At 38.2% G+C, this 135,377-nt stretch overlaps 4 long non-coding RNA genes across 6 annotated transcripts; 2 read left to right on the top strand and 2 right to left on the bottom strand.

The window, feature by feature from the left end:
- Positions 1-6: 6 nt before the first annotated feature.
- Positions 7-1,325, top strand: LOC311282862. The gene is made up of 3 exons (XR_014625985.1): positions 7-146; positions 473-551; positions 1,099-1,325. It is a non-coding gene; the product is annotated as an uncharacterized lncRNA (long non-coding RNA).
- A 34,050-nt stretch (positions 1,326-35,375) lies between these two features.
- LOC311283109 lies at positions 35,376-132,241 on the bottom strand. Of its 2 annotated transcripts, none has more exons than XR_014626012.1 (4): positions 131,986-132,241; positions 131,592-131,888; positions 37,246-37,294; positions 35,376-35,910 (listed from the first exon to the last, which is right to left on the bottom strand). It is a non-coding gene; the product is annotated as an uncharacterized lncRNA (long non-coding RNA). The 2 variants fall into 2 exon arrangements; XR_014626013.1 differs by having other exon boundaries at positions 131,607-131,888.
- Positions 96,868-100,622, bottom strand: LOC311283424. Of its 2 annotated transcripts, none has more exons than XR_014626061.1 (7): positions 100,534-100,622; positions 100,118-100,153; positions 99,876-99,940; positions 99,549-99,604; positions 99,124-99,204; positions 98,586-98,696; positions 96,868-98,037 (listed from the first exon to the last, which is right to left on the bottom strand). It is a non-coding gene; the product is annotated as an uncharacterized lncRNA (long non-coding RNA). The 2 variants fall into 2 exon arrangements; XR_014626062.1 differs by having other exon boundaries at positions 99,124-99,164.
- LOC311282577 lies at positions 105,290-107,133 on the top strand. The gene is made up of 4 exons (XR_014625962.1): positions 105,290-105,380; positions 105,487-105,621; positions 106,056-106,195; positions 107,056-107,133. It is a non-coding gene; the product is annotated as an uncharacterized lncRNA (long non-coding RNA).
- Positions 132,242-135,377: the final 3,136 nt, after the last annotated feature.

Raw genomic sequence — 135,377 nt, 5'->3', positions numbered from 1 at the left:
TAAAGTCTGATACACTGTCAGATCTCCTTATGGTCCAGCTGTCCTCTCCAGAGATCAGGGAGTATTATCCAAGCAAAGCTGTGATGCTGTGGCACCAAGACTCTGTCAGGAGTAGAAGGCCAGAATTCATGGACCATGCAAAAGGGGTAATTACGGTAGAGAGTGAGGAGTCGGATGAGGTTTAAGTTCATTAGATTAAGCATCTGATAGTTTTACAAAACCTTCAAATGTAGTGTTATGAGCACTAGTTCCATGCTCACATCTTCCACGTCTTAGCATTTGTTGCTCTGTTTTGACTTCTATGTATGATCACATTTTTAATCATATAACTAGCAGTCTCAAAGGACATTACTCTGTTCATGTTGTGTGAATGTTATAATGGCAAACGTTTGTAAAATTTAAAGGAATGGTAAAATAAATAAATCCTGCTTTAAGGACTTTTCAGTGAATCATGTCTTCGTTCCCCCTCCAGATTCTTCAAGGATCCGGCTGATTACTGGCAGTTTGATGGAGGGTTTTTCTTTTGCTGCTACATTGCACTATCACTTCTGGTACAGATTCATTGACCTTTTGTGATATGTTTTGATTTGACTTAATTTAATAAAATGTACTTAATTTCATTTAATTAGTACAATGTATAGTTAAGATTCTGAATTAAAACAGTGTAATGTTTCTCCACAAATATGATCAGATATATACGGAGCGCCCAGGGGTCAGGCGAAAACTGTTGAACAATATAAACCTGCATTGAAAGATATAAGCTAAAGAACAACAGACCACAACCCTCTCAGCTCAACACCACCATTTGTTGATTTCTTCGTCTGTTTTAAAGATGAAATCATGACTTTATGATGATAGTAACCGTAAATGACACATGGAGTAATATTAAAATAAACTCAGTTTCACCTTGGGGATCTGAAGAACTGCTTGTGAATAAATGGTTGATATTGTAAATTTACATCTGAATACATCAAATATGTGTTTTAGAATGGATAGTGTTGTATACTTTGTTTTCTACCAGACTGTAATTGAACTGTAAAGTGAAAATCTTGTACATTTTGTAATCAGTTTTCAGGGTTTTTGCTTTTATTTATACAGGATAGTGCCGACAGCGGACGAGAAGTGAAGGGGGAGCGAGAGGAAGGCTGGGACTCTGTCGAGCACTGCACAAGGCTTCGCATTTTACTGAGAATTTAAACAACTTTTTTTACTGTTCATTTTAAATATTAAATGTTGTATTTAATTTAAGGTTTACTGTAATTGAACAAAAACTGTCTTTAAATATTCCACTTAGACTTCTACTTCTACAGGTTTTTAACATTACATCGCTGCAAGTTAAAGTTTGAGATGTTTTATATCTGTTTTAGAAAGTATTTTTAGACTTTTTGTTTTGTTTTCCAAAATAAAACTTGTTTTACAATCTTGAGCATGTGTTAACTCTTTATTAAATGTGTTTGTAATTAAGCCATTGCTGCCAGTCATTTGAAAATTAACAGTCTTTTAGAGTACAGTATGTGCAGTTAATCACAAACTCAGTCAGCATTGCCATGACTCATGTTCCAACTGCAAACTAGTTTGTAATTGAATGTACAATTGTATTCTTCCATGATGATAGGTAAGACAGTGAAACAATTAACGTCCCGATATCAACATTGATTCAATTTGCAAAACCGAAGCATAATTCAACATTGATTCAACCTTGGTCCCTGACGTTGATTAACCGGTGAATCAGCGTTGAAATGCCGGCTGGGAGGCTTGGTGTATACTGTGGGATTGAGGGGTTCATCATCCGCAAAACCCACAGTATATGATGAGCCCCTCAGTAACAGGGCATAGTTAAGATGTTGCACAATAATCCATAGAATATTGCTTTTGGGAATTAAATAATTCAAATGGTCATTTAGATCAAACCGAAAAATACCTTTGAGAGCAGCATCATTAAAGTCCACAGTTCCCAGAGTTCCTCCACATACGTCTCCACGGGACGATCCCCCGGCGTAGATGCAGGAGGGCCACTGCTGGGGTCATAGGAGAAGGTCAAGTATTCTTTAAGGATCCACTGCAGGCAAGCCTGTAGAACCCAAGTGCAGTTTAATTAACATAAACTAAATACAATGACACGGGGGCTCGACACGGCACAAAGACCATAACCTCACCATCAGTGGGACATGGACAATACTTGACAAGGAACAAGGCAAACATGAGGCCTCAAATACACAAGGCTAAATGACAAGACAAGGGACACCTGTGAACATAATCAAGACAATTAACCAATGACAAGACACATGACAGGATCACAAGTCTAGAACAGGGAATCACATGACAAGACAGTGACATGAGACATGAACCAAAAACCAAAGCAAACCATGACTTATACGTATAAAAAGATAAGTGGTTTGGAGTTTTGATGCTTGTTGCTTTCAGAAATGTAAATGTGTGATTGATTTGAGGATGCTTTCCATCTAAACACATTTTATAAAATAAATATTTTATCTTTTGACAATAAACTCAAGAGGGCAAAGAAATCATTCATCCCTTTCCTTGGTCTCCCTCTCTCTCCTTTATTCTCTCTCAATTGCTTCTTAATGTCTTCTTTCTTCTATCTTTCGGTCTTCTCGTTCCCGTCTGTCCTCTCGCTCTTGTCTTTCTCTTTCTCTACGTTCCTCCTCCTCCATTTCCCGCCATCGTCTCTCCTCCCTCTCTGTTGCTTCTCGCTCTCTCCCGGATCAGGTCCTCAAACTTGTGTCTTCTTTCTCTCGCTGGCTCTGGTCTCGCTGAGGATGAAGAGCCCACAGCAACATCGGGCCGGATGAGGCAATAAGGGCCGGTGGAGTGATGGAGGGTCTCGTCCACTTCCAGGACTCTGCTGTGGCTCCTCATCATCAGTGCTCACAATACATCACTCATTTTAATCACTCCATTTACATAGTCATTAACTGTTGCATTAGTAGTAACAAAATCATTAAACTTTATATTTCTGTTTGAGGGTTTCCCTTATTTTTATTTTTTTTACAAATGTGGGCTACTTTGCCTTGCAGGCTCTGCTCCACTGCAACAAAAACTGAAAATGAAAATGAACTGGAAGACAATACATACATTTTTTAATAATTATTTTCTATAGTATACTTACTCAAAACCTTTGATTGCGCGTATGTTCATCAGTCCCTGTAACATCCAAACAAGATTTAATGTTAGATCTGTCATTTATGTGATCTAAAGGCTACTACATCATAGACAAATACAATCTAAAAATGATCTTCAGTTTGTAAATCTTTATGTACATTAGTCAAATAAGCATTTATATGTGTAATGTAAAGTGTTGACAAAAGCTTAGGCCAAATGGATGACATTATAGCACACATTCAACACACACACGGCTATCTGATGTGTTTTCATCTGGAAGATGTGTTTTTAAGAGTTTCATCTGCCATACTGTATGTCTGTCAAATGTCCTGTCAAATATTAAACACACATTTAGGAAACGTCTGTGTTGCATTTGGTTACGAGTAAATCTGCACTTTTTTTAAACAAACGTTTATCAGATGTTTGTTCACAGTTAAAGCAATGCTGTCAAGAAAACTATGTTTAACAAATCTTGAGAAGTGTGTGTGCTTAATGAAGCACGACTGGTAGCTATATGAAAATTCAACGTTTTACAGCAACTTAATATAATTATATTTAATATTAAAGGGGTGATGAACTGAGAAATCAAAGTTTCCTTGAGCTTTTGACATATTAGAGATCATCATACTATAATAATATCCTGTAAGTTTCAGAACTGAAAACTACCTTGTTAGTCCAATAAAAGCTTTTATAGACATCAGGCTCAGCAAACGACTCGTTTTTCAAAGTGGGGAACTATGACGTCAAAGAGGATAAAACACCGCCTCCACAAAAGAAGATCAACGCCTACTTCAACACAGCCTGTTTAGCCCCGCCCACCGATTCGCCCAAACATGCTAAATAACATAGGACGACATGATGATTGCTAAACCGGATCGAGCTACTTCCAAGCAATAAACATGCTGTTTACTAAATATTGTGCGTGCCTGGTTGTGGAAGAAGACAGTCTGCATAAGCTTCCTTCGGATTCCAGCATGGTTAAACTTTATTAAATCAGTCAATCACAATTTCCCGACACGGATCTGCCAGCAACATGTAAGTAACCATGTGTATTCTAATGCCTGATCTGCGATCAGTGATTTCGGTGTAACTATTCAAGTTCAGATATTTCTCTTAAAATCGTTCAATACTGTTTATGCATCAGTGACTAAACGATCAACTTCACATAATTTCTCGTAGTATTATGAAAATAATCTTTTTTTAAACTGTGATTAAATTATATAGCCTACAGAAAGCGATCAAAGAACGATCCCTTTCGCCCAAGCTGTCAATCAAACAGCACAGCGCGAGCCGCGAGAGCTTATCTGGACACTTACCAAACTCGTGATGACATAATGACACTGTTACACTACACAACGAAGCTCTTACTGTGTATTCACATCGTGTTTGCATTGTGATTTGGTGTTAGCATTTGTGAGAGTGCAAAAATTGCGTTGCAATGATAAGATCTTTATTCACGCGATCAACAGACTGTCTGTCATCTGCTCAGTCAATGCTCATCATGCTGCAACCTTTCATGTGATGGAATAGATTTAAATATAATGCTTTAAACGATACTTTTCACGATTTGTTAATCTCGATAGCTGTAATAGTAAAAACGTAGTAAAAGTTTTCGAGAGAGTTCATGTAATACTAGCTATTTCATTGCAAGCATGTCAGCCAATCACAGCAGTGGGCGTTTACACTGCAGTCTCACAGCAGACACGCCCCTTAAAACAGAGCGTTCAAATCTGAGGCAGAAATCAGGCTTGGAAAAATGGCTTTTATTTATAAATTATGACAATTTTTTATGTAAAAATCATACTAACATTATAAGGGCACCCCAGGCAACATTATAAAATAATAAAACAATCCAGTTCATGACCCCTTTAATATTTCAAATCAATAGTTTCCTCATCAGTTGTTAAATAAGTGCAATGTAAATATTAATAATGACTGAATCAATGATATGTATGATTCTGTCAATAGACTCTTCAGAAATGTGTGTATAATAGCTTAGCATTTCTCAACATGAGGAAGTTGTTTGATAATGTGTTTGTGACTGATCTACAGTCTTCAGGATAATGATTTAAATAGAGAGAGTCACTTTGCATTGTCAGCACATGCTTCAGTGCTCTGAGAGTGTTTATAGTGCTGTGAGTTTAACACTTCATGACTGAGAGCAGAACACAATCTTCATCATCACACAAGACTAAACTACAGCAATGAACACAATCAACATCTTCATCTGGACCATTGCACTGTTTATTCAAGGTTTGTGTAATACAGTTTTCATAATGATTATTAGTTCTCTTAAAATGTAAAATAAAAATAATTTTTTTTTTCCTGTTTTCTTTCAGAGTGTAGAGGACAGATCACTGTAACTCAGAGTCCATCAATAACAGCAGTTCAACCAGGAGAAGAAGTCAGAATAAACTGTAAAACCAGCAGTGATGTGTATGTGTATAGTAGTGTTTATCATCGTTTACACTGGTACTCACAGAAACCTGGAGAAGCTCCTAAACTCCTCATATATGGAGCAACATACCGTAATACTGGAACTCCATCTAGATTCAGTGGCAGTGGATCTGGCAGTGATTTTACTCTGACCATCAGTGGAGTCCAGACTGAAGATACAGGAGATTATTACTGTCAGAGTTTACACTATCCAAACAGTAACTGGGTGTTCACACAGTGATAAAGAGTCGTACAAAAACCTCTGTCAGTCAGACGTCACAGTGACTGCACTGATACAGCTGAGAGAAACTGCAGCTGCTGATGGAGGATCACAAACTACACAATATCAAACCTTTCACACACTTTATTCATTTATTATGATGTAAGTAAGCATGTAATATAATAATATAATATAATATCTCTTACTAAACTGGACTAAAATGTGGAGAAAATGTAGTGTTGCTTGTCCCTGTAAAACTTGCCACTACAATATTATCTATACAACTTAATGGAGTTTCTTCAAAATAACTCAGTTTAGTTGGATCAACAGTGTTGTTCATCATTATGCACACTGTATATAATGAATCACTATATAAAGTCAGATGTCAGTGAGTATAAAACACTGAGAGTCCACAGTCTGAGCACAAGCGCTACTCTTCAGCACAAACACAACATTCAATAACAGAAACAACTCGAAATGTCCAACAGAACTGAACATTAGACATTAACATAAACTGCCAACATCTTTCCCTGTGTGCTCTACGATCTACTTCAGGCTTATGCCCGTTTCGCACATACTCCGTATGCGGTGTGTGTTTCAGTGCGTACGCGGTGTAGGAGCATTTCAAAATTAAAACTTTGAATTTAAATATTTATTCAATAAATCTTGCATGTCACAAATAACTTGTTTTTAACCAAGAACGAGACGAGTGTCGTTCATTATGTCGCCTTGTTTTCCTTGCTTTACCCCAGTCTTAAAGTAAAAAGATGACTGTGAAAAATAGTAGTATTTAATTAAATGCATTTATTATGAAATGACTACATTTTCATGTCAATCTGTGTTCATTTTGACCACGAACCATAACTTTAATTCATCCTGGAACGGATCGCCGGACCGCATCCGTGTGCAGTGTGAAAGCTCTAACCTGTTAACATGGGTACGGAAAAAAATACGCACCGCATACGCACTGCAAACGGAGTATGTGTGAAACAGGCGTTATGATGCTAAACGCAGCCCGTGGATCTGGAGTTCCCAGCATGCTTTGCAAGGGCCTGCATTAGGAGAGTCAATTAAGGTATTAAGTGTTAATTTATGTGTTTTACACTGTATCACTGAAGGGCCTGTTTCTTTTTTCATGCAATTTCTCTGCGTCAGTCCTAAAAGAAATATAAAAAAATCCTACGCTGACTTTTGACAAATGCGTTACACCAGCATAGAGACCCGAGCGCGGACAATTAAGCACAACAATAATAATGGACCGCTAATGTACGAGTTTTATGGGCCGTATAGTAAAAAAAAAACTGAACAAAAGTGTGAGATGTATCTGTTGTATCTGAGGAGTTTCTGTTATTGAACTCTGTGGTTGCCATTGTGCTGAAGAGTAGCGCTGTCAACTGTGATTTTCACTTTTCTGCAACTTCATGTGTTTAATAACCCCAAATCACAATTTCTCACTGAAGCAAATTCTCCGATCAGCAAAGAGCAGGAGCTAGTGATGGAGAAATGAAGCTCACCCCAGGAATTATGCCTATAGGCTACACAGGTTCGCCACCAAGGCAGTTATAAATAGGAGACACAGGCCTGTGTACAAAATTACAAAAGATGCTTTATTTTAATCAATTTAAAATAACAATCCAGTGCTTAACAACAGATTGGGGCACACACACACACGACAATCCACAGGGCTGCAACCTTACTTCAGGTTAATTAGGTGAAAGATCAATTCCAGTTTGTGCCACACACACGCACACTTGTACTAATGTGAGACCTCATGCATACAGCAAAGCACTGCAATCCGTGAGAAACACCACCACCGCACGTCACACGCCCTCGTCCCGAGTAAACCTGCTGCTCCTGAGGAACACACACGCACACGCCAAAATAACAAGTTAGTAACAAAGTTAAATTTTGCAACCAAACAACCACATAAGAGAAAAACTTCAAATTAAATTTACTAAACCATTAAGAATCATCAGAAAACAAAAATAGAAAAATAAACAAATATCTGAAAATGGTAAGACAGCTACAACCATCAAACCAATTAAATCAAACCAATAATTAAACGAAGTTGAAATTATAAAGTCAGCTGAATAATCAGCAAAATAAACAAAATGCTCAATACACAAAAGATAAATGGTTTTCAAAATGAAAAGGAATCATCCACTGAGTTATAACAGAAAAATAAGTAAATCACCACAAAAGCACAATATGAAACAAATTAAACAAATGCCCTTAAAAAAGAGCTCAACCATGCAAACAAAAGAAAAAAACAATAATATTCCACACGCCCCAATAGACGGCAGTACGCTCAAAAGCGATCCTGATGAAGACACTGGACGTGTGCTCCTCGTGGGAACAAAGCAGCGATACAGTCATGAAAGTGAAGCCACACTTTCTCCTAAAATTTAAACAAACAATTAAAAAAGAGACGGCATGCAAAATCATTCGTCGAGACTTACGAACAAAGAGATTTTGTACTTACCAGCAGGTCGTTGCGGGACTCTGACTAGTCAACACATTCAAACACTCTGTTTAAAAGGAATAATGATCCGGTGTACGTTCCTATACACTACCGCCCTAAAGCCATATTAACAGTCATTAACATTGCCAAATGCTGAAACTACATAAGATTTTAATTAAACATACGTACCAGGCCGACAGGGAAAGGTAACACGCCAACGTAAAAGGCAAGATTAGAGGGCATGCGCACATATGAGTATAAAACTCGCTTACGGAGTGACAAAGCCACACGGGAGGGGAACAGCAGATGGGAAGTGAAGCTACCTGAACAAAACACTCCTGTTAGCGTTTACACATCAACTCTTAGCTGCCAATACATCACTTTTTCCTACCTGAAATGCTTCACCACAATCACAAACCCAGCCAGGAGAAGAGACAGCACCCCAGAGGAGAGTCGCTTACCTGAGCTTCTTCTTCTTCTTCTTCTTCTTCTTCTTCTTCTTCTTCTGTGTATTTGGCGGTTGGCAAACAACGAATGGTGTGCATTACCGCCACCTTCTGAAAAGGAGTGTGGATCTGGACTACTTACTCTCTATAATAATAATAATAAAAAAATAAAATAAAAAAAATTAATAAAGCAATTATATTCTCCTTAGTAGACCCGTTTCTCTTAGGAAAAGGAACAGATAGCTGTAGCATGTTTCTTCAGACTGTCTCTGTAATAACCCTCTAATCCTTAAGGGTATTTGTTCAGCTTCAAGGCACCTAAGTAACTTCTGCCTCTCATACTGGTACTTATTACAGGATTCTATCACATGCTCTATAGTTTCTTGAGTATTGCAATCACTACACGTGCCATCAGCATGTTTTTTCATTAAAAACAAGGTGCTGTTCAAACCTGTATGGCCTAGCCTCATCCTAGAAATCACATCTTCTTCCTGAGTATTCCTATGTACGTTTCTGCACCCTCCCACATTCTTTTGAATATTGTAAAAGTGTCTACCAGTTGGGCTTACCTGAGCTACCGGTGTGTGACGCTTATATGTGTACGTAACACGGCGCCCATAACTGACGTCACAGAGGCGTCATAACTCTCATGTCACATAAGGCAATACAAATATTTAATCTAATAATAGTCTTTCACGTCATTACTTACATAATGTGTTAATGAATGTGAATAAATGTATGAGTCTGTGAATAAATGTATGAAAAAATAATAAATGTACAAATGAGTAAATTACACTGTTAGACTTTGCCGTAATTTTACAGTTACTTACCGCAAAAAAGCCCACTAAAATACCATTTATATTATTTATGGTTAACTACTGTAATATGCACTGCATTATAGGTATTTTTAATGAAATTTACAGTAACTTACTGTTTATGCAAAAGCAGTAGTGCTACTGTAAATGAAGAAGACAGATTTTTTGAAGTTTGTATATGCATATTGTATTTAAGTTTTAGGCATATTAAAATATCATATGATAATGTTTTATATTCCCCCCCTATCTTGTTCTGCAGATGAAAATCATGAATCTGCATTCTCATTTTGAAGCTATGCAAATACTGGATGTTTAAAAGTTAAATAAAATAAATAAATACGCCATCTGGGTTTTTTTTTTCCATATACTGTCTATGTTTTTTTCTGAGGTAAGTACTGAACAAATTTATTTTATAAGTTACTTTTACAAAGTAAACCATTACCAATATCAATTAAATATAGCAAAATTTATGAAGAAAGTAAATAATAAAGTCTCATAGGCTTTTAATAACAGCTCACAGGACAGTCTAACGTAATTGTCCTCGAAACTGCCGCTTTAATATCCCATTAAATGCCACAGAATTGACTGACTGCCTTTTCCAGTAGATGGACCCAATCTAATATTTACACAAACAAAGGTTTTCTGTCTTTTTTACGACCAGTTATGGCATATTTTACTCGTCAGTTAAATGTATGGCGTTTTGAAGTAAGTTAGGCCTAGCACGTTTTCCCAAAGGCACTCTCTCGCGCTCTCTTTGCCCCAGGCCCGGGTCTGTGGGGGTGCTATGCACCCTCAAACGCAAGCAAGAGATTGCTACTTTGATACTGTTACTTGATACTGTTATAATATATTGGTGAAACAGATTTGCCAAACCAAACGCTCCAGTGCATATTTGTGCTTATTTGTTTTCACGCTCTGGAGAACGCAGGAGTATTTATTCAGTGCCGAATTATGCAGGCTCGCGAAAACTCTCATTAACAAAGTGTAGACACGATGTAAGAGATGTGACAGCTACGTATAAATGCTGGATTCACTCTGCACACGACCGAAATATGACATGTTAAAATAGTAAGGCATTTAAAGCAATGTAAAGGCAGACCAATTGAAAAATATTCTTTGCAAAATATATATTTTTAAATGCTATGCCAATTATTGGTTAAACAGTCATCTGATTGTGTAATTGATCAATCTAGCAGTCATCCTAGATCTGTCATTCATCATGTTCATAACATATAGTCATTTGCCAATAATCATTGCTGAAAAATAATGTTTCTTCTCTTTCTCTCTTTTCCCTGTGTCAACAGGAGCTAACTACAGCCCAAAGGCTCTTTTAAGAGCCTCAGCACTGAGCATCTTTGGCTTTGTAAGTGTGTTTTGACTAACTATCAGATGCATTATGTGATTAACATATTGTAATGCATAACTTGCAGCATAACTTTTTTTAGGAGCACTTGTGAGAATCAAGAAACATTTCTGATTATTTTCAGTTGTACACGTTTTTTCAGGATTCTGATATAAAAAGCTCTACTGTTCAGTCAGTATTTTTTTATGTATTTATTTATTTATTTATTTGGATGTTGAATTAAATTATTACTTTAATTCGGCAAGGATGCATTAAATTGACCTAAAGTGACAGTAAAAACATTTGTAATGTTACAAAAGCTTTCTATTTCAGATTTAAGTTTGAAGGGCCATAAAGTTACTCAGTGTACCTTTAACGTAATTGTACATTCAGGCAATTAACAGAGTTCCCTAACAAGGGATGTGCAATAAAGTTTTGCACTATACTATTTAAACTAACTCGACTGTTAATAACTGCTGTTGCACAAGTTGATTCCTCGTCTGTCCATGAACACATTTAGATTAAATAAACTCATGACCAACTCAAACTGTTCTAAACTGAACTCAAATGGCACTGCGAATTGGGTAAGAGACAAACATAAATTACTTAATTGGGGAAATTGAGAGATGAAACCATGCTAATGACCTCTGTCTGTGGTGAAGTAGTGAGTTTGACGTGTAATTAAACTCGAGGTTCTGTGGGGTGCGGACTGGATCGATTCCATTCCTAGAACTTCCGGACAAATCTTTGGGGTGCGGACTGATATGGGGCAGTGAACCCGAGGTTACCCTGTGAGTCAGTCCTAGAGCTCCTCATGTACGATTTTAGGGGAAAATTGGGTTTTTTGGATACGTTGATTTCTTAGGCGTGCCGCAAGAACACCACAGACACAGTGTAATCACCATGGGAAAACTGGGAGTTGTGAAAAATATGATACACCAGTGTATTGCCAGATGAGAAGTTTATGTATTATCTTTTTACTCTTTTAATTAATTTTATAACTGTACTGTACATCTTTTTTACAACTCAAGCAGGACGTTTCTCAGTGATACACTGCATTAATAGACAGTTATAGATAATCGTGGCCCACAAACTGATTAGCATAGGTATTTAAAGGGTTAGTTTCAAGGGTTTGCGCATATGCTTCAGTTATTGTGTGCGAGAGAGATCTCAGGACTGGTAGGAGCATATTGTGGCGAGCTTTAACGAGAAGCAGTAGGTCCGAAATTTTAGGATGAGCAAGCCAACCTTTGATATGTTGTGTCAACGTTTGTCCACATTCCTCTCCTACGACGACACAATGCTTCGACAGGCCATCCATCCGACACGCATCGGGGTTGCTCTTGTCATTAAACCGCGGAGAAGTAGCCTAATGCCTCAGAAAATCTGATCAGCCTGTTTACATGACAGTCGCATTGGCACATATCCGATTTACATCTGATTTATTTTCACATATGAATGAGGCCTGAAACCGATCTCGAAATATCTGAATGCATGTGTTTTTATCCTGTTTACACTGTCATAGAACACATCCGATCTGTGTCACATATGAGCAAAAAATCTGAATTGGGTTACATTTCACATGTAAATGAGGCCTTAGAGCTGTTACACACTACATGAAAGATCATTTTCAAAAATCCATAATAGGGGCACTTTAATTTTCCTTGCTTTTATTTTGTGATTATTTTAATTCCTTACTGTGTAAAGCACTTGTAATTGCCAAAGTGTATGACGTGCTATATAAATAAAACTGCCTTGCCTAATGTTGCATCACAATAAATAAATAAAATGGATGTAATTGATTGTGAAAGTGACTAAAGAATATGCTGCTGTACATGGACTTGTCACTTTTTTGAAATTTATTAAATTCATTAGCATTCATGTAAAATATAAATAATAAAATAGTGCAAAAATGGGCATACTACTGTATGGGGCATCTAACTGTAAAAGGGCATCTTACTGTAAAATTTAATTGCGGTAAGGGCATCTTACTGTAAAATGAAATTGCGGTAAGGGCATCTTACTGTAAAATTTAATTGCGGTAAGGGCATCACACTGTAAAATGAAATTGTGGTAAGGGCATCTTACTGTAAAATTTAATTGCGGTTAGGGCATCATGCCATAAAACACATTTACAGTAAGCTACTGTAAAGGGGAACTTACAGTAACTTACTGGCAATAGTGCTGCCAGTAGTTACCGCAAAAATACGATATAATGTCACACAGTGTACTCGACATATGTGAGAGCTTCAGGTTTATGATAACTACAAAACTTTTGTCGATAAGCCTCTGGCACAAGAGCATAGATGCGTAAAACAGCATGTTTGACTTTTTCGTAATCTGCTGCGTCTTCGAGAGTTAATGAGGAATAAGCTTCCTGCGCTTTTCCTTTTGATGCGAAATTAACGTTCCACTATGGAGGCGGAAATAAAGGACTAATATATAATATTAACAGAGGAAGCTAATAAAATAAAGTTCAGAAGTGATTATTACTTATTTACTCTTTCCTTAGAGTTAGTTACAATGTCAGTATATTTAATGTTACTGTGCTTCGGCCATTTAAAGCCGTTCTTTAACCCTGTCAGTAAAGCTGTTTGACTCTGATGAGTCTGAGGTGAGTCTGTATCTCGTCCTGATCTCTCTCCGGTCTCGTCGTGAGCTCACAGTCTACAGCAGCTTTTGCATTCAGAGGGTGTTTTATATGATCAGCACATGCTTCACTCTACATGTGTTTATAGCTCTATGAACTGAACATGACATGATCAAGAGCTCTTCTTCATCAAACAACAAAAATGACTTTCAGCATCATCTTCCTCTTGACTCTGGCAGTGTTTAGTTCAGGGTTGAATAATGATTTATGATTGTATTTTCAAACACTAATGACACTATATCATTACAATCAACATCACTCTTGTGTTTATGAAGAGAATGAGTCAGTGTTTCAATATGATCATCATGTTTTAGGTGTAATATATGATCCTGTCAATCAGACTGCATTCAGACGAGATGCATTGATCCATGATCCATTTGAGACACATTATTTTACTGTCACAACAGCGATTCTTACTTTGTGATCATGGATTTTTTATTTAATTTTTTATAATACATTCAAGTTTTTTAAAACCCCTAAAAACCACCTTCTTTAAATGTAAATGTGCAGCAGAAGTGAAAGTGTTCCAGTCCAGATCATGTAACCAATCAAAGAGTGAGACTGAAAAGCCCATTTGCATTGTCAGGGTGGAGTGATTGTGATCCTCTCAGAATAGAGCAGCTCTGTCTCCAGAGACCATGTTCAAACCCCAAGAGCTTTATTTGACATTTACTGCTACATCAACCTTCTGAAAAGCACCTGCATCTTCATCTGTTAGTTGAATGATGTTGTCAGACACAAAGTGAACTTGTTGAGAAGCTTTATTGAATGTTGCAGCAAACACAGCAGATTGAAAGATCACACACACACACACACACACACACACACACACACACACACACGCACACACACACACACACACACACACTCAGTTTCAGTATTGAGTTGTAAATCACTCCAGCTGCAGCACTAGACTCATGTGAATCCTGCCTGACACAGGACACTCAGATACGGCTCATCTTCAGGAGAGAAACATCAGCACTCAGAGCTCTTGTGGAACGAGACCTCATGAGGAGCTCCATCATGTGTTACTCTGCAGACGTACAGCTCTCCCTCTTCCCAGCGTGCTTTGCTGAGGGTCAGGACGCTACTGCGGCTGTAGCGGCCGTCCTGCTGGCTCTCTGCGCTGGTCAGAACCCCCTCGGTGACCTCTGACCCGTCCAGTGTCCAGCTCACCAGCGCCCCCTGTGGAGAGTAAGAGCTGAGCAGGCAGAGCAGTGCGGCTGAGTCTCCAGAGATCTGCAGAGAAGAGGGCGGCAGCAGAGACACTGAGGGCTTCACTGTGGGACCAGCTGCAGGAGACAAACACAACACATTCACACACACACACACACACACACACACACACACACACACACACACACACACACACAATTACATTTTTAATGCATTAATTATGCACTGCTATATACATTAAAATGCATGTATGATCTCATCAATAAGTGTAACAGCAGTTATAACACATATTATCTATTATCAGGCTGATCTGACTGCTTTAATTCCAGCAATTATTCACTCTGGACATAAATATCTTAAATTTTGAGATATTCACCTGAACTGAAAATGTAACTCAATTTCAAACAGAGTTAAAACACAATTGAATCACACAGAATGAACAAAACACTGAATTATAAGCACAACATGAGCAAAAGAGATTCAGTATCATTGACTGAACTACAGAAAGGAGCAACATTTACATTCTGATGTCAAATCTCTTTTTCCATGTATGATTTCTACAATAAAAGATGAACTAAATATGAACTCAGTGTAGAAATAAATGAAGGAAAAACAGACCTGTAATAAACTGATTAAACTCATAGTGAGACACAGTGTGGAAATATGTTTAGAATGTTCTTTGTTGAAAGGAATAATGCAATTCTTATATTAATATCATTGTTTTAGATTAAATAATTATACATAAATATCAGTAACACTTTATTAAATGCCTTTATACATATTGCATTATAAAAAGTATTTTTAATGCATTAATTATATATTGTTTTACACATTATAATGCATGTATGATCTCATCAATAATTGTAACCAAGGTTTTAACATATTATAATATTATCTATTCATTTTTACACCTCCAAAAAATTATAATACACTAAAACTCATGACAAACATCCAATTCTAGATGTAACAATGAATTTGTAAATATTATAAAACATTTTAACTTTGGTTTCAGTTATTTAGACATTATACCATACACTATTGATACCTTTATAATGCATTATACATAAAGGCTTCAAGTAAAGTTTTGCCACAATATCTAATAATCATTATTATTAATAAAGGTTGTTCTTGTTTCCACTGTAAAACACTTTCTGAAATCTAAATTGTATTTTTTTATTAGGTGATTAAATAGACAGACTTACCGATCACCAGTTTAGTTCCTCCACCGAATGTGTACCACAGTGATACAATCTAATGAAACGCTCGTACAAAAACCTCTATTCCACTCGAGTGAACACATACTCCAGCAGAGAGAGAGAAACAACACTTCAACACACTGATATTAGAAGATCCTCAGCTCTTCTCAACACTCACTCATTCAGATTTGACTAAATGCTTTCTGATATAACACTGTTTAAAGAAATATATTTGATGAGCTGTGACCTCTGAGGTGACCTTTGACCTCTTTGATCATGGATGATGTTGTGGAGTTTCTCATAATGATGCTTCTGTTCTTCATATGCAGATCAATCATCATGATTCACAGAAAAACCTGCAGCTTCAAATAAATGAATCAATAATTCTGAATATTTCAGATGCACATTGTTTAATATATAATGACCTGATTATGAGTCCTGATGAACTTCATGCATGTGGAAAATGTGGGAAAAATAGACATCATGAAAATATTTCCCAGATAGCAACATGTCAACATTGATTCCAAAGACCATAATGGACTTTTTTTATTATGACTCTAAATATAGTAAAACTGATTAATTTAGTTCTTGATTTCTCATTGTTAACATGCTTGTAAAGGTGTAGCACAGAACTGAACTCAGAGAAACTGCTGCGTATGACATATGTTTAAAATGATCTACATTCATGATTCTCCAGACAAAACCTAGTGTCTTATCAGCCTGACAAACATAAACACAAATATTTCACAATTAATAAATATGTGCAATTAATCACTAAATGGTTCAATAACATTATTCTGAAAGTAAAATCTTCTATGTAGAGTTTATGAGTTTGTTCTCAGCACAAGCTGTTGTAAATCCTGCCCACTTCTTTGCATTGTCAGCACATGCTTCAGTGCTCTGAGAGTGTTTATAGTGCTGTGAGTTTAACACTTCATGACTGAGAGCAGAACACAATCTTCATCATCACACAAGACTAAACTACAGCAATGAACACAATCAACATCTTCATCTGGACCATTGCACTGTTTATTCAAGGTTGTTACTTTTTAATATAAATATAATATGTTGTTTTGATCATTTTAATATACAAACATTGATTTCTTTTCAAAGGTGATTAACAAACTAATTGACTTTCTTTTCTCTTCTTCAGAATCCAGAGGAGTGACTCTGACTCAACCTGAAGTTAAAACTGTCCAACATAGTCAAACAGCAACAATAGAGTGTAATATAGATGTAGGAATATACAGCAACTACTTATACTGGTATCAGCAGAAACCTGGAGAAGCTCCTAAACTCCTGATTTATGGCATAAACAGCCGTTATACTGGAACTCCATCTAGATTCAGTGGCAGTGGAACAGCAAATACTGGACGAGATTTTACTCTGACCATCAGTGGAGTCCAGACTGAAGATACAGGAGATTATTACTGTCAGAGTTATCACAGCAGTGGTGATGTGTTCACACAGTGATAAAGAGTCGTACAAAAACCTCTGTCAGTCAGACGTCACAGTGACTGCACTGATACAGCTGAGAGAAACTGCAGCTGCTGATGGAGGATCACAAACTACACAATATCAAACCTTTCACAGACTTTATTAATTTATTATGATGTGAGTAAACATATCTACATATAGTATATAAGTAACACAATATAATTAAGTTGGCTTGAGAGAGCCAACACACTGAAATCCTAATTCTTCTGTTAAAAACTGTTGACTCAAAGTCCTCCTAGAGATTTAACTCTACATACTCCAAACTCGGCTCAGACCTTCAAACTGTTCTGAAGTTAGTTGCTTTATTTTTTCAGACTGATCGGACTTACGGTTTTCCTAAAAATGAAATCTCAGAAAAACTCCCATTGACTTACATTGCGGAATGTTTAGGTTTTCAAATTCAAATCTAAACTCCTTGAAGACTAAATCAAACTGCCATTCTATCACTGAGACTCATTTAAACTCATAAACTCATCTATCTAAACTTTAAACTAAATTAAACTTCAAACTAATTTAAACTTTAAACTTCAAACTACTAAATTTACTTCATTTAAACCATATGCGTAGGAGCCATTATACGTGGGGGGGGGGGGGACATGTCCCCCCCACGTTTCAAAATCTAAGTTTTGCCCCCCCCACTATTTCCCAATGTAAGATTTTGTTTTGCATTGCCTTCCTATCTCTGCCAATTTTGGAGTCTCCAAATTAATACATTCTGCAACTTTTAAATACATAATTAATTTTTGCAGGGTCCGAAAGTTAGTCGTTTTGTCGCTATAGTTACACTCAGAGATGTATAGTAACGAAGTAGAACTACTTCACTACTGTACTTAAGTACTAAAAGGCTGTATCTGTACTTTTCTAGAGTATTATTTTTTTCTCCTACTTCCACTTTTACTTAAGTACATATTTTCGGCGAGTGTAATACTTTTACTCCGATACTTTTTTTATTTGCTGCATCGTTACTCGTTACAATTATAAAAATGTTACGAATCATTCCAAACCTACATTATCACTGCCAGAGCGGTAGATGGCTCTGTCACCAGGTTTGATGAAGCTGGCCCAGCGAATCAAGCGATCAAGAAGACCGCGCGTGCTCCCGTTCTGCCTTTCGCTCTGCTGCCTGCCTCCATTGAGAACACTTGAGCTTTGTTAATTTGTTTCGAGATGGAAGAATCAGAACTTCGAGTGATCGTGGCGGTGGCGGTGAGGGTGAGGGTGAGGGTGAGGAAGGAGACCACTCCTGGCCCTACTAGTCCATGTTTTCATTTGTCAGAGTGAAAGACAATTCATATAGATTGAAGTGCGTAACTGTTAGCTGTAATGAGGACGCCGATGTACTGAATCGTTCGTTACTTGTTTAAATAGTTTAAAGTTAGGCTACTATTATATGTAATGTTATTACCTTGACAAACTATGCATCATTAAAATGATATAAGACTCAATTTTCAGTATTTGAGCACTATTTTATTCTGAGAAACTTATAGGGACAGTTATGTCTTAATTTGTGTCAGTTATATATCAGGAAAAAATAGTCGATTCCTTTAATATGAATTATGAACGTCAGCCGCACCCATTCAAAAAAAAAAAAAAAAAAACCTCATGTGCGGTCGTCATGAAAGCGCTTGACCAAACAACGTCCCTCAGGGCTTGTAATGATTTTGATAGATTGATAGATTTCATAGGTTTACGTTAGATTTCTATAGAGAGGAATAATATTTATTTAAATTATTATAACCAAAATGGGCCGATGTAATCATTATGAGCGCTGGATACTCTGATGTAGCCTACTGTGTTTTCAGTCCATACTGGCAGCCAGAGGGCGCCCTATGCACATTAGACCATATATGGAACACATAAAGAAGAGCCATTCCAGGAACTCCCTGACATAAACAAAGAGTATAGAAGTAACAAGAGGCGAAACTCAATAGAACGTTCCATTGCAACAAACTCACCCATGCGCAGAGCTGCAGCTCCGCCATCTTGGACTGAACGCAACACCGCTGTCATAGGATTGAACTATACCGGTTCAAATTCAAAAGCGGTTAAATGAACTAAAAAGTAGTTTCTAGTTTTTAATATCTCTAGAGCAGACATCCCATGTCTCCCGGAAGATCCGGGAGTCTCCCGCATATTTATAGCGGCTCCCTGATGCCCGCAAATTAGCTAAAATCACCCGGAATCTAGAGCGAGCGAGCAAGAGCGCGCAGCTCCAAACCGTGTAGCAGTAACGTTAGAGCACACGGCAGAAAGGGTGAGGGAGCGAGATATCAACATATCAACCTAAAATGTGGAACACAACTTGTTCAGATTTTTTGCTTTCATTTTCTTGCAGTTCTAGAGTAAAATATATTTTGTAATATATATATATATATATATATATATATTATATAAAATATAAATAATTATATTTTAAAATTTGTACATTTTAATAAACTCAAACTTATATAACTTTTTTCTGTTTCACTTTCATAATTTATTTCACTTCAACAATAATCTGACAAATTAAAACAAGACCAACCATAGTATTAACGTTACAACCATACTAACGTTACAACCATTTAAGTTTGGATAGTGATTTTCATGTTTAAGCGAAAAAAAGGTGACAGTTAAAGGGTTAATTTAGTGATAACAATGAATTAATAAAGCGGTCATTTGCCAGGTTAGGTGTTCATCTCTGAAAGTATGCGATTTAAAAAGCCCATTTCGAGTCTTGACAATTTCGACCAAATACATAACGTTAGCAAACTGTTACTGCGGTTATGGGATAGCTTACATTAACGTTACAGCACCTGTTATCGTTGACGTTAGCTCACTTTAAAGTTAATAAAACCTTTTCTACTTTACCTCTCTGGATCTTTGGGGAATCTATGAAATGCTAGTTGATTGGTTGTACACTGGTAGTTGTTGCAGTTGATGGCAGAACACTGTTTTCTTTGTTTGCAATTATTTTCAGACATAATGTTAATGCTGTACAGTAGTTGTGCTACCAGTAAAGCCGTTGGTTCAGTCCAAAATGGCGGCCGCGCTACCGAAGCGCCACCTAGTGGCTGTTGTCAAAACTGCAACGGAGTTTCGCCTCTTGTTACTTCTATACTCTTTGACATAAACAAAGCTTCCAGAGATCGCTGTTACATGCTGATAAATAACCAATAAGCTGTAGAGAAAAAAGGCACAAGCAGGGAAGAGAAGAGAGGGATGCTTTAGAGGGGAAGGGACATATTTGATCTGTTTTTGTTTACAAAGAGTTAAGCTCAGTGTGTTAAGGTGTTCTTGAACATTCATGTCCTTGTAATGCTGCTTCAGCCGAATTAATTGTGTGTCCTAAACATTTGAAATAATATAAACAATATGATGTTCAAACTTTTGACTGTTTTCTTTAATAACTTCATAACACAATACTTGTACTTTTACTTTCAGTACTTGAGTAGTAAATTTTTAAATAAACTACTTGCAATACTTAAGTACAAAAAATGTTGAATACTTTAGTACTTCTACTTAAGTATTTTGCTTAAAGAGCACTTCAACTTCTACTCAAGTCACTTTTTTGATAGAGCACTTGTACTTTTACTCAAGTATGGGTCTCTAGTACTTTATACATCTCTGGTTACACTACACACACACACACACGCACACACACCGTTGGCGGTGCGCTCAAAGTCATCTGTCAGTTGTGCAGTTACCCAAAATCTCCTGAATGAAGATAAAACCCATCATGTCACTAGATGAAGTAAAATCGACTAGCAAAAATACAGGCAGCTGGGGTTAGGTGTCTTGTTCATGGACATCTCAACACTTGGTCGGGTGGAACCAGGGATTGAACCACCAACCTTCCGGTTTAGTAGACAACCTACATGAACCACTGAGCCACTGCCTCCCCTTGGTCTCTTTGTGATATCGTTGCCTTGTCCTGTATGTAAAATGGTCCTGTATGGTCTCGTGGCCCTTTAGCGGCCTTGGTTCAGTGTGGCCTAGTGGCCGTTATCTCTGTGTGGCCTATTGTGGTCTTGTCCTGTGTGCTTGGCTCTGTATGGTCTATCACAGCTTGTGGCTTTCACTGGCTTGTCTCTATGTAGCTATGTTAACCCTCATTCTCGGTTTAATGTTCCACTTTTCCCCAGCTCCTTGCTTCTTTTCAGCACGTCTTTCCTGAAGCTCAAACAGTAGAGCGTTGGAGCTTATAACGCTAAGGTCACGGGTTCGTTCTCCAGGGGAAGCAAGAACTGATAAGAATGTACAAGTGTTCCTTGAAATGTAATGTAAGTCGCTGTGGATAAAAGCTTCAGCCAAATGCATAAATGTATAATTGTAAAATGCCGCAGTAGAAAATATAAAAATGCATAATGCCTGTCTTCATATAGTACCTTACAGGTTCACTGTTTCTCACAATGATGACAGTGGCCCTCTTTACTAATTAAGCTGTCGGCCTATGAGGCATTCCACGTTCCATGTCTCATCATGCTTATTTTATGTCAACTCTTTTTTCTTTCTATGTTTTAGGATCTACAGAATACACGACTGGTGGGTATACTTTTCTTTACCGTTCTTTGGGGGTGGGCTCCGTCCCGGTGTTATTATTCTTCCAGCTATTTTTGGGGGTCGGCTGTGCCCCTGCCTTCGTCTTCAGGCAGGAAATGCAGAGTCTGGACCCTCGGATTACGAGCTACGGACGGATCTACGCCAAAGAACTCTATATCATAATATTTGCTTGCTGGGCTGTTATTAAATGTAGACTTGTTACGGTATTTTGCCTACCGAGTCTTTTTGGTAGAACTGACAAGTTTATTTTTGTGCGGGACCATTGCATTGACAATACAAGATCTTGACCAAACATTGATTGCACTGGTAAGCCATCTATTCACACCGCAATATATCACCTCTATTGCATATATCCGCTTGATTGTGATACTTGATTATCCCCTCATTTTTTAATTTTTTATATATATATATATATATATGATATTGTGTGTATTTGTGTTCTACATTATCTGTTGTAAAAGCTACTGGATGCCTTAAATTTCCCTCTGGATTAATAAAGTCTCAAATTCGAGATTAAAGGGATACTTCAGGATTTAGCATTAAGATTTGTATTAGTAGAAAACCTGTAGTATTTTCGAATTACCATGCTTTCCACCCTCATATCCCCCTGAGAGGAGAGATTTATGTATTTTTTGTCTGGAAAAAATCCTCCGATGACGCAAAAAATCGTCATTTTGGGTCATCGGAGAATTTTCTGGCCAGAGGCTAAAGACTACAGCCAGTAGGAGGAGCTGTTCCGCATGTTTTCAACCCACCCATAGAGGGTGGGATCTGGGCGATTTAACAGCACTAAATAAAACAAAGACGGTCTTAGTTGTGAAGAGACAGTTGTTTAAGCTATTTGTAAGAAAGTAATGTAAGCCATTGTTTTTTGGAGTTTTCGACAGTTTTTTTTTTTGTTTGTTTGTTTAAGTGTCACTTCAGTGAAGTGTTTAAGTTTAACACAATTGTATTTGCAACTTCACTTTTTTATTGCACTTGTTAACATTAATTTTTTGTTGAAACTATTGCAATAAGTATTGCACTGGCACTTTTAAGAAGTACCTTGCATTTGTTGTGTAAAACTGTTTCTCATTAAAAGTTATATTTTCATCTCAGAGGTGTTTTTTAAAGGATGCATTTAGTGGAAATGTCCTGTACGGAGGGGAAAATAGGTGGACATGTAATTGGTCAGAGCTATTCTTGCATTGCTACCAGTAGCATTGCACTCCATATTCACTGAGTGGTTAGGTTGAGGATACATAGCATTGAGGTCACAAGCCTCTTCCAACCACCTGCTGTTGGCATTGTCCTTCTCGATCTGGCAAAAGTTATGCAGTGCACAACAGGTAGCAATCACAGTTGGTGTGAAGGTGAAGTGGAAATTGCTTCTTTTTAGCAGCACCCTCCACTTTGACTTCAAAATCCTGAACGTGTTCTCAACTCTACAGTACGATTGCGACTCGCATTGTCAATGGTATTGGTGCTCTCACCGTAATTTCATCGGGTGCCATGTACCCCTCTACCATTGAACATAGGGTCTTAAATGACTGTCGTGTCATCCTAAAATTTTCCTTCCACTCCTCGTCCGTGAAGTGGTGCAAGACAACGTTGTCCCACCAGTCCTTGCTTCGGACTTTCATCCACAAACGCCTTGTTCTGGGCTCTGGCAGAGGCATTTTAATTGCTTGATAAATACAAGCAGCACGGCACAAAACATCACGCGCTCGTCGTCTCCTAATTAGCAGCTGAAGTACGTAAATGTTCATTCTGATAAAAAAAAAAAAAAAAAAAAAAAAGGAATGGTAAGAGGGTGGCTGCTATGCACATCATGGAACGGCGGGAGTTGTCTAGTGCACTGTCTGTGCGTAACTGCGCATGTCTAAAGATCAAATCAGATTTAAAGCGTGTGACATGTAAACGCGCACATCAACCCGATTACTTTATTTGTCCTCCATGTAAACACCTTGTTCAGATTCATTAATCGGATTGATTTCATTCCGATTGAGCCATGTAAACGCAGCTAGTGAATCATTATGCAAATCAATCGGTTCAATGGTTTCTAAAAGCTTTGTTTCTCCATCACTAGAGTAATATGATTCTGGTTCACTCTTGAGTTGATAACAGCAGGCCAGAGAGCAAACTTTGCCTGGCCCACCTCCACTTCTGGCTGGGTCCCCGGCCCAAAACTGGCCCAACACACTGAACATGGACACACAGAGCTTCCTCTGGCCCAGATGTGGCCCACACCCTGTAAAGTGACTCTTATTGACTGATATGGCCCAGGTCTGGCCCAGGCACTGTAAGACAGATCTGGCTCAGAGTCGGCTGGGCAGAAACTGGCAGTGAAACACACATTCAACCAAGGGTTTTCATTATAAAATTCCAGAAGATCTGCAGAGAAGAGGGCGGCAGCAGAGACACTGAGGGCTTCACTGTGGGACCAGCTGCAGGAGACACACACAACACATTCACACACACACACACACACACACTGCACTGCACTGCACATTCACAGCATAGGAGTAATGCTGCTCTAGTTTTAGATTAAATCATTATAAAACAATATCAGTAACACTTTATTTAAAGCCTTCATACATATTGCATTATAAAAGTATTTTTAAAGCATTAATTATGCACTGCTATATACATTAAAATGCATGTATGATCAAATCAATAAGTGTAACAGCAGTTATAACACATATTATCTATTCATTGATCCACCTTTATGAAGAACAACCCTTTTGAGATGAAACAATGAAATAGCAAATATTATAATGCATTTTAGATTTGGTTACAGTTATTTATGATAAGATATAAGGCATTGTAACACATTATGAAACACTTTATTATGCATTAAAGGCTTTAAGTAAAGTTTCAACACAATATGTAATAATAATTATCATTAATAAATGTTGTTCTTGTTTCAACTTGTTTTAAATTGTATGTTTAGGAATATTATAAGAATTAAATAGACAGACTTACTGAACACTAATTATAACTGCAGTTTTAACACATTATAATATTATCTATTCATTGTTACACCTTCAAAAAATTATAATACACCAAAACTCATGACAAACAACCATTAGCAAATATTATAAAACATTTTAACTTTGGTTACAGTTATTTATGAAAACATACAGTATAACATATGCTATTGATACCTTTAACTTTTAGCATTTTAACTTTTAACTTGGTTACAATCATTTTATGAAAATATATATTTGGCATTAAAATCTACATTATGAATACATTTGATACCTTTATAATGCATTATACATAAAGGCTTCAAGTAAAGTGTCACCACAATATCTAATAATCATTAATATTAATAAATGTTGTTCTTGTTTCCACTGTAAAACACTTTCTGAAATCTAAATTGTATTTTTTTATTAGGTGATTAAATAGACAGACTTACCGATCACCAGTTTAGTTCCTCCACCGAAAGTCCACCACAGTGATACAATCTAATGAAACGCTCGTACAAAAACCTCTATTCCACTCGAGTGAACACACACTCCAGCAGAGAGAGAGAAACAACACTTCAACACACTGATATTAGAAGATCCTCAGCTCTTCTCAACACTCACTCATTCAGATTTGACTAAATGCTTTCTGATATAACACTGTTTAAAGAAATATATTTGATGAGCTGTGACCTCTGAGGTGACCTTTGACCTCTTTGATCATGGATGATGTTGTGGAGTTTCTCATAATGATGCTTCTGTTCTTCATATGCAGATCAATCATCATGATTCACAGAAAAACCTGCAGCTTCAAATAAATGAATCAATAATTCTGAACATTTCAGATGCACATTGTTTAATATATAATGACCTGATTATGAGTCCTGATGAACTTCATGCATGTGGAAAATGTGGGAAAAATAGACATCATGAAAATATTTCCCAGAGAGCAACATGTCAACATTGATTCCAAAGACCATAATGAACTTTATTATTATTATGACTCTAAATATAGTAAAACTGATTTATTTGGTTCTTGATTTCTCATTGTTAACATGCTTGTAAAGGTGTAGCACAGAACTGAACTCAGAGAAACTGCTGCGGATGACATATGTTTAAAATGATCTACATTCATGATTCTCCAGACAAAACCTAGTGTCTTATCAGCCTGACAAACATTAACAAAAATATTTCACAATTAATAAATATGTGCAATTAATCACTAAATGGTTCAATAACATTATTCTGAAAGTAAAATCTTCTATGTAGAGTTTATGAGTTTGTTATCAGCACAAGCTGTTGTAAATCCTGCCCACTTCTTTGCATTGTCAGCACATGCTTCAGTGCTCTGAGAGTGTTTATAGTGCTGTGAGTTTAACACTTCATGACTGAGAGCAGAACACAACACAATCTTCATCATCACACAAGACTAAACTACAGCAATGAACACAATCAACATCTTCATCTGGACCATTGCACTGTTTATTCAAGGTAAGATGTAAAAACTGACTCTGGTTTTGGTGTTTTTGTAAAAGTATATGATGATAATAGTTTTAAACACTAATAGTTTTTCTTTTCTCTTCTTCAGAATCCAGAGGAGTGACTCTGACTCAACCTGAAGTTAAAACTGTCCAACAGAGTCAAACAGCAACAATAGAGTGTAATATAGATGTAGGAATATACAGCAGCCTCTTATACTGGTATCAGCAGAAACCTGGAGAAGCTCCTAAACTCCTGATTTATGGCATAAACAGCCGTTATACTGGAACTCCATCTAGATTCAGTGGCAGTGGAACAGCAGAGGTCGAGATTTTACTCTGACCATCAGTGGAGTCCAGACTGAAGATACAGGAGATTATTACTGTCAGAGTGTACACTGTCCTAGTAGCTGTGATGTGTTCACACAGTGATAAAGAGTCGTACAAAAACCTCTGTCAGTCAGACGTCACAGTGACTGCACTGATACAGCTGAGAGAAACTGCAGCTGCTGATGGAGGATCACAAACTACACAATATCAATGTTTACTTCAAAGTTTCTAAAGACTTTAAAATATACATTTATCGATAGTAATTTATTTGATATGAAATAAGAGTTAGTGCTGATATTCCTAAACCACAAAACCATTCTGCTGCTCTTTCCAAAACATCCGTGTTTCTCGATGCAGGTGAAAATGTGATATTTTGAGTCAAAGGAACAAGCAATATTTTGTTAAAGGTAATTAAAAATTAATTTCCATTTGTTGGCATGACTAGATTAAGATGTTTAATATAATTGAAGTTGGGTGTCCATCATAGAGATAATCACCATATTTATAATGAAACCATCATATTTAAACACATGATATTAATCATGAAATATTAGGGGGTTTGACGGGACAGCTTTTCACTTCAACTAGAAATATCACGTTTTAATGTCATGTTTTAATATCGCGAAATCTCTTCACACCCCTAATATTTATTGTTACTGCATTAATGGGATCTCCTTAATCAAAGCTTTCACAATCTTTAAACTTTACCTTTTTTTTTTTTTTTTTTTTCTGTGTTATTAAACAAAAATACATTTCCTAGTAATTCCTTCTAAACGATTTGGTAATACTTGAGTCATTACTGTATTACCATGATCTTGACTTGAGAATTAATTATGCATCATGCATTACCTCACACCTTGGCAATAGCATCGCCATTGGCTAGTAAATGTTCTAGTTTACTAATATAGATATAATATAGCTATCTAGATAGAGAGTGTGTTAAAGTGCAACAGTGTTTTTTTCTATATTCCACCAGGAGCATCAGCAACAGCACCAACTCAGCAGATTTCCCTACAATAAATGAAGGAAGAAAATGCTTTTTTAAAAGCTAAAATGAAGTTCCTTGAGGATAAATGCAAGGACATCGAAAGTGAGAGAGATTTCCTACGTTGCAGTCTGACCAATACCTTACAACCCGTTATAAGTTATACTTAGTAATGTGTACTACAAATACTGTTGGCTCTTATGAGAAAGTGTTTGATGTTCCTCATTTTTAATCTGCTTTGAATAAATGCATCTGCTTATAATTGCTACTGTACAGTAAATGGTCATCGCACTTTCACCTCTTGCACATTAAGAATAGCTTTTGACATGTCAAGCCACTGGCATGATAGGAGTCTTCATCTCATACAAGTGTTAAACAAGTGATATTAATGAACTTTTTACTGTGGAAAATGTACAGAGTCTACATTATAACATATCCTGGCATAAAAGGGCACAGTGTACTGTAGTCTGAGGCCTATCTGTTCTTGTTTTAAAGTTAGATCTTGTGGTGTTCGTTAACAAAGGTAGCAGAATATTTACATTTAACAATGACATCAAAGCTGGTAAATGTGGAAGAAATGAAATGTAATCTTAATATGATTTGGTTTGTATTCCTTATCAGCCTTGTCAGCAAAGGAAGACATGATGGGAGCTCCTGCAAATCCAAATTTGATGATGCTGTATCACAGTCTGGGCTTAGGGTTAGGGTTAGGGTTAGGGTTGGGGTCAGGGTCACGGAAGATGACCTTCACACGGAAAGGGAAAAAAGGAAAAGAGAAGAGGAAAAAAAAACATTGCAAAATTGACTCCTCGTCCTCCTGTGTCTCATCATCCTCATCCTCATCTCAGTCCTCTTCATCCCCTGCACCCCGTAAATCCAGCAAACACAAGGATAAAACCAAGAGAAGGAATGCAGACAAAAAGCAGAAATTCGCAAGAGGAATGTATTTTAGATGTGCTTACAGTAATCGTTGTGTACAGTAGGGGTGTAATGGCTCAGATTACTCACGGTTCTGGTTTTTATCACGGTTTTAGGGTCACGGTCTCGGTATAGTTCGCTATGTGCTATGTTCAGTAAAACATAGGACAATTGAGGCTTTTTATTCGTTTGAATAACTAAATTAATGCTAGGTCTGACTATATAAGTGACTATATTCTGATTATAAACTAAGTATTACACTATTGATGCTGTTAAAGCTTCCTCAGAACATTGAAGATGCCGACACATCAACAAGTGACATTTCACCGGAAGTTTTCCGGCTAGCTTATATTATGCAGAAGTTATTACGAACGTTACGTGCATATGGTCAGTTGTCAAATAAAAACAAAGAAAATAAGAACAAATAATCAAATAACAAACAAGAGCACAAATGAATACAATAGAGCAAAGATACAAATAAAATAAGCAATGCTTGTCGGGTTGATCAGGTGTCTAACTGTAGTGTTCAGGTACAGAAATTTAATGAAGTAATCAAATATAAAAAATAACACTGCATATTAGAGGTCTACACGGGTCCAAAGATGTGTGCTCGAACCCGAAGAGACCCGTAATGTGCTACACCGAACCGATCCGGACCCGTCTATTATTTCAAAAGCTGGGCCGGACCCATGTAGATCCGAGAAATGCCATAAATGTACTACCCGGACCCGACCTGGACCCGTCATCTCCCTTCCTTGCACCTGACTGACTGTGATGCATTACAGTTCTCCGACAAGAAAGTTGTATCCATGTTATTCCTCTCGTTATTCCAAGCTTAATCCACTTATTATTTCAGCTTCAAAAGTGCACTTGATGTCACGGTGACAGATGACAAATGCAACTTTGCAGATTTGCATTTCAACCCGAGTTAACTTTGGCTGTTTGCCCTTTTGAACTATAATAACAATTGCTCGTTTAGTGCCATGGCCGCTGACGTTAGCATTATTTATTTGCTATCATCTCTGTGCTCTCTGCGCTGAGTCTGACCACCAAAACTTTAAGATTAAACAAGAAATATACTAGGAACATATACTAGGATTAAATGTATACATACTGGGAACTATATTCTCAGAAGGCGAAGCACTGCTACTTCTGCGGAGTGATTTACTCCAACTCTGAGCGAACTCTCTGCTCCTCACCACGGGGCTTCTCAGGCACTGCGAATAAATCACTCCGCAGAAGTAGCAGTGCTTCGCCTTCTGAGAATATAGTTCCCAGTGTGTATACGGTTAGAAGATGGCTGTGTCTCATGCGACCTTGTTATTTGTACACGCTGTGACTATACAAATCACAACATGTAAATAGGAAAATGTTGGCGTTATTTTGCCAATCATTGGGAGCAGTATGCTAGCTGGAGCCGTTTACCTCCAGTCTTTGTGCTAAGCTAGGCTAGCGGTGGGTGCGTCAGACAGAGTTACGGCACGCACGGAGATGAGAAGGGTATGTATGGACTTATCTAACTCTGGGGGATATGGGGAATAAGCTAAAGTCCCAAAAAGTCAGCGTGTTCCTTTAAACAGACCCGGGACCCGAAGTAATAGATTGGGACCCGATCCGGACCAGGCTAACCATTTAAAATATAGACACGAACCTTCAATGCGTCTTCAACGTGTCAATGCACATCTGTTTTTCTGAGGTACCCTGACAACTATGGTCACAGGGTTCATTGAAGTCTATAGTTTTAAGGTACACTGTGTAGGAATTTCTCCCATCTAGTGGTGAAATTGTATTTTGCATTCAAACGAATAGTGCTCTCTAGCGCCTCACTTTTTCAAATGCGTGTTGCAACTACAGTAGCCGTTATGAAAATGGAAGGTCCTAGAAAAAAATATTAGATGTGTATGTTACTTGTGTTAAAAAAGATTCATCTAACTTAATAATTTTTTTAATAATTTAATAATTGGGCCAAAACCAAAAGTGACCCGTCACGGAAACCAGGGACACAAGTCGGCAGCACAACTTTCGAGCAAAATGAGAAAGAAGCGTTTTTTTTTTTCCAAAATTGGTGATTTTCGTTTTTTTGCAGAATCTGTTAGTTGAGATCACGAAGAAGCCTCTCCATGTTTGAGATAGCACGATTGGTATATTTAAAAGCGTACATTTTGAGTTTGAAATCTGCTTGTTTTTCAGAGATTCTAGCACGCAGTAGGGGCGTGTCATTGTCGGTGCGTATTTCCATACTGAATAAGCCGGCGTGGCTACTTATTATGCAGCGCTCTGGCCGGCTCTATCTGATTTCAAAATTCAATGAAGATGGACGCCAATAACATTACGATGTCCAGCAATCGATTTAAATAGTAGGTTACATGGGGTTTAATTTGTCGTTTAATGAGATGTAGCCTAATACATGTTGTCAGTGCCAATACATAGATCCGCCTATTTAACCAATGTGTATCTTAATGGTCCAGTGGTAGAGCTTTCGCCAGCCGTGTCAGAGGGTCTGAGTTCAAACCCGCCCTCATATAGTTTTTTTTTCTAGTATAGTTTTTTTCTCTCATCAAAACGATTATGTTCATCAGTGGTTGTATATCAAGCAGGGACACGCAAATGTTTGCATTATGTTTTGTGATTTCAACAGAACGAATAGAGAGTATCCGCAACGCAGCGGATTAAAGCGCACGTCGAGTAAAGACAGTGTGGTGTGTGCGCGAGCCACACGAGAAAACACCGTATCTGCGCCACTGATCGCAGCGGCAACGAGCACTTTGATCACTTGATTAAAAAAAACAAACACATTTCAGCGCTAGTGTCTTGTTTAAAAAACGAACGAAATGAATGCTCTGCCAGTTAACTGGCGATGTTTTATTTATTGGTAAAATTGGTACATTCGTGTAGCGAGATGTTTTAAAAAGTGGTGGGAACATGTCCCATCCCACCCGCAAATTACGCCTATGCCTATTTCAATAGTTTATTGCTTATTATTTATCATTAGCAAAAGTTTGTTTCATGTTGCACGAGTAGGCTACACCGAAGAAAATTCCTAGCCTGTGAAACCTTTCATTGACAATGGCAATAAAATCTATTCTGATTCTGATTCATACTTGGATTCATCGCTCATATATATATATATATCACATAGCACATCCTGTTTTTGATTTGAACATTGAATAAAAAATAAGATAAACTCTAGACAGTGTACACAAGAGTTGCCTATACAGTTTTATCGGTAGATGCTAAGATGCTATTTATTTATATATTACCTGTTTGCAAACTTTATTTTTATTTTTTTCTTTGATGGCACATTTTCCTGACCTTTTTGCTCCCCCCTGTGCTTTACAGCTTTACAGGGGGCATGGCTTATCTAAATGAGATGTAAATGAGCCCTATTGTCACTCCCAGCAGGAGAGAGAGGTGAGAACTTCACAATCTTCAGACGCTGTTTTCTCCCCTTTGAGCTTTTTTGAGTGCCTACCTTCAAATGACCAAAACTTCTCCAAATATTATCAGATTTCCATGTGTTACACATTGTTGGAAAGCTTGGAGAATACACTTTCAGAATCTGTGAATAACTCAAAATGCCCCAGAACCGACTTGTGTCCCTACTTTCCATGATGTGAATGTGTTAGGTTGTGCCCTGCTCTCCCCTACTAAGAAAAGTCCTGGGTAATATAAGGTAACTACATGGGTTCAGGGTTAGTACCTAGTTATTACCCAGTTATTTCAATTACTTTAATAAGTACATAGTAAGAACATGGGGAACAGGACTGTAAAATAAAAAGCTACTGACTATCAAACATTGTTTAGTGTGGAATAATAAAACACAGTTCAATTATTTTGAGATGTTGAATTTCAGAGGAACTATCCTACAGCAAACACTGACCCAGACTATTCAAATGTTGAGCAAGCAATCTCATTGGCTGCAGGATCATCAGAAGCCAATCAGCTTGTGCCATGCGGTAATGATGTCATTGCTTACAGACTGCATGTAAAGGACTGATCATCCTGTGCAGGGACGTACTGGGACTGAAATTCAGCCCGGGACTTTAAGATGGAGAGGCCTTTTACGCGAGTGCCCTTGGTGCACGAGCAGAAGGATTTTTTGCAGTTATTTTAATTCTAACAGTGTTTTTATGGTATAAAGAGAATCAAATTACGCTGAAGACCTTCAAGAAACTTTAGGATGACACCTGCCTCCTCATGTTGTATAAGCAAGTCACCACTGCACTGAACACAACCAGGTCAGCAAAACCTAATCTACAGTATAAACCTAAACCTAAAAAACACAGTCACAATATACTGCTAACTACCAGCATGTCATGTGTACAGTCAGTCGGAGTGATAAAATAGTTACAAATACTCACACACACCCACTCAGATCCTCAAAAACTACAATGCAGTCCCATAAAATAGAGATTGTGTGTGTGTGTGTGTGTGTGTGTGTGTGTGTCCTCACTTTCAACTCTCCCTGGCTCAGCTTCCCCTGTGCTGGACCCTGCCTCTGCTTACTGAATGTACAGCTACATATGCATGAGAAGAACATCAGTAATAAATATGACTAAGAATAATACATTTTCTAATTAAATCTGTGCTTCAGTCAGGTTATTATCTAGTATGTGTACCTATTGGTATTTTATCCTATATGTAAATATGTAATATTGTGCTGTATTTTTCTATTTGTGTGTGTGTGTGTCCTTAATAAAGCTTTGATTGATTTATTGATATGCCTAATATGATTGCCTACCCAGCCCTGCACACACTGCCCCTGTATCTGTCACTGTACCTGTCACTGTTTTTGTACTCCATTCTCCTCCTCCTCCTCCTCCTCCTGCTCTGCTTTCTCTTGCTGCTTTCCTTCCTCCTGCTCCTCCTCCTCATCAATATGACTGCAGGGGTCATCATCAACCTGTCCCTCTCCATCACTGACCATAACAGCTAATATACATACAGACATACAGAGATTCCTTGCTTATAGAGAGATGTTGTCTGTGTGTGATGACACACTGCAAACTGCTGTTTATAATATATCTATAAATATATAATATATATGCCTATATTTAAATGCAAATATAAATAATTTCAGTGTATAATAAATGCATCACTAATCGTGCACCTGTCCTGTCCATGCTGATGGGTCCTTCCTCATCTGCACCTCCTTTTTTATTTATTTTTTATTCAACTTTCAAAAAAGCTTACAGACATATCAAACATATGCATCAAACATAAGACAAACAGATACTGGGGAAAACATATAACAGATCTTACACTGTACAGAGTAAAACATTAAATTCTACACATTTTTTTTTTTTTTTCAATATAAGAGATGTTTTTATGCACTTCTTATTTCTAGTGATTGAATTCAGTGAGTCATAGAATATTTTAAGATCCTTACAAAAAAAATTAAAGGAGGGTGTTATAGACACTACTTTAGCTTTATGTATATGAAACTTCACAAGAAGAATTATTAACTTTAATGTGTTATCAATTATATCTGAGCCAGTATTGCAGTCCAAGAATAATATCATAGCCTCATCAATTCTAATTATTTTGTAGAATGTATTAAAAACCATCATAGAAACCTGCTTCCAAAAGTCTTCAGAATATTTACAATTACAAAATATACAGTATGAGAGTTTCAGAATCAAGATCACATACTCATCTGCACCTCCTGCCACAGCACCCTTTTCACTACGGAAAAGGTCTGTTAATTTGGGGAATTGAGCTGCCTCTTGTGCCAACATTTTTTTTCGGCCCCACCCATTTCTTTCTCTTCTTTTCGCCATTGTTTTCGTCCGTCTCGGTTGCATTCACACAAACCCAAACCTGACCAAAAGTAAACTCCTTTAATCGGCGCCTTTGAGCCAATCGAATGTCAGGAAAAACGAGGATCAGTCCAAGTTGGCAGGGGCCGCTCGTATCCCCCCTCAAGATTGAAAGTATTGGTTTGGCCCGGTTTGAAATACACACGGCCAGGCCGGTCGCACACCATAAACATTTTTTTTCAAAAAAAACCTCTTTGACCACTGTCCGGTTCAGCCTGAAATGGACCGGCTGTTCGGGATTGTTCCCGGTATTCCTGATTGCTAATCAGCCCCTGATCCTGTGCCATCTAGATCCAACTCTAGTGTTTAGTTCAGGTTTGTATTTTTGTATTTTCAAACACTAATAACACTATATCATTACAATCAACATCACTCTTGTGTTTATGAAGAGAATGAGTCAGTGTTTCAATATGATCATCATGTTTTAGGTGTAATATATGATCCTGTCAATCAAACTGAACAGACTGCATTCAGTCACTTCTGCTGTCTGGACGTGATGCTTTCCATTCGAGACACATAAACTTTTACATTCTTACACAATTACTGTCACAACGGCTGATTCTTGATTTATGCTCATGTATTATATTTTTCATAACATTTTCATATACAGTATATTTACACCATCACCTACAAATTTAATGATTATGTAACAATTAGTGTCAGAACGGCTGATTCTTGATCTTTTTTATGATATTTTTTTATAATAAAGTTTTTAATCTCCTATAAATGTAATGATCAGTTTGTCTGCGCTGCTTCACTAAAGCAGAAGTGAAAGTGTTCCAGTCCAGATCATGTAACCAATCAAAGAGTGAGACTGAAAAGCCCATTTGCATTGTCAGGGTGGAGTGATTGTGATCCTCTCAGAATAGAGCAGCTCTGTCTCCAGAGACCATGTTCAAACCCCAAGAGCTTTATTTGACATTTACTGCTACATCAACCTTCTGAAAAGCACCTGCATCTTCATCTGTTAGTTGAATGATGTTGTCAGACACAAAGTGAACTTGTTGAGAAGCTTTATTGAATGTTGCAGCAAACACAGCAGATTGAAAGATCACACACACACACACACACACACACACACACACACACACACACACACACACACACTCAGTTTCAGTATTGAGTTGTAAATCACTCCAGCTGCAGCACTAGACTCATGTGAATCCTGCCTGACACAGGACACTCAGATACGGCTCATCTTCAGGAGAGAAACATCAGCACTCAGAGCTCTTGTGGAACGAGACCTCATGAGGAGCTCCATCATGTGTTACTCTGCAGACGTACAGCTCTCCCGCTTCCCAGCGTGCTTTGCTGAGGGTCAGGACGCTACTGCGGCTGTAGCGGCCGTCCTGCTGGCTCTCTGCGCTGGTCAGAACCCCCTCGGTGACCTCTGACCCGTCCAGTGTCCAGCTCACCAGCGCCCCCTGTGGAGAGTAAGAGCTGAGCAGGCAGAGCAGTGCGGCTGAGTCTCCAGAGATCTGCAGAGAAGAGGGCGGCAGCAGAGACACTGAGGGCTTCACTGTGGGACCAGCTGCAGGAGACAAACACAACACAATCACACACACACACAACACACACAACACACTGCACTGCACATTCACAGCATAGGAATAATGCTGCTCTAGTTTTAGATTCAATCATTATAAAACAATATCAGTAACACTTTATTTAAAGCTTTTATACATACTGTACAGTATTTTTAATGCATTAATTATGCACTGCTATATACATTAAAATGCATGTATGATCTAATCAATAAGTGTAACAGCAGTTATAACACACAATGGCCCGGTTTCACAGACAGGGCTTAGAGTAAGCCAGGATTAGACCATAGATCAATTAGGACATTTAAGTAATTTTTATAAACATGCTTAGAAAAAAAACATTACCGATGTGCATCTTAAAACTAAAAAGGCACTGATATATTTTTAAGATCAGTCAGTGCAAGTTTATTTCAGTGGAAACAGCTCAGACTTACATTTTAGTCTAGGACTAGTATTAAGCCCTGTCTGTGAAACCAGGGGATTATCTATTATCAGGCCGATCTGACTGCTTTAATTCCAGCAATTATTCACTCTGAACATAAATATCTTACATTTTGAGATATTCACCTGAACTGAAAATGTAACTCAATTTCAAACAGAGTTAAAACACAATTGAATCACACAGAATGAACAAAACACTGAATTATAAGCACAACATGAGCAAAAGAGATTCAGTATCATTGACTGAACTACAGAAAGGAGCAACATTTACATTCTGATGTCAAATCTCTTTTTCCATGTATGATTTCTACAATAAAAGATGAACTAAATATGAACTCAGTGTAGAAATAAATGAAGGAAAAACAAACCTGTAATAAACTGAATAAACTCATAGTGAGACACAGTGTGGAAATATGTTTAGAATTTTATTTATTTTTTTGCCGTTTTTTTGAATGAATAACTTAATCACTTTACTTAAAGCCTTTATATATATATATATTGCAATATAAAAAAGTATTTTGAATATTGTTATACACATTATAAAACATGTATGATCACATGAATAACACATTATAATATTATCTATTCATTGTTACACATTCCAAACATTATAATACACTAAAACACATTACAAAAAACTTTTATTTTAATGCATTTTAACTTTGGTTACAATAATTTATGAAAAAAATATATAAATTGTTATAATCTACATTATTGAAACCTTTATAATGCATTATACATAAAGGCTTCAAGTAAAGTTTCGCCACAATATCTAATAATCATTATTATTATTAATAAATGTTGTTTTTGTTTCAACTGTAAAACACTTTCTGAAATCTAAATTGTATTTTTTTATTAGGTGATTAAATAGACAGACTTACCGATCACCAGTTTAGTTCCTCCACCGAATGTGTACCACAGTGATACAATCTAATGAAACGCTCGTACAAAAACCTCTATTCCACTCGAGTGAACACACACTCCAGCAGAGAGAGAGAAACAACACTTCAACACACTGATATTAGAAGATCCTCAGCTCTTCTCAACACTCACTCATTCAGATTTGACTAAATGCTTTCTGATATAACACTGTTTAAAGAAATATATTTGATGAGCTGTGACCTCTGAGGTGACCTTTGACCTCTTTGATCATGGATGATGTTGTGGAGTTTCTCATAATGATGCTTCTGTTCTTCATATGCAGATCAATCATCATGATTCACAGAAAAACCTGCAGCTTCAAATAAATGAATCAATAATTCTGAATATTTCAGATGCACATTGTTTAATATATAATGACCTGATTATGAGTCCTGATGAACTTCATGAATGTGGAAAATGTGGGAAAAATAGACATCATGAAAATATTTCCCAGATAGCAACATGTCAACATTGATTCCAAAGACCATAATGGACTTTTTTTTTATTATGACTCTAAATATAGTAAAACTGATTTATTTAGTTCTTGATTTCTCATTGTTAACATGCTTGTAAAGGTGCAGCACAGAACTGTACTCAGAGAAACTGCTGCGTATGACATATGTTTAAAATTATCTACATTCATGATTCTCCAGACAAAACCTAGTGTCTTATCAGCCTGACAAACATAAACAAAAATATTTCACAATTAATCAATATGTGCAATTAATCACTAAATGGTTCAATAACATTATTCTGAAAGTAAAATCTTCTATGTAGAGTTTATGAGTTTGTTCTCAGCACAAGCTGTTGTAAATCCTGCCCACTTCTTTGCATTGTCAGCACATGCTTCAGTGCTCTGAGAGTGTTTATAGTGCTGTGAGTTTAACACTTCATGACTGAGAGCAGAACACAATCTTCATCATCACACAAGACTAAACTACAGCAATGAACACAATCAACATCTTCATCTGGACCATTGCACTGTTTGTTCAAGGTTTGTGCAACACAGTTTTTACAATAAATATTAGTTCTCTTAAAATGTTAAATATATATTTATCATTTTTGTTTGTGTTTTCTTTCAGAGTGTAGAGGACAGATCACTGTAACTCAGAGTCCATCAATAACAGTTCAACCAGGAGAAGAAGTCAGAATAAACTGTAAAACCAGCAGTAATGTGTATAATGTGGCTAGTGTTTATCATTACTTACACTGGTACTCACAGAAACCTGGAGAAGCTCCTAAACTCCTCATATATAGAGCAACAACCCTTCAGTCAGGAACTCCATCTAGATTCAGTGGCAGTGGATCTGGCAGTGATTTTACTCTGACCATCAGTGGAGTCCAGACTGAAGATACAGGAGATTATTACTGTCAGAGTTATCACAGGATCAACAGTAAAAATGTGTTCACACAGTGATAAAGAGTCGTACAAAAACCTCTGTCAGTCAGACGTCACAGTGACTGCACTGATACAGCTGAGAGAAACTGCAGCTGCTGATGGAGGATCACAGACTACACAATATCAATGTTTAGTTCAAAGTTTCTAAAAACTTTAAAAATATACATTTATCAGTGGTAATATATTTGATATGAAATAAGAGTTAGTGCTGATATTGATTATGGGTAACACTTTATAATAACGTTCAGTTGTAAGTAATTTATAAGTGATTAGTTAATGATGAACTAATCATTTACAAAACATTCATAAATGATTAGCAAGTGACATACTAACATTTTATGTATGTTTTGTAAATTGTGTTACAAGTCATTTACAATTGATAAGTTAATGATTAACTAATCATTTAAAAAGCATGACTAATCATTCATAAATGATTAATTAGTGATATGTTCATTATATGTTTTGTAATTAATCATTCATAAATGATTAATTAGTGATATGTTCATTATATGTTTTGTAATTTTGTAAAAAACTAATCATTTACTAAACATGACTATGCGTTTCATAAATGTTTAATAAATGATGTTACATTTTTTTGTATGTTTTGCTCACATCAGGTGCACAGTGGTTAAAGACTCCATGTGTTTCAGAGAAGCGGTCTATATCCTCACCAGTCAGCACTTACACTGCAGTGCACACTACACACTACACTACACTACAGTGCTCAACACCTGTTATGGATGTGTAAACGCATGAATAAGTCATTTACAACACTTTCTTCATCCCCTAATCTAAAGTGTAAACTATTCATCACTTGTAAATGTGTAACATATACCTACAAATGATCTGTATGTGTATTCAAGGCATTTACAACACTTTTTGCACCCTCTAATTGCTGCATATATACAAAAAAAAAAAACATTTATTAAACATTTATGAAACGCATAGTCATGTTTTGTATATGACTAGTTAATCATTAACTAATCAATTGTAAATTACCTATAACTGAATCTACAAAACATACATACAATAATTAACAATTAACATATCACTTATTAATCATTTATGAACGCATAGTCATGTTTCGTAAATAATTAGTTAATCATTAACTTATCACATGTAAATGACGTAATGGAATTTACAAAACATACATAAAAAGTTAGTATATCACTTGCTCTAAGTTATCTATTTTCTACATTAGCCCATCATGTATCTAACCATCCAAGAGCACATTCAGCGTTAAGAGCTGGACAGAAACTCTGCAGATACGTTTACATGAACAACTTTGTGTTTCAATCAGACTGAATTCATTACGATTGATGAATCTGAATGTAGAGTTTACATGAACGCTAAACGAGTGATCGGGTTAATGTGCGCGTTTATATGTCACAAGCTTCAAATCGTAATATATTTTTGACATGCGCACACGAATATACAGAGTTTCATGATGTGTGTGCATGATAACATTCTCCTACATTTGTTCTTTATTTGTTTTAAACAGCAGACTTAATATTTAGTATATGAACCGTTGTTCTGTGCTCTTATATGTATCACACAGTTAAAATACCCAAAACCAGTCGTCTGTGGATGAGAGTCTGAAACGAGGACTGGTGGGACGTTGTCCAGGTGAAAAAGATGTAGTATTAAATGTATTAAAAATATACTTGAAATTCAAATAGTATGTTTAAAATACATTGTATTCTCATCATTAGTGCATTAAAAATATATTGAGCCACACTCATTAAATAAATAACAAAATATATACATAAATTATATATACAAATTGTCAGTATTTGTCAATGATTTTATGGTGCTTGTGGTCTTGCTGGTTGCCTGATGTGGATTAGAAGACTGGACTGAAGGAGTGGATGTGGATGGTAGAGGGACTACTCCACCGGCTGCTTCCACTGCACTGTCCCTGCTGGTTGTATTGATGGATGTAGCTGTGCTTTTCTGCCCAAAAAAATCACCTAACACTGGACCTGTATTCAGATGACTTCGCATCAGGTCTTAATGCTTTTTCCTATATAACAACAAAAATAGGAGGGAAATGTTATTTTTTGGATTAATTATGTTTATCTCAATACAATTATCAGTAAGATGCTGAAAATGACAGTTGTCAGTTAACTATGTTGCTGTATACATGCTGAATGTTTAATCTCTTCATGGTTCATAACATAACATACAGTAAGACAGCTATGGAGAGTAGCACAGACTGGGAGGATTTGAGCCAAATGACATGCAGCTGGGTCATTCTGTGTCAAATCAGACAAAATCCAGGAAAACTGTTGCTGCACTCTCTTAGATTTTGCTCAACGTTTACGCTACCCTGAATGTCAGTCTTTTCACACTTTTTCCCAAATCTAGTGGATGCCGTACAAACTTGTAATGGTTCAGTCATATTTACATGTTTGTCTTCCAACCAACAAAATTTGGGCTACCTATGAATAATACTTTTCATTATATTAATGTACAAATATTGTTTCCCAGATAATGTGATTTTCAGGGTGTAAAACTGAAGTAATTTCAAGGGCTGAAAATATGAAGACAGGAACAAAATCTGAGACAGTGCAACAACCTGTAATTCTATTTTACCCAGAAGACTCTGCCAGTGCACCTGCCTGCACCTGCCTGATAAATAGCCTATATTAATTAATTATTATAAAAAAAATATATATATTTCATTGCCAAGACATATGGAATAGAGCAGTGTAAATACTGCATAAGGCCATCCACAATCTTACCCACTAAACAATGGACGTCGGATAGACGTGCAGATCATGTCTATATTGGGTCCGTCGGTCCATGACCAATTCTGGACATCTATTCGACGTCCAAACTAGGTCCACTATTTGGACATCCAACCATGACCCAACTTGGACGTCATATTGACGTTCAACATTGGACCTTTTGGGTAATTTTTTTGGACGTCATTTGGACGTCTATGACAGGTGCAGGAAATTTACATGATTACTATCCCACTGCGCAATGTGTCGTCGGAGTGACGTCATTTTCATGTAATTTTTGGACATCCAAATTCGGTCCATTGAAGGGGTTGTTTTTTCGACGTCTTCCGCACGTCGGTAATTACATATTACATTACGGTATTACATATGTAATATTTTTTTTATTTACAAATATCAACATTGTTATTATCAACATGATTAATACATATGAATACAGATTAGTAATAATTATTTAAGATCATTTTCCAAAAACTCCATTTGATCATCTCAGCATCAGGTGATAACTGGAGACGCGTACAACGGTGTGATGCTGTAGCTCAAACAGTAGAGTGCTGGCGCTTGTAACGTTAAGATCACGGGTAAGATAACGTTCGATTCCCAGGGAGAACAAGAAGTGTGTGTGTGCGTGAGTGTTCTCATGAGGAGAAGCCTAAAGAATCCGCTGTATTGTTTGAGCGCACTGAGCGCGATTATTGTTTGGAAAAGACTTATATACTAAAACACACGGTCCACAGCAAGCCGACCCCGTCTCCTTCCTTCTTCCCACAAACAAACTTTTGTGGACGGACGTCAACATTAGACGTGCTGAAGACGTCGAAAAAAGACGTCACCCACAAATAATGTGGTATTAATAAACTTTTTCTAATATACTTGTGTCTCTTTTTGCCCTCAGTGGTACTGAACCTGTGTGCCCTCTCTCTATTCTTAAAGGGGTGGCATATTCAGCTCTTTATACTGTATTCATATTAAGTATTTTGTACCAATATTGTCATCTCATTTTAGTGCTCACCACAACGCTAGACAAGCTGTGCGTATATGCATAATTATTCACTCGTTGCATCATCAAAAAGACGTCGCCTGGCGTCACAAACACCCCCTTCAATGCACCAAATATGGACGTCCAAAATTACATGAAAATCACTCCGACGACACATTGCGCAGTGGGTACAGTCGGCTACTTGTATGACACTCTATCTGACACGATTTCTGTTCAGCAATCAACGATTGTTGTTATGCACTGGACTAACGTTTGCAGGTTTTAATTTGCGGGTAGTTAACGTTACAGTTACTGTGCTGTAACTTTGGCTATGTTCACTGCATATTTCACAAATGAACGTGCCATAACTGACATGCAATACTTACATTACATCATCACACCAAGTACTCTCAGTCACAAAATGTGAATTCCTAGCTAAGTTAGCAGTTATTAACGTAAACAAATAGGCGCTAACGTGTACAGTAGGCTACTTCAGTTTACTTAATTGAAAAGTTTATGACTTACCTTTCATGTGACTCGAGAGAGCAGACTCGCCCATTGTGAAAAGCTGCACGTATTTTTTTGCAGACTTTACACGAGGCAACTCGTGGGGTTTGTCCCCGTTTAATCCATAATTTGAATTTTGCGTCTTCCAGCTAACGTTCATTGAAATGACAACCTCCCGGCATGTTGTAGTAGTGGTTTCATGGGGGCGGACGGCGGAGTCACACATGGAAATAGGCCGGCAGATCGCAGTCACACGTGCACAAGCGAGCACCGCAGGTTTCATTTTAGGCTCCCTAACATTTTATTTCTCCATTTAATAAACAAACTATTCAGTCACATAGGTATTTGTTGTGGAAAAAAATATTATTACAATTTCAAGCATTTTCAAGCATTTTATCCAAAATTTAAAGGGGTCATATAATGCCATTTTTGTACAAGCTAATATGATTCTTTAGAGTCTAAATGAAAAGTTTGTAATATACTTTAATTAAATATTCTCATTAGTATTGTAAGAAAACACTAATTTTACCTGGTCAAAAACAGCTCTGTTTTCAGCACGCCGTTTCAGTGCATGTGTCTTTAAATGATAATGAGCTTTGCTCACCCCACCCCTCTGTTCTGTGCGTACACCGTTTGTTATAACCATAACACAATAACCATAACGCGAAGTTCATTATAAACGTGGGATTATGAATTATATTGAGAACGTCGTACATAGAAAACATGCCGTAATGTACCCTGAGTGTAAACCTTCATTCATCAACCTGCAGTCATCGTGAAGCGTGCAGCAAGCGATTTGCAAAGATTAATTTAAAGATTAATATAAAGGTTAATAACACATTACACTCACTTGTTCTTCTGGAGGTGCAGCAGGAACATGAATAGTTGGTACCAATCATTTTTCCAGAAACAGCTTCTTATTAAAACCAGCTTTACTGACCCTCGTTCTGGTGTGTGAAATGATTCGCGCAAACATGAAAGCATTGACGTTGATCGTGGGGAATATTCCCTTCGAAAACAAACTCAGCCACTGCGTCTTCAGTGGTTCGGATTTAGGAACATCAAAATGATGCTGTGTTCGTTATTACACCCAAGAACAGAACACCACAATCGCTTAGACGCCATTCTGCTCATAGACAGTGCTCCAGCGTATCAACAATGACTATGCATGATTGCACTATGCAGCAGACTATGATGATTGACAGCTCACTCACGAGCGAGGGCGGGTCTGTGTTGAAACGCTACAATAGTGGGAGGGGCGTCCGAACGTGTGACGTCACAAAATCGAACATCTTGATTTGAGACAGGGGAAAACATATAATAAGATAAAAAAAAAACACTGGATGGATTTTTATCATTTAATGATGGTTGTGTACAGGCACTGCCAACACACATTTCAGTACAATCAACTTATAAAAGTGCATGTACCATTATATGACCCCTTTAACAATGTTCTAAAACCATAAATGCAGTGATTATGATACATTTTTTTTTTTTTAACTACCGTTGCAATGTATCTTCCTATGGTGTCCCTATAATTAAGATTCACCCACAAATAATGTGGTATTAATAAACTTTTTCTAATATACTTGTGTCTCTTTTTGCCCTCAGTGGTACTGAACCTGTGTGCCATCTCTCTATTCTTAAAGGGGTGGCATATTCAGCTCTTTATACTGTATTCATATTAAGTATTTTGTACCAATATTGTCATCTCATTTTAGTTCTCACCACAACGCTAGACAAGCTGTGCTTATATGCATAATTATTCACTCGTTGCATCATCCACAACTTGTAGAAAAACTCTACTGCAAATCACAGATCCAGGACTGCGCCCAAACTAACTCTCACTGAAAGCAGATTTTTAGAGATATCAACCTCACATCTGAGAAACACCTTGTTTAGATTTATGGCTTTGAATTTCTACCAGTTTTAGAGTTCAACATGTTTCATAAAATATATATAAAGTTTTCTTAAGCCCTCAGTAGATCATGTTCAGTACATGTTTCTTTAAATGATTGCAACCAGTTAGAAGGATTAAAAGAGTATCAAAGAACAGGCCAATAAGGTTTGGGAGTCGCTATCACTGTCCTTTTCTGACACATGCTCACAGGAGCACATGGTGTGAGAAGAAGACAAGATTATTTGCTTTAATAGTCTTATATAAAATGACATGAACTGTACATAACAAATATGTGTGTGTATGAAGGTGTAGAGAAGCCTTTTGCCAGGATTTATGAAGTTTTTTTTATTTTGCATGTTCAGAAATTCAGTTTTTCTTTTTGTTGCCTCAGGGCAACGTTGTGCGATAAGGAGTACTTTTCAAGGATGTCTTGGACAATACCTCACAATGGCAAATAATGTGTGACAAGAAGGGAAGATTCAGGGTTCTGGGTGCACAGGAACACCCAAAGTGATGTGCAAAAAGTGTAACGTACACCTCTGTTTCACAGCAGAGAAGAACTGCTTCACTCGGAGTGAAATCTCATTACATCAAGTACATGATATGACATGATACAAACCTATGCTTGTTTCAAACAATGGAAGGAGGGAAAATGATCAATAAATCAATAAAATGTTCCCAAATGAGCCAAGAAATGATGTGGAATAATTTTTAGCATGTGCCATCAAAATGTTTTGCAGTAGAGGGTTAATATATATGAATGTCTTCAAATCAATAGTTTCCTTGTCAGTTGTTAAATAAGTGCAATGTAAATATTAATAATGACTGAATCAATAATATGTATGATTCTGTCAATAGACTCTTCAGAAATGTGTGTATTATAGCTTAGCATTTCTCAACATGAGGAAGTTGTGTGATAATGTGTTTGTGACTGATCTACAGTCTTCAGGATAATGATTTAAATAGAGAGAGTCACTTTGCATTGTCAGCACATGCTTCAGTGCTCTGAGAGTGTTTATAGTGCTGTGAGTTTAACACTTCATGACTGAGAGCAGAACACAACACAATCTTCATCATCACACAAGACTAAACTACAGCAATGAACACAATCAACATCTTCATCTGGACCATTGCACTGTTTATTCAAGGTAAGATGTAAAAACTGACTGTGGTTTTGGTGTTTTTGTAAAAGTATATGATGATAATAGTTTTAAACACTAATAGTTTTTCTTTTCTCTTCTTCAGAATCCAGAGGAGTGACTCTGACTCAACCTGAAGTTAAAACTGTCCAACAGAGTCAAACAGCAACAATAGAGTGTAATATAGATGTAGGAATATACTACAGCCAATTACACTGGTATCAGCAGAAACCTGGAGAAGCTCCTAAACTCCTGATTTATGGCATAAACAGCCGTTATACTGGAACTCCATCTAGATTCAGTGGCAGTGGAACAGCAAGTACTGGACGAGATTTTACTCTGACCATCAGTGGAGTCCAGACTGAAGATACAGGAGATTATTACTGTCAGAGTTATCACTATATCAACAGTAAAGCTGTGTTCACACAGTGATAAAGAGTCGTACAAAAACCTCTGTCAGTCAGACGTCACAGTGACTGCACTGATACAGCTGAGAGAAACTGCAGCTGCTGATGGAGGATCACAAACTACACTATATCAAACCTTTCACAGACTTTATTCATTTATTATGATGCAAGTAAACATGTAACATAATATTATACAGACCATTTCCAAAAAAATTTGAATATCATGGAAAAGTTTATTTATTTCCATAATTCCATTCAAAACGTTAAAGGTGCTGTATGTAGGATCCAGCGGCCTCTAGCGGTGATGTTTCAGATTGCAACAACAGCGCTCGTGCTCAAACTCAAGAGCGCACTCACTACCGGCCACACTGAGACTTTCAACACAACGGAGAAAGCATCACACAACATGCTGGAAACTCATGTAAACTCCCACTGCAACATTAACATTACCATAATAGGCTACTTTTATCAGCTTGACGTAGAACTAATGCTCCATGCTCGTACCATGATAATGTTACATTGACTGTATTTTGCCGACATGTGGTGTTATCTAGCATAAGGCATTTCCCTAACTATTCATGTATCTTTCACAATCAGCAATGTCAACATAGGTCAATGAATGATAACGAAAACGGTTAGTCAACTAGACTGAACAATTTCAGTGTAACAATAAGACAGTAGGAAAGTAATATTACTGTAGGCCTACTGAACGTGTCTGGAAATGTGTATTATAAACAATATGATCGTAGTGGGATGAGTGACGTTAGACAGTAGATCTAGTACATAAAATAAAAGTAACATCCTAAAGCACCTACTTTTTGTTATCATGGAACAGTCTTTTGTATTCATTTCATGTCTCATGTATGTTGTATTTTACCTTGCTATTTCATTACGTATAACGACAATAAATCTAACCTAACGTTACGAAACAGTTGTTTTGTACCAAGTCATATTTTCTTGCAGAACCAACACTTAGCTGGTGATGTAATGTGGAAAGCCATAAAGTTACAACTGTAGTATTTCACATCAGATAACGTTAGCAAATGGTCGGCGTTAGCTGGCGAATTAATGATGTCTAACTTGAGCCAACTAAAGCACAAAATCACAATATATTTTACATGCTTTGAAGTATTGTTAGCTTACCTGTCCAAAAGGATGAAAGCCAACTCAGGGTCTGTTTTTATACCTAAAACAAAGCGGAGGTCTCTCCATAATTCAAACGCTCTGCCAATGTTGATCCGTGTTTTCGTCCTGAGTCGATCCGAGTGACGTTTGGCCTGACGAGCTTCAGCAGATACTTTTTTTTTTATATATATATTTTTTTGGAGTTTGTGTTGAAGTCTGTGTTGTGCTGGAGGCAGGTCGTTTTTTGGTTTTATCAGACTCCATGTCATTAGCTGCAGTGCCGTCGCATAGACTGTATATAAAAAGGAGAGAGGCTCGGGAGCGCGCATGCACGTCACATCCAGTGGATTTCGCAGAAAATCCGACCCGGAGACTTCACATAAAAATAGGAATACTGGCCTTCAGAGGTAATATCAAAACACGACAAGTGGATCATTGTAATGTGTGATTACAACCCCTTCACAGACAGGCAATAAAAAAATGATTAATTTTATAAAAAAAGTTACATACAGCACCTTTAAACTTCCATAGATTATAGATTCAGGGCCTACAACTTAAACGATTTCAAGTATTTAGTTGTTTATTTGTGTAACCCTCTTCGTCTGTGTGCTCCCCCAAATGTCTCTGCGTTGTGTTTGGATGATGGTTGAATGAGGAGGACACAAATATCGTTGTCGTCACAGCAGTGAAGCTTATTTATTGGGCTCTTCTTTTCACAAGGAAAATAGAACTGTTAGTTACTAATATCAAAAATAAAAATGCATACAATATCACAAAATGAAACAATAAAGTTCAAGCTGCAGTTATATTAAACCTTCAATAACAGGGGTTCTCAAAGACTGGAAAAATAACTTTCCACATATGACAATTAATGTTAAATGTCACATGCATCCAAAATACAAAGACTATAACCCAAAATACTCAGATAAATGTTAAACACAATACAATATACAGAAAAAGATACCCCATCACATGGAAGGTAAAACCCATTAAATAATATCAGAAATACAAAACCATCCGTCGCAAATAACTGCGCAAATATGTTAGTTAACATCTTTAACAGCAATATATTTATTCAAATAACATGGATGGACAATATAATTAAAGAAATGTAATAGATGTAACAGAGAACATCTTACCTTTTCACAAGGAAAATAGAACTGAATTAACAACAGCTCCACCCATGTGAAGAAGGGCTCACTCACACAGTAAATCACTCATAGAACACAGCGCCCCCCTAAGGCTGGGAGAAACATATTACATCTTCCCTACATCCACTCCCTCTTTAAATGATGCCGTCCCCAGTCATCACTAAACAAAATTAAATCAGTTTAAATCTTACGATTCTCTTTGAAGTGTCTGTGTGGGGTGTGTGTGTGTAAAGGCATTGCTAAAGTAGAGCTGCTTCTTCGCTTTAGCCTTTTCCCACACTTTCCTTCCTCTCTCTACCTTCTCCTTGTCAATCTCGCTTTGGAGGACATGTATCTCCAAGGAGAGTCTATTTGGCGGGCGCCTTTTCCGCTCAGGATATCTCCTCTCGGGCCTCTCAGGATTGGAGACTTCCAGTGGCGTCTGCTCCCCATGTTCCTCCTTTTCACTCACAGTCTCTTTCAATTGAATTCCATCCTGTTCATGCTCTTCGTCTACAACATCTGGCCATTCCACACTTGTACACTGTGTAACACTGTCTCCACTTTCAATTGTCTCCACTACTTCCTCTTCTTCCTCGGAAACACTTGAGTCCATTCCAGACACTTTCTCCATGTCAGGCTCTTCTTGGGCAAGGTACTTGGAACTCACTGGGAAAAACATGCACTGGGACAGAAGATTTCGGTGGATGACTCTTTCCCTGTCACCATCTTCTGGACGAACCACATACACTGGAATTCCTGGCTGTTTCTTCACCACAACATATGGACGTGGTTCCCACCTATCAGCCAGCTTCTGTTTTCCCTCGACATAACACACTTTCACCATCACTCTGTCACCAGGTTGGAACATGTGGCTTTTGGCTTTCTTGTCATAGTGCTTTTTCTGAAGATCCTTAGCATGCCTCGACATTCGGTCTGCCTCATCATAAGTGTGACGGGTTGATGATCTAACGTTCAGTTTTGATCATTGCAATTGGGGAACTTGTAATGGTTGCATATTGCAAATGACTAGATACGCCCACCGGCATTGAGCCGCAGTTGATATTGAGTACACCTGTGCGGTGCAATTATGAGGGTGCGTCTGTGTCTAGTGGCGTGATAAAAACCCTGTCTGAGTTGTTTGATTGTTATTCCTCTCTGTGCGTGGTGAAGTAACCGGCTACCCATTTCTAGTTGCTTTGCCTCTCTGGTGAGTTGTTTGCCGTATGTTCCCATCTCAATCGCAGATTATGGTCTAAATATAGCCTATGTTTGTCATTAGGAATGCGTGGGCGTGAAGTGGCGAGCGCAGGGAATATAAAGGTTATTATAGCTTAAATTCCCCTACGAGGTAAGAAGTGTTATAATTGTTTTCTTATTTTGGGAGGGGGAAATTAATCAATGTATTTACTATTAGTGTTTTTATTACAGGTGCGGCCCAAGAGCGCTAGCTGCTGTTTTTTTTTTATTATTATTTTTGTCACTGTTTCATGGTCCTGGTACAACTGACGGCAGCGGATATTGCGGTTTGAACCGCTATAACGATCGAGCTCTTTAACGAGCTGCTCGTAAGAAATGTGTTGAAATCCTGACGTAGCCTAATGTATGTTCGATGGGCTATTAAGTTATAGTAACTTGTTATGCTGGTAGCCTGGTCCATTTTAAAGCAGTGCAAACAATATTAACATTTGTCTTAATGGAGAAGTGAAATATGTTACTGTGACTGAGTGGTGTAATTACTTTCTTTTTTTTGTTAAGTCCATTTGCCAGTTATATCCGCTGGTGGCCAGAACTGTGATATTGAGGCTTAACAGGAGGGGGAGTGTATTTGTTTTCTTTTTTTTTATATTCTTTTTATTTGGTGTGACACTTGCTTTATATTTGGTTTATTCACTGATTTGCTGTGTTTCCCCTTCTGTTAAAGTGGTCAAATTGGGGTCTCTTGTTTCTGTCGGTATTAATTGGTAAGCTGTATTTGAGACCTATTTTGATGTTTTTAAGTGAATGATCTTTTTCCTGTAATAAATAAATTTGGTATATTTTTGGAAAGTCACGTCTCTGTCTTCAGTGCAATCCGAACCAGCAGGGTCCTTCCTTTTGTTGTAATTCTTTTTTTTGGGTTTACTTTTCTTTTTGGGTTATTTGTATTAATTTATACTTTCCTGGGTAGAGAAGGAACCTAGGTGGCGTAGTCGAGTATTTTTATATTTAACCAAAGGTTACAATCTTGGCGTATAGTCGGCAGGATTTCATTTTGTGTGTGAAGCAGAGACGTGACTTATACTTTTGTTTGTGATACCAATTTATTTTTTTTATTTATTTTATTGTTTGGAACAGCAGCTAGCGCATTAGAATATTGTTTTGTACTTTCCTCTCGTGTGTTTTTGTCTGTCACTTAGATTGTCACTATGGAGGATGAGGTGCAGCAATTGCGAGACTTGGTAGCCCAACTTAAGGCTGATAATGAACACCTGCGGCAAGAACGTTTGGAGGTTCAGGCAAGTCCGAGTGTTGCGCCCTCTGAGTTTAATCATAGGGGGGCGGGGTTGGACATGGGCCCGAGATCTTCCTCCAACGGTAATTCAGTAGTGACGGAAAGGTTGATTTATGTTCCTAGGGAGAGGAAATGTCCTGTTTTTAGGGGCCGCACCGGAATTTCTTTGGCTGATTGGCTAGAGGAAGTAAAGGCCAGTATGCGTGTTCGCCACTTATCCATTTTTGATAAAGCGCACTTTCTGTATGACCACTTAGAGGGGGAAGCTAGGGAAGAAATAAAATTTAGGCCTAGTGAAGACCGGGATGATCCAGATAAAGTTATTCAAATACTTACGGAGCTGTATGGCTGCCCGGATTCATATATTGTTTTGCAGGAGAATTTCTTCTCTCGACGACAACTAGAGGGGGAGACGCTCCAGGAATTTTCACATGCCCTCCTTGGCTTAATGTCAAAAGTAATTAAAAATGCTCCAAATGGTATGCCCAATTCGGATGTTCTGTTGCGTGACCAATTTGTAGAATATGTGCTGGACTCTGCCCTTCGCAGGGAATTAAAGCAGTTTGTACGCCAACACTCTAGGGCTACTTTGCTTGATGTTAGAGGGGAAGCCATTAGATGGGAACGGGAGGGTATGCTGAGAGGTACTGGGGGTCGTAGTTTGTCAACATCTTCTACTTATGGGCTGCAGTATGGGGTTTATGGGTCCGCACCAGCTTCTACAAACACTGAGTTATCAGAGCTAAAAGAGATGCTCAAAAAGCAGCAAGAACAGCTTGATCAGTTAACCCGTAGTGTGACTTCGCTTCAAAATGCTCCAAGAAGTCTTCCTTTTACTGCAAGTCCCATTAATAGGGGTTCAGTTATCTGTAGGAAGTGCCAACAGCCTGGCCATTTTGCCCGTGAATGTAGTTCTCAAAGTTTGTCATCGAGAGTTAATCCCTCTCCCTCACATCACCCTCAGCTAGTATTGCCAAGGTCCCAGCCCTCTGTTACCTTTCAGGAAAACTAGAACCTTCTGTGCTCCAGAGCCACAGTGCAGAATGCTATGTGTTTGGCTCAGATGCTGTTTTTCCTGATGTAGAGCACATGGCCCCTTTATTATCCCCATGCCCCCACGTGACTGTTAGTGTAGGTGGGGTGTTAGTTCCCTGTTTGTTAGACACCGGCTCAATGGTGTCGACGGTGACTGAAAGTTTTTATTTGCAGAACTTTGAGCCATGGGGTTTGGAAAAACTTCACTCCTGTCATTGGTTGCAGCTTAAGGCTGCCAATGGCCTAGATATCCCATATATAGGCTATTTAGAGCTGGATGTTGAAGTCTTTGGTAAAGTGATTCCTAAACGTGGCGTGCTCATAGTTAAAGATTCTCCAGGTACTCCTACTCAGGTCTCCGGTATTTTGGGCATGAATGTTATTCGAGAATGTTATCACGATTTGTTTGGACAGTATGGACGGACTCTCTTCGAAACCGCTTTAGTTCAGCATGCCCCTAATTCTTGGCAACAAGCCTTACAGAAGTGCCATCAAGCCCAAGTTAATGCCCCTTTAAGTTCTTCATCCCGTGTTCGTGTTCGAGGGGGCAGGTGTATCTGTTTACCAGGTGGCACCATGAAGTTTATTCGTGCTACTTGTTCTCAGCAACATACTGGATTGACTGTAGTATTTGAGCCTTCGAGTGGTGGGTTAGCAGCTGGTCTGTTGACCTCCCCTGCCATTGTTAAGGTAGTTCGTGGCCAGGTTTATGTTCCAGTCATTAATGTGGGAGTAGTGGATGTTAACCTTTATGCACGAACTGTTCTTGGTACTATTAGTCCAGTAACTGTGGTGAGTTTACCCCCTGGTGTAGAGGATGTCCCATTGAGTGTGCAGGCCACTGTTTCTTCCCAGATGACTGTAGGTTCTCTACAAGACAAGATAGATTCTGTTGATCTGTCCCCGATGACCCCTGAAGAACAGTGTCAAGTCAGGGCTTTACTATCCAAGTACTCTTCTGTGTTTTCAGCACTTGATGGTGATCTGGGCTGTACTACTTTGATATCACATGACATTCCTTTGATTGATGAGGTTCCTGTTAGGCAGCGTTATAGACGCATTCCTCCCTCAGAATATGAAGCTGTTAAGGCTCATATTAATCAGTTGCTGGAAACTCAAATTATTAGAGAAAGTAGCAGCCCTTATGCTTCTCCCATTGTCCTGGTTAAGAAAAAGGATGGTAGCCTGCGAATGTGTGTTGACTATCGTCAACTTAACAGTAAGACCAGAAAAGATTCATTTCCATTACCACGAATTGAGGAATCCTTGGATGCTCTTGCAGGTGCCAGGTGGTTCACTACAATGGATCTTGCTAGTGGCTACAATCAAGTCCCTGTGGCTGAAAAGGACAAGATGAAGACTGCTTTCTGCACACCTTTTGGGCTATATGAGTGGAATAGGATGGCCTTCGGCCTGTGCAATGCCCCTAGTACATTTCAGAGACTGATGGATGTTATTGTCTTCTCTTCCACAGTGTCTGAGCATCTGCAACGGCTGGAGGTGGTCCTGAAGCGTCTACAACAAGAAGGCTTAAAGGCCAAATTGGAGAAATGTTCGTTCTTTCAGTCTGAGGTGAACTATTTGGGACATTTGATTACTGCCCAGGGGGTGGCTACCGATCCGAAGAAAATTGAGGCAGTTGCTAACTGGCAGCCTCCCCAGCAGGTTTCGGAACTTCGGTCATTCCTGGGCTTCGCAAGCTATTACAGGCGGTTCGTGGAATCTTTTGCCAAAATGGCTGCCCCACTTCATCGCCTGGTGGCTGATCTGACTGGAGCTAAAGGGAAGGGCCCAGCCCGGTCTTGCAAGGATGCCTGGACAGAGGAGTGTCAGCAGAGTTTTGATACCCTGAAGCAACGTTTGGTGAGTGCTCCTTTGCTGGCTTATGCTGACTTCTCCTTGCCATTCATCTTAGAAGTGGATGCTAGTTATAGCGGATTAGGAGCAGTCCTGTCACAGGAACAGGAGGGCAGAGTTCGACCAGTAGCCTATGCTAGTCGTGGTTTAAGGCCTTCGGAGAGGAACATGTCCAATTATAGTTCCATGAAACTTGAATTTCTTGCCCTTAAATGGGCAATGGCGGAGAAATTCCGTGAGTATTTACTTGGACACAAGTGTGTGGTATATACGGACAATAACCCTCTGAGCTACCTCAACACCGCTAAGCTCGGTGCTTTAGAACAGAGATTGGCTGCCCAACTTGCCACTTTTGACTTCAGTATTAAGTATCGTTCTGGACGTAGTAATCGTAATGCTGATGCACTCTTACGACAGCACCCGGCTGGACCTGTTCTGGAGGCTATGATTCCAGGAAGTTCTCTGCCAGAGCCCCTCCAACAAGTCGCTTCTACTAGACCTATGGGCGGGGTACAAGCATCCATCACTGCTTTCCCTGGTTATTCTTCTGCAGATTTACATAGGCTACAGGAAGCAGATGCAGTGTTGGGAGTATTCCTGAAGTTATGGAGAAGAGGGACATACCCTTCTCATGAGGAGAGGCAGGGGTTGTGTCCAGATGTAGGCAAACTCCTGAAACAGTGGAAACGATTACAGGTGAAGGATGGCGTAATGTACCGTCAGTGCTACCATCCCCAGGGCGGCGAGGCCTTTCGGCAGCTGTTGCTCCCAACATCTTTAAAGACTATGGTGATGCAGCAGCTTCATGATGAGCATGGCCATCAGGGAGTGGAGCGTACAACAGAGCTGGTGAGACAAAGGTGTTTCTGGACAGGTATGTGTGAGGATGTGAAGCGTTGGTGCCAGCAATGTGAACGCTGTACTGTTGCTAAGGATGTCTTCCCTCGAGTGCAGACATATATGGGTCATTTGTTGGCTTCAAGGCCTAATCAAATTCTGGCCATCGACTTCACTTTGATCGAGTCATCACAGAATGGAATGGAGAATGTTCTTGTTCTAACAGATGTGTTTTCCAAATATACCCAGGCCGTGCCTACTCGTGACCAGAGGGCATCTACGGTGGCAAAGGTGTTAGTTAATGAGTGGTTCTACAAGTTTGGCGTGCCCAGTCGCATCCACTCGGACCAGGGGAGGAATTTCGAAAGCACCCTTATTCAATAGTTATGTGCATTGTATGGCATTGAACGGAGCCGGACCACCCCAGCCCATCCTACTGGAAATGGTCAATGCGAGCGATTTAATCGCACACTGCACAATCTGCTGCGTACTCTGCCTTCTTGCAAGAAGAAGAACTGGGCCGCATATCTCCCTCAAGTGGTTTTCTCTTATAACACTACTCCACACCAGTCTACAGGTGAATCCCCATATTTCTTAATGCTTGGGCAAGACCCACAATTGCCTGTTGATTTTCTCTTGGGTAGAATTGAGACTCCTACTCAGGGCAGTGTCCATGACTGGATTTATGACCATCAAGCAAGACTTCAAGTGGCCTTTGATGGAGCTAGAAGTCATATGAAGGCTGCAGCGGACCGTAGGAAGGAGCGACATGATCGGAGAGTACAGGATGAGCCTTTGAGCCAAGGTCAACTGGTGTACCTGCGGGACCTCTGTGTGCGAGGCCGAGCAAAGATCCAAGATCGCTGGAGTTCTGTTCTTTATAAAGTGCTGCGAGCCCCGACACCTGGTGGGTCAGTGTACACCATTGCTCCTGTTGAAGATTTGGAGAAGGTTAGACATGTGCATCGTACTTTGTTAAGAGTCCAACCGGCTGCCCGGAATCTGGCAAGACCTGTTAACCCTCTATCTTCAGACTCGGATCAAGCATCGGTGGATTCTGGAGAGGAGGATATACTGGATGCATGGCTGGTGGTGCGGCCAGAGCAAGAAGTTCCTCCCCCAGTGACCGTACCAATTGCTGTCCCTTCACCTACGCGTTGTGTGCCACTTCTGCCCCAAACCCTTGAGTGTGCCTCCATACCATCTAGTATAGTTCCTGAGCCTCCGCTGGTCCATGATCATTCTCCTAGTGATCCCCCAGTGGCATCAGATGGTGCCACCATTACTGAAGGAGCACCACTACGACGGACCACCCGAAAAACCGCAGGCTACCATTCCAATGCCCATCACTTGCCAGCGACAATGGGGGGCAGAGGAGGTATTGTGAATTCTCAAATAACTGTCATTAGCAATGATACTACTCTCTTTAGGCCTTGGCGTTAATATCGTCGGGTCGCCGGATTTAAAACTAGGGGGTAGATTGTGACGGGTTGATGATCTAACGTTCAGTTTTGATCATTGCAATTGGGGAACTTGTAATGGTTGCATTTTGCAAATGACTAGATACGCCCACCGGCATTGAGCCGCAGTTGATATTGAGTACACCTGTGCGGTGCAATTATGAGGGTGCGTCTGTGTCTAGTGGCGTGATAAAAACCCTGTCTGAGTTGTTTGATTGTTATTCCTCTCTGTGCGTTGTGAAGTAACCGGCTACCCATTTCTAGTTGCTTTGCCTCTCTGGTGAGTTGTTTGCCGTATGTTCCCATCTCAATCGCAGATTATGGTCTAAATATAGCCTATGTTTGTCATTAGGAATGCGTGGGTGTGAAGTGGCGAGCGCAGGGAATATAAAGGTTATTATAGCTTAAATTCCCCTACGAGGTAAGAAGTGTTAATTGTTTTTTTATTTTGGGAGGGGGAAATTAATCAATGTATTTACTATTAGTGTTTTTATTACAGGTGCGGCCCAAGAGCGCTAGCTGCTGTTTTTTTTTATTATTTTTGTCACTGTTTCATGGTCCTAGTACAACTGACGGCAGCGGATATTGCGGTTCGAACCGCTAACGATCGAGCTCTTTAATGAGCTGCTCGTAAGAAATGTGTTGAAATCCTGACGCAGCCTAATGTATGTTCGATGGGCTATTAAGTTATAGTAACTTGTTATGCTGGTAGCCTGGTCCATTTTAAAGCAGTGCAAACAATATTAACATTTGATATAATGGAGAAGTGAAATATGTTACTGTGACTGAGTGGTGTAATTATTTTCTTTTTTTTTTTGTTAAGTCCATTTGCCAGTTATATCCGCTGGTGGCCAGAACTGTGATATTGAGGCTTAACAGGAGGGGGAGTGTATTTGTTTTCTTTTTTATATATTCTTTTTATTTGGTGTGACACTTGCTTTATATTTGGTTTATTCACTGATTTGCTGTGTTTCCCCTTCTGTTAAAGTGGTCAAATTGGGGTCCCTTGTTTCTGTCGGTATTAATTGGTAAGCTGTATTTGAGACCTATTTTGATGTTTTTAAGTGAATGATCTTTTTCCTGTAATAAATAAATTTGGTATATTTTTGGAAAGTCACGTCTCTGTCTTCAGTGCAATCCGAACCAGCAGGGTCCTTCCTTTTGTTGTAATTCTTTTTTTTGGTTTACTTTTCTTTTGGGGTTATTTGTATTAATTTATACTTTCCTGGGTAGAGAAGGAACCTAGGTGGCGTAGTCGAGTATTTTTATATTTAACCAAAGGTTACACTTGCAGGTAACACTTTAAAATACGGATCCTTTGTTAATGAATAACTACACAGGAACAAATGAGTAACACAATGTTAACAATCTAGTAACTACAGTTAACTAACAGGTAACTCTGATTAACGAATTAGTAAGTAATAGCACACAGATTTAAGTGGTAGTTCACTATTAACTAATCAATAACTACTATTTTTTAATACTTCACAGAGAACTACTGAATTTTTTACAGATTTAAGTGGTAGTTCACTAATAACTAATCAATAACTACAATTTTTGTCATTACTCAATTTGTCATTGAGTCATTACTAGTTAGTTAACATGATCTTCACTTTAGAATACGGATCCAAATTATTTGTAATTACTATAGAGGTATGTAGTAACACTTGAGTCATTACTAGTTAGTTAACATGATCTTCACTTTAGATCATGGGACGCGCTGGCACATGTGTGGCCCCGCCGCCCGCTCTATGCTTTTCCCCCCGTCTCTCTCCTGCCTCAGGTGATAGAGCGGATAAGGGAAGAAGGATGTCCAGTACTGCTCGTAGCGCCGCTCTGGAAAAACCAACCTTGGTTCCCAGCTGTGATGCAGCTAGCGTGGCCAGTGCCAGTGAGGAGAGACCTCCTCTCCCAGGCTTATGGCTCGATATGGCATCCTCACCCGGAACTGTGGTCCCTTCATGTCTGGGCCATCAACGGGTACATGCTGAGCTCCCTAAGGGAGTGATGAACACGATCACACAGGCTAGAGCTCCGTCTACTAGACGCCTCTACGCATCGAAATGGTCAGTGTTTGCGGGCTGGTACACAGCCCGTGACGTGTCACCCACAGCTTGTGGAGTGACGGAGGTGCTTTCCTTCCTACAAGAGCGGTTGGAAAAAGGTAGAACCCCTTCCACGCTCAAAGTCTACGTGGCGGCTATAGCAGCGTTCTCTAGAACAACGCTTGGTCAGTCAATAGGAAGGAACGATTTAGTTATTCGCTTCCTCAGAGGAGCTAAGAGACTGAATCCTCCCAGACCTCCCTCAGTCCCTGTATGGGACCTTTCTACGGTTCTGGAAGCCATGAAAGGTGGCCCATTCGAGCCATTGCAGACGATTGATCTGAAACACCTGTCTTTTAAGACCGTGTTTCTGCTGGCTCTCGCTTCGGTGAAGCGCATAGGGGACTTACACATGCTCTCAGTGAGCACGACGTGCATGGAGTTTGGGCCGAATGACTTGAGGGTTATACTCAAACCTAAGCACGGTTATGTTCCAAAATCTCTCAACACACCGTTTAGGGCGCAGGTTATTTCCCTGTCTGCCCTACCGGTCCCTGATGAGGAAAGAGACGCGAACCTCCTTTGCCCAGTCAGGGCGCTGCGAGCTTATGTGTCTCGCTCGTCTGCTTTTAGACAGACAGAGCAGCTCTTCGTTTCGTTCAGCGGGCGCTCTAAAGGACTAGCCGCGTCGAAACAGAGCCTATCCAGATGGATAGTTGATGCTATTGTGCTAGCATACACTTCCAAGGGCGAGCAGTGCCCTTTGGGTGTCAGAGCGCACTCCACGAGAGGCATGGCCTCCTCGTGGGCTTGGTCGAGTGGGATTGCCTTGCAAGATATTTGTACGGCGGCGGGCTGAGCCTCCCCGTCTACATTTATAAGGTTCTATAACCTAGAGGTTCCCGCCCTGCAGGCCAGGCTGCTGTCGGTCTAGTTACCAGTATTGTCTGTCCTGATACTATCAGCCCAGAATGCTGTGTCTGCTGAGCGCAGCTCATTGATCGACAGCGTAAAGTGATAGCACTAAATGTGTGCGGGCAGAATGTGTAAGACCCATTTTTCCACCAGTTCAGGCCGTACCCCGCCCTGTCTGTGTGATGTATTAGCGTTTAAACAACGCTGTTATGTGTGGAAGAGTACGGTTTCAACCCCTCTCTCTTCCCGGACTCCCTGTGAGTTCCCTGGGTGATTGTGCACTTTATGAATCCCGGGCTTTCGCCCTTGGATCTATGGTGTCAGATCCCTGCTCGCACGGCGTTTTGCATTGGGTCCCCTAGCGTAAGATACCTTACGCAGTACGAGAGACCTCTCGTAAGAGAACGTACTCGGTTACTAACGTAACCTCGGTTCTCTCTAGAAGAGGGAACGAGTACTGCGTATCTTGCCGTGCATGCACACGCTCTGGTTGCTTCTATGATGAAAAACCAGATAATAGCTGCCTGCGAGCGATATTTATAGGCCTAGACCACGCCCGTTTCGGCGGGACGTGACGCAGCGGGCGCGAAGCGCCCTCATTGGGTCTGGCGTCACGCCAGGCCTCGCTCGATAGGCTGCTGCAGTTGCCGCAGACCAGCCAATAGGCGCGCGAGCTGTCTCGCCTATGTCTGCATGCTGCTGCAACGCGTTTTGCATTATTTCAAAATTAAGGATAATTTTTGGCTTCAATATCTCGCGGAAAAAGGATTTTCCCCTAGCGTAAGATACCTTACGCAGTACTCGTTCCCTCTTCTAGAGAGAACCGAGGTTACGTTAGTAACCGAGTACGTTTCACAATACATGAATTACACTTACGAAAACCAGTCAAATGTTGTACTTTTTTTTTTCTTACGCTTGAAACGTGATTTACACTTTTACAAATTTACACTTTTGCATGTCTTGCAAGCTACCTATTTTATGCACACTTTTACAAATCTTACCCTGCGCATGCGATTCTTCAAGGCATCATCTTAACTTCATAGTATACTTACTCAAAACCTTTGATTGCTGCATCTAAGGCTGCGTGTGTTCATCGGTCCCTGTTACATCCAAACAAGATTTAATTTTAGATCTGTCATTTATGTGATCAAAAGGCTACTACATCATAGACAAATAAAATCTAAAAATTATCTTCAGTTTTGTAAATCTTTATGTAAATTAGTAAAATAAGCAAATGTGTGTAATGTAAACTGTTGACAAACTGTTGCTTAATGAAGCACGACTGGTAGCTATATGAAAATTAAATGTTTTACAGCAACTTAATATAATTAATATATGAATATTTAATATTAATGTCTTTAAATCAATAGTTTCCTCGTCAGTTGTTAAATAAGTGCAATGTAAATATGAATAATGAATGAATCAATAATATGTATGATTCTGTCAATAGACTCTTCAGAAATGTGTGTATAATAGCTTAGCATTTCTCAACATGAGGAAGTTGTTTAATAATGTGTTTGACTGATCTACAGTCTTCAGGATAATGATTTAAATAGAGAGAGTCACTTTGCATTGTCAGCACATGCTTCAGTGCTCTGAGAGTGTTTATAGTGCTGTGAGTTTAACACTTCATGACTGAGAGCAGAACACAACACAATCTTCATCATCACACAAGACTAAACTACAGCAATGAACACAATCAACATCTTCATCTGGACCATTGCACTGTTTATTCAAGGTTTGTGTAATACAGCTTTTATAATGATTATTAATTATCTTAAAATGTCAAATATATGTAATTTTCATTTTTGTTTGTGTTTTCTTTCAGAGTGTAGAGGACAGATCACTGTAACTCAGAGTCCATCAATACCAGCAGTTCAACCAGGAGAAGAAGTCAGAATAAACTGTAAAACCAGCAGTAGAGTGGATAGTGGTAATCATTTAGCCTGGTACTCACAGAAACCTGGAGAAGCTCCTAAACTCCTCATATATCTGACATCAACCCGTAATACTGGAACTCCATCTAGATTCAGTGGCAGTGGATCTGGCAGTGATTTTACTCTGACCATCAGTGGAGTCCAGACTGAAGATACAGGAGATTATTACTGTCAGAGTGGACACTGGATCAGTGGTAGCTATGTGTTCACACAGTGATAAAGAGTCGTACAAAAACCTCTGTCAGTCAGACGTCACAGTGACTGCACTGATACAGCTGAGAGAAACTGCAGCTGCTGATGGAGGATCACAAAATCAAGTCACCTTTATTTATATAGCGCTTTTTACAATAAAGATTGTTTCAAAGCAGCTTTACAGTGATAACAGGAAAATAATGCAACAAAGTTTGTTTCTGCTGTACAGCAGATCTAGAAGAAAACATCGTCCTAGTCCAGCTTAAGTAAGTTCAGTGGTGGTTAAAATAGCCCCACATCATCACATAGCCTTTACCATACCTAGAGATTGGCATGGTTTTATTTCAGTTAGCCTAATAGCTGGTTTGATTTGCATTGAGAGATGATCTTATGGAAAGTACCCCATGCCAATCTCTAGGTATGGTGAAGGCTATGTGTATACAGTGCTTAGCATAAGTGAACACACCCAAGCTAAAGTTATGACTAAAAAGAGCACTAAAAAATCATCTTTTGGAAATCAAATTGAAATTAAATTTTAAATAATTTGGTATTACAATAGCCCACATCATCACATAGCCTTCACCATACCTAGAGATTGGCATGGGGTATTTCCATAAGATCATCTCTCAATGCAAATCAAACCAGTTATTAGACTAACTGAAATAAAGCCATGCCAATCTCTAGGTATGGTGAAGGCTATGTGATGATGTGGGGCTATTTTATTTCCAAAGGACAAGGGAACTTTATCAGGATGCATAGTATCCTGGATCCCTGAAATAACTGGCCTTTAAAAATAAAGATCTGCCTGTCTCTATGGGAATTTAACATAGGGGTGTCCAGACTTATGCACCCTGTATATTAAGGAAGAACATTTATTATTTACAATACATTATTCATTCACAGAGAAAATTGGTGTCCTTAAAGGTTGGAGTTTGCCTCATTTTTTAAATTAAATTAATTAATGCTTTTTATTAGCTTTTTTGCTAAGCACTGTATATAGCCGCTCTGGAGAAAACAGTGATGTCATCGTCCAGCTCAGATAATGGTGTCAATGCAGGAGATCAATAATATTGTTATTGAATATTGTTGGTGGTTGAGGAGATTTCCCCTTCCATATGTAAAGGGCTTTGAGTACCTAGAAAACCGCTATATAATTGTAAAAAAAAAAAAAAAAAAAAAAAAAAATATATATATATATATATATATATATATTATTAAGTGTCCCCAACTAAGGAAGACAAAGGCAAACAGAAACAGGGACAGGAAGCAAAACTCCATCAGTGACAGAATAGAGGAAAAAACCTTGGGAGAAACCAGACTCAGTCGCTCAGTTCTCCTCTGGCCAATGAGCACAGTGTATGATTATGATTATGATTCAGGCAGCATTACAGGTCAGAGGTCAGATTGAATCAGAACATCCCGAATATTATCCAGTTCCATCGGGTTGAAGATCGGAGTCACGCTGGTATGAAGACGGGGACAAACAACACAATGACTATGTTTAGCAAAGTTTCTAAAGACTTTAAAAATAAATATACATTTATATGTAGTAATTTATTTTATATAACAGCACAACACCTTCACACATTTAAAGGAACTGTATGTAAGATTGTGGCCAAAACTGGTACTGCAATCACTTTCAAATTACTGCAGAGCAGTGTATCCCCTTTAACAAATTGAAACAAGAACGTTAAAACTGTGAACAAACAAGTGTATTATTTGACAAAGATTGTTTTAGTAACTCAGTAGCCTATGTATTTTTTAAATGGTGTAATAATATTTGTGAATTTGATTATGTAGCTACTTATCCATTTTCTTGCGAGTGCCGTCAAGATTACTCTAGTGCTGTGCACTTGCTGCGAGACTCCGCCCACACGCTGTTCTGATTGACCCATGGGGGTTAATTTTTTTCGGACTCGTTAATTTAGATCGTATTTAGATATAAAATGTATGAGCTTGATTGACAGCTGATAAGGAGCATAGGCTGCGCCAAGTGGAATTCCTGAAATTTGACGTCTCAGCCATGATCTGCAATCTTATTCCTAAATGACAAAAACTTCACACTGGAACATTCAAATCTGTTTGCGCTGTCGCTGAGAGAGCAGTTGTCATATTGAAACAGCTTTACTTTCACAATCTTTTCAACAACACAATATCGGTATTTCGGTGTTACAAATATTCAAATGATCACAGAAGTACTGAAATAAAAGTTTATAGTTCGAGAATAAACACTGATGTCTACGGCAGGGGCGTAGCCATAATTTTATTTTTGGGGGGGCCCATCTTAAAATGAGGGGGCAACTAGTATATATATATATAGCCTAGGCTCTATAGCAGCCTACGACATAGCTCGGCGATTATTATCTTTTACATGAGTCTACAAGGGCGATTATAAAAAGTGTCAATGATGTCATCTTACTCAGCAAATATATGAAGAGTTTGGTTCCAAAACGTGAGAAACGTTAAATATATATATATTTAGTTCCCGCAAAAATCTGTATTGTATCTGGTCGGTGTTGAAGAGTAAATTTTTAATTCTACGTAAAATGCAATATCCGCCGTGTTATTCTGTCATGTTTTCTCCCTTTCCTTTTCCCTTTCTCTGAATAATGCGATACATCTGCTCAACTAATCACAGCGCAGTGAGCGCACCATTCCACGCTTTGTAAACCGTAATGGTGACGCTTAAATAAACCCGGCATCCTCGTTTCCCTTCTACTTTGTGATCCACAAAAATTTTTTTTTTTTTTTTTTTTGACGGCATTGGTGACCCTGTGGTGGGTTCTGCGGTGGGGAAGAAACGTAGGCTAAGCCATCGAAATCTAATCATTTAGGCTACTTGAGGAGATTAAGAAGATGAGGCACTCGGGAGGAGTAAAAAACTCGACTGTTGCTTGTTCTCACACGACAGCATCAAACTTCTGTCACGCTGACACTTTAACCCCAGGGGATCTTTTGAAAAACTTTAAATTGTTTTACTCAAAGTCAACGAAAACCGAGCAGGACCAAGCCATTTTACAGCTGATCGGCGTCAAAAAAGTTTATGCTACTTGAAAAAAAAAAAAAAAAAAAAAAGCTACTAAAAAATAGTGGTTTTCATCTTTCCACTCTTTTGGTAAAGAAAACACATTATTACTCAAATGAATCATAATGGATTTATCGCGTTTTGAAACCAAACTCTTCATATACAACAGATATAGGCTATACAGGAAATGTGGTCATCTCTGGTTGTGAAGGCGGTTCATCAATTGCAAACAAGTCATTGCGCATTGTGCCGATCTGAGTCGAAGTCTCACCACTATTCCTGTGATGAAATATGTGTGTTTCTGTCACCTAGCCGCTTCACTCGCTGTCGTCTTGTAGTAAGCTGAAGCAAACTCAGATGTAGATGGCTTATTTTCTCCTTCTCGCTCATCTGTTCGTGTGTAATATTGTACTTTGCACAACGCTGCCATTGTCACCGCATGAACTCTCACGCGAAGATGACAGCGTACGCACAACACGTCAAATCAAGTTTGAAAACAGCCACATTTTACCGCGTAGTATTTTGATTGGTCAATCTATCAATTTAGACTAACACAGTGGCAGCAGCAGGTGGCACCAGGCAGCAGGTGAGCAGCGTGTGAGCAGCGTGTGAGTTAACAATTTTGCGCATGCCTGCTGAGAGGGAGCAAAATGCCAAAACCGACAAAAATAGAGGCGAAGCAACAGGCAGATTCGGCGGCGGAAGAGGACTATGTAAGCCTCAGTCGAGTCACGGAACTCATGGAGCAGCAGAGGGTCATGTTCAGGGAATTAATTCAACAACAGCAGGAAAACTTCAAAGGATTCATAAAACTCATCATGGAATCAACAAACACCCGCATGGATTCACAGTTAAAAGACATTCAAGAGCTAAAAACAAGCCTGCAGTTCACGCAAGGTGAGGTGGACACTATAAAAGAAGAGAAAAGGAAACTCACTGAGAGCACGGACACACTACAAAACGATTTCTATAAAGTATGTGACAATCTGCACGTCATCACGGATAAACTGGAGTATCTGGAGGGACAGAGCCGCAGAAAAAACCTGGTCTTTGAGGGAGTGTTGGAGTCGCCTGGGGAGACCTGGGCTGACGCAGAGGAAAAAATCAAACAATTGCTGAGGGAGAAACTACAACTACAACACCCGGTGGAAATGGAGAGAGCCCATCGGGTAGGGAAACCTGGCGGGAGAGACTGGCCGAGACCTATCATCGCCAAACTACTGCGTTGGAAGGATCGAGAAGCAATCCTGCAGCGCGCTAAACAACTCAAAGGAACGAAAATCTACATAAACGAGGACTACACGGACTCCATTAAAAGGAAACGAAAAGAGCTGATGCCGGTGCTGAGAGCTGCCAGGGAACGGGGGGACATAGCCTTCTTGCGATATGATAAACTCATTGTACGTCCACGAACCAGTACACCAAATCAAGTTTAAACACCAGGAAAACGTATGGATTTTGGTATGTAAAAACACATAATTTCACATGTCCTGTAATATACTGTATACACTCATACAATGACGTCCAATCATACTTCATATGCTACTGATGGCAGTGACCTAGGATTACAGCAAAGGATTTTGGACTGTGAGCTCTTAGAGCTGAAAGCTTCAGAGTACACCGAACATAATGCACTGGACTTGGAAGATCAGTTAGACCCAGATAACCTGTTCTTAACATCTAACGCAATTAATTGCAAATACTACACTGAGAATGAATTTAACATCTCTGTTAAAACAGAAGGGAAATTCTCAATTATCCATTTCAATAGTAGAAGCATGTACGCGAATTTTGACGCAATCAAAGAATACTTAAAACAGTTTGAGCAACCATTTAGTATCATTGCACTATCAGAAACATGGTTTAATGAGGATAGAGGCATTGTTTTTGAGTTAAACAATTATACATTAAACTATGTAAACAGAACTAATAAAGGGGGAGGAGGAGTTGCTATATATGCCCTCAAGAAATTTAACTAGAGCATGCACACTAGCTTCAGGATCAGTTGCAAATATTTAGACAGATTCCAGGTATGCTTTTGGGGTTATTCATGATTTTGGTGTCATTTGGCAAACCAGACAGTATCTAACTTCTGCTGGATCTACCATTAAGCATGCTGAATTAGTGAAAGATCTTATGTTTGCCATGAAACTTCCAAAGAAATTAGCGGTGATTAAAGTGAAAGCACATCTCACAACTAACACTACAGAAGCTAAAGGTAATGCTCTTGCAGATGTAGCAGCTAAACAGGCTTGTTCCTATGTAACTGTACAAGTGTGTTCAGGTAGTACAGCACAGAAGACAATTCTGCCTCCTGAATCTATCATTGATTTGTACAAAGATGTTCCTCTATATGAAGCATGGACATGGTTAGACAAAGGAGCCACCGTTGATTCATCTGGCTGCTGGACCAAAGGGGGGAAGTATGTTGCTCCCGAATCACTGCTGCCATATTTGGCTCAACAAATACACATTTTGGGTCACAGTGGTCCAGCAACGATGAATCACAGGTTCTCAAATCAATGGTGGAATCCAAAATTCAGAAATGTAGCCACCGAAACAGCCAAGAGGTGTGTTACATGTCAGAAAAATAATGATTGTACCAGCAGCCATTACACCAGCAGCACATACCCCAGCTCCACCAGGACCATTTCGACACCTGCAAGTTTATTACATCTTGTTGCCTCATTTTAAGGGAAAAACTGACGTTTTGGTAATAATAGACAAATTATCAATATGGGTAGAAGCTTATCCAACAGGGCGTGCTAATGCTGCACATACTGCTAAATGTCTTGTCACTGATTTCATTCCCAGATGGGGATTACCAGATTGCATTGACTCAGATCAGGGTACGCACTTCACAGGACAGGTAGTTAAAGAAGTGTCTAAATTGTTGAAGATTAAGTGGAATCTTCACTGCCCCTACAGGCCACAAGCATCAGGACAGGTTGAAAGGGCAAACAGAACAATCAAAACCAGGCTAAGCAAAATGCATCAGGAAGGAGTGTCATGGGTTGAAGCATTGCCAGCTGTACTGTGTAGTATGAGAGCGTCACCTAACAGGACGCCCAATGCAGATGCCAGGTGTGATTGACCTTAGAAATGCTGATGTTCACATTTTCTCAGTCGCCTGATCTCTTATTGTGAACACCTTACAAAGGCAGTACAGAGTGCCAGAGAGAGAGTTGAGTCATGTTGGCAGACTCCACCAGAGGGTGGACACACAATCATCCCAGGTCAGTGGGTCATGATAAAATCATTCAGACACAAGCCGTTAGAACCTAAGTGGCATGGACCACATCAGGTAATGTTGATTACAGCAGCTGCAGTGTTGTGCCAGGGAAAGAAAACATGGACTCATGTGTAACATTGCAAAGTGGTTCCGCCCCCTACAGGGATAGGATAGGACACATGGACCAGTGAGGAGCCCAGGGAAGAACTGGAAGCAACAGGCTTTCGGGGGCCAACTCTGCGTTGAAGATTCCCTTATAGGCCCTTCTCAACCATAGTCCATCCTCACCTCACTGTTCCTTTTAGGTGTCTCATAAATTAAGAAGTAGGGAAAGAAGGAACCACAATAAGCAGACTCAGATTGAACAGAGGACACAACCCTAATGTTTGCTGTCTTTACAATGAATACTGGTCTGTTGCAGTTGTTTGATTGTTTGTTTCTTTGTTTCTTTCTTAAACTCTGTGCCGACACCACTTGACGGTTATCCTGAGAACCATATGCACTGACCTACACACCTGCATATGAAGACCCAACCTCCAGAAAACAACTAGACCAACTGCAGAGACTACAACCAATACAGCAGAAATTATCTTCGGGAACTTCAGTCATCCAGCAACATGATCAAGATTGTCTTAATACTAACCATCATGGACATAGCGCAAAGTGAAGACCCCAGAAACAGCATATTCTTAGAGCTGATGAATATGTCAAGAAATGCCTTGTTTGCTGGAAAGAACGTTTGCATGCCACAGTTACATGATTCAGCTCCTTCTACCAACAAAGATAGCTGCATTCCAGGACTCACTTGTGTTCAAACGTGGTGTTCAAGAACTCTTGGAGCCTTAATCCCATCGTATGGTGTTATGCAGGCTCTCGATCAAGTCAGAAGCCTGTCGGATTCTGTACAGAAATTGGCCAATGATACGGCTTTGGCCCTGGGCAACACTCTCGCTTCGCACAAGATAATGATCTTACAGAACAGAGTAGCCTTGGATTACATTCTTGCAACGCAAGGTGGAGCCTGCACCATTATCGGCCCTGAGTGCTGCACCGGGTTAATGGATCCAATAGAGAATTTGAACAAAATCCAACAAGACATTCTTGATCTTTCAACAAAATTACACCAGATGACTGAAGACAATTCTTCATGGTTCGGAAACTTGATAGGTAAACCCTGGCTGTGGATTAAAGAAATAGCAATGCTGCTGTTATTTCTCCTACTGGCGTTCTACGTATGCTTCCACAGTATCAAGTGTTTCATTAAACAAAAGACTCACGCCTCGCACGAGAAAATGACTGGTCCAACCATAAAATAATATTAACCGTAAGAACTTCACGGACCCTAATTGCATGTTTGTTTCTTTGTCAACATGCAATTACAGATGAACAACACAGATCATGCTTTGTGCCTGTAACTTACACAAGTTACAATATTGAACTTGCTTTGTGCCTGTAACTTACACAAGTTACAATAATTAACTTTTAAGTGTATACATTTGTATTTTGTGAGTTTTTTTAAGACTCTCAAAGGGGCAAATGTGGGATTGTAAATTTATTAAAATGTTTAATTTAGGTTTACATTGAATTTAGCATCTTAAGGTTAGGTATAAATTATCATTATCAGAGTTTTCTAGCAAAAGCCTCTGGTCAGTCCTGTTTTACTGAAACTCTTGGAGTTTGTGTTTTAGCAAGACAGTCCAGCCAGTCCTGTACTCGGGTCTCAGCGTTTGAATAGATATGCTGAGTGGATTAGGGTGGGCAATGCTCTAAGGTCTAGAACTGGTTCCTAAACCTGTCTTTTTCGGTTCCTGCCCCTAAATGTATATAAACTGTAAGAGAACATTCACGTCAGATTTGGTGACTGCAGCTACCGACAGCTCGTGTTCTCAATAAAGAATCCTGCTGAAGAAACAACCAAGTCTCCTGGTCTTTCGATTCTAAGTTCACAACAGTATGCTGTATATTATAACGTTATGTATTTGAACACAAATAAACCGGAGAAGACGAGAATGAATGTTGTGTGAGTGATTATTTCTATTAAAAATAACGATCGTTACAGATTAATTATTTTGCACTCCTGGCATAAATTAAGAAATGAATGTCACTGCAAACCACTTAAATCATAAACAGTGGTCAAATATCGAAGCTGGAGTCTTAAATCTTTCTTATAATGCTGAGTTTGTCCAGATCAAGTAAGAGTTGGATGTTTTAAAGAGTAATGAATTTTGAACAACAATAATCCGGGATCACCGGTGATCCCTGATGGGCAAGGGTTTTTTTTGCAAGAAAGTGCAAAAAAACATCTTCCAAACTATGTCTTTACTCTATACACTATAATACACTTTGATAAAAGGGACACAGTGGTGGAAAGAAAATAGGATAGGAGGAAAAAGTATTTTACAAAGCTTTTGAGTTTGCTCGCAAAACTTTTCTGTTCTCTTGCTAAACCTGTTGTGTACTCTCATGAAATGTGTGTTCTCATGAGAGACTTCTTTGCGGTGCTTCGTGCTTGTGTTTGCACAGCATCACTTGAGTGATCTACGGAGCCCCTAAAAATATAAGATTGTGAAGAAAAAAAATATGACATGTATGTTCACCTATGAACACATTTGCAAAAACGTTTGCGTTCCCCAGAGAAACTTTACGTTCGCTCCCAAAACCTTTGTGTCCCCTCGCAAAAACTTTTGGGTTCCCCCCAAAAACATTGCGTTTCTCAAAAGATTTGCCAGTGAATGCAAAGTTTTTCGGGGGAATCATTTTATTTTTGATTATTATTTTGAATATATTTTCTCCCATCTAATTATTATTTTTTTCAACCAGTATGTGCCTTAGGGGCTCTGTACTACGAAACGTCTCGGTTACGTATGTAACCCTTGTTCCCCGAGTAGGGAACGGAGACGTTACGTCGGATGACGACGAATGGGGTTTTGCTTAGAAAGCCTCTCACCGTTCAGGGTTTTTTTCCGCATGGGATTGATATGTTTTAGCACAGGCGAGTGTTCCATGACAGTAGATTCTCTTATTTCATTATACACATCGGCAGTTTACTTTAACCTTATCACACACAGTTTGTTTTTGGCATACCTCAATAGGGACAATGGATAGATACAATGTTATGTCATTTAATGTGAGAGGGCTCAACTCTCCATTCAAAAGGTCCAAGGTCTTAGATTTTCTTCATCGTAAAAATGTTGATATAGCACTATTGCAAGAAACTCACCTTAAACCTAATGATACTTTAAGACTACAAAACAGGAGATATAAAATGGTAGCTGCCTCATCAGATGGTAGTAGCACAAAGGGGGTAGCTGTGTTAATGAGACGTAATCTGACTATTAACATAATTAAAGTAAGCTCAGATGCTTCAGGAAGGCTAGCATTCTGTTGTTCCTCCATTGAAGGAAGGAAAATAGCCTTTATTAGTATTTATGCCCCAGCCATCTTTGACTGTGCATTTTTTCAGAACATTACAAAAGAGTTGTTAACTTTAGATGAGTACCACCTGGTTATTGGGGCAGACATGAATACAGTTTTTGACAACACCCTAGACAGGTCTGCTGCTGTCGCTACTCACACTCAGATAACCTCTTCTAAGGCTTTAGGAAATTTAGCAAAGGACCTTAATTTGGTGGATCTTTGGAGACTACATAATCCTTCGTCAAGAGATTACACATTCTACTCTTCAAGCCATAAGTCTTTTTCTAGGATAGACTACCTACTTATTTCTAGTGAATTGGTTTCTACATCTTCCTCAATAAATCTTCTTTCTAGGCACATCTCAGATCATAACCCTATTGAAGCAACATTTAGTTTTGGAGATATCAGAAACAATAAGTCTTCTAGGTGGAGGTTTAATTCCTCATTACTACAGAATGAAAGCTTCCTTAATCAACTAAAACTCGAACTTAGCGAATTCATAGACATTAATAAGGGCAGTGTAGAGAACCCAATGTTCTTATGGGCCTCCATAAAGGGATTCCTTAGGAACAATGCAATCAGATTTTCATCTCACAACAAGCATAATAGATTACGTCAGATTTCAGATTTAGAAAAAAAATGCGAACGATTAGAAAGTCAACTTAAAAAGAATTATAGTAAAGACATGGAATCTCAATTGAAGACACATCAAGCTGAACTAAATAATCTGTTACGACATAGAGTAGAATATTTAATGCATGTTACTAAGCACAAATATTATTCGCAAGGTAGCCGTCCAAGTCATCTTCTTGCCCTAACTCTGAAACGTCAGGAGAAGAGCCGATCAATTGCGTACATCAAAAAAGATCAAGGAGAAATGGTGACAACTACTCTAGATATAAATGAGGCATTCGCATCCTTTTTTGCAAAACTGTACTCTAGCGACTGTCAGCCCTCTGAGAATGATTATACAAATTTATTTACCAACTTGAATCTTCCTACTCTTTCCATAGAGGCTGCAGAACATCTTGACTTGCCTATCTCATTAGAGGAATTACAACTAGCGCTAAAAAGTATGAAGAGAGGGCGCTCCCCAGGCCTCGATGGTTTGCCGGTTGAGCTTTATTCAGTATTGTGGGAATTTTTAGGTCCTTTCTGGCGGGATTCTATAAACTTCGCTATTGAACAAGGGCATTTCCACAAAGACCTTAACACTGCTCTTATATCAGTTATCCCCAAACCGGACAAAGACCCCTCTGACTGTGCAAGTTACCGGCCAATATCACTTATTAATGCTGACCTTAAAATTTATTCTCGTGTATTAGCCCGCAGACTAGAGTCAGTATTGCCAGATTTAATACATCCTGACCAAACAGGATTTATGAAGGGCCGTTTGGCTGCAGACAATATTAGGCGACTAATTCACATTTTAGGTGAAGCGCAGAAAATCCCCTCTTCTTGTGGCCTTCTCTTTCTTGATGCAGAGAAGGCCTTTGATAGGCTTGAGTGGCAGTACTTATGGCGTGTCCTGAAAGAATTCAAATTTGGTCCTAAGTTTATTAAAATGATTCAGGTGCTATACGCGAACCCTTCTGCCAGAGTCTGTATAGGAGGTGTCATTTCAAATTTGTTTACTATAAACCGTGGTACAAGACAGGGCTGTCCTGTGTCCCCTTTAATCTTTAATCTTTCCATAGAACCTCTAGCGCAGTATATTCGTAACAGTATAACTATTTATCCTATTCACATTGGCACTTCTACTCACAAAGTGTCAATGTATGCAGACGATACGTTAATCTATATGTCAGATGTACAGAATTCTCTTCCCAACACTATTAAAATATTAAATATGTTTGGTACACTATCCGGTTTTAAAATTAATCTCTCTAAATCTGCTTTGATGTTAGTTAACAGGGATAGAAGTCAGTTAGTTTTACCTACTAATATTGCAATTACCAAAGAGGTCAAATATCTAGGAGTGTTAATTCAAACATCTATTACAGCCATAACTAAATTAAACTACACAAATGTTTTGAGGAAGGTTGAGGAGGATACAAAAAGATGGTCTGCTCTCCCTGCATCTGTCCCGTCTCGCATAGCAGTAGTGAAAATGAATATTTTACCACGCATTAATTTTATCTCCTCTATGCTACCACTATCTCCGCCGAAGGATTACTGGTCCAAGGTTGACTCGCTACTCACAAAATATATATGGAATGGGAGAAAAGCACGTATTAAACGGACCACACTACAGCATAACAGACTAGAAGGAGGCTGGGCACTCCCTAACTTTAAATACTATCATTGGTAATTTATTCTGCGTCCAATGAAGCAGTGGTTGGATCCAAACTCTATATCACCATGGAAGACAATAGAACAAGACATAATTACTCCCATTAGGCTTAGGGATTTTCTATTTTCTGGTCTCTCCATTAACCATTGTACATTGAGGTATGGCCCAGTATTGACATACATGCTTCAGATCATCAGACAAGCTGAGAGATTAGTGGGTCTTACATCAAAATGGCATAAATCATCTCCTGTATGGCGTAATAACAAGTTATTGTCTGGAAATAAGACATTCATTCATGATGTATGGGCAGAGAAGGGTATATGGGTCATTGGAGACTTGAATGGCGACGACTCTTTACTAAGCTTTAATGACTTGGTTTCACTTTATGGTATCCCTAGACATTCCTTATTCTTTTACTTCAGACTTAGGTCAGCTCTCAAAGCACACAAAGTTGTATGGGGCTCAGAGATGAAGGAGCATCCAGTAGTCGGCTGGATACAGGTGGCCCCAAAAAGTGTCGTCTCTTTTCTGTATGCCAGGTTTCTATCATATTTATCTCCTAAGCCTAGTACATTAGCTTGGGATCGCTCAATGGCACTCAGACGTAGAGAAATAGACTGGAACACAAGCTGGGATAATATATGTAGCTCATCTCATAATCCTAATCATCAGTTTATTCATATGAAGATATCTCATAGGGCATATCTTACTCCTAGAATCAGACACTTAATTGGTCATGCTCCACATCCATTTTGTACTTTGTGCTCACAAAATGCTTTGGGAACTTTTATGCATATAATGTGGGACTGCCCTAAGATTTGTGATTTTTGGAATAAGGTGTTAAAATCATTATCTGATCTAATTGATATTCAGCTCCCTATGGACCCTGTTTTACACCTTCTCAATGATGACTCTGAACTTGAAAACATGAACGAAAGATCTAGAAAAATTTGGCTAGCTGGTCTTACAGCAGCCAAGAAAATCATTGTTCAAGTTTGGGTTCCACCCCACAACTTAGCCCATAAGCACTGGCTGAATACGTTCTTAGAGATTCTTTTTCTTGAACTTTCTTCTGCCAAGATCAACGGCGCTACACCTCGGACTATACAAACATGGAGCAATGGAATTGCTAGAGTTCAGGACATTTTACTGGAAAGGCACTAAGTGGACTGTTCTATAACATTGACTGTGCTACACTGATAGTTATGTTGAATTCTATGCGGTAGGGGTGGGTGGGTGGGAGAGTGGTGAATGTTTTGTTATGTTTTTCTGTATTGTCACAATACCTCTTTGATATTGTTAACTAACAAGACAATAAAAATTGAGTACAAAAAAAAAAAAAAAAAAAGAAAGCCTCTCACCTTCGAGTATATAAAACGAGCCAATGGCAATGAAATGCCATGGGTCTGCGGAATTTGCATAGCGTATCTCCGCCCTACGCCGGGGGTATATAAGGAAGTACGCTGGCAACACGCAGATATGTCTTCGCTGAGGAGCCGAGACTGAACTCAGGCGTTCCAGCGGAAGTGGCAGGGAGACATAGCGTCTCCGTTCCATACTCAGGGAACGAGGGTTACATACGTAACCGAGACGTTCCCTTTCGTAGTCACTCCGAGTTACGTCGGATGATGACGAATGGGGTTCCCAGTGTAATCACGCCACCTCTCGACTGTCTTCCAGTGCCCTGCGTAAGTCTGAGCTCCCTGTCGTGAGACTGGCACGGACGAAGGACTCCTACTTAACACAGGAATACCAAGGTAAACTGGGAAGCATGTCTCAGTGGAAATATGCAATCATGCCCCATTATTAGCAGCTCTTTTTTATTTTTTATTTATTAGTTATGTTATTTTTGGAGACAGTGGCTGAATTAAGAATAACATACTAGCATACCAACCACTATAAAGATATTGCTGAAATAGTGAGAGTAGTGTGGTAGTATGCTATTTTGAATTCAGCGTATGTCTAGCAGAGAAATGCAACCATAAATTTGCTTATTAACCCTCTGGGGACCAAGGTGTTTTTGGAGCCCTTGAGATGTTCTGACATGCCTTGAAATTTGTGCTTTTTTCAGTTATTTATAAACATGTTAATGGCAAAGGTGTAAAATCACTCTATATAGCACAAACAGGGCTACCAAAATATGCGGGCAACGTGTATGTAGATGTTTGTATTTTTAAGAGAATAATGTTTATGCATGGTTATTGGAAAAAATAAAAATGAAAGTGGCTGAATTAAGACCACAAAACACATATTAAATATGTGTCCACAAGACTTTTGTCTAATTGATGTTTTCCCTTTGAGTACTGGCTTCAAAATTATGTGAAAATAGTCTTGCTTTATCGTTCACAAAAAAAAATACATTGATTTAAATGGTGTAAAACAGGTTTTGCTTGGAAAGCCAATATGCGAGGGGGGCGTGAAGGAGTAGTTTACACCTGGGATGTCCCACCCACTCTGCATAATGACTCTGAATAGCCATTCATTCAGGTGTGACACTGACTGAGCCACAATGCAAGGACAATGTATTTAGAAGAATACTTATATTGACCATTTAAGATTTCGCTTACATCTATCTTGTAAATATGTTTAGCTATTTTATTAAAAATGTTACAATTACAACAATAATTACAATTTCAACAATATTTCAAGTGTACTCTTTCTTTGTAAAAAAAAAAGAAAGAAAAAAAAGATTATAGGCCTAGATTTTATCATATGTATTCATTAGTTTGAATATAGCCAACATTGGAACATCTAACATATTAGTCTATGACTTTATTTTTGACAAAAATAGTGTGACTAACGCCTGACTAACGTTGTTTTATTGAAATATTAGGGCATATAAATGTTAATTTACGTTGCTTATACAAATAAATTTTATTTCAACATATTTCAGTCGATTTTTACTCATCTCAGTAGGCTATAGCAAAGCAGTTTATTCTTTCACACACAGACGCGCGATTCATATTTAGGCTAAACACTCTTTACAAATATGTCCCCTTCATTCATCTCACAGAAACGAGTCATATTATAGAAATGCGAATCATCTTTTTGCGGTTTACATAGGCCTACACTAACGTTATTCCACACTTGAGAAAAGAAAACAGCCTACCTCACTCCTCAGCGCGATCTGCTGCTCATATCAGGATATATTTCTCCTCATCAGCACTGTGGAAACTTTTCTCCATAAAGGCTATAATGTCTCACTCGCGACGCGCTTTGTTTACAGCTGATGTGGGCGTTTCACAGGTCTGAAATGGTTCTCAGAATTTGCATTTGAATAGCACGCACTCTCGGGGGAGTGGTCACATTACTGTGAATCATCTCGTAATGAGGTCGACTGGAGTCGCTCTCTTTGTATACAGATTACAGAAGCTAAGAATATTTGTTTTTTATATAAATGTCTTCATTTAAAAGATGCGATCTCAAGCTTTATGCCCGTGGGTCTGTTTGCCTGTTTGACTGAATTTTCGCGGAGTTATAGATCATTTTCGAACGCGTTTCAAATGGGAGCTTACTGACAGAGAGAAGGCAGAAATCGCATCATGTTAATTTTTCTTTATTTGTCAAAAAGCAAAACACTTTATTTTTATTGTGAGTATACAGAAAAAAAATAGAAACTGAACAGGATCGATTGATGTATTACACGAAAATGAAAGATCAAAATTAACAGAGCATTTAGTGTTTATTTTCATTGCTAAAAAAAAAAAAACGAGCAAAACGGGCGGGCGCGTTTTTGGTCCCCAGAGGGTTAAAATATTTTAGTAAAAATAAGTTTTAACATGTGGTCTCTCTTTAACTTGTGAATGTAAGCTACTGTGCATCACTCCTCACAACTCTTTATTCATGATGATATTATATATGACTACTACACATTACAGCACAGCCTCCCTAATCGTATTGCTTAAGAATTGCAGTCAAACTAAAGCAGATATTGATAATGTAGTTGATAATGATAATGGAGGTTTTTTTTTCAACATTTTCCATCCACATAAAAAGTCTGACCATACAGCAAGAGGTTGTGGCTTACCCCTCAGTAGGTTTTGGTGTAGTTGTTGTTGAACTTGTCTGATGAGGTGTGGGAAGAGCTCTAGAAGGGAATATACTGTTAGTGTATCCAATTTCCTTCAGAAAAGTGTTTCTATTCAAGCAACAATTTCCTAAGAATAACATTTAATGAATTTGATTAATTAATAATAATTGTTTTAAAAGGTATGCTACTGTATGTCTCTTTTTGAAATTTATTTAAAATGCCCCAAAAAATATTACCCCTTACCAGTCACCCCCAATTTGGCAAGTGATGCATACATGACATACCCAAAATAAAAAGGTTGCTGCTCATAAGTCATTCTGAATAGACACATAACACACACATATTTAGAAAGCCAACCCTTGAGAGTTTATAGTTCAAGACTCAAAATTAACCAACTGTTATTAATATTGAGATATATAAGCTCAAACATAAAAAAAAAAAAAAAAAATATTAAGAATATATTTATTAAATGTATAAAAATCTGATTTGAATTTAGGATAGCAACTTATAACCACAGCTAAAGTGTAGCCACAACTGTGGTCATGCTTCATTTCAAGTCTGAGGATGATATCTCGAAAATTATGCATTTTATGAAGCCTATTGTAAGACCATGTCAGGGGAGGATTTCAGAGAAGTTTTTTTAGAAGGCTACAAGTTTCTCATCACATAGTTTATTGCCAGTGCCGGCCCGAGCCTTTTGGGGCAGAATTTGATTTGGGGGCCCCCTCCCACCACGCGGAGTCACTTGTGTCTTACGATTATTGACACAATGTCACTCTATAATGTTAATGTTATAAATTAATACAATGAGGTGATGTATTAATACAAAATAAATACTTAATAAAAAATAGATACTTAAATAATTTTTTTTTTACTTTTTCTTTACTCTTTTACTAACTCTTTGAAACTTCTGAAAACAAATGGTCACAAAACATAAAAAAAAATATGTGCAAAATATCCTCCAACGTTTTGCAACACTTTGCGGTTTGAATGATGTAGTATGTATGTTTTTATGTTTCCACTGTTCGATCGCGCCCGCGCCTCACACACACACACGCACGCACGCACACACAACATATTCCAGCATTGCAATCTTGACATCGCAGGCTGTTCGTTATAGCCGTAATACAATATAATAATAAAATAGTCAACCTAACATATAAAAGTTACACTGCTCTGTTTAAAAAGTCAGTAGTCGGCTAGTAGCCTACAATTCGTATCATTCAGCGCTGCGTGGCCTAAGCACCGCTCCACTGTGATGTTTCCAAGCACATTTTTACGCATGTGAAGAGAATGATTTTTTTCCCTCGATATTGGATCGTGGGTGAAGTACAAAGAAGTCTATAATAAATAATAATTTACCATCCAAAACCATCGTGAATGTTGAAACATTTTGATTCTAATGAGAGAGATACGTGAGATCAACGCCGCTTTCACTTTCGCTTTGAATTATTTCGTTTTGGCTTGTTTATAGTTATTTTTTTATTCTTGTTCTGTTCTGAATATCATTAAATTTAAAGGATAAATCATTGATAAAATCAAATTTTTGTGACATGGCTTAACATTATCGTGACTTTGCGCATGAATTGTCTATGCACGCGAGGTTATGCGCATGACTCAAACACTGGCAGACACCGCAGCAGATGTAGGCAGGTATATTGATTATGAAATCAGAATTTTCTTGTCTTGAATTATTAATCCACTCATTCATTTATGTCACTTGTTTAAGTTGATTAATATGTATAAAAAATAAAAAAATCGTTTGGGGGCCCCCTGGTGGCGAGGGGGCCCCAAGCAGCCGCTTAGTTCGCTTATGCCTCGGGCCGGCCCTGTTTATTGCCCTCTAAACACCCATTTACAGTCTCTGACTAATGTCTGGCGAGGAGAACTGCCCCATTCATGTTCTATTCATTTAAATCGACTAACCTTTCACACCTTCATTATTCTTTTATCCTTATTCTTTTGTTTGAATTCAGCCATTACAGCCTTTCTTCTGTCATAATGCTTGGCCATCGACAGCTATGTAAATCCCACTATACATGAATAATCCACTTATTATCTTAAGTCTTGTTAGAAAACAAACAATAAAAAACTATTATTGAAACTTTAAATGCAAATTATTTTTAAAAAATGATTGTATGGAATAGAAAGCTCCTGCAGCAGGTGCATTAGCACAACAGGTAGCCTCAAGCTACATGACACAATTTAATTTATTAATATTACACTTTTACTAAGAGCTCACTTTAAAACACCATCGAGTATTTGTATCATATTCCGGTCGCGGTTTATTATGGTTTCCGTTAAAAAAACGATTTTGAAATATGTTATGTTTAGCATTTTATGTGAAACTATGGGCTTTGTTTACCTATACCTTTATTCTTTATTCATATAAAAACACCCTAAATCACACAGAAATCAAACTAAAACACACATACTTAAATCTTGCGTTTATTAGCTTCTAGTTTCAGGTGAAGAGATGTCACTTTCGCTTTGTTATCACGGATGTCCAGAATGAGGAAGTGTGGACATGACACGTCATACAGATGAGGTCACGATGAACCACGTGAGATGATTGACATTCTGTACAGCTAATCATAATCATTCGAGGTCAAATCTGCCACGAATCAGGAAGAAGAGACACACATCTCGCTGTGTTCGCTGTTTGAGCTCTTCAGATCGCATAATTCAGTGGAAAATGAATAGAAATGTTTTTCTGTATGGCGAAATAATTTACTAACTTGTGATAATTAATATTTATTTCTCCAAATATCCGCACTATTGGACTAATGGCCCTGTCGTATGCTGTATATTATAACGTTATGTATTTGAACACAAATAAACCGGAGAAGACGAGAATGAATGTTGTGTGAGTGATTATTTCTATTAAAAATAACGATCGTTACAGATGAATTACTTTGCACTCCTGGCATAAATTAAGAAATGAATGTCACTGCAAACCACCGGTGATCCCTGATGGGCAAGGGGTTTTTTTGCAAGAAAGTGCAAAAAAAACATCTTATTTATTTATTTATTTGTTTAATAATAACGCCACACCCTGAGGAAAAGACTAACCACCCTCCGGCGAGCTGAGTGGCATAGGAGGAGGGGCAAGGAGAGAGCCAGGAAACGTGTCGCCTTCATTTCTAACCCGTTTGGATTTACGAAGAAGATCCTCGGGCAGAAAAGAAGTGGCCATCTTGCGTGCACTGAAGAAGATGTTAACAAACATCTCAGCACCACGTACAGTGACAGCGCAAGAGACAAAGATCTTGGGCCATGCAAAATGTTGATAACCCCGCTGGAACCCACCGTGGCATTTAACACCAGGGAGCCAGCTTTGAAGGAAGTTGAAGAAGTCGTCAAAGCTGCTAGAACCAGCTCAGCACCAGGCCCGAGTGGAGTGCCGTACGTCGTCTATAAGAGGTGCCCCAGACTCTTGAAGAGGTTATGGAAACTAATCAAGGTCATCTGGAGGAGGGGGAAGGTGGCTCAGCAGTGGAGACATGCAGAGGGCCTCTGGATCCCGAAGGAGGAGAGCTCAAGTACCATCGAGCAGTTCAGAGTCATCTCGCTCCTCAGTGTTGAGGGAAAGATTTTCTTCAGTATTCTTGCCCGACGCCTGACGGAGTTCCTCCTGAGGAACACGTACATCGACACCTCTGTGCAGAAGGGTGGAGTCCCAAAGATGCCAGGATGCGTCGAGCACACAGGAGTTGTCACCCAGCTGTTACGTGAGGCACGTGAAGGCAAAGGGGATCTGGCAGTCCTCTGGCTCGATCTCGCCAATGCCTAAGGGTCAATCCCACATAGGCTGGTAGAAACCGCACTTGACTGACATTACGTTCCAGACAAGATCAAGAACCTCATACTGGATTATTACAATTCCTTCAGTTTGAGAGTCACCTCTGGAGCGGAAACATCTGCGTTTCATCGGCTTGAGAAGGGCATTATCACGGGATGCACCATTTCCGTGATATTGTTTGCCTTGGCAATGAATATGCTGGTTAAGTCAGCAGAGGTGGAGTGCAGAGGCCCACTCACCAAGTCAGGTATACGGCAGCCCCCCATCAGAGCATTTATGGACGATTTGACGGTGACAACAACATCGGTTCCGGGGTGCAGATGGATCCTCCAAGGGCTCGAGCGTCTCATTAACTGGGCCCGGATGGAATTTAAGCCAGCCAAGTCCAGGTCCCTGGTGGTGAAGAAAGGGAAGGTTACAGACCAGTTCCGCTTCTCACTAGGAGACATCCAGATACCATCTGTCGGAGAAAAGCCAGTCAAGAGTCTGGGCAAGATCTACGACTGCCCCCTGAAGGACACCACATCACTCCAGACAACCACCAACCAGTTGGGAATCTGGTTGACGGCTGTGGACAAGTCAGGTCTGCCAGGTAAATATAAAGCCTGGATTTACCAGCACGGCATCCTGCCCCGACTCCTCTGGCCACTGCTGGTCTATGACGAGCCAATAACCACCGTTGAATGCTTTGAGAGGAAAGTCAGCTGTTCCCTGCGGAAGTGGTTAGGCCTACCATGAAGCCTCAGCGATATCGCCTTGTACGGGACGAAGAACAAACTAAAACTGCCCTTCAGCAGTCTGAAGGAAGAGTTTATGGTAACCCGATCAAGAGAGGTGCTACTGTACAGAGACTCAAGTGACATCAAGGTCTCTTCGGCAGGCATAGAGGTCAGAACCGGCAGGAAGTGGAAGGCCCAAGAGGCAGTGGACCAGGCTGAGTCACGGCTGCGACACAGTGAGCTGGTGGGGGCAGTGGCATCTGGACGGGCAGGACTCGGGAGCAATCCAAGACCTCGCTTTAACAAGGCCCAGGGAAAGGAAAGGCGACAGCTGATCCAAGATGAGGTCCGAGCTGGGGTGGAAGAAGCCCGCTGCAGTAGGATAGTAGGGATGCGGCAGCAGGGGGCATGGACCCGATGGGAGCAGGTGGCAGACCGAAAGATATTGTGGACAGAATTGTGGAAGTCTGAGCCACACTGGATAAAATTCCTGGTTCAGTCTGTCTATGATGTCCTCCCCAGTCCATCCAATCTTTTCCGCTGGGGCCTGGCAGATACACCACTGTGCCAACTCTGCCAGAGAGGAGGTTCATTGGAGCACATCTTGAGCAGCTGCCCAAAAGCACTGGGAGATGGGCGCTACCGTTGGCGCCACGACCAAGTGCTGAGGGTCATTGCTGAGGTCATCAGTACTGGGATCGCATGCAGTAAACACCAGCAACCAGCAAGACAGAACATCGCCTTTGTTAAAGCCGGGGAGAAGCCACATCAGCGCTTGAAGGAATCAAGGGGGCTGCTCGCAAGATGCTAAAGATGCTTGGAGTGAAGGGACTGCACATCAGGAAAGCCACCAAGGATATCACGGATGCCGCTGAAAAGGCGTCAAGATGGCTGTGGATCAAGCGGGGTGATCCGTGGATTGGACAAGCTACTCAGACACAAGCCAGGGTCAGATCAACCCTGGCTGGGTCACCTGGGCGAGGGTGTATGATGTTGTGAGACCCGAAACACCCAATGAACCCAGGATACATCACTGATGATGTGTCTGAGTTGCACCAGAGGTGTATTTCAAGAACTTTATTTGACAGGGACATTGCACAACAAATGTGTTGCACAGACCAGAGATAGCTACAATCTAGTTTTCATCTGTAGTCCCTGGGCAGAGGCAAAGTGACAGTAGGTTTACAGTGGACAATGAGCATTCCCACTGATCCATTCATAAAACAAAATACAGATAAAACACCCACAGAAGGATCATCCCAACAAACATGCAATTGCAATACCTGCAGTATTTACAACTATTTACAATTCCCTTTTAATTTGATCTTCTTACATTTTTAACAATACCCCAATTCACCAGTTCTGAGCTAATGATCACAAATCTGACCGTCTCTCAACCACTTCTTCAAGTTAAATTTAAACTGTTGCAAGGTGCTACTCTCTCGCACAGTTAAAGGCAACGAGTTCCACATTCCTGCAGCTTTCACAGAGAAGCAATTCTGTCCAAAGGTAGAGGACCTAAAGTTCACATAGCAGTCTCCTCTAGAGGAGGCTCGTGTTCTTCTAAGTCCTGCTTCTTCACACATTTTCACAAACATTCTCAGGGGCTGTGGAGCCAAATCATGAAAAATTTGATATACTAAAGTGACATTTGAAAAAAAAAAAAAAATGTCAAGCTTTAATAATTTGTATTTCTTCACAATATTACAGTAGTGATATGAAACAGGTTTTATATCTAAAATTTTGAGTGCCTGTTTGTACAAGCTTTGGAGCGGCTGTAACACAGAATTGGTTGATAGAGACCAATTTGTGATGCAATATACAAAATGTGAAAATATCATTGCATGCATATAAAGCTTGGCTGCATCTGTGCTCATTTGCGGGCGTATATATCTGAATTGTGATAAATTAAATTTTACAGTTTTTATCAGTGTTGAAACATGCTTTTTAAACGACAGTGTCCTGTCCAACACTACGCCTAAATACTTGACCGACTCTGCTTCGTGAATTCTTGCTCCTTTTACAATAATTTCCGGCGCAGAGTGAGAATTCTTCCTTATTGAAAAAAACATGCTGACAGTTTTGCTAAAATTTAGTGTCAAGCATGATTGCACCATCCAATCTGAATTTTTTTCCATCGCTCCCTGGAGCACAGCTGCTGCTTTCTGACTTCATTTTGCATGGACATATATCACGGCGTCATCTGCGTACATTTGTATGTGAACTTCAGGACAATTAACTGGAAGATCGTTTATGTAAACACTGAATAAGAGAGGGCCCAAAATGGAGCCTTGTGGCACCCCAACTGAGCAGTCTAAAAAAGAAGACATAGAGCTCTTAATTCTTGTGCAGTGCTTCCTATTCTCTAAATAAGATTTAAACCATCGTAATGTCTCGTCAGAAATATTGTGAGCTTCCAAACTATGTCTTTACTCTATACACTATAATACACTTTGATAAAAGGGACATAGTGGTGGAAAGAAAATAGGATAGGAGGAAAAAATATTTTACAAAGCTTTTGAGTTTGCTCGCAAAACTTTTCTGTTCTCTTGCTAAACCTATTGTGAAGAAAAAAAATATGACATGTACGTTCACCTATGAACACCTTTGAGTTCATTTGCAAAAACGTTTGCGTTCCCCAGAGAAACTTTACGTTCGCTCCCAAGACCTTTGTGTCCCCTCGCAAAATCTTTTGGGTTCCCCCCAAAAACATTGCGTTTCTCAAAAGATTTGCGAGTGAATGCAAAGTTTTTCGGGGGAATCATTTTATTTTTGATTATTATTTTGATTATATTTTCTCCCATCTAATTTTTTTTTTCAACCACTATGTGCCTTAGGGGCTCTGTACTACGAAATGTCTCGGTAACCACTCGGTTACGTATGTAACCCTTGTTCCCCGAGTAGGGAACGGAGACGTTACGTCGGATGACGACGAATGGGGTTTCGCTTAGAAAGCCTCTCACCTTCGAGTATATAAAACGAGCCAATGGCAATGAAATGCCATGGGTCTGCGGATTTTGCATAGCGTATCTCCGCCCCACGCCGGGGGTATATAAGGAAGTACGGTGGCAACACGCAGATATGTCTTCGCTGAGGAGCCGAGACTGAACTCAGGCGTTCCAGCGGTACAGCGGAAGTGGCAGGGAGACGTAACGTCTCCGTTCCATACTCAGGGAACGAGGGTTACATACGTAACCGAGACGTTCCCTTTCGTAGTCACTCCGAGTTACGTCGGATGGCGACGAATGGGGTTCCCAGTGTAATCACGCCACCTCTCTACTGTCTTTTCAGTGCCCTGCGCAAGTCTGAGCTCCCTGTCGTGAGACTGGCACAAACGTAGGGCCCCTACTTAACACAGGAATACCAAGGTACACTGGGAAGCATATCTCAGTGGAAATATGCAATCATGACCCATTATTAGCAGATCTTTTTTATTTTTTATTTATTAGTTATGTTATTTTTGGGGACTGTGGCTGAATTAAGAATAACATACTAGCATACCAACCACTATAAAGATATTGCAGAAATAGTGAGAGTAGTGTGGTAGTATGGTATTTTTAATTCAGCGTATGTCTAGCAGAGAAATGCAACCATAAATTTGCTTATTAAAATATTTTAGTAAAAATAAGTTTTAACATGTGGTCTCTCTTTAACTTGTGAATGTATGCTACTGTGCATCACTCCTCAAAACTCTTTATTCATGATGATATTATATATGACTACTACACATTATAGCACAGCCTCCCTAAACTTATTGCTTAAGAATTGCAGTCAAACTAAAGCAGATATTGATAATGTAGTTGATAATGATAATGGAGTTTTTTTTTCAACATTTTCCATCCACATAAAAAGTCTGACCATACAGCAAGAGGTTGTGGCTTACCCCTCAGTAGGTTTTGGTGTAGTTGTTGTTGAACTTGTCTGATGAGGTGTTGGAAGAGCTCTAGAAGGGAATATACTGTTAGTGTATCCAATTTCCTTCAGAAAAGTGTTTCTATTCAAGCAACAATTTCCTAAGAATAACATTTAATGAATTTGATTAATTAATAATATTTGTTTTAAAAGGTATGCTACTGTATGTCTCTTTTTGAAATTTATTTAAAATGCCCCAAAAATATTACCCCTTACCAGTCACCCCCAATTTTGGCAAGTGATGCATTTATTAAATGTATAAAAATCTGATTTGAATTTAGGATAGCAACTTATAACCACAGCTAAAGTGTAGCCACAACTGTGGTCATGCTTCATTTCAAGTCTGAGGATGATATCTCGAAAATTATGCATTTTATGAAGCCTATTGTAAGACCGTGTCAGCGGAGGATTTCAGAGAAGTTTTTTTAGAAGGCTACAAGTTTCTCATCACATAGTTTATTGCCCTCTAAACACCCATTTACAGTCTCTGACTAATGTCTGGCGAGGAGAACTGCCTCATTCATGTTCTGTTCATTTAAATCGACTAACCTTTCACACCTTCATTATTCTTTTATCCTTATTCTTTTGTTTGAATTCAGCCATTACAGCCTTTCTTCTGGCATAATGCTTGGCCATCGACAGCTATGTAAATCCCACTATACATGAATAATCCACTTATTATCTTAAGTTTTGTTAGAAAACAAACAATAAAAAACTATTATTGAAACTTTAAATGCGAATTATTTTTAAAAAATTGATTGTATGGAATAGAAAGCTCCTGCAGCAGGTGCATTAGCACAACAGGTAGCCTCAAGCTACATGACACAATTTAATTTATTAATATTACACTTTTACTAAGAGCTCACTTTAAAACACCATGGAGTATTTGTATCATATTCCGGTCGCGGTTTATTATGGTTTCCATTAAAAAAACGATTTTGAAATAATGTTATATTTAGCATTTTATGTGAAACTATGGGCTATGTTTACCTATACCTTTATTCTTTATTCATTATAAAAACACCCCAAATCGCACGGAAATCAAACAAAAAACACAAATACTTAAATCTTGCGTTTATTATCTTCAAGTTTCAGGTGAAGAGATGTCACTTTTGCTTTGTTATCATGGATGTCCAGAATGAGGAAGTGTGGACATGACGCGTCATACAGAAGAGGTCACGATGAACCAAGTGAGATGATTGACATTTTGTACAGCTAATCATAATCATTCAAGGTCAAATCTGCCGCGAATCAGGAAGAAGAGACACACATGTCGCTGTGTTCGCTGTTTGAGTTCTTCAGACTGCATAATTCAGTGGAAAATGAATAGAAATGTTTTTCTGTGTAGCAACAATGACAATGACAGCCAGATGGTCTGAATTAGCGAATCCTGATTGTTTCTCTCATGCTAAAACGCATATGAGCATGTGCATGTTCGTATTCAGAAAGTGTTGAATAAGTTGGCCTGGTAGCATGTCTCCAAGTGTGCAAGCAGATCTCGCTGAATGAAATAAACGAACAGGTCCATATTGTTTCTCAAACCATCACATGGTGCGACAACACCCCTTTTTCTAGGTCTAACGTTTGTTCTTTGTGTACTGAAGGCAATTAAAAGACTGACTCCTTTCAGTTCTCCAGAACTATCTGTTTCCCTCAGCATCAATTCTACGACGCCTCAGGTTGTAAGTAACTTGCCACAGAACTACCTTTGTCTTTGCTGAATGCCATTTTCCAATCGAACCCCCAACCCCTCACGTGGTACGTCACCACGAGAGGCAACTGAGGAGACATTCCACCATCTTTTAAATATATGTACTCTTCTCTCACTCCGCTCGCCAGTCTGGGAGAGGTGGGGGTACAGGGCTTCTCATTTCTAACAATTGCAAATACTCAACGCTCTATTCTCTATGCAACAACAACTCATTTGAATATCATGCTATTACACTTACAACCCCCATTAAGATCCATTTTGTAGTCATTTATCGCCCCCCAGGTCAACTGGGTAACTTTGTTGATGAGCTGGATGTGCTGCTGTCCACTTTCCCTGAAGACGGCACCCCACTTCTAGTCTTCGGTGACTTCAACATCCATCTCAAAAAGCCACATGCAACAGACTTCATCTCTCTCCTAGCCTCTTTCGATCTTAAACGACTCATCACCTCAGGTACTCACAAATCAGGCAACCAACTGGACCTGGTTTACACACGCAACTGCACCACAGAGAACATCTTGGTGAGACCCCTCCATGTTTCAGAACATTTCCTCATTACTTTCAGTCTACAACTCTCTACCCCTGCACCACCACCCCCACCACCAGTCACTTTCAGACGAAACCTGCGCTCACATTCCCCCTCCCATCTTTCCTCTGCCGTGTCATCTTCTCTTCCCTCACCCTCACAATTCTCATCTCTGGATGTAAATACCGCAACGGATACCTTATGCTCCACTCTAACCTCTTCTCTAGACAACATCTGCCCTCTCTCCTCCAGGCCAGCACGCGCTACTCCCTCAAACCCCTGGTTATCTGAGGTTCTTCGTGAACACCGGACCGAACTCAGGGCAGCGGAGAGGAAATGGCACAAATCAAAAGACACATCTGACCTGAGTATGTATCAATCTCTCCTCTCTTCCTTTTCTGTTGATGTTCATGCTGCAAAATCTTCATACTTCCACCTCCAATACACGTTCACTCTTCAAGACATTCAACTCTCTCCTCTGTCCACCTCCACCACCACCCGCCTCCTCCTTAACTGCTGACGATTTTGCAAACTTCTTCACCAACAAAACAACAGCTATCAGCAGCCAGTTCTCAGCACCACACACTCAGGAACCCAGACCGACCCCTTCCACAGCCAATATCCCTCTGTCCTCCTTTTCTTCGCTAACCGAGGAAGAAGTATCTACACTTCTCCTCTCCAGTCACCCTACCACCTGCCCTCTAGACCCCATCCCCTCACACCTTCTACAAGCCATCTCTCCCACACTTCTACCTTCACTCACACACATCATCAACTCATCCCTCCATACTGGCACTTTCCCCACGGCATTCAAGCAGGCTCGGGTTACTCCCATGTTTAAAAAACCAACGCTAAACACATAATTTGTAGAGAATTACAGACCTATTTATCTCCTACCATTCATTGCGAAGACACTTGAAAGAGCTGTTTTCAACCAAGTAACATCCTTTTTGTCTCTAAATAACCAGCTGGATGTCAACCAATCCGGCTTCAAGAAAGGGCATTCAACTGAGACTGCATTACTGTCAGTCACAGAAGCCCTACGGATCGCAAAAGCTGCTTCCAAATCTTCAGTCCTCATTCTCCTGGATCTGTCTGCTGCCTTCGACACTGTGATTCATCAGATCCTTATGTCCAGCCTCTCATCACTGGGCATCACAGGAACTTCACTCCACTGGTTTGAGTCCTATCTCACAGGTAGGTCCTTCAAGGTCGCATGGAGAGGCAAGGTATCCAGAGCACATCAGCTGACCACAGGGGTTCCCCAGGGTTCAGTTCTTGGTCCCCTCCTCTTCTCCATCTACACCACATCACTGGGACACATCATACAGGCACATGGCTTCTCCTACCACTGCTATGCTGATGACACACAGCTCTTCCTCTCGTTTCAACCAGATGATCCCACAGTAGATGCACGGGTCTCAAGCTGTCTGGCGGACATCTCCACATGGATGAAGGAACATCACCTGCTGCTCAACCTGCCAAAGACTGAGCTTCTCGTCCTCCCTGCCAATCCGTCTCTACAGCACGACTTCACCATCCAGCTAGCTTCATAATCAATCACCCCATCAAGGTCGGTCAGAAATCTTGGAGTAACGTTTGATGACCAGCTGACCTTCACAGATCACATTTCAAAGACAGCTCGATCATGCAGGTTTGCACTGCACAACATCAGGAAGATCAGGTCTTTCCTAACTGAGCATGCAACACAACTTCTCGTCTAGGCCCTGGTCATTTCTAGACTTGACTACTGTAATGCTCTTCTAGCCGGACTTCCAGCATGTGCAACCAAACCCCTACAGATGATCCAGAATGCTGCAGCTCGTCTTGTCTTCAACGAGCCCAAGAGGGCACACGTCACTCCTCTGTTCATCTCTTTGCACTGGCTACCTCTCGCTGCTCGCATCAAGTTCAAGGTATTGACGCTTGCCTACAGATCTATCACAGGCTCAGCTCCCTCCTATTTTCACTCACTCCTACGAGTCTACATCCCTACCAGACGCCTACGATCGGTCAACGAGCGACGTCTCGTGGTTCCATCACAGAAAGCCACAAAATCACTCTCCAGAACATTCTCATTCACAGTTCCATGCTGGTGGAACGCCCTCCCCACCCTCATCAGGAATGCAGAGTCCCTGACAACATTCAAAAGACAGCTGAAAACCTATCTATTCCATGAGCACTTAACCTCATAAAAAAAAAAAAAATCCTTTACCTTTGAAACCTCACTTATCAGGCTTATGCTACTCTAAATAATGCCTGAACTTCGTATTTTGAGCCCTTCTTGCGTTGTTGTTGTTTTTGCCTCTTCATGATGACTCGCTTAATTTAGTCCTAATTTGTAAGTCGCTTTGGATAAAAGCGTCTGCTAAATGACTAAATTTAAATGTAAATGTGCAATTCCATTATGCATGTGTGGTTAGTTTGCCTTATAATAGAGGTGTGGTTTGCTAGAGTATAATTTTGAATTCTAAAGGTTCCTCAATAGTGTCTTGTAACACAACCTCGACCTGGTCATAAACGTTTATGACTCCAAAGCTGCAGCTCATCTAGTTCCTCTGCAAGCCCACATTCCATACACTTCCACACAGGCGATCCAAGAACCATGTTTTTGATATGTATTTTTATGTGTGTATAATTTCCATGGCAGATTGAGATTTTCTATGTTCTATCATAAAATGCTCAGAATCCTACATTAGAAATGCATATCTGTATTCCCATATTCTGTACACCATGTCTGGTATCATTCTAATCGTAGTGATCTCACGGAATTACATATATGTATGAGATTACAATGAAATGTATTCTTACGGGTATTATCTTTTCTGAAAGAGGAAATACGAATTCTTTCTCTCACATGACAAAGTCAAAGTAGGCGTTTCTTTCACAAACAAAGAGACTTTCTTGCCGCTTCAGATCAGAAGATCTGATTTGCTGTTGTTACAAAAACAGGGCGTAAACAGATGTCTTTAAGAAGCAAGAGACCCTGTTTCCTCTCTCTCTCACCTCGCTCTCGCTCTGACCTCTTCTCCCCGGCAACGCTTCTCCAGGAACCTCTGGAAAGGCTTTTGCCTTCTCCTCGGACCAACACATGTTCGAGTCGTAGCTGCCGTTCTTTGCAACTAAGTTCCTACTGGCCTTTCCCCTCCACAAGGGAAATGATCTGAACTTTCTCGGTAACGTTAAATTCAAGTGAGCCTTTACATCGTCTTGCGAAACGACCCAGAAGACGAAGCTAGACGCAAACCAGCCGGGCACGCGCGCGTCCCTTTTCCAGCATCGCACTGAAAGAGTACAACATCTCGCAAGTATCTCTCTCTCTCTAACAGCTGATTCCTGCTGTCTAGCTCGTAGGTCTGTGAATTAAGTTACCCTCTATCTCTTATCTCTTTATTTCTTTCTTTCTTTTCATGTCATTCATTCCGATCGTCATGTTCTTGTTTGGTTAAATGTTTGTTTGTTTTATTGTTTGCATTTTACGTACGTTTATATTTGTAGCTTATATAATCTCTAGTGTGTGTCATTTTATTAATAAACCCATTTATAGTTTTAATTGTCTCTGTGTTTGAAAACCCACCTTATAAGTCAATGAAATCAAAGATCTAAGCTACCAGCTCGATATTATAGACTTTTAATTCATAAACTCAGAAAGTTTGATGTTCGTGTCCAGAAGATAAACTTTCTTAGAGTTTGTAAATAGGGATACCACTTCTTAACTGTGATAATCATACATTTATTCGCTGGACGAATGATTGATGACCAGACCAGTTACAGAACAAGGTGATTTCGATAATTGATAAAGTAAATGTACATGCGATTTCTGAATTATTATGACCATGAGTTATGATTATTAATATTTCCAAAATTCCCTATATCCTTGAGCTAATTCGCATTAACCCAGTCATTTACGCTACTTCTGTATGGCGAAATAATTTACTAACATGTGATAATTAATATTTATTTCTCCAAATATCCGCACTATTGGACTAATAGTCCTGTCGTATGCTGTATATTATAACGTTATGTATTTGAACACAAATAAACCGGAGAAGACGAGAATGAATGTTGTGTGAGTGATTATTTCTATTAAAAATAACGATCGTTACAGATGAATTTGAATTTGCATAGCGTATCTCCGCCCCACGCCGGGGGTATATAAGGAAGTACGCTGGCAACACTCAGATATGTCTTCGCTGAGGAGCTGAGACTGAACTCAGGCGTTCCAGCGTTCCAGCGGAAGTGGCAGGGAGACGTAACGTCTCCGTTCCATACTCAGGGAACAAGGGTTACATACGTAACCGAGACGTTCCCTTTCGTAGTCACTCCGAGTTACGTCGGATGACGACGAATGGGGTTCCCAGTGTAATCACGCCACCTCTCGACTGTCTTCCAGTGCCTTGCTTAAGTCTGAGCTCCCTGTCGTGAGACTGGCATGGACGAAGGACTCCTACTTAACACAGGAAAACCAAGGTACACTGGGAAGCATATCTCAGTGGAAATATGCAATCATGCCCAGCCCGAAGGGGGGGGACTTGGAATGCACATATGACCCGGAGGGGCTGCATATGGAGTATCACTGGGGTGTCCAGCCGCAGGTGGAATATTTCAACCCCAGGTGGCAAGGTGGCTTGCCGAGGGAAAGACACATGCTCAGAGAGGCTTACAGTGGAATACACATGTGGGGGTCGCCCGGAGGGGGAACCATGCACATGGAGGCATCTAGCCAAGCGTGAAAGCTGCCGGTGGCATAACTCTGGCGTTGACGTCAACAGTGCTGGAGGAAATCTAGTACCGGATAGTTGAAGCGAGTACATGAGAAGAAACTGGCTCCACTCTGAGATTATAGAATCTCGCGAATGTGTTAGGTGTTGCCCAGCCTGCAGCTCTGCAGATGTCTGTTAGCGAGGCGCCATGCGCTAGAGCCCAAGAGGAGGCCACACTCCGAGTGGAGTGGGCTCTCACACCAAGGGGGCACAGTCGACCTTGCTGCTGGGAAGCCAAAGCAATGGCGTCCACTATCCAGTGGGACAACCTTTGCTTGGAGAGAGCCTTTCCCTTCAGCTTCCCACCAAAACAGACAAAGAGCTGGTCTGAGGTCCTGAAACACTGAGTTCTGTCTACATTCTGTCTAAACAGTAAATGCTCTGTTAATTTTGATCTTTCATTTCGTGTTATACATCAATCGATCCTGTTCAGTTTCTTTTTTTTCTGTATACTCACAATAAAAATAAAGTGTTTTGCTTTTTGCCAAATAAAGAAAAATTAAAATGATGCGATTTCTGCACTCTCTCTGTCAGTAAACTCCAATTTGAAACGCGTTCGAAAATGATCTATAACTCTGCGAAAATTCAGTCAAACAGGCAAACATACCCACAGGCATATAGCTTGAGATTGCATCTTTTAAATGAAGTAATTTATATAAAAAACAAATATTCTCAGCTTGTGAAATCTGTATTAAAAGAGAGCGATTCCAGTCGAGCTTATTAGAGCTCATTCAAATGTAATGTAAAGAGACCATCTTCTGGCAGCGAGAGAAAATAAGTGGAAACACAACCTGACCCTGACTAACTGAGTAAAAGGTCTGTGTTACATTTAACCCCGCGTTAGGTTGTGCCCAGTACTTTTCCTAGTACATTGTAAGTACATGTACAGATGTGGCCTTTAAAAATGCGCGTCTCAGAGAAAAGAATGCCACGAGCACTTCCGAAATTCTGCGGGATCGTGCAGAAGGGGGATTAGGTGTTGGACGCAGGAAATACTAAAACCTGTAGATGGCAGTCGTGTTTCATGTGGCCATACTGAGTTGACGAAGTATGACGAATACAATGTTTTCTTTTGCCAGTTACATAAACAGTCACATATTCTTCATAAAAATCCGACTCAAACGCGCATCATTTGTCTTATTTTTTTTCCCTGTGTACTTACAGTAGAAGAGACGTGATGTAGGCTATGATAACTGAGTCTTATAACACAATAATTTGCGAAGACCTTTAAAGAGACCGAGATCATTTGCGCAATATCATTATCTAATTTTACATTTAGTTCATTTTTGCATCTTAACGTTTTAAATAGTTTTAACATGGTTGTAATGCGCTTTTCTGCATTACACACAGTACTTTTTATACTATCATTATAGGCATCGATTTCGGTGGGGACGGTGGGTACGCACCCACCAGATTTCGTCATGAGTCATTTTGTACCCACCACTTTTAACTTCAGTCCATATTAATTTGACTTTTGGTTCGATTTTTTTTTACCGTTTTCAGTGGTTATGAGGAGCTTAATTAATTTAACCTGAGATGTGCGTTATATCGCTTTTTGATCATTCTTTGTGTTGTCGAATTTTGACACAGTTTCATTATTTGTTCATAATAATTTGATTCATAATTATGTCATTTTTTCTAAAAGTAAAAAAAACAAAGTTTTTTCTAAAAGCAATATTCTAAAGAGATACAAAGACATTGTACGTGTACCCACCAGATTTCGTCATGAGTCATTTTGTACCCACCACTTTTAACTTCCGTTGACCGTTTTCAGTAGTTATGAGGAGCAATATGAGAGAAAAAATTTGTAATCATTGTCTGACACAACAAAAAAAAAAAATAATATTCATTTTATTTTAATTTTCGTGTTCACATTTATGAGGGAAAAAACAACGTGTCAGTTTACGTGAGCGCTCTAAAAGCGGCAATAAAAGTCTGCTTTAAAACTTTCACAGAGACCTCAAACAGAACAGCTGCCTTTCTTTAAATTGAATTTCGTTTTGTATTAATTATATCTTAATTTTAATCAATGTTTCGTGAACCAATTGCCTGGATTTAAGAAGTAAATATAGCAGACAATCACGACATTGGAGGCGCCGGCGATATCTCATAAATGAACCGAAACTCAGCGTGTAATGCACATTCACATTTACAGTGTATTTAGACACATTTAGACGCATTCATAATCATTACTTTTACCGGTTCTTTGTGGCAAGCTTTATGCGTGCGGTCGTGCGCTTGAGTGCGGCTATATTACGTAAACGCTCATGATCCATAAGTAGGCTAATTAAATTAATATAAAGGGGCGATTTGTCCACGAATTACTTAAATGAACAACTAGCCTAGTATACTAGTCGACTACAAAAAAAACTTTAAGTCGAAAGCAGCCCGTATTCCACATATTTTCGAACCAGGCAACAGGACATCTGTGTTGAGCGAGGCCGAGGACCCTGAGCGGAATGAACGAGCGGAGCGGAATATTCAGAAATGCGCTCTCCACTCACGAGCTCTGATCGAAACAAACCCGAACCTCACTGTCTGCTGAACTTGCAGAATCATCAAAATATAATATTTTCTAAAGAAGAATTTTAAAACTTTATTGGTGGTAGTTGAGAAGAATTCCTCTTTCCATATCTAAATCATTTCGAGTGCAATATAAATGTATCATATTGTTATTCTTATTATATAAGAATAATTCGTATTTTTTACAACATTTTTAACATATAGAGAATATAAGTTTAGCGTGTTGTGTGTATTTCCTAATTATAAGCTTTTGGTGAAATTGCAACAAAACTAAAAGAGTAAAAGTGCATAAAAACATAAAAACATGGCGTCGTCTCAAGAAATATCTGCGTACACACTAAACCACTGAAACCGACTCAAAACGATGTAGCCTAGTATACATACCAGACCAGGCACTGTAATTCTGCCACGCCCACAGACATACACTAAAAACGGAGAAGACTTAAAGCATGCGCATAAACCTTGCGCGCTATACAACAATAATATTAGGCACAGTAGCTTCTTTTTTTTTTCTTTTCTTTTTTTATCAAGAACTTTGTTGAACAATATGAACAACCATAAATGGTCTGGTACAAAATATGAGTCACGATATTCGATAGTTAACGGATGCATAAAGCTTGCCACAAAGAACTGGCAAAAGTAATCATGTGTCAAATATAGCAAGGAGACATTTTAATTGTTTAATAATCAACTAGTGTTTTATGTGTCAGTCAAAGATGTTGACAATGCTGACTCGTCATCTTCGCAGATATTGTGAACGTGCCTATAGAGAGAAATGCACACTTACAAAAGAGAGTTGTCTGTTTCTTTTCGTTTTGAATTGTTTTGTTTAAAAGTGGACATTTCAAGCTTTCTAGATACATTTCTGAGTTTCGGTTCATTTATGAGACGAGCTCAGTTCACGAGCAATGCAAGTTATATCGCGCCGGTGCCTCCATTTCCTGATTAAATCGTCTTAAATGCGTCTCCGTGTGGACAGAAACCAATATAATCTTCCTGATTTAATCACGTAAAACACAAGTCTAAACACAAGCACCACTCTTCTGAATGATGGTAACCACAAACCTCCAAGAGTTTGTAAACCAATTGTTTGTAAAACATATTTAATATTTACAAATTAAAAAAAAAAAAAAAAAAATGTTTTACAGTGTATAAATAAAACGACATGAAGAAAGTTATTTCCAAAATGTAATTAATTGCACAGTCTTTGTTTTAGCTGCTTGTTTTAGCTGCTACCAATTGCACAGAGTCAACCCAGCTAACAATTTAACGTTCTGGGAACGTTCTGGGAACGTTAGTTTTTGGTTCCCAGAACGTTCCCAAGAACGTTCCCTATTGGTTAGCCAGGAAAGTTTTCTTTACGTTAATAGAACGTTCCCTATAGGTTAGGGGAACGTTCCCGGAACGTTGCCGAAAGGTTCCCAGAACGTTCCCGCAAGGTTCTCGTAACGTTCCCGGAAGGTTAGGGGAACGTTCCCGGAACGTTGCCGAAAGGTTCCCAGAACGTTCCCGGAAGGTTCTCGGAACGTTCTCCTAACGTCTACACATCCTGATATGCCTGTACACAAATTATAGGTCTACAAACATATTCTACATTGTTTATTGTTCAAACACTTAAGAATCCTATGAATATATTATTACAATAAATTGAATTTACAGAAACTATCATTAATAAGTAAATCAATCAGTTTGTATTAAATAAATAAATCAGCACACAATCCATGTTTTTGTTGATTCATTGTTTAATTATCAACCTAAAATAAGTCATTAAAAACAGCGTTAGCAAAATGTATTCAGGAACAGTAATTTACATTTAATATTTCAAACATGAAAATATTTCAATAAATAAAACTGCACAAACATTTTAATTAAAACTATCTTTTGCAAACTGTAGCCTATAACTTTGGCTAAAAAGTTGAAAAAGTATTTATTTATATACAATATACATGAATGTGCCAATCTTCACACCGCTCAAAACATTTAAACTCCCAACACCATCTGCAAATTTAACAAGAAAATAAAAAGACAACGTGTTACATGGACACACAATCCCATGCCAAAATTCAAGCCCTGTAATGGCATTAATATTCATCCGGAGCAAATGAAAAGAGTGAGGTGGGATTGTGTGTCACAAGCTGTAGGAGATATGAGAGCACGAGCGCTGCTGGTATCATGTATTTATTCAGATATTTCAGCATCAATGTGTATAGAAAAATTTATATATTTCAAAACACTACATTGCATTTATTTATATTGCACTATTTATTATTTCAGACTACAAATCAAAAAAGGAATGTTTTATATAGGGGTAAGGATACCCATTAAGCCTCTCTCTCTGAAGTCAAATAAAAAACAGAGAAAATAATATTTAAGTCTAGTGAACTCTGACCTGCGAATTCGCTTTACCTTTTATGTATAAGTCTCACCTCCAATGAAGAATTTGAAAACCTGTAACTGCTGTGTTGTTTATGAGAAAGAAAGTGAAAAAAAGTTTGAAACTGCTATCAATTTTTTTTTTTTAATCTCTGTGACTTTACACCTACAAATTCCACTGTCACAGGTGCTCAGTTTTGCTATAATGAAACCCTCACAGAACATGGTAATAATCAGCCATCCATGCAAAAGCAAAGGTCGGTGTAGTTTACAGGTACATCTGTCCAGGCCAACGTCTGATGCCTTGATGCCTTCCGCTGGAACCTGAAATAAAAAAAATAGTACAGTTCAAAATCTATCATACATACATCTCATCTGGTATCACAAATTATCATTCCAGGTTCACTTTAAGATATGCTCAATATTAGTGCTGCACGATATTGAAAAATTTAGAGTTTATTTAGAGATATCAGCCGTATGGTTTAGTGCATGCGCTAACGGCTCCAGGTTTGTATCTGGTAAATTACCCCACTAATAATGCCCAGAATGGTACCAAACTACTACAGTAGTACAAATAGGTTCTGTACTCATTAAACGAGGCATTGGAAAGTTTGTAAGTACATCAGGAGTTTATTTAAATAACACTTGCCTGACGGCGAATGCTACTGCTGATGTTGACGTCACTTTATGAGTACAGAACCTATTTGTACTACTCATTTTCCCCAACATAGAGCAGACCGGCACACAACAAAAACTGCTGTTCGGATGTTCCCTTTTCTGATATTTTAGCCTTTGTGACATTTTAATTAAAACAGAAGTAAGAATTTTAGTGTAATAAGCAAAAATTAACAGTAAACTCAGAGATCACCTACCGCTGCAGATGTGTACGGAAGTGAAAAGCGGAAATGCTTAGACCTCTTTCCGGTTCAACCGCTGGGCGCTCCGCATAACCCCTATTGGGGGGATTTTGTAGAGGAGTGAACCTGCATAGAAAATTACAATAGATAACAAGCATAGATAAATACAATAGAAGAAAAACACAGTTGAAATAAGCAGTGCATTATGTTTTTCAGTTAAATCTAACTTATCAGGTACAGAAATTGATTTATCAAAATGTAAAATAAGTCTTCAGTGTAAAAATAAAATAACTATAAAATTAATGTATCTTTGCTAAAGCTACAAGTCATTTTCTCTTTTGATGTTTGATCACCATTGGCGACACAAACAGCTGCGGGTACATTAGGCTGCTGTCCCTTTAAGACGAATGCGCAGAACTTATATAAATGACATGCATCCGTTTTCTTTCTGTTTAAAACACAAGACAAGAGGAAACTCGCCATTTTGACTTCATTTTGCGTGCACGTGTCTGTAAAAAAAAAGTGAAAGAGAACTTAATTCGGCTAAACTCACCTTCTTCATCTACTGACTGTGGATGGCATCAAGGTCTTGTCCTGAAGAATACAGGGCCAAACAATAGGGATTTTATCTCATCTGGTAACAAGAGCAAAGCCATAACTTTAAGAACTCTACTGATATATTTACCCCCTGATATTGCATTGGGGATATCAATTCAAACATTTTTAAAGGCTAAGAGTATGAGCCACAGCTGCCCAAGATATCAAGGGGTTGCAAATTAGTCATGGCTATAAACCTGTATGCATGGCATCTACTTTGTATTTTTTATAAAGCAATGTTCTATGCATTTGTCCCTGTCAAATAAACATTAAATAAATAAATCTGTGAAAAATAACTGCCTAAAGTTGTCGACCCCCTGAACCGCATTTAAAAGTACAAAGAATTTCAGTATTGATCAATAAAAAAAAATACATAAATACCTTTGAGTTGGACAGTATGGTGTCAGTCTCATTGGCCAACATAATTCAAAACAGACCTAAAGAAATAAAATAAAATATAGTAATCATCAGGATATCATGTTATCATAATAGTTAAATGAATTATTATAACTATGACCATTATAATATTGTATTAGTCGCCTATTATTTAGCTGATTATTTAGCTTACAGGCTTCTCAAGGACAATCTCACTGAAAAAACTTGGGGTTAATGATTTTAAAATGTGAGACTTATTTCAAAAGCATAAATCTTACAGACCCCAAACCTTTGAACAGCAGTGCACTGCATGTTTGAGGTGGTTTTGCTTACTAGTCATATGGTTCATAGAGATTTTCTTGGACAGGGAGTGCAGCAGGCCATCACAGCATGATGATCTAGGAACATAACATGCTGTTTGTCACAGAGCCAAAAATATTACATGTGATAGGTTTATTACAAGGAACCAAGCTAGAACAGAGGTGAAATGCATAAAAGATAAATACAAATCTTAAGATAATATATTGTGAAATAAATGCATATGGAATTATCATCATGATTAAACAATAACTCACCCCTTGTTGTAGAGTTTTATTTTTTCTCTCGCTATTCTGAAATCACATTTTAGCAATATTGGTAAGTGACGTCACTGATTAAGTTAACAATACAGTGCATTATTTTAGGTTAGCCTAAATAAATTAGCTTACTTCCCATTGACAAATTACCAGCAAAACTATCAAAAACTGTTATCTACACTAAATATGTGTTTAAAAACCCAAACTTTCATAAATAAGACCTCAACTTAACGTAACTTAGGCCTAACGTTGTCTTTTGAAAACGGTTAGCTAGCATAGATGCTAACGGACTTTTTCAAAGACATAAAACCATTTTTTTTAAATAAATATTTAACAGAAGCGTGTCAATTACACGTAAGAAATGTGTCAGGGGCGTTTGTGTGTATTATTTGTGAGATTTTGTTGTCTAAACTTACCTGAAAGCAGTGAAACCAACAGCGAGAGACGGGAGTTTTGTTGTTTGTCAGTTGTCGATGACGTTTCCATCTGCTCTCGCGCAGCGCACGTGCTCCAGTGTTTGATCACAGGCATGCGCATTAAAACACTTCAAAGTCATGCAGCATTTAACATATAGAATTAAAATATATAACATAATTTAAAATGTCATTAATAAAAAGTTATTGCGAATAGATCTGAACGTTGTTGGTTGTCTTATAACCTTAGGGGACCGTACTGACGACTTGTCAGTTGAATCTGCCTGTTAATAGTAAGTGATATTAAAATAATAACCTGCAGAGAACGTTCTCAGAACGTTCTCTTTAGGTTATAAAAATAAAACCTAAAACCTGCAAGGAAACGTTCTGGGAAGGTTCTCTTTAGGTTATAAAAATTAAACCTAAAGATAACCTACAGGGAACGTTCTGGGAAGGTTCTCTTTAGGTTATAAAAATTAAACCTAAAAATAACCTACAGGGAACGTTCTGGGAAGGTTCTCTTTAGGTTATAAAAAATAAACCTAAAAATAACCCACAGGGAACGTTCTGGGAAGGTTCTCTTTAGGTTATAAAAATAAAACCTAAAAATAACCTGCAGGAAACGTTCTGGGAAGGTTCTCTTTAGGTTATAAAAATTAAACCTAAAAATAACCTGCAGGGAACGTTCTGGGAAGGTTCTCTTTAGGTTATAAAAATTAAACCAAAAAATAACCTGCAGGGAACGTTCTGGGAAGGTTCTCTTTAGGTTATTAAATAACAACCTGCAGGGAACGTTCCCAGAACGTTCTCTTTAGGTTATAAATTTAGACCTAAAAATAACCTACAGGGAACGTTCTGGGAACGTTCCCTTAATGTTATAAACATAGATCCTAAAAATAACCTACAGGGAACGTTCCCAGAACGTTCTTGTTTGGTTCCCAAAAAAATAACCAAATGGGAACCAAAAGGGAACGTTAGGGGAACGTTCTGTGTTTGCTGGGAAGAAATTACAACCACCCACCCCCCAGGTCTGCCGATTCAACCCCCAATGCTAATCGATCTCCTCTCAGGGAATCAAAAGAAAACCGTTTTTTCCAGTTTTCACCAGCGTGTGGGCGGGGTTTTAATCCCTTGCAGTTCCTTTGTTTAAATGCTATTTAAGCAAATATACTATACATACGCTTTAAGTTATTTCAAATTAATGTTTATAGCTTAATTTGTTGATATCGCGTAACTTAATTTGACATATGTTGATATAACCAACTGACATTGTAGATTCCATTGCATGCCAGGAAGAGGCTTATGCTTTGTTTTAAGTAATGAGCATTTACTATAATATAGCCGCACTCAAGCGCACGACCGCACGCATAAAGCTTGCCACAAAGAACCGGTAAAAGTAATGATTATGAATGCGTCTAAATGTGTCTAAATACACTGTAAATGTGAATGTGCATTATACGCTGAGTTTCGGTTCATTTATGAGATATCGCCGGCGCCTCCAATGTCGTGATTGTCTGCTATATTTACTTCTTAAATCCAGGCAATTGGTTCACGAAACATTGATTAAAATTAAGACATAATTAATACAAAACGAAATTCGATTTAAAGAAAGGCAGCTGTTCTGTTTAAGGTCTCTGTGAAAGTTTTAAAGCAGTCTTTTAGTGCCGCTTTTAGAGCGCTCACGTCCATAACCGTAAACTGACACGTTGTTTTTTCCCTCATAAATGCGAACACGAAAATTAAAATAAAATGAATATTATAATTTTTTTTGTTGTGTCAGACAATGATTACAAAAAAATTCTCTCATATTGCTCCTCATAACCACTGAAAACGGTCAACGGAAGTTAAAAGTGGTGGGTACAAAATGACTCATGGCGAAATCTGGTGGGTACACGTACACTGTCTTTGTATCTCTTTAGAATATTGCTTTTAGAAAAACTTTTAGTTTTTTTACTTTTACTTTTAGAAAAAAACGACATAATTACACTCTAAAAAATGCTGGGTTATTTAATCTACCCAACCGCTGGGTTATGAAATTCTTTACCCATTATGGGTTATTTATATGGAAGTTGGGTATTTTTTTAAAAATGCTGGGTTATTTAATCTACCCAACCGCTGGGTTATGAAATTCTTTACCCATTATGGGTTATTTATATGGAAGTTGGGTATTTTTTTTTAAATGCTGGGTTATTTAATCTACCCAACCGCTGGGTTATGAAATTCTTTACCCATTATGGGTTATTTATATGGAAGTTGGGTTATTTTGTGCAACTCATATGTTGAGTCAAAATCCATCAACCCAACATTATATCGTTTGACCCAGCACGTGGGTTGTTTGTGCTTCGAACGTCATCATATCGTCACCAGAGTCCACACACCCACACCGAGCGCTCGTCACAGCAGAGAACCTGACTGATCATCCAGCGAGGCAAACAAATAATAAAAGGTATGTGTACACTACATGTCTAATTCACATTGTCTGTGTTGCGTTACCTATTAAATTACTATATATTGTCGATGTCGAGGCTAGTTGGTTGGTTTGGCTAACAACGTAGCTAACGTTAGCCATTTAGCCATTATCAGCACGGATAGCCTGCTTATTTGGTCTGAATTACATTTTTGTAAGGTATTATACATTAAGCAAAAGTTTATTTTTATTTATGCGGAGATGTGGGACTTGAAAGTAAATCATTACGGGATTAGTGTAAGAATATAGTATTTTGTGGTGAGAAACCGGGACAATTTTGAAAACTGAAAGGAGGACTCTGTGCGCGCCTGCGCCCCCTCACATCTTCTGAGGATTTGGTGCGACGTGACGCGGTGTCTCCTGTTTCATCAATTTGTCCTGTTATTTTGCAGGTACTATTGTTACAACAACTTGATGATATGCACTGTAATGTAAATGTATATGTTCATACCGCAGATATTTCGGGTAACGTTAATGACGTTCGGGGTTGTGAATATGTTGAATATAGGTCTCTATGCAGACTGTCCGCCATTTTGTGAACGCTGTAACACATGAGGTTATTGTGAAATGCGTTTAATTCGATTCAAGACTCCAGTTACAAGGTTATAGTGTTGATTATGAGTTTACTTTTATTTGTGTTTGGTTTAAGTTATACATATAAAGATCGGATGCACTTATTTTGCAGAACTGTCTCTCTAACGTTACTTGGCCTTCTGCGCGGGGCCTGTAACATTAAGAAATATATAATATATTTCTGTGCCCTATGCAGTGAGCAGCCACAAATATTATTGTGCAGTGAAAACATAGACAATTTACATGTAACTTTATGCAATTTGTCATATGAATTGTAGAGAGGGAGGACTGTTTTCTCTATATTTTGTATAAGTTGATGGCGCTCTTGCAAGGGCTCTCATACCAGGGTCAATATCACTATAAAGTGCCTTTGGTGTCCTCATCAGAATCGCTCAGTCATCATGAACATAATGCAAAATAATGAAATTCTGAGGTTTTATTATAAATGGCCAAACACTTACACACATAAAAGTAAAATTATATGTCCCTTGAAATGTGTTTTTCTGATTTTATACCATTTTCTTTGATTGGATGTATGTGATTTTGGCATGTCCCACACGCTGCTCAGCTAACTTCAGTGAGTGTAAAAAGTGGTTAAATGACGTAAAATTAAAATACTTTTTTAATGTACTTATTGTCCTCAGCAAGTTATTTAATAAAACAAGTCATTTTGATTATTTATATTTTATTTTCATAATAATATTAAGCAGTTTGCATGTGTCCCTGAAATTGCTGTCCACCCTGTCATTATGGGGTAAACGCCCATTTAAGAAACCAACTGATGTACTCAGTGACATCCCCTCCCCCATTTGGTCTTTCTTCAGTGGAGGTTAAAACATCTGCAACACACACAATAAGTATCTACACTTATATTTCCTCATTTTCATCATATTGTGTTTGTAGTTGCCTGTTGTCAAGCTTAACATGTCCACCCTGTCATTGTGAAATATGAATTAATATAAAAACTTTTCAGAAATTCTAAATATACATTTTAAACAGTGCACAGTCAGCTTCAACAGTGAATCACTTTGCTAACTGCTGTACACCATGTGCTCATTAAATACTAACTTTAGCCAAAAAATGTCCACCCTGTCACATGACAGGGTGGACATGGTTCATGACAGGGTGGACATGGTTCATGACAGGGTGGACATTTGCAACTCCTGAAAATCATCCTGAGCCAGGCCCCTCCTTCTTCTGTATTGGTTAAGGGTTTCTTGAAGGTCCTGTTGTTTTTAAAATGTTCCCCCGTTCTATTTCACTCATTAAAGCATTTGTCCACCCTGTCACGCCAAGTTCCACCCTGTCACTTTGTTGTCCACCCTGTCATTTTCAACTTTTAGGATGAAAATAAACAAATTATTTTAACAAGTTAACAAAACCTTGTGTTTGATTTCTTAATAAACAAATGAGGGCCAGTTAGTATTGTTTAAAATTTTGACTAAATATCTTTATTGTTAGATTTTATTTAGAATAGAATGTGCAACTAGCGCATATTTTATTGGGCAATACATATTTAATGTCAGGTAATTATTAAACGGAATAATTATTTGATGAAGCAAAACAATCATATTTCAGTGACTGACAACTTTGTTCTTTTTTACAGTTTTTTACAGAATGTACCATATCAGACGAACATGCGTCACAGCTTAAATAATGGTTGAGAAACAATTCTCAGCCCCTCAGCCAGATAGAGACCTAACGTTACATGCAGAACACGGCAGTCTACAGGGCCAAGTGGATTAGGGACTACAATTGGACCATCGATCAGATCCTCGAAGAGTTCCCTCGCCTGATGACCAAAGGCATGGTAGGTATAGGGAAATATGATTTTGAATATGAGGATGCATTGTTTAAAACGTTTTATTAGTGTGCTACATTGAATTAATTTTAAAAATGTGTTTTCCATTTTATAGATTGCACAGAACTTTCTTGTCCTGCATTGGGATGCTGCATCAAAGTTGTTTGAAACATGGCTACCCATCTATGCTGAGAAGATCCTGTACCTGGCAAGACAGAGCTGACATTGCCCCTGGATGGATTAACACCAGGTAATATATTCGTAATATAATATATTAATATATTAGCATTCCTCTTTCCAACATTTTTAAAGTTTTTTGACCAAAAACTTTTCACATAATTTTGGCCAGAATAGTGACTTAGTGAATAGAGAATAGTGAGTGATATCATCATAGGAATAGTTAAATAAATCCGTCAGCCTCTTTATGCTAATTGGGTACAAAAAATGCCAAGTTTTCACAGCAGAGTCAACACAGCGGTACCGGTGTAACTAATAACATTAACCAGTCCCTCCAGAAAAACGCAGAGTTTTTTTGTGATTGTTGCAGGCAAAAATCCTTGATTATGTGGCACGTTTTCTTAAAAAATGCGATGGAATATGCAGGATATTTATGCGACGATATTGCGGGGATTGTGAAATCACAGGTATGCCATTCCACATTGTATTGACACCTATGTCTTACAGATGGTGTTGGGGAACTCGCCCTGAGGCAGCTGCCAGCGTTGCTTCCACCTACAACTTGGAGAGTTGGCCATGGCCGCGGTGCGAAAGTGGTTTGCCACACCATTCAGGAATGCAGCTTGGCCTTCATCGACCATAAGCCTGTAAGTCCTCAAGTACATCTAAAGGGGGAAACTTTATTCATTTTATCAACATATCTGAGCTCAAGACTGTGATGCACACATGCATATCCAGGTATTTTTTTACTATACTTTTGGGGACAGGCATCAAATATAGCCTGACAGTATTCGGAAAATGGCTGTTCTATAAGCTTAAGTTGGTCACTATGAAAGCATCCTGGGCTTCTAGAACACCTCAGCAGTGCCACAGGCTGGTAACCTCTGTACCACACCTCACTGATGCAGTAATTTGTTCTAAAACAGGCACCAACAAAGTATTGAGTGCAGAAATTAACATAATTATCAGAAAGTTGACACTGTTGTATTTTAACCAATTTGGATCTGACTCTGAGGTTGACTCTAAAGAAGTCTTCTAAATCTACAAAGCATTTGCGGCCCATCTATCTGACCACCTAACCCCGCTGCCCATTGGCCAGACAGGATAGTCAGATAGGTGGGCCACATTCGTTTTCTGAACATGTTTATTGTAATGATATATCATTAATCAATTTATGGCTTTTTAGGTCAATTGAGGTCTGAATCGTTTTTTTTTTAATTGTTTTCTGTAATGTGAGCTATATGCTCTAAGACTTAATCAAAAAATATTTTATGTGCAATGAGATGTAGACTATTACAGTTCAACTTTTTGAATTATAAATGCACCGAATCTTTTCCAAATTGTAAAGTTAACTAGACTTTATCATAAAACAATTTCTCTAGTGAGGACCAGGAAAATGGTCCTCACAATGTCTATATTTTAATTATACTATAGTAGTCGGTAGACATTTGGTCCTTACTCACTTGCACTCTCTAACTCTCGCTCTCTTATATTCTTTCTTTTTTAGCCTGGAATAAACATGGTGGAGTACCTTCATGAGGCCAAGGCATGCAAATCTCCACTGCACCAGTTCCACTATATTTTTTATATGAACTGCACCAGTTCCACTATATTGTTGCAATTAATTAATGTTATAATAAAAAAGAATTCAGAGATTCCATTGTTGTTTTGTTTTTGTATTGTTTAAGTGTTTATTGCATAATATATGCATAAATCTAGCATGTATTCTGTTCTAAGTTTGTAGTTTAACAGTTTTATAGCTATGGGTAGTCTATTGCAATTTATTTTCATAAATTGTACTGTAATGTGTTAGAATTAATCTGGCATTTGGGTTAATTTTACCCAGAATTTGGGTACACTTTATAACAAGTATGTAGTTGAATCAACCCAGAATTGTAATTAATTTGACCCAGCATTTGGGTACACTATATAACTAATATGTAGTTAAATCAACCCATAATTGTAATTAAATTGACCCAACATTTGGGTACACTATTTAACCAAAGTATGTAGTTAAATCAACCCATAATTGTAATTAGTTTGACCCAGCATTTGGGTAGAATATTTAACTCATCTGCTGGGTTAAATATGACCGACCCATCTTGCTGGGTCAAATTAACTACTGCTGGGCTGGTGCAATAGTTAACCAGCGGCTGAGTTATAAAACAACCCAAGTTGAGTTATTTTTAACCCAGCATTTTTTACAGTGTATGAATCAAATTATTATGAACAAGTAATGAAACTGTGTCAAAATTCGACAACACAAATAATGATCAAAAAGCGATATAACGCACATCTCAGATTAAATTAATTCCATAAAAAACAGGGAACATTTTGTAAAAGCAAAACTGAACAAAATGCATACTTAAAATAATTGTATTAGGCTATGTGTTACCGAATATTTAATACCACTTCCCCATAATGTTGTAATTATTTTTTTAAAACAACATCTGTCAAACTGTCAATCAGATACCTCTTATCTGGTCATTTTTATTTTATTTTAGAAGTCATAACTGTTGATCACCCTTTGTATGGAATTTGTGAATATCAATATTTAGAAGATTTACAAACTGTCGGCAAGACCTCAAACCAACCCCGGACATTCTGAGACTAACGTGGAAAAATCTTTATGCTTAATGCATTAAGACAGTTCAATTAAAATATTTATTAATAATGTAATGGCAAATCAGATGCGCCCAAAATATAAATGCTACGCGTTGAGCTGCAACATTACCTCACAAGAAATATCTGCACAAGAACAATCACACAAGAAATATCTTCACGAATTAAGAATCTGGGTAAGTCGCATTATTTAATTGCATTATGTTAGGATGATTTTGTGTATATATATAAAAAATACTGCTGGGTTTTTACAGGCAGAGTCACGTGTATTATGCTCACACTAAATTCTCTGTTGCACTTATATAAATGCGCATTGCATGTACAATCATCTTAATAGTTGTACAAAAAAGTTATGCGCTACTGGCAAGAACGTCACTTTGCTGTTTTAATAAAAGCAATGTTAAATATTCTGCATGCACTCATCTCCTGGAAACCACAGCAATGACAAAGCATATAAAAATTCGTAAACGTTGTCCAATACCCCTTCTTGTCTTAATGAACCTTTTGCATTTACAAATATTTTCAAATGTCTGTATAATACAGTAGCCTACTGTAAATATTTGTGTCTATTACTATTTATAATTTATATTTTAGGCAAGGCAAGGCAAGGCAAGTTTATTTATATAGCACATTTCATACACAATGGTAATTCAAAGTGCTTTACATACTATTAAAAATAATCAGAAGAAATAAGAATATACAAAACAGTTTAAAATAAAGAAACAAGAAAGAACTAAAAATAATTAAAACAGTTTAGAATAAAGAACAGTTTAAAATAAAGAAACGAGAAAGAACTAAAAATAATTAAAACAGTTTAGAATAAAGACTAAAATAAGACACAGGATACACAGTTGGACAAACAGTGACACAGTGCTCATTCATTAAATGCAAAGTTAAACAGAAGTGTTTTGAGTCTGGATTTGAATGTGACTAATGTAGGAGCACGTCTGATCTCCTCTGGAAGCTGGTTCCAGCTGCGGCTGGCATAATAGCTAAAAGCAGACTCTCCTTGCTTAGAGTGAACTCTTGGAACTTCTAGCTGATGTGATCCTAATGATCTGAGTAATCTGTTGGGTTTGTATTCCGTGAGCATATCTGCAATGTATTGAGGTCCTAGGCCATTAAATGATTTATATACTAGTAATAATACTTTAAAATCAATCCTATAAGTAACTGGCAGCCAGTGTAATGACCTGAGTACTGGTGTGATATGATCATATTTTCTGGTTCTGCTAAGAATCCTGGCGGCAGCGTTCTGTATGAGCTGCAACTGTCTTATGGTCTTTTTGGGAAGGCCAGTGAAGAGTCCATTACAATAATCCACCCTGCTGGTGATGAAAGCATGCACTAGTTTTTCTAAGTCTTGACTGGAAACAAAGCATCTAATTCTTGCAATATTTTTCAGATGATAGTATGCTGATTTAGTTATTGCTTTGACATGACTATTGAAACTAAGGTCTGACTCTAAAGACACACCAAGATTCTTGACCTGATTTTTAGTTGTTTGACCTTTAGAGTGAAGGTATGCGTTCACCTTGAGAACTTCATCTTTGTTTCCAAACACAATGATTTCAGTTTTGTCTTTGTTTAACTGTAGAAAGTTTTGGCACAACCAGCTGTTGACTTCATCAATGCATTGAAGCAGAGAGTCAATGGGGGGATGTAGTCGTTAGGCGATAGGGCTAAGTAGATCTGTGTGTCGTCTGCATAGCTGTGGTAAGAGATTTGGTTCTTTCTCATTATTTGGCTCATTGGGAGCATGTACAGGTTGAACAGGAGTGGTGCAAGAATTGAGCCTTGAGGGACTCCGCATGTCATGGGCGTCCACTCAGACTTATGGTCACCTATACTCACATAATAACCTCTCCCATCTAAGTATGACCTGAACCATTTTAGAACTGTCCCAGAAAACCCCACCCAGTTTTCCAGCCTGTCAAGAAGTATTTTGTGATCGACAGTGTCAAATGCAGCACTGAGGTCGAGTAGAACCAGCACTGATAATTTGCCTGAATCCGTATTTAAGCGAATATCGTTTATTATCTTAATGAGCGCTGTCTCTGTGCTGTGGTGCGGTCGGAAGCCAGATTGAAAATTATCAAAGTATCCATTTGAGTTTAAGAATTTGCTCAGCTGGTTGAAGACAACTTTTTCAATGATTTTGCCTGTGAAAGGAAGATTTGAGATCGGTCTATAGTTGCTTAATATAGTCTTATCCAGATTGCTCTTTTTCAGGAGGGGTTTGACAACAGCAGTTTTAAGGGAGTTTGGAAAACTTCCATAGAAAAGTGAGGCATTTACCACTTCTAGGAGATCTGCTTCTAAACAGTCTAACACACTTTTAAAAAAAGATGTGGGAAGTGTGTCAAGGGCGCAGGTTGATGTTTTAAGGTGCTGAACGGTTTCTTTCAGAATTGTGCCATCAATTTCTTCAAAATCAGACATAGTAACTACTTTCTCAGGTTGTAGTCTGATCTGACTGACCCCAGCGCAACTCAAGGATGTGCTGATCACCTTTCTAATATTATTGATTTTCTCAGAGAAAAAGGTAGCAAACTCACTACACTTGCTGTCGGAGAGCATTTCACTGGGAATCTGGCTTGGGGGATTTGTTAGTCTGTCGACAGTAGCGAAGAGATTTCGAGTATTATTTAGGTTTCTGTTTATGATATTGGAGAAGAAAGTCTGTCTAGCTTTGCCTAGTTCCATATTGAAAGCACGAATGGTGTCTCTATAGATGTTATAGTGGATTACAAGTTTTGTCTTTCGCCACGTGCGCTCTGATTTTCTGCATTGTCTTTTCATATTTTGCACTGCTGTTGAGTTTCTCCAAGGTGCTTTTTGTTTACCATTCTTCCTGACTTTCACAGGAGCAATATCATCAATTACATTTTTAACCTTCGAGTTAAAAGAATCAAGGACAGAATCAACCGAGTCAGCAGATATGCTCGGTGTTAAGGATATAGCCTTCATAAATAGTACACTAGTGTTCTCATTTAGGCATCTCTTCTTGACAGACACAGATCTAACTTCAATGGCAGGAGAGATCAATAAATCAAAGAAAATACAGTAATGATCAGAGAGTGCGACATCCTTAATATCATTCAATGAAATGTTTAGACCCTTACTGATAAGTAAATCTAGAGTGTGTCCACGATTGTGTGTGGGCCCATGTACATGTTGAATCAGATCAAAAGTTTTTAAAACAGTATTGATTTCTTTTGCCATATTATTTTCTGCATTATCTATGTGAATGTTAAAATCTCCAGCAATAGTGAAACTGTCAAACTCTGAGGAAATTATTGATAACAGTTCTGTAAAGTCTTCAGCAAAGGCTGAAGAGTATTTTGGAGGCCTGTAAATAGTGATAAGTAAAATCCGTGGAGCACCTTTTAACACAATACCCAGATATTCGAAAGTAGTACTTATGATATACCATGTGTCAAAATGATTGATGACTTCCGGTCCCGCCCCCTAGATATGACATCTGGTCACCGCCCTTCCGGTTGTCCGTTGAGCTGTCCCGCCCTTTCTGGCGTGTATAGATATGGATATGGATTGTCGTATCGGGCGTTCGATCACGCGTTTTGACAGTTTTATCTACCGCATATGTTGTTTTTATCTACCGGTGTCTTTCCGGCATATGTTGTTATGGTTTGTCCTATTGTCCTAGCTAGTCGTAGATTATGTGGTTTTGACAGAAAGTTTGAAGACTGTGTCACACACACACACACCCATTATCTCTTGTGCACACGAGTTGGGTGTATTTTCTGTGTTTGTGATCTGTTTTTGACAGAAAGTTTGAATTTGTTGTCCGGTTCAGTTATGTGTCTGTGTGTGTGTGTGTGTGTGTGTGTGTGTGTGTGTGTGTGTGTGTGTGTGTGTGTGTGTGTGTGTGTGTGTGTGTGCGTCCTCTGACAGGACCCCTTCACATTCCTGAGGTAACAGTGAAAGTGAGAAAAAGAGAGTTACCCTAATCATGTTTTATATTTCACACAAATAATATGCAATAATATCTTACTAAAAATCTACTGAAACCATTTAATTCAGTTTTAGAGAAACAAAAGAATAAAATGAATAAGGATTTTACTAAATACTAAAGCCTATCACAAAAAAAAGAGTTGAAAACATACTGTTCTTTAAAAAGTATAAATGAAAAGATTATAAAATAATTTAACCAAGGTTGAAAAACATACCGTTCTTTATAAAAGTATAAATGAAATGCTTATAAAATAAATATCTTATTGAACCAATTGTTTTAGATAAACAAAAGAATAAAAATCATATTACATAAAACATTCAGTTCTTTATATACATTAAAATGGTTATCTTGCTAATTTAACTAAAGTTGAAAAACATTCTGTTCTTTAAAAGTATATAAAAAAAAAAAATCTACTGAAATTTCAGTTTTAGATAAAAAATAAAATTCATCTAAGTCTGCTGACTGAAGATTTCATGAAGCACCAGACAAATGGTGTGTGTGTGTGTGTGTGTGTGTGTGTGTGTGTGTGTGTGTGTGTACGTGTGTGTGTGTGTGTGTGCGTACGTGTGTCTGTGACAGGTTCCGGTAAATTAGCGTGCCGTCATCTTTCTGAATTTATTTCAAAACATAATCGTAAAAGTTTAAATATGATCTTTTAAAATTAAAAGACTGTTTAAATAAAATCTTTAAAGTTTGAATACATTCATATCTTCTATTTATCTTTTAGAAGATTACTGTAATGATTTTGTTTAATGGTGACCTAAAGTATAATTGTTATTAAACAATGTCTGTCTGTTCAAAAACTTTAGATTGTAGAAAAACTGTACTTTTTAGTCGTTTTAAATCTCATTTATATGAAAAGATTCAATCAGCATTTTTTTGTCCATGCGGGGTTTCAATTTTTATGGTGGGGGCTTTCCATAGCTATAATGAATTTTGTACCGTACACCTAAACACAGAAAACTACATTTGTACATTTTCAAGATGAAATAAATAAACAAATCATTTAATATAATTTTGTGCACACACTAAAAAATGAACTAATCTCTATTTTAAATTAAATTATTATTAATAACATATGTTACTAAAATGTAAACAAAGTTTTAGCTAAATAAATATATAAACAAAAACACCTTACAGCCCCAGATCCTTCAGAGATAAACCACAGTGTGATCTGAAGCTTCAGGAAACAGGGTATCAGACCAGATGAGTCTCGGGGGACAATGTCACAGTAAATCCAGTCTGCTAACGCCTTTCCAGAGTACATCCAGAGTTTATACTAAATTAATTTAAAAGCATAATCATACAAGTTTAAATAAGGTATTTTAAAATTAAAAGAAATCTTTAAAGTTTTATTAAAATCATATCTTCTATTTATTTTCTTAGAAGATTACTGTAATGATTTTGTTTAACGGTAACCTAAAGTAGAATTTTTACTAAACAGCGTTTAGTTGTTGATTGTTGAAAAACTGTGCTTGGGCATCTTAGATCTTTTGTCCATACAACATGTTGTCATAGTTTGTCACAATGTTTTGTTGTTGTGTTGTTTTTAAGAAATCCGAGGACTCCACATTGCTCTTATTTAGACTAAGTTGTATCATTTGCAAAATCACTGACGCGGCATAAGTAAAGTTGGTCTTGAGCGAATATTTAATTTTACTCGTCTTAATTCAAAGTATAAGATCATATCATTTTTACTTGCATCTCCCGAACTATCCTTAATCAGTGTGGAAACACACAGGGTGAAACCCTTTTCTGAGAATATCGGTTATCTACTCAAAATATATGTAGAAGTGTAAATCTGGTGTTTAAAATCTGTCTGGTGGCCGCATGAATAGACTTTGGGGAGAGCTGATGATACTATCTATAGCAGGAAGCATGCCCTTTGACCTCCTCGATTGTGGAGGCTTTTTTGTTTGTTTGTTTGTTTTTTGTTAAAGACCCAACTACAAGTTAGTTCTCCCAAAAGAATTTTTCCCATCTAGTGGTTCTCCCATCTACTCGCTTTTTCAAATGCGTGTTGCAACTGCGGTAGCCGTAATGTGTCAAGAAGCTATGACAACATGGCTTCCAATAGCACATCATTGAGTTTAACGATACATGTTCTACTGTTATGGCAGCTATATAATGATTTACACAACCAAGCAATGAAAAAAGCTTGTAATTTAGACCATACCTTTGACTTACCTGTCGAGAAGAAATCAGGCAACTTCCCTTTCAAAGTCTTTCTCCTTCATTAGCTCTATCCCGATATTTATTTACATACCGATAAATTAAGTTTTAGCTTTTAGGCGATGAGGATTCCTTCTCCTGCATAACTATGATCCAGCATTATAATGTACTGTGCAGTCTTTTCAAATTTGTCTGGGGCAGTATCAACGTCTCTCATATGGTCTAGCGCTTAGGATTCCTGGTTTTCATCCAGGTGGCCCGGGTTTCGACTCCCGGTATGGGAAGACAATTTTTTTTTTTTTTTTTTTTTTTTTTTTTTTTACATTGTCAACAAAATTCAAGTTCATCAATAATCATTTTTAGTTATCCATAGTCTTGGAGGCCTACACGAACTGCAGAAACAAGCACAAGATATGTAAAAACTCATAAATGCTGTTTCAGTACTGAATCATTTTCACAAATACAATTATATAGAATTCAGAAAATTTCACTATGGAATATTTACTTTATCATAATTTCAATTTAGTACATCATCATTTAAACTTTTCATCTCATAATTATGACGCAGTCATAATTTTAATTTAAACTTTTTGTCATAATTATTACTTAATTCAGAATTACAATTTTTGTCAATTACGCATTTTTAACGTAACACTATTTTGATGGTCCTTTTGAATGTGCTGTTGACTATAGTAGTGTTGATGATGAAACGTGTTGAGTTAGGCTAGCGCTTTTTGTTCCTCTCTGTTATTATAGTGTTTCAAGATGGCGGAACGGCACGGAAGCCTCCTTGGACTTACCCGACCCATGTAAATAAAGATAAGAAAAGTTTCGCTTACGAGGATAAGTCAGATCATTGGCAGAGGTCATTTTACACCCATGAGGACATATTTTATGAATACAGACAATGATTTTAGCTAATAAAATACCATTTTTTTCAACGAGCGAATCTACACATGAGAGGCCTTCAGAAGTCATAACTTCAGGGGTCAACGGCTTAGGCCCGTTGGTTTAGGTATTTGTAAAAATCAAATACTGTATTACACTTTTCAAAGTTACAATAAAAAGACCTGTTGTGTTCTGACACAAGGCCATTAACTTGTTTTTATAAATGTATTTTGCTTATTTCTACAAACATCGGCCTGAAAATTGAAAAATCAGAAAAAGAAGAAAAAAAACAGTGTTTTAAAATACAACTAAACCATGATAATGTTTAGTTTAGATGTTGATGACTAAGCTTCTGGCATATAGTGCAACCACGCAACAAGAAATCTAATATTGGTGTAATCTTTGCGAGGTCTCACTCACGACACACAACTTTGTAAATAAATAAAATAAAATATTATGGAAGTCGTTGTACTGTAATTTAACCATATTTTATTGATTAATATTATGGCTTCATGTTGATTTAAAGTTTTTAATTGTTATTAACAAATACCTTTTAACATCCGGCACAAAATGAAAGAGATGTATTATTTGGAAAAAAAAAATAAAAAATGGAATGTTCACAATCACTATGTGTCAAAAAACAGTATGTGTGTAAATAGTTGTGCAAAGTTCCACACCCTATGGACTAACACATAAATAAATAAATATATATAACATACACAAAACATTTCTTAACTAAGCAACTGTTTCTCAAATTATCAGACACTCACCGCACTGATGTTAACATCACCATATATTGTGTTTTCTACCATGATTGTAGTAACTATTGTACCACCATTCTTCTGGGCAACTGTTAAGTTAAGCTGATTAGGGTTCTGAATTAATGGCTGTCCGAATGTTGTAGAAATATTATGCTGACGTCGTTGTGTAAGGTTGTTAGGCTGTTGATTTGTCATGTTTCCAGAATGTGTTTGAACGCACAGCGTTTGAACATCACCATCTGTTAAAAAATGAACAATTAAATACACAACCAAAAACCATGTAAACATTATAGTAAAGCTTATTGAAGATTGAGAAACATATTGATTACTAACAAAGTAAATTATACAACTTTTCCTACGTTTGATTTTTTTTTTTCTGATTTTTTTCACTATGGACTTGATCCTTTTTAATGCTGTTTTCTCTCCATATTTATTCTGTAGTTCCTCTACTGTGTCTTCCAACCTCCCTGTTGTTCCTCTCCAGCTGTGTTAACCAAAGACAAACAGTTAGAAGAATAAAATGTATGTACAATAGCAAAAATAAAGTTGGTCATTAGTTGTTAGGGTTAGATACACCTGTAGACACATTCATACACCCGTTCGCCTGTTTTCATTTAGCATACACCAGAGTTCAAACATTCACTTTTTCACTTTTTATTTATTACATCAAGAAAACATGAATACGACACACTGCACTTGGATGAATACATTTATTAGATTTATTTAATAATATTACCAGTTCCATATTATCTTTATTAAAAAATAAGGCAATCTATGATTTTATTTTTTAAATTTGACTGCATTTTTTACTTTTTGATTTATGAATTATAACAGACTGATGGGAAAAACATTATTTTGCAGTTACTTTTTTCAAATTTGTTTTATTATTCAACTATCTCTTTCTTTTTGTTAGATTTTATTAGTTGTAATTTTATATATAAACATTTAACTTTTAAAATAAATGTTTTACAACAACATCACCATCTTCCGCTATATTTGGGCCTCCATGCTCATCTATTTACAGTATATGATATTGGTGAAGGGGGCCAGCATGAATATATTTTTAGGGGGCCCCCGAATTCTCTACGGCCCCGTTCACATCGCATCGTAAGCGCATAATATCACCTGCTCAAGTACGTCTTGACGAGTTTCTTCTGTATTAAACAGCGAATCTTCTCAGTCAGATCGTCGCAAGATCTCAGGAATCCTCTCACACTGCTTGTGTTCACGAGCTCCATCGCTGCACTTTTGTGCGTCTGTGTGTGTGACTCTTAACGATTCAAACTTCCATAAAGCGCACCAAAACAGCAACATTATGTACATTGCCGGCTGGGATTGTAATGTTTTGTATGCCGTTTTCTTTACACTCACCCCGGATATCTGTTTCCTGCAGTTAGCTGTAATGTTAGTGAACTCTAGGTCTTCTCTTTGTTCATATACGACAGTATTCGCATGAATTGGCTTGATTTGATAAAATTATGTTTTAAACCATCATCTTCACTTGAGACATTTACATTATACCGTCCTAGTTTTTAAATAGCGCTAAAATGTATATTTTAACCCTTTATGCGGATATGCCGCACAAGGTTCTCTGTTCTCTGGTTCTGTGTTTTTAAAAATAAAGACAAGGATACCTCTTTCTATAAGCGACCCTTAAAATCTGTGCATACAACAAAACACGTGTAGGTGTACGATGATTTATCAGCAAATTACTTTTGTTTGAAGAAAAACTTAAATCAGCTGGTGCTTGATAACTATTGAAGTTATGATGCGATATTTATCACGTTTTCATTTTAACTCAATACTCTATGAACTTTAACATCTTGTTGGTCAAATTAACTAAAGCCTGCGCATCCTAGCTACTTTCTAAATGTGTGTAACAGAACTTATGGTGAACAATTTAGCCATATGTTTTAAACGTGTAATGTTTAAACAAATTTTGTTACTGGACTGAGTGAAAATAATAAACTTCTCCTGTGTTTTTATTATTTATTAAGTTAAATGCAAATGATAGGAAAACTTTAGGATAGGAAAGTACGGACAGCGCCTTTGACCAATCCTCTACATATGGGGCACTTGCACAGAGAAGGTGCACATTCTTTGCACACAACTAGGTGACCACAGGGGATGAAGACAATGTTCACTTCCTTATCCATGCAAACTTTGCATGTGCGCTCCTCTTGAAGTCTTCTTAACTGTTCCTCCATAGGCAAGTCTGAAAGATCTTGACTAGGGGATGCAGCTTCATTTGTCTGGGGCGTCGGGCCACACTCAAATTCCATCTCTAAAGCAGACTTCACCACAGGATTGTTCTCTTGTTCTCTCACAAATTCTCTTGAGTCGCTGTCTCCATTAGTCAATAGCTGCTCAAATAGTCTTGGCAATCTTGCTTGAATCTGATGAACAAACTCTTGGCCCTTTTCTTGCAAGAGGTATTCACATCTTGGAAACCACTTGGCATGTTCTACCCATGGATCATCACCAGACTCCCAACATCCGAGTACACCATCGCAACAAAAGCACTTCACGTCATCATTACGACCAACATAGTAAAAACCAGCCTTAGCCAATTGTTCTGGTCGAACAGTTATTCTTGAGGGCCAGTAGACAAATGTGAGCAACCTTTCTTCACACCGTTGCATTGCCGATACATTGAAAGGGCTAGATAAAGGTACATTATCTGCACAGTCACCTCGAACGAAACGGCAGTTGGGGTAATGTCTCTGGTGCTCTGATACTGCACGATCTCCCGGTTCCCAGTTGCTAAGCTGGCCTCCACAACTGAAGCAAGCCACCCTGTCGCCCTGGCCAAGGTAGTAGAAACCAGCTTTGGCAAGCTCGGCCGGAGATAATGCAGCAGGAGTCCATTTCTTAAAGGTGTCAAGGCGTTCCTGTTCCCGACGCATGCCAAGATTGTGACAAGCCGGAGGGCGCTGGTGAGACATATCCATGTAACCGGGTCTCATTCTGATACTTCGGTGATGGCTGATGTTGTACCCCTGCATAATGTCTAGTAAAACATCTATGTATCGTCGGGTATTTGTAGCTGTTAAAAATCTCCACATACGACTCTTTAACGTTCTATTAAATCGTTCTACGACGCTGGCTTTCAAATCGGTAGCGGTAGCGAAATGATCAATGTTGTGCTTTTTCATTACATCTTGAAATTGTTTGTTAAAAAATTCTTTCCCCTGATCCGTCTGCAATTTCTGTGGCACACGACCCTCTTCGAGTATAGACTCGAACGCTCTAGCGACCTCGCGAGTCCACGCGTACTTGCTAAATACGTCTATGCAAGTCAACAGATATTTATTGCAGTCGTTATCCTTGGCATAGGCGATCATGTCGACAAGATCGGCCTGGAACTGGGTATCGACCCCGTACACAACCACTCTATTTCGTTTGTATTTTATAGGAGCTGTTTTGTGTAAAGTGTAAGCATCCTCACCAGACAACCATTCTGAAACCTTTTTATCGCTTAGACGAACTCCGGTATCTTTTAAGACGGCGTCTTTTAATCGTTTTTTACCCCCTAAAGAGCCGGGGTTGGAGGGTGTATAATAAGCCTTTTTCATGAGCTCCGACATGCTGCCGTTTCAACCGCTGCAAAAGAATAACTCATATAGTACATGTGGTTTGAATCAATCTTTTATTAAAAAAGTTACAGGATACATGATATAAGTAAAATGGATATAATACAAGATAGTATACATGGATATAATAATAATAATAATAATGTTAGTACAACAAAATCTAAGTAAAATTGAATATAATGATGTTAGTACAAAATGGTTATACCATAAAATATAATACAATTGGATATAACAATGTTACATGCATAGTCTAAGTAAAATGGATCATTGATAGTCTAACCAGAAAAGAAAATCGCGACAGGCCATCATGTTACGATCTAGGATGTAATCGACACAAATTTCGATAATTTTTTCAACGTTTTTAATCACTTCGACAATTTGAACAGCATCATCCTCATCATCGGAGTCATATTCTTTTGAATTCTTTACCAGCTCGGTACAGACATCCGCCACATACGTACAAGTACACAGCACATCGGTGATCCCTAGTAGGGATTGTGATTCACACATCATATCTAGAACCTGTTTTATCATTACATCAGGCGGATCGGTACCATAAGCGCATTTGTCCGTCAAATCGTCCCATGAATTAGTCAGTCCTCTTATATGTATCATATTTTTCTTGAGATTTGCCTCACGGACAGTTTAATAACACGGTGTATCAGGGTGGGATGCATCCGCAATAATCTTATTCATCAGTTCGGTCATCTGGTGTCTGTAATGGTCTTTAAACATGAATTCCATACAGCTCTTTAGGCTACAGGCAGCACCCATACTGGTGGGGTCTTGGTCACTCTCCATTCACGATCGAGAGACCTTCCCAGAGATCAACGACGTCGTGCACTATTTCCTCGCAGGGTTTATCCAGAAGTCTCGCGCTGATTTCTTCTAGCTTAGCGGCGATGAATGGTTTGTCTTTTAATTTGTGCAGAATAGTCCTGACTGTTCCTTGAATCTCCTGAGTCCTTGCGGCACAATTATCCAAGCCTTGTGTTTTTGGGTCGGAAGTTTGCGTCAGGTTCAGGCAAACAGGACTTTCAACTTTTGTTGCAGTAGCACAGCAGTCTGTGGCTGGTAGAGCTAGATTGTGCGATGTCCTGAAATATTTATCATGACAACGACTGGGGTCCGCCTCTCGCCTCAGCATAGGTAAATTGTTCGCAACAAACATTTTGCGCAGGCTTTAGTTAATTTGACCAACAAGATGTTAAAGTTCATAGAGTATTGAGTTAAAATGAAAACGTGATAAATATCGCATCATAACTTCAATAGTTATCAAGCACCAGCTGATTTAAGTTTTTCTTCAAACAAAAGTAATTTGCTGATAAATCATCGTACACCTACACGTGTTTTGTTGTATGCACAGATTTTAAGGGTCGCTTATAGAAAGAGGTATCCTTGTCTTTATTTTTAAAAACACAGAACCAGAGAACAGAGAACCTTGTGCGGCATATCCGCATAAAGGGTTAAAATATACATTTTAGCGCTATTTAAAAACTAGGACGGTATAATGTAAATGTCTCAAGTGAAGATGATGGTTTAAAACATAATTTTATCAAATCAAGCCAATTCATGCGAATACTGTCGTATATGAACAAAGAGAAGACCTAGAGTTCACTAACATTACAGCTAACTGCAGGAAACAGATATCCGGGGTGAGTGTAAAGAAAACGGCATACAAAACATTACAATCCCAGCCGGCAATGTACATAATGTTGCTGTTTTGGTGCGCTTTATGGAAGTTTGAATCGTTAAGAGTCACACACACAGCCGCACAAAAGTGCAGCGATGGAGCTCGTGAACACAAGCAGTGTGAGAGGATTCCTGAGATCTTGCGACGATCTGACTGAGAAGATTCGCTGTTTAATACAGAAGAAACTCGTCAAGACGTACTTGAGCAGGTGATATTATGCGCTTACGATGCGATGTGAACGGGGCCGTAGAGAATTCGGGGGCCCCCTAAAAATATATTCATGCTGGCCCCCTTCACCAATATCATATACTGTAAATAGATGAGCATGGAGGCCCAAATATAGCGGAAGATGGTGATGTTGTTGTAAAACATTTATTTTAAAAGTTAAATGTTTATATATAAAATTACAACTAATAAAATCTAACAAAAAGAAAGAGATAGTTGAATAATAAAACAAATTTGAAAAAAGTAACTGCAAAATAATGTTTTTCCCATCAGTCTGTTATAATTCATAAATCAAAAAGTAAAAAATGCAGTCAAATTTAAAAAATAAAATCATAGATTGCCTTATTTTTTAATAAAGATAATATGGAACTGGTAATATTATTAAATAAATCTAATAAATGTATTCATCCAAGTGCAGTGTGTCGTATTCATGTTTTCTTGATGTAATAAATAAAAAGTGAAAAAGTGAATGTTTGAACTCTGGTGTATGCTAAATGAAAACAGGCGAACGGGTGTATGAATGTGTCTACAGGTGTATCTAACCCTAACAACTAATGACCAACTTTATTTTTGCTATTGTACATACATTTTATTCTTCTAACTGTTTGTCTTTGGTTAACACAGCTGGAGAGGAACAACAGGGAGGTTGGAAGACACAGTAGAGGAACTACAGAATAAATATGGAGAGAAAACAGCATTAAAAAGGATCAAGTCCATAGTGAAAAAAATCAGAAAAAAAAAAATCAAACGTAGGAAAAGTTGTATAATTTACTTTGTTAGTAATCAATATGTTTCTCAATCTTCAATAAGCTTTACTATAATGTTTACATGGTTTTTGGTTGTGTATTTAATTGTTCATTTTTTAACAGATGGTGATGTTCAAACGCTGTGCGTTCAAACACATTCTGGAAACATGACAAATCAACAGCCTAACAACCTTACACAACGACGTCAGCATAATATTTCTACAACATTCGGACAGCCATTAATTCAGAACCCTAATCAGCTTAACTTAACAGTTGCCCAGAAGAATGGTGGTACAATATTTACTACAATCATGGTAGAAAACACAATATATGGTGATGTTAACATCAGTGCGGTGAGTGTCTGATAATTTGAGAAACAGTTGCTTAGTTAAGAAATGTTTTGTGTATGTTATATATATTTATTTATTTATGTGTTAGTCCATAGGGTGTGGAACTTTGCACAACTATTTACACACATACTGTTTTTTGACACATAGTGATTGTGAACATTCCATTTTTTATTTTTTTTTTCCAAATAATACATCTCTTTCATTTTGTGCCGGATGTTAAAAGGTATTTGTTAATAACAATTAAAAACTTTAAATCAACATGAAGCCATAATATTAATCAATAAAATATGGTTAAATTACAGTACAACGACTTCCATAATATTTTATTTTATTTATTTACAAAGTTGTGTGTCGTGAGTGAGACCTCGCAAAGATTACACCAATATTAGATTTCTTGTTGCGTGGTTGCACTATATGCCAGAAGCTTAGTCATCAACATCTAAACTAAACATTATCATGGTTTAGTTGTATTTTAAAACACTGTTTTTTTTCTTCTTTTTCTGATTTTTCAATTTTCAGGCCGATATTTGTAGAAATAAGCAAAATACATTTATAAAAACAAGTTAATGGCCTTGTGTCAGAACACAACAGGTCTTTTTATTGTAACTTTGAAAAGTGTAATACAGTATTTGATTTTTACAAATACCTAAACCAACGGGCCTAAGCCGTTGACCCCTGAAGTTATGACTTCTGAAGGCCTCTCATGTGTAGATTCGCTCGTTGAAAAAAATGGTATTTTATTAGCTAAAATCATTGTCTGTATTCATAAAATATGTCCTCATGGGTGTAAAATGACCTCTGCCAATGATCTGACTTATCCTCGTAAGCGAAACATTTCTTATATTTATTTACATGGGTCGGGTAAGTCCAAGGAGGCTTCCGTGCCGTTCCGCCATCTTGAAACACTATAATAACAGAGAGGAACAAAAAGCGCTAGCCTAACTCAACACGTTTCATCATCAACACTACTATAGTCAACAGCACATTCAAAAGGACCATCAAAATAGTGTTACGTTAAAAATGCGTAATTGACAAAAATTGTAATTCTGAATTAAGTAATAATTATGACAAAAAGTTTAAATTAAAATTATGACTATGCGTCATAATTATGAGATGAAAAGTTTAAATGATGATGTACTAAATTGAAATTATGATAAAGTAAATATTCCATAGTGAAATTTTCTGAATTCTATATAATTGTATTTGTGAAAATGATTCAGTACTGAAACAGCATTTATGAGTTTTTACATATCTTGTGCTTGTTTCTGCAGTTCGTGTAGGCCTCCAAGACTATGGATAACTAAAAATGATTATTGATGAACTTGAATTTTGTTGACAATGTAAAAAAAAAAAAAAAAAAAAAAAAAAAAAAAAAAAAAATTGTCTTCCCATACCGGGAGTCGAAACCCGGGCCACCTGGATGAAAACCAGGAATCCTAAGCGCTAGACCATATGAGAGACGTTGATACTGCCCCAGACAAATTTGAAAAGACTGCACAGTACATTATAATGCTGGATCATAGTTATGCAGGAGAAGGAATCCTCATCGCCTAAAAGCTAAAACTTAATTTATCGGTATGTAAATAAATATCGGGATAGAGCTAATGAAGGAGAAAGACTTTGAAAGGGAAGTTGCCTGATTTCTTCTCGACAGGTAAGTCAAAGGTATGGTCTAAATTACAAGCTTTTTTCATTGCTTGGTTGTGTAAATCATTATATAGCTGCCATAACAGTAGAACATGTATCGTTAAACTCAATGATGTGCTATTGGAAGCCATGTTGTCATAGCTTCTTGACACATTACGGCTACCGCAGTTGCAACACGCATTTGAAAAAGCTTGTAATTTAGACCATACCTTTGACTTACCTGTCGAGAAGAAATCAGGCAACTTCCCTTTCAAAGTCTTTCTCCTTCATTAGCTCTATCCCGATATTTATTTACATACCGATAAATTAAGTTTTAGCTTTTAGGCGATGAGGATTCCTTCTCCTGCATAACTATGATCCAGCATTATAATGTACTGTGCAGTCTTTTCAAATTTGTCTGGGGCAGTATCAACGTCTCTCATATGGTCTAGCGCTTAGGATTCCTGGTTTTCATCCAGGTGGCCCGGGTTTCGACTCCCGGTATGGGAAGACAATTTTTTTTTTTTTTTTTTTTTTTTTTTTTTACATTGTCAACAAAATTCAAGTTCATCAATAATCATTTTTAGTTATCCATAGTCTTGGAGGCCTACACGAACTGCAGAAACAAGCACAAGATATGTAAAAACTCATAAATGCTGTTTCAGTACTGAATCATTTTCACAAATACAATTATATAGAATTCAGAAAATTTCACTATGGAATATTTACTTTATCATAATTTCAATTTAGTACATCATCATTTAAACTTTTCATCTCATAATTATGACGCATAGTCATAATTTTAATTTAAACTTTTTGTCATAATTATTACTTAATTCAGAATTACAATTTTTGTCAATTACGCATTTTTAACGTAACACTATTTTGATGGTCCTTTTGAATGTGCTGTTGACTATAGTAGTGTTGATGATGAAACGTGTTGAGTTAGGCTAGCGCTTTTTGTTCCTCTCTGTTATTATAGTGTTTCAAGATGGCGGAACGGCACGGAAGCCTCCTTGGACTTACCCGACCCATGTAAATAAATATAAGAAATGTTTCGCTTACGAGGATAAGTCAGATCATTGGCAGAGGTCATTTTACACCCATGAGGACATATTTTATGAATACAGACAATGATTTTAGCTAATAAAATACCATTTTTTTCAACGAGCGAATCTACACATGAGAGGCCTTCAGAAGTCATAACTTCAGGGGTCAACGGCTTAGGCCCGTTGGTTTAGGTATTTGTAAAAATCAAATACTGTATTACACTTTTCAAAGTTACAATAAAAAGACCTGTTGTGTTCTGACACAAGGCCATTAACTTGTTTTTATAAATGTATTTTGCTTATTTCTACAAACATCGGCCTGAAAATTGAAAAATCAGAAAAAGAAGAAAAAAAACAGTGTTTTAAAATACAACTAAACCATGATAATGTTTAGTTTAGATGTTGATGACTAAGCTTCTGGCATATAGTGCAACCACGCAACAAGAAATCTAATATTGGTGTAATCTTTGCGAGGTCTCACTCACGACACACAACTTTGTAAATAAATAAAATAAAATATTATGGAAGTCGTTGTACTGTAATTTAACCATATTTTATTGATTAATATTATGGCTTCATGTTGATTTAAAGTTTTTAATTGTTATTAACAAATACCTTTTAACATCCGGCACAAAATGAAAGAGATGTATTATTTGGAAAAAAAAAATAAAAAATGGAATGTTCACAATCACTATGTGTCAAAAAACAGTATGTGTGTAAATAGTTGTGCAAAGTTCCACACCCTATGGACTAACACATAAATAAATATATATAACATACACAAAACATTTCTTAACTAAGCAACTGTTTCTCAAATTATCAGACACTCACCGCACTGATGTTAACATCACCATATATTGTGTTTTCTACCATGATTGTAGTAACTATTGTACCACCATTCTTCTGGGCAACTGTTAAGTTAAGCTGATTAGGGTTCTGAATTAATGGCTGTCCGAATGTTGTAGAAATATTATGCTGACGTCGTTGTGTAAGGTTGTTAGGCTGTTGATTTGTCATGTTTCCAGAATGTGTTTGAACGCACAGCGTTTGAACATCACCATCTGTTAAAAAATGAACAATTAAATACACAACCAAAAACCATGTAAACATTATAGTAAAGCTTATTGAAGATTGAGAAACATATTGATTACTAACAAAGTAAATTATACAACTTTTCCTACGTTTGATTTTTTTTTTTCTGATTTTTTTCACTATGGACTTGATCCTTTTTAATGCTGTTTTCTCTCCATATTTATTCTGTAGTTCCTCTACTGTGTCTTCCAACCTCCCTGTTGTTCCTCTCCAGCTGTGTTAACCAAAGACAAACAGTTAGAAGAATAAAATGTATGTACAATAGCAAAAATAAAGTTGGTCATTAGTTGTTAGGGTTAGATACACCTGTAGACACATTCATACACCCGTTCGCCTGTTTTCATTTAGCATACACCAGAGTTCAAACATTCACTTTTTCACTTTTTATTTATTACATCAAGAAAACATGAATACGACACACTGCACTTGGATGAATACATTTATTAGATTTATTTAATAATATTACCAGTTCCATATTATCTTTATTAAAAAATAAGGCAATCTATGATTTTATTTTTTAAATTTGACTGCATTTTTTACTTTTTGATTTATGAATTATAACAGACTGATGGGAAAAACATTATTTTGCAGTTACTTTTTTCAAATTTGTTTTATTATTCAACTATCTCTTTCTTTTTGTTAGATTTTATTAGTTGTAATTTTATATATAAACATTTAACTTTTAAAATAAATGTTTTACAACAACATCACCATCTTCCGCTATATTTGGGCCTCCATGCTCATCTATTTACAGTATATGATATTGGTGAAGGGGGCCAGCATGAATATATTTTTAGGGGGCCCCCGAATTCTCTACGGCCCCGTTCACATCGCATCGTAAGCGCATAATATCACCTGCTCAAGTACGTCTTGACGAGTTTCTTCTGTATTAAACAGCGAATCTTCTCAGTCAGATCGTCGCAAGATCTCAGGAATCCTCTCACACTGCTTGTGTTCACGAGCTCCATCGCTGCACTTTTGTGCGGCTGTGTGTGTGACTCTTAACGATTCAAACTTCCATAAAGCGCACCAAAACAGCAACATTATGTACATTGCCGGCTGGGATTGTAATGTTTTGTATGCCGTTTTCTTTACACTCACCCCGGATATCTGTTTCCTGCAGTTAGCTGTAATGTTAGTGAACTCTAGGTCTTCTCTTTGTTCATATACGACAGTATTCGCATGAATTGGCTTGATTTGATAAAATTATGTTTTAAACCATCATCTTCACTTGAGACATTTACATTATACCGTCCTAGTTTTTAAATAGCGCTAAAATGTATATTTTAACCCTTTATGCGGATATGCCGCACAAGGTTCTCTGTTCTCTGGTTCTGTGTTTTTAAAAATAAAGACAAGGATACCTCTTTCTATAAGCGACCCTTAAAATCTGTGCATACAACAAAACACGTGTAGGTGTACGATGATTTATCAGCAAATTACTTTTGTTTGAAGAAAAACTTAAATCAGCTGGTGCTTGATAACTATTGAAGTTATGATGCGATATTTATCACGTTTTCATTTTAACTCAATACTCTATGAACTTTAACATCTTGTTGGTCAAATTAACTAAAGCCTGCGCATCCTAGCTACTTTCTAAATGTGTGTAACAGAACTTATGGTGAACAATTTAGCCATATGTTTTAAACGTGTAATGTTTAAACAAATTTTGTTACTGGACTGAGTGAAAATAATAAACTTCTCCTGTGTTTTTATTATTTATTAAGTTAAATGCAAATGATAGGAAAACTTTAGGATAGGAAAGTACGGACAGCGCCTTTGACCAATCCTCTACATATGGGGCACTTGCACAGAGAAGGTGCACATTCTTTGCACACAACTAGGTGACCACAGGGGATGAAGACAATGTTCACTTCCTTATCCATGCAAACTTTGCATGTGCGCTCCTCTTGAAGTCTTCTTAACTGTTCCTCCATAGGCAAGTCTGAAAGATCTTGACTAGGGGATGCAGCTTCATTTGTCTGGGGCGTCGGGCCACACTCAAATTCCATCTCTAAAGCAGACTTCACCACAGGATTGTTCTCTTGTTCTCTCACAAATTCTCTTGAGTCGCTGTCTCCATTAGTCAATAGCTGCTCAAATAGTCTTGGCAATCTTGCTTGAATCTGATGAACAAACTCTTGGCCCTTTTCTTGCAAGAGGTATTCACATCTTGGAAACCACTTGAACATTTTGTTGATGATTGAAAAAACCATATTCAGGAGATTCAGATCACACCAGTCGAACAAAAATTGCATTTCATACAGATCGTGATGCTCGTTAGGTTGGATGCGTCCCGACCGCTTGTTGTTGAGCTTTGTCTTGTCTCTACAACAGAATATGTAAACAGAATCAGTAGGACTCTTGTTAGTATGGTCACCTACCACACGGTACCGAACATTATCGGTCACCCCGTCCCACTCCGAAATGTACAAAGGCTCTTCGCCGTCATCATTCAGATCCTTCCAGACACGATTGTAGAAGAGAGTCCAGTCTTTTTCAGGAAATACCACACAAGTATCTTCCCCAGGTTGAAACTCTCCGACGCTGTCAGTGGTGTAGAGTGTAACAACTCGAGTTGGTTTGTGAAATTTGTAGCCGAATACGCGGTTCCTACACATTACATATTCAGCTGTAGTCCATTCCGAAAGTTCATGGAGAAAACTTGTCAAACGGATGCGTCCGAAAGGGGTTTTTTTTCTTGGTGCCATAGTCAGCCTTTCCATCATTTGGTCGCACACCCCCGACTCTGGGGATTGAGGAGAGGATAAACCAGCCATGCTCATGTAGCTCATGTTTTTTGGTGATGGTTTTACAACCCACTACCACCCATTTATATACATTGCTCTGGAATGTGAGGGTGGACGTCTGCGTAGCAGAGATATCAGTGTTTAGGGCCGATTCAGTGAATACAGACAACAAATTCAAACTTTCTGTCAAAAACAGATCAAAAACACAGAAAATACACCCAGCTTGTGTGTGCATAAGAGATAATGCTTGTGTGACACAGTCTTCAAACTTTCTGACAAAACCACATGATCTACAACTAGCTAGGACGATAGGCAAACCATAACAACATATGCCGGAAAGATAATAGATAAAAAACAACATATGCGGTAGATAAAACTGTCAAAACGCATGATCGAACGGTCAAAACGCATGATCAAACGGTCAATACGACAATCCATATCCTTATCTATACACGCCAGAAAGGGCGGGACAGCTCAACGGACAACCGGAAGGGCGGTGACCAGATGTCATATCTAGGGGGCGGGACCGGAAGTCATCAATCATTTTGACACATGGTATATCATAAGTACTACTTTCGAAAGACGGGTAATTACCAAATGATATTTGCTTACATTGATAGACATCTTTAAAAAGAGCAGCTACACCCCCACCTCTCCTTCCAGCTCTGGAGACACTCATAAAGGTAAAGTTCGGAGGAGATGTTTCATTGAGAATTGTTGCACTGCAGCTGTCTTCTAGCCAAGTTTCATTTAGAAATATAAAGTCCAGGTTGTATGTGCTTATAAAGTCATTGACTAGAAGTGATTTATTTTTAAGTGAGCGGATGTTTAAAAGTGCTAACTTAACAGTCTTGCTTTTTGTGTCCACAATCTTAGTTTGTCGTGTGATAGGCACCAGATTAGATGGGTTTGCTGTACGGCTTTTAAAGGCCTTAGACTTTCTAACATGTGAATGAACAGATGATACAGGAACACTGGGTTCCCGCTTGTTCTGTAAACATTTGAGAAAGTTACTGTTATCACAGCGGGGACCCGGCCCAAATCACTTGGAGCTGGTATCGGTTGATTTTGTAACACCTCGAGCAGACGGTGGAAGTTGTGGGCCCTGGCGTTGTGGAAGGGGCCTTAATGCTCGGGGAGGAGGGGGAGGGGGGAGAGGGCGAGCTGCGCCCATAGACTTTGGTGGTAGTGATGTTTTTCTGGTTGATATCTGGGGGCTTCCAGCGAATTGGGTTCCAGCATACACTAGTTTTTCCATTTTCTCTGAGAAACACATCAATGGGGATGTAGGAGATAGTGATAGCGGTGAGAGTGGCTGTGGTGTTAATGGAGGCTGTAATATGCTGTCTTGGCTTTCCTGGTCGTGTTTGGGTGCTGAATCTGTTGTTACTGGTGGCTGTAATGTACTGTCCTGGCTTCCCTGGTCATTCTTGGGTGCTGAATCTGTTGTTATTGGAGGCTGTAATATGCTGTCCTGGCTTCCCTGGTCATTCTTGGGTGCTGAATCTGTTGTTATTGGAGGCTGTAATATGCTGTCCTGGCTTCCCTGGTCATTCTTGGGTGCTGAATCTGTTGTTATTGGAGGCTGTAATATGCTGTCCTTGGGAGCTGAATCTTGTGACATTTCTAATATGTCACAGTCTGACTCTGGTGAGCTTTTTTATTTAATTTTATTGTGGATGTTTTCTCACAATCATGACGTAATGTGAAGTAAAAGAAAAAATCTAATGTAAAGTTGTTTTTTATGCGCCACCTGGTGGATATTCTGTGAAGCGAAACACATTGAGGGAATTTGTAAGTAGCGCCCCCCGAAAGCACTTGCAGAATTCTGCGAGACTCTACGAGACGAATTGCCGAATGCCGCGGGAGAAAACGCGCGTTTTTAAAGGCCAGATCTGTAAGTTCACATACTGTAAAATAAAGTGCACACGCATAGTCTGCTGTAATCAATTTAAAATTTAACCAAAATCATATTGCTGTAGTGATTCTGAATTGTTGTGATGGGACTTTAATTACAGGAACACCATAGGAAGATACATTGCAAAGGTAGTTTTTCTCTCAATTTGTATCATAATCACTGCATTTATGGTTTTAAAACATTGTTAAGGGTTTCTGAAATAATGTGATTAGTAGATTTTCCTTTAAAAATAGTGCTTTTAACCATTTTAATTTTAGTGTCTCATTCGTAAGTGTGTCTTTCTATGTGTGAAATTGTAATGGAGTGGCTTTACAAGAACAATAACTTTTACAGGAACAAGCACCACTCACATTTTCTACACATTTTAGTCCAGTTTAGTAAGGGATATAAGATTGTGTTTCATGTTTACTTACATCATAATAATGAATTAAGTCTGTGAAAGGTTTGATATTGTGTAGTTTGTGATCCTCCATCAGCAGCTGCAGTTTCTCTCAGCTGTATCAGTGCAGTCACTGTGACGTCTGACTGACAGAGGTTTTTGTACGACTCTTTATCACTGTGTGAACACATAGCTACCACTGATACTGTGTATACTATTACAGTAATAATCTCCTGTATCTTCAGTCTGGACTCCACTGATGGTCAGAGTAAAATCACTGCCATAGTTAGATCCACTGCCTCTGAATCTAGATGGAGTTCCAGACTGGAGGATGTTTATGCCATAAATCAGGAGTTTAGGAGCTTCTCCAGGTTTCTGCTGATACCAGACTAAGCCATTATAGGTTAGTCCTACATCCATATGACACTGTATTGTTGCTGTTTGACTCTGTTGGACAGTTTTAACTTCAGGTTGAGTCAGAGTCACTCCTCTGGATTCTGAAGAAGAGAAAAGAAAAACTATTAGTATTTAAAACTATTATCATCATATAGTTTTACAAAAACACCAAAACCAGAGTCAGTTTTTACGTCTTACCTTGAATAAACAGTGCAATGGTCCAGATGAAGATGTTGATTGTGTTCATTGCTGTAGTTTAGTTTTGTGTGATGATGAAGATTGTGTTCTGCTCTCAGTCATGAAGTGTTAAACTCACAGCACTATAAACACTCTCAGAGCACTGAAGCATGTGCTGACAATGCAAAGAAGTGGGCAGGATTTACAACAGCTTGTGCTGAGAACAAACTAATATACACTAGAGTTACAGAATCATGACTTTATTTAGTATTTTTATTGTGACTCCTGAGACACTGAGGATGTGCAGATGAACGTCCATCTCTGTGTCCATATTCAGTCATGTGACCATCATCACTGCTACACTTCCACTAGATGAAGCGCCATCACTAAAGTAAGATCATGAATCATGAGTCTGTTCAGAAAGTATCAGGACTGATTGTGAATCTCTAATCAGAGTTCATGGTGACACTCCATCTATCATGAAGCCTCATGTGTGTCTGAAATCATCAAATGGAGAAGAAACAGGCTGTTAAAGATGGAGACATATTAGATCACAAACTGATCATTACATTTATAGGAGATTAAAAACTTTCTTATATGAAAATATCATAAAAAAGATCAAGAATCAGCCGTTCTGGCACTAATTGTTACATAATCATTACATTTATAGGCATTGGTGTAAATATACAGTATATGAAAATGTTATTAAAAATATAATACATGATCACAGATCAAGAATCAGCCATTGTGACAGTAATTGTGTAAGAATGTAAAGTTTATGTGTCTCAAATGGAAAGCATCTCGTCCAGACAGCAGAAGTGACTAAATGCAGTCTGTTCAGTTTGATTGACAGGATCATATATTACACCTAAAACATGATGATCATATTGAAACACTGACTCATTCTCTTCATAAACACAAGAGTGATGTTGATTGTAATGATATAGTGTTATTAGTGTTTGGATCAGAGGTTTGACAGTTGATGCTGGAAGGCCAAGAGAGCATTACAATAGTCCAGTCTGGAGAGAACAAGAGTTGTGTAGCTCTGATAGGAAGGGCCAGATCCTCCTAATGTTGTATAAGGCAGATCTGCAGGACCGGGCCATTCTAGAAATGTGCTCTGTGAAGTTTAACTGATCGTCAATCACAACTAATACTTAGTATACTAATACTATACAGTCTACACTCAAAAAAATGATTCAAGGCCATCTGAATCATCTGAAAAATTAATATCTAATTCGGAATAATATGTATATATATTTAATAAGTCTAACGTAAAATGTATAATTTGGTTAACTGTGTGTGGCCGCCGCAAGGACTGCTACGTCGTATTCGTTATTGGTAAGTATTATCTGCGAAAATCACTAATTTTCATAATTTAGACACATTAAAAATGTCATTAATATATAAATTGAACAACTTTGGGCCTAAGACAGATCCCTGTGGAACCCCACAACCAATGTCCAAATAACCTGATGTAAACTCCCCCATCTTCACATACTGTTGTCTCCCAGTTAAATAGCTTTGAATCCAGCTCAAAGCCACTCCCCTTATGCCATATCTGTCTAATTTTTTTAATAATATAGAATGATTAAGTGTATCAAATGCTTTTTTCAAGTCAATGAATATTCCAGCTGCATGTTTCTTTCCCTCTAAGCTATTAGTAATCTCTTCTTTTGCATCGATGATGGCCATTGTAGTTGACCTTGTTGCTCGAAACCCGTACTGACCTTCATTAATTAGTTTATGCTTATCTATGAAATTATCCATTCTACTGTTATAAAGTTTCTCTAAGATTTTGGAAAACTGGGGGAGCAGAGAGACAGGTCTATAGTTGGTGAAGATGTGTTTGTTCCCATTTTTATGTATAGGTATAACTTTTGCAATTTTCATTTTATTTGGAAATGTTCCTATTTGAAACGATAAGTTGCATATGTAGGTTAATGGTTTCACGATACTATATATAATTTGTTTAACTAGTGTCATGTCTATATCAAAACAGTCTGTAGACGATTTGTTCTTACACCCGTTAACGACATCTATTATTTCTGTTTCAGTTACTCCAGACAAAAACATCGTTTTTGAATTAATGTCTATCAATGACTCCATTTCGTTGTTACTACACTCCGGAATCTCTGCTGCCAGATCCGGTCCAACATTTACAAAAAAACTATTAAAATTTTCCACAATATCATTCATATTATGATTGTCATTGATCCCATCAGTGAAATAGTTTGGATATGAATTATTTGTTGCATTACCCTTGATTATAGTGTTTAGTATTCCCCATACCCCTTTCATGTTGTTCTTGCTTTTATACAACAGATCGGCATAATATAGTTTCTTAGCCTTCCTTAATATATTGGTCAGTTTATTTTTATATGTTTTATATCTACTTTCAGAATACTCGGTTCTTAGTCTAATGAATTGTCTATATAGAGTGTTTTTCTTCTTACAAGCATTTTGTAAACCCTTGGTTAGCCACGGACATTTTGTCGTTTTTCTGTTTTTACTGTATTGCTGAATTGGACAGTTTTTATTGTATACTACACTGAAAATTTCCATGAAAGTATCGTAAGCACTATCTACATCATTCTTGTTATATACCTCGTTCCAATCTTGTTTTGTTAAGTCCCTATAGAGTGAGTAAATTGAGTCCTCAGTTCTTGCTCATTTATAAAAATATTTTTGAGGTGATTTTTGATCTAACTCATTATCATCATACACCGTGAATACGGGCAGATGATCCGTTATATCACAAACCATTAGACCGCTGGTATTTGTGAACTGCATATTATTAGTGAAAATGTTGTCAATGAGGGTAGCACTGTGCGTTGTTATTCTACTAAGTCTTGTGATAGTCGGGTATAAACTCATACTGTACATCCTATTAATATACTCATCAGTTGTCTTATGTTTATTTGGATTTATCAAATCGATGTTATAATCCCCACAGATAAATAATACCTTATTACTCAATTCTGAGAATGTTTTTTCCGTCCAATTTGTAAATATTTCCACGCATGAGCCTGGTGACCTGTATAAACAACTAACTATTATGTTTTTCTTTTTTTCATTGATAATTTCTATTGATAAGCATTCAAGCAAATTGTTTATTGATGCTGTCATGTTTTCCAATATTTTGAATTTAACCTGTTAAGCTGCAACCCCACTTTTGAAAAATCCCCAGAAATGACATACCCAAACTGAAACAGATACAGTTCATGAACCCTTTGTACTAAAAGCACAAGTATGATCTCATTTGAAAGCTGACACCTGGCAGTTTATTGTAAATGTAGAATTAATTATTGTCATAATGACAATTTGTTTTATAAATAGCTTCAAAGTTTTGTAAAGTTATTAGAAATTATTTTTTATGAAACATTCTCATGAAAATAAAATTGAAGTTGGCA

Source organism: Rutilus rutilus (assembly GCF_951802725.1).
Source record: "Rutilus rutilus genome assembly, chromosome: 23".
Lineage (NCBI taxonomy): Eukaryota > Metazoa > Chordata > Actinopteri > Cypriniformes > Leuciscidae > Rutilus > Rutilus rutilus.
This window is presented reverse-complemented; position numbering and strand designations above follow the sequence as displayed.